This window comes from Brachycentrus maculatus, unplaced genomic scaffold, assembly GCF_059751285.1.
Source record: "Brachycentrus maculatus isolate JH-2025_06_01 unplaced genomic scaffold, ASM5975128v1 h1tg000653l, whole genome shotgun sequence".
Taxonomy (NCBI): Eukaryota; Metazoa; Arthropoda; class Insecta; order Trichoptera; family Brachycentridae; genus Brachycentrus; species Brachycentrus maculatus.
Genome location: NW_028281389.1, coordinates 10,345 through 154,523, shown reverse-complemented (window position 1 = coordinate 154,523; position 144,179 = coordinate 10,345). Strand labels below are relative to the sequence as shown.

The 144,179-nt window shown below is 32.9% G+C and overlaps 1 protein-coding gene across 1 annotated transcript; it reads right to left on the bottom strand.

Annotated features, from left to right (window-relative positions):
* Nucleotides 1-33,313: 33,313 nt before the first annotated feature.
* On the bottom strand, nucleotides 33,314-116,927 carry LOC148300791 (homeobox protein B-H1-like). Its single transcript, XM_088274266.1, has 4 exons — nucleotides 115,221-116,927; nucleotides 60,823-61,051; nucleotides 37,891-38,124; nucleotides 33,314-35,688 (listed from the first exon to the last, which is right to left on the bottom strand). Exons 1-4 carry the CDS (start codon nucleotides 115,414-115,416, stop codon nucleotides 35,472-35,474), a joined length of 876 nt encoding a protein of 291 aa, XP_088130392.1. The 5' UTR covers nucleotides 115,417-116,927; the 3' UTR covers nucleotides 33,314-35,471.
* Nucleotides 116,928-144,179: the final 27,252 nt, after the last annotated feature.

The window sequence follows — 144,179 nt, the reverse complement described above, 5'->3', positions numbered from 1 at the left end:
CATATTGAATTGTTGGGTAATATATCCAAAATTAAACAAGGTTTATTTGGTTGAATTCTACATTTATTTATGTATATTTTAATACGTGACGCGTTTCGTCTTATTAGGACATTATCAAACACTGTTATTTGGAAATAAATAAAATATAGAATTCAACCAAATAAACCTTGTTTAATTTTGGATATATTACCCAACAATTTAATGTAAGGGCGACTCGACAAAGGCTTCTGGGTTTTCTCCACTCCGATTTCGACAATTCTGCCTATTGATATAGCTATTCAAACAAAAATGTGCCTCATCGATGAACAGAATTTCGCGGTCAAAAAGAGGACCAAGCTGAATATTGTTTTGGCCTATTCACTGAACCTACGACGCGCATAATGGTCATTCAATATATTCGTGGTGATATTGCAAAACATACTGACTACAAATCAGCTGTCAACCGTCAAATCGATATTGATCAGTAATTCAGACTTTGGTTTTTTGACTGGCAACATTGTTTCTACTAGATTAAAAGAGATTTTTGAAAACTTAGTACCTACTTAGAATGATTATGAATGCGCTTTGTTGAGGTAGCTTGCATTGTTTCGGCATCAACTTTGTGGTAAGACATGTTTACATTCAAACCTGAAGATGGAAACTTAGTTTCCGAAACTATGTCGTCATAAAATAAACTTAACCACCCTACCTTAGGGTTATTTTCGGGCACATTTTTTTATAAGCCAGCAAAAAAAGTCACAACGTTTGTTGTCACAAAATATTGTCAGGGATGAAACCTGACAAAAATTTGTCAGTGTATCCGGTATATATTAAATATTTTTGGAACTGATATCTTTTCTCGTGCGCGTAGGTCATACGGCTTAACATTATTTATGAAATATTCCAAAAAGTTAAAATTTCAAATGATAATAATATAATAAATCCCTTACCGCACCCCAATGATGCATAGGGCACTGGTTCATGTAAACGCAGTGTTATCTCGATCGATTACACATGAAGGAAAGGTGATCAGCCTTCCACTTCAGGTACCAGTCCAGTGTAATATTGAATAAATGTTAGAGTGAAAAAATCACTTATATTTATTAAACCCCCCTGGGAATCGAACCCGGGACCTCCAGAACGGTAAGCGAGCATGCTGACCATTACACTACGGAGGCGGACATCATAATAAAGTCATACCAAAAAAACGGAACGAAGTGAGCTTTTAATAAAAAAATGTAAAAAGGTAAAAAAATCGCGGTATCCTCTCTTAAAGTCCTCTTAAGAGCTTTATTCTAAGCTCTTAAGGGGACTTTAAGAGAACATACCGCGATTTTTGAATATTATTTCAAGTGACCCCCGAAATGTCGCCGACTGTACGCGGATCCGAGAACGATTAAAGTCCAATTAAATATTTTAATTACAATCGAAATGTTCCCGGAACATTAGACCGGGTCGATCATTAGTCGGCAGGACGTGTCGCCGTCTCGCTCGCACCCGTCGCGGCCGTGTCCCGCCGTCCCGCTCGCGCCGCGATCAATCAATCATATACCTGGCACTGTGTTGTGTCTAAATTCCAAATGTAATTCTGGATTCGGAGGAAAAGTATAGTAAGAGAGAAAATATTTTATTTTTTGACATCTCATCAAAGATGAAGAAGAATATGGAAGTCTGGGCATTTTCATCTCACCAATAGATGTCTCTAGTGATGTTCTAGTGATTCAAGAATAATATGTCAAAATTAGTTCATATATATATATATAGAACTTTCAAGAACTTCAGGAGTGTGGTTCTCAATAATGGGTAGAATTGGTGAATGTTACACGTGTGAAAAGTGATTAATTAAACCAGCCTATGACGGTCGTCAGCCTCGTAAATGACCAGACTTCTATATTCTTCTTCATATTTGATGAGATGTCAAAAAATAATTTGAATAAAACTCCTATAATTGGAGATAATCCAGATTATGTGAACAAGTATCTGGAAACACTCAAAATGTTGTGGAGAAAATATATGCTAAAAGAATATGGATGTCTGGTCTTATGATCTGTCGTAGGCTGATCAAGAGATCACTTTACACAGGTGCAACATTCACCATGATAGACAACCACACTACTCAAATGTTTGGGAGTCATACTTACATATCGCTCGTTCCTTTCAGCAACGTCATATATAAAAAAACTTGATTTTTCAGGAAATCGTTATTTAAGTTTAAAAATATAATACAATGTATTAAAAATAAATATCAAGCCACTTATTGAACTTTTTACTGTGCAACAGATCTTTGTAGGAAAAACCTGAATGTTTTTTCTCAATTCGAAAAATATTTAGTATATTTAAAAAAATAATTAAACAATATCCTTTCTTCGAAATTCAAAAACATTTTCTGCCCTGTAGCGGGTAAATATTAAGTTGAAAATATGCCTCTTTTGCTAGGATATATTACATTTTCTGGGCATTCCGAAAACATGTACAACTGAAAATTGACGATTTTTTATATATGACGTTGTTGAAAGGAGTGAGCAACATGTATAAAGTGAGCCCCGTAATTGCCCAGACTTCAATATACTTCTTCATCTATGTTGAGATGTCCAAATGCAAAAATAAACTGACCCGTAGATGGAAGCATCTGTAGCTTCTAAATCAAGTCATAAAAATACAATATTAAAAAAAACTAACTAACTAACTAACTAACCATCACGCCGGGGTAGGCAGAGAGAATAGAACGCCACACTACTCTATCTTTGCAAACATTCTTCGCCTCTTCTACGTTCATGCATCTCCTCATACATACCCGCCGATTGTTACAACTCCTAACCTGACCACTTTCAAGTATTTGGCATACCTGATCGTGCCATGTTTTTTTAGGTCTTCCTCTGCTCTTTTCACACTTACAATGTGTGTAAGTGGTAAAAAACGAGTGTTTTATTTATAATTTAATCGTATCTTACCATAAAGTGAATGCTGAAATAATTAATAGCTTAATTGATTTTTTTAATGAAAGATACAATTAAATATTTATTTTGGAGTTATGGTGTGTGCGGTGGGGTCCTGGAAAATAATGGATTATTCCTCACAGCTAGCGGTCCATAATAATCTTTGTCGGGAGACTGCCGACCAATCGGATATCATTATGGCTTCTGTTTAAAGGGAATAATAACCCTAAAAACCTACTCCAATCACATATGGACCCCAGAGCCGCTGCCCGCCGCGCAGTGGTGTAGCCGGGTCTATTCTGTACAAACAGTGTTCAATTATATTCAAGTATAAAAAAATAAAAAATTCAAGACCACTTCTTAGTTTATTAAAGTAAACATCACTAGTTTTGAAAACTACTGACGAGAATATCTATTGACTATATTCAAAGTAATCGGTGAATAATGAATAACTTTGGAAGACTTAGTATTTTGAAAAAAACTTAAATTTATATTATTTTTTTAAATCTCATCAAAGATGAAGAAGAATATAGAAGTCTGGGCATTTACGTGGCTGACGACCGTCATAGGAACTCGAAAATAGCTTCTTTTCATCTCACCAATAGATGTCTCTTGTGAAGTTCTAGTGATTCAAGAACAAGGTTTCTAAATTGGTTCAAATATATAGAACTTCCAAGAATTTGAGTAGTGTGGTTGTCAATAATGGGTAGAATTAGTGAACGTTAAACGTGTTAAGTGGTCACTTAAACCAGCCTATGACAGTCGTCAGCCCCGTAAATAACCATTCTTCTTCATCTTTGATGAGATGTCTAAAAATAATAGGAAATTTTTTATTTAACGAAGGCACTCATAAAATAATATTCCTTTAATTAACAACCAAATAAATTTTACTTATAGTCCATTACTTGATTCAACGTCGGTTAAGCAAGATTCGTCGATATCCAATTCAATCCCAGCCCACTCCTTTCATCCTACGAGTATACAAGCTATTGCGAGTGTTTTTGCCTAGAATTTTCACTCATGAATTACATGAAATTATAGTAACTTTAAACATAAAGAGTAAATCCACTCACAAGTAGGCATAGGCTATGAAACTTAAAAAGTTGAAGCCTGAGTAGGGTCATGATAAGGGGTTTTGCATAAGCCCTAGCTAGATTGCAATCACTTGGACGATAGGTAATTCAAAAGATGGTTATATTTTAATAACATTATAATATAATTAGAATAAATTATTTCTTGTGCTATCTCAATGCACCCCTGCGCTCGTGTATAGCCAATTGTGTTGGTAATGTGTGAAAACACAATACACGAAGCTGTATAACAATCCGAGCCATATTATTCAACGGTAAAAAAGCGTATTAACTCCTCGGCTGATAGGAAATTAATTGATTGGGTGCAATGTTCAGCGTCGGGATTTGGAAATGTCGAAAAAACCCGGCGGGAGCTATTACCTATTGCCGGCTTCTGTTTTCGGCGTCTGTGTATCTAGAAAACCAATCATTTGCACTTAGTCTATGGCTATGGCTAAAAAGGCTAAAAAGCTATGGCTAAAAAGTTGAATTATTACTCCTAATATCGACAGCTCTACTTGCCGCCGAAACATCAGTCGGGTAACTAAATATGTGGGTACTTAGTAGTCATTTTCATCGGTTACTTTTTGCGTATGTCCAAATTGGTTGTTATTCATGGTACATCGCGTCATCGCGATGTACCATGTGTGTGGAACAACATCATCTACATGTGGAAGTGCACACAGCATCCATAGAAAGATCCATGCTTGGTTTTAGCCTTAGCGATAAAATAATAAATGAAGATCATTTTTTGACATCTCATCAAAGATGAAGAAGAATATGGAAGTCTGGGAGTTTACGGGGCTGATGACCGTCAAAGGCTGGTTTAAGTTATCACTTTACACACGTGTAACATTCACCAATTCTACCCATTATTGACAACCACTCTACTCAAATTCTTGGAAGCTGTATATATATATGAACCAATTTTGAAACATTATTCTTGAATCACTAGAACTTCACTCTGAGATGAAAAGAAGCTTTTTTTACTGAGTAGAAACTCTTTTATTAGTATGTGAGGTCCGAATCCTGGATTATAATCACACACATGAAAAACGCCAGAAAACATCATTTTAATTTATAATTTGATTAGATAATTTATTTACAACATTTTGAGTGTGTCCAAATACTTGTTCACAAAATCTGGATTATCTCCAATTACAGGAGTTATTTTCATACTATTTTTTGACATCTCATCTTCATCTTTGATGAGATGTCAAAAAATAATATGAAAATAACTCCTGTAATTGGAGATAATCCATATTTTGTGAACAAGTATTTGGACACACTCACAATCTTGTAAAAAATGAAGTTACCAGGAAAAGAACCAAAGTAGAGGACATCATGGATTACGTGGCAAAACTCAAATGGCAGTGGGCAGGACAGGAAAGAATAGGAAAACCTGAAGGTTTTTTTCCGTTTAAAATCCGTGAAAAATAATTAGTAAATTTAAAAAATAATTAAACAAATACCTTTTCTTCAAAATGCAAAAACAACATCTTCTGCCTTGTAGCGGGTAATTATTAAGTTAAAAATATGCCTCTTTCACTGGGAAAAAGTAGATTTTCTGGGCATTCAGAAAACATGCACAACTTAAAAATTCTTTTCTTCTTGTTCTTGAAAGGAATGAGCGATATGTCACGATGGGTCACAAACAAGTTTTGTATGCTTTGATTTAGTTTCCACCTTCTAACTTCCTTCATATAAAAACAATTGATGCCTTGTCACAATTAAGACACATATAACATACACGTAAAAAAGCGTGAGATAAATCAAATGGCTTTTTCTCTTTGATTTTAGGACGGGAAATGCTGATATATTGCTCACTCCATTCAAGAACGTCATAAATAAAAAATCGTCAATTTTCAGTTGTGCATGTTTTCGGAATGCCCAGAAAATGTAATATATCCCAGCAAAAGCTGCACATCTTTAACTTTATATTTACCTGCTCCAGGGCTGAAAGTGTTGTTTTTGCATTTTGAAGAAAAGGTGTTGTTTAATTATTTTTTGAAATATATTAAATATTTTTCAAATGGAGAAAAAACCTTCAGGTTTTACCTAAAAAGATCTGTTGCACAGTAAAAAGTTCAATAAGTGGCTCGATATTTATTTTTAGTACATTGTGTTATATTTTTAAACTTTAAAAACGTTCTCCTGAAAAAGTCATTCGATTTATGACGTTCTTGAAAGGAGTGAGCGATATATCACGATGGGTCGCACACATGTTTTGTATACTTTGATTTAGTTGCCGATCTTCATGTCTTGGTTTTTCCAACTTCTAACTTCCTTCGCATAAAAAACAATAGATGCCTTGTCACAATTAAGACACATATAATATATACATAAAAAAGCGTGAGATAAATCAAATGGCTTTTTCTCTTTGATTTTAGGATGGGAAATGCTGATATAAACGTTGAGTTTTTCTGTAAAGATAGATCTCTGATCGTCATGTCTTGCTTTGAGTACATTTTCTGTTCTGCGACGTTCTCATACGGCTATAAAACGTTATACGACCGATTGAATTGCTGACTTGAATGCAAATTCTGTACCAATGTGTAGTTAAATGCTATTCCACACTCATTATTTAATAAGCATTATATTATTTGTAGAATTGTGAACTATTTCCAGTGTATATACAGTAAATCCCCCTATAGCGTTGAAATAGGTACCGCGCTATCGGGGGTAAACGTTTTAAGATTGTATTTTATATTATTAATGATTCGTTACAAATACAATTTAGAATATTGTTAACAAATTTATAATATTTTGAGTGTGTCCATATCTTCACTCAAATTCTGTATAATATCTCCTTAGTGGACAAATCCAAATTTGAACACATTCAAAATATTGTAAAGAAAATGGCAATATGAAAAAAATGTGCCCTGAAAATGGTGTAATTTTCGATATTATGTGTTATATACATACATAAGCAGGGCTTTTTCCATATAACGACGTTCCGGTACTTTTTTCACGGATTTTTTTTTCAATTTCAAAAACAGACGAAATAATGTCTGTGCTTACGTAATTACAATCCATATTTATATTCTTCTCCGTCTTATTCCTCATTGCTGAGGGTTGTGACCCTTGCAGAAGCAATGACTCTTCTCCAGTTATCCCTTGACTGCGCTGCACGTAGCGCTCCAACCACTGAGGTGCCTGCTGCTGCCTTAATTTGATCGGTCCATCGTGTGGGGATCTTCCTCTCCCTCTCTTTCCCTCCAGGCTACCGATCACAACTAGTCGTTCCAGGCTATCCTCGTTGCCACGCGCAACGTGTCTAAAGAACTGGAGAATCCGTCGGGTACAGATATAGGCCAGAGTCAAGCCATCCAAGCGTAGTTCCTGGCGAATGGACTCATTGGTGCGTCTAGCTGTCCATGGGAATCGGAGCGTGCGCCTCCAACACCACATTTTGAAGGCATCATTTTTTCTCCTTTCTGCTGCTTTTATGGTCCATGTTTCAGCAGCATAGAGAAAAATAGAGTGGACCAAGCTCCTGACAAGCTTCATCTTGGTGTTGTTACTCACACCCCGGTCTTTCCAGATTTTGTCTAGCTTAGACATGGCACTTTTGGCGATATTTATATTATTTGTCAAATTTAATAAAATTATATCAAATCATGGTTATCAACTCCTGCCTTCTTTTATATATAACATAACAATTTGTATAGCCTCTCACCAGTCTGATGATGTCGGTAACGACGAAACCCGGTCGCTGGTCAAATAAAAAAGTGGAAAAGCTAAAAATATTGGTTTTAATCTAATAAAAAATTATTTGTCAAAATTATAAATTATGCTGTTGTAATGAATATCTAACTGATATTTGAATACATATTTTTTAAGTAAAAAGCTTGACAAGAAGCGAGTTCCGGGACCTTTTTTGTTTAAAAAAAGCCCTGTACATACCACATGTAGTTCTACATTGAGTACACATCATGTATGGTCACATATTGAGTACCTACGTTATGTCTGACGTCCCTCAAGGGTTGGCGTAGGGCGTAAAAATGAGTTTTTCCGCTTTGTACGCTTCACCCCAGAGGTGCTCTTTTGATTTTTGATTGCTTTAATCATCTCCGTATGAGGGATGATTTATCCTGATTTTCTGCTTCGTATGCCCTTTTTAGCGAAAATACTGCGAGAGTTCTGTCTATTAATTTGAATATATGTATATATATATATATATATATATATATATATATATATATATATATATATATATATATATATATATATATATATATATATATATATATATATATATATATATATATATATATATATATATATATATATATATATATATATATATAAATAAAATACCTAAGAAGATATTTGATCAAATATTGCCGACCATCACAATTGTGACAGTCGGTAAAGCAGATCGCGCAAATCTACCACCAGACGTCGCATGAGTCGCACTGGAAAAAACAGGAGACGTCAGATGAAAAAAAATTGTGTTTGGTGAAAGTGTCATATTATATGTGAATTATAAAATATTTTTATAGAATAAATATTTACTGTCGTTTCATTAATTACAAAGAAAAATATTACCACGTTGAAAAATATTACGAAAATGAGTTTTTGCTTTGTAAAAAGCTTCTTTCATCTTACCGTAGATGTCTCTAGTGAACTTCTAATCAATCCAAGATATATGTTTCGAATTTGAACAATATATATAGAAGTTCCAAGAATTTGAATAGTGAGGTTGTCAATCGTGGGTAGAATTGGTGAATAATACACGTGTGTAAAGTGATCACCTAACCAAGCCTATGACGTTCGTAAGCCCTGTAAATGCCCAGGCTTCTACATACTTTTTCATCTACGTTAAGATGCCAAATAATAATTAACAAAAATTTGGCTTTATTCTATAAAATTTTACGAAATGTGCCATACAGTATCTGCAAAAAAATTCTAGATTTTTAAAAATACATTTAAAAATTAAAAGTTTCCGCAGTTTCCATCCGGGTTGACTGTACGTCGGCCATTTTGGTCACATCCGGCAATGCATGGAAATAAAAATGGTTAGTTTACATTTTTATTCGGCAATTTTGTCGCCGCGCGGAAATCGCCTTTATCTACTTCTGTCTGGGGGGGAAACGGGGCGAGATTGGGTCGGAGGGCGCGGGAAGGGTTACTTGGCTCTCCTCTGCGCAGCCGCACAACCTCGTAACTACAAATTACAAAAAGATACAATCTAGATATCATGACTTTATCCACGAATAGAAAATATAATATGGTATTCTAACAAATTTTTTTGAGGTCAAGGGATCTTGCATCCCTTATGTCACTGCGTCCATTAGGTCTATTGTGACCTCATCCTGTACCACAGCTCACTCCCAAGACTTACGTGTGTCATGTAACTGACGACCTGTCTTGGTGGTAGGAGCTTCACCTTTTCGGAGTCCAGTAGAGGTATATATTATTTATATACTATTCTAACCCCTAGAATAGTATATAAATAATATATACCCTAATATTAAAGTAATTTTAGAGTAAATATATACTCATATATACATATATTTATATATATATATATATATATATATATATATATATATATATATATATATATATATATATATATATATATATATATATATATGTAAAATGTATTAAATTTTAGCGTCTCAACACAGATGAAGAAGAATATGGGAAACTTGGTCTTATGACCTGGCATAGACTGATTAAGTGATCACTTTACACATGTGCAACATTCACCAATCTAATCACGATTTAAAATGTAACAATTTTAGTTATAATCTTAGTCATTTCATTTCTACATTTTCGACACTACCCACACTCTTTTATATTTGAGTTCAAGGGCGCCATCTAGGTTTGGATTGAGAAGGCTTTAATTCATCGATTAAGTCCCTTTAGATGATCTTCTTCATCTATGTTGAGATGGTAAAATGTAAAATATACTTATAAGTAGAGAAACCTAGATATTTGAACAAGAGCAAACCCAAAAACGTTGTAATTTTTTTTAAAAATACGATCTAGCTTGTTTTCAGAATAATGGTATAAATGGCGATACCATGGTTGTATCGGGCAGCGTGTCGAGGAAATAGTCTGTTACCATAATATAGTCTGCAAGTTCTTCCTCAAATAATGGGTATTATTTGGTTAGGGTTCTATGGCTTATCGCTTGGAAACGAATTGAAGAAGCGAACCAAACGGAAAATGGTAATACGAATTTACATCTCATCCCACCTATCAGATTGAAAGCGCCCAACCAAAGATTCGGTCGACAAAATTTATAAACATCCAAACAACATTTTGAACGTGTCGCTTACTCCTTTCAACAACGTCATATATCAAAAATCGTAAATTTTCAGTTGTCGGAATGCCCAGAAAATGTACTATATCCCAGCAAAAGCGGCATATTTGTAACTTAATATTTACCCGCCACTGGGCAGAAAGTGTTGTTTTTGCATTTTGAAGAACAGATATTGTTTTTTGAATATATATTTTTTTTAACTTTTGGAATTTATATTTCGCGCACTCCTTTCAAGAACGTAATAAATAAAAAATCGTCAATTTCCTGATGTGCGTATTTTCGGAATACCCAGAAAATGTACTATGGTATATCCCAGCAAAATCAGAATATTTTTAACTTAATATTTACTCGCTACAGGGCAAAAAGTGTAGTTTTTGCATTTTGCAGAAAAGGTATTGTTAAATTAATTTGTACTCTGTACTCTGCCACAATTTGATATATATTTTTAATATTGAGCCTCTTGAGTCATCATAAAATCAGTCTGGAAATGTGTGATGTCACTTTGACATAACGCTCACTTCTTTCAACAACGTCATATATCAAAAATCGTCAATTTTCAGTTGGGTGTGTTTTCGGAATGCCCAGAAAATGTACTATATCCCAGCAAAAGCGGCATATTTTTAACTTAATATTTACCCGCTACAGGGCAGAATGTATTGTTTTTGCATTTTGAAGATTAGGCACTGTTTAATTAATTTTTAAATATACTAAATATGTTTCAAATGGAAAAAAAATCAGGTTTTACCTAAAAAGATCTGTTGCACAGTAAAAAGTTCAATAAGTGGCTTGATATTTATTTTTAATACGTCGTATAATTTTTTTTAAACATTAATATTTTTCTCCTGAAAAATCAAGTTTTATGTTAAAGGCATTAGCCATTCAATAAATAAATAAAAAAATATACATAAAACACCTCCTGAGCCGACAAACCCAGATTTGTATACAAATATTTGGGTGTTAATTGTATAATTATATTTACTGCCCTGAATAAACTAGACTTCGATCACATCCACCTAACAACCCTTACGAGCCGCAAACACCGACCGAGCGATTGTCGTGTTATTGACAAATATTAGTACTGAGCAGACGCGCACCCTCAGGCTATAGGGTGGTTTCTTGTAGCCGATATTTAAATAGTAGGGCTGGGGGATGAGAAGTGTCCCAATCGCCTAAATGAAGTACTGCTTCCCAAGCTACTCGCTATTCACGGTGTCACCCTATGCAAATACTAAAGGGCTGCCTGGATATCGACTCAAATGCCAAATTTGCTGCGAATAAAATTATTAATCAAAATATGAACGTCATAAAAAACTTGCAACGTTCAGTGTTACTGCTAGTGGTACTGGAACACTGATGACGGGGAAGACGGAAACGCGTAAATGTAGACAATTATTTATTCATCAAAAATTACAAAATTATCAAGGCGAGAAGAGCAAAGCGACGCCAATAAATTGAGTGAAGCACTATGTTTCGCTTCTAAACAGTACTGAGTATAAACACAAAGAAAACACGTACCAAACCGATAAAATAATACTCAGTACTGAAACTCAAAGGACAAAGAGCAAGCGCGACATATAGTATATATACGTTTGAATTTTAATCTAATCTGAGCACACAAAAAATTGTCTTCCTACCCTTATATATGATTTCAAAGGAGTTACATGCGGTGGGGACAATATTATAAACAAAATAAAAGTCGATGAACTGCGTCTCTTTGTTCTTCTCGCATACAGTTATGAATACAATTTTAATAAACAAATTCTTATAAAAAATACACAATTTTTAGAATGAACAATCGGTATGCCAAATAATTGAAAGCGGTAAAGCTAGGAGTTGTGATAATCGGCAGGTATGTATGAGGAGATGCATGAACGTGGAAGAGGCGAATAATGTTTGCAAAGACATCCAGAAAAATTGATGTTCGACTTTCTTTGGGGAGTGGGTTCTTTTTATATGAATTTTTTTTCGTTAAATCGATGTATTATGAAAATTGAAATTATGTTTAAATATTTTTAAAAAAAAACACCTATTCGAAATATTTTTCAATTATGACAAAATTACACTCAAATATCCACAGATGTCATTGCTATACAAGTTACATCATACTAACTGACAGACGGACTTCGACGTTCATTGACGTCCATACTCCTTTAAGGAAAATTCGCAGTGACGTTCATTTACGTCCATACTCCCGGACTGGTTAGTCTACCGTTTTTTACATTTTTTTAATAATAAAAATGAAAATGGATAATTATTTAACCGTTTTTTGTCGTTTGAGCTGTTTGAGGCTCTAGCCATTAATCGCCAACCCTACGCAAATATAAATACAATAATAGCGATGCAAGGGAATCTATAGAAGCGATAAATAAACTCCATATAACTTCAGTAATAGAGGGAGCGTTGTTTTCCATACAAAGGAAACATTTCGTCATCTTTCCATACAACTCCTTCCATAATATAATAACGATACAATGCCGCACAATTTTCAGGGGTGTCAATCATTCTTCATTAAAATCTTATTACATAATAAATACTGTTTATTTTGTTAATTCAGAACATTTTGAGTGTGTCCAAATACTTTTTCACAAATCTGGATTACCTTCGACTACGAGTTATTTTTTTTACATTATTTTTTGACATCTCAACTAAGACATTAAAAAAATCAAAAATCCAATTTGTAAGCTCAAAATAATAATTGGGGGTGTGCTGACGTCCGGCTCTATACATTGCCGGAAACTAACTGAATATTATTATTATTGCGAGTATGGCCTTAAACCAACCTATGATATACACCATTTAAAATTTAAAATGTGTCCAAATACTTGTTCACAAATCTGGATTATCTCCAATTTTATGTTTTTTTTACATCTCAACATAGATGAAGAAGAATATGGAAGTCTGGGTATTTACGGGGCCTACGACCGTCATAGGCTGGTTTAAATGATCACTTTACACGCGTGTGACATTCACAAATTCTACTCATAATTGACAACCACACTACTCAAAATTTTGGAACTTCTATATAAAAAGCTTATTTTATCTAACTATAGATGTCTCTCGTAAAATTCTAGTGATTAAAGTACTTTGTTTCATAAAGTCTATTTACATATCGCTCACTCCTTTCAAGAACGTCATAAATCAAAAATCGTCAATTTTCAGTTGTGCATGTTTTCGGAATGCCCAGAAAATGTACTATATCCCAGCAAAAGCGGCATATTTATAACATAATATTTACCCGCTACAGGGCAGAAAGTATTGTTTTTTGCATTTTGAAGAAGAGGTATTGTATAATTTTTTAAGTATTTTTCAAATGGGGAAAAAACCTTCAGGTTTTACCTAAAAAGTTCTGTTGCACAGTAAAAAGTTCAATAAGTGGCTTGATAATTATTTTTAACATATTGTTTATATTTTTTAACTTTAAAATCGTTCTCCTGAAAAATCAAGTATTTTGATTTATGACGTTCTTGAAAGGAGTGAGCGATATATGATCCAATTTCGAATCATTGAGCTTGAATCACTTAGAATTTCACTAGACATCTATTGGCAAGATGAAAAAAAAAACAAAAAAAAAAAACTGATACATTAATAGTCTGCAATATAGTCGGGTATGAATTAGAAGATGCATGACGTGGAAGAGGCGAAGAATGTTTTCAAAAACACAGTGGTGTTGCGTTCTATTCTCTCTGCCTACCGCTGCGGGGAAGCGGTGTGGTGGTTAGTTAGTTAGTTAGTTAGATTAAAAGATCTATAAATACCCAGACTCTCATATATTCCGTCTCTATTTATGACATTTTTCTGAGAACCAAGATTTGAACACACCCAAGATATTGTTATATTACACATGTATATACATATATCGCTTACTCCTTTCAACAACGTCATAAATCAAAAAACTTGATTTTTCGGGAGATCGTTTTCAAAGTTTAAGAATATAATGAAATGTATTTTAAAAAATATATCAAGCCACTTATTGAATTTTTTACTGTGCAACAGATCTTTTTAGGTAAAAAATGAACGTTTTTTCTCCGTTTGAAAAATATTTAGAATATTGAAAAAATAATTAAACAATACCTTTTCTTCGAAATGCCAAAACAACACTTTTTGCCCTGCAGCGGGTAAATACCAAGTTAAAAATATGTCGCTTTTGTTGGGATATAGTACATTTTCTGGGCATTCCGAAAACATGCACAACTGAAAATTGACAATTTTTGATGTATGACGTTGTTGAAAGGAGTGAGCGATATGTGTAAGACTCTGAGTGCATACGTCATACGGCACGGAGGGTCGGTTGGGTTAGGGGTTCCGGCACAGTGATGGTCACGTGTCGCTAATACCGACTCTCCATTACGTCCCACCGTCCTAATGGCGATAACTGACACGTGTCTGCACTTTAAACTCCTCAAATAGTAATGGTAGGATTATACTTTGTGTTTTGTTCGTGAAAACACTATGGGAATTTTTCCGCCTACACGGTGAAGTGGTTAAAGCGTTTGGCTACCGAAATAAAGACTGCGGGATAGATTTCAAGGGGGGTTTAATAAACGTATTTTTTTTCACTTCAATATCGTAGTCATAAAGGAGAAACTGACCAAGTGCATTATTCAAAAACCTATGACAATCATTTTACCTAGATAATAATAATAATAATAATAATAATAATAAAACCCTTATCCGCACCCCAATGGTGCATAGGGCACTGTGTCATATTAACGCAGTGTTATCTTAATCGTTTACACGTGAAGAAAAGGTGATCAGCCCTCCGCTTCAGGTACCAGTGCATGGTAATATTGAATAAATATTGCAGTGAAAAAATCACTTATATTTATTTAACCCCCCTTGGGAATCGAACCCGGGACCTCCAGAACGGTAGCCAAGCGTGCTGACCATTACACCATGGAGGCGGACTACCTTTATAAACCGATAATAAAAAAGGATGAAACCATTCGTTTGAATGCATCCACTTAACAAGGCTATCACTAATTTAGCAAAGTTTCCCTAATTAGTCATGAACCCTCTGTCGCCTCAAAGCGAACTCGTTCGATTGTTTCCTCAGCATTTCCCTTCTCATTAGCCAAGATCCCGGAGGCAGTGCAAATCCCTGTTCGTTAGACGCTATCCAGGAGGCAATGCATAACAAGATTAGCGGAGAAGAATAATAATTCTCTAATGGCATTAACGAGGAAGGAACTTTGAAGGTGGATAGAGATATGGAGATGTGCTGTATTAGACTGGTAGGAACTCAATCGGGAGGTCCATGGGCGTAGAGTGAACAGTACTGAATATATCGCCCACTCCTTTCAAGAACATCATAAATCAAAAAACTTGATTTTTCAGGAGAACGGTTAAACTTTAAAAATACAATACAATGTATTAAAAATAAATATCAAGCCACTTACTGAACTTTTAACTGTGCAACAAATCTTTTAAGGTAAAACCTGAAGGTTTTTTCTCCATTTGAAAAATATTTAGTAAATAAAAAAAAAAATTAACAATACCTTTTCTTCAAAATGCAAAAACAGCACTTTCTGCCCTGTAGCGGTTAAATATTAAGTTGAAAATATGCCTCTTTTGCTGGGATAAAGTACATTTTCTGGGCATTCCGAAAACATGCACAACTGAAAATTGACGATTTTTGATTTATGACGTTCTTGAATGGAGTGAGCGATATGAAATAACCGTATTAAAAGTATGAAATGTTTTTTACATTATCAAGTCAGTACACCTACATACCGGCTGTCCAAACTTAAAACACAGTGAGGGACATTTTTTTGTAGTACGTTTTTTTTTGCATATTTGGACTGAGTAGAATCTACTTAGTCCAAAAATGCAATAAAACGTACTGCAAAAAATGTCCCTTACTGTGTTTTAAGTTTGGACAGCCGATATGTTTCGAGTTATATTTCTGTCAATTCGTTCTATTATATGATAAGTGTATTTTACACTACACACTATGGAATCATATTTATGTTTTCAGATATATTTCTATCAATTCATTAATTTAATAATCATAATAATAAAACCCTTATCCGCACCCCAATGGTGCATAGGGCACTGTGTCATATTAACGCAGTGTTATCTTGATCGTTTACACATGAGGGAAAGGTGATCAGCCCTCCGCTTCAGGTACCAGTCCATGTTAATATTGAATAAATATCACAGTGAAAAAATCACTTATATTTATTTTACCCCCCTTGGGAATCGAACCCGGGACCTCCAGAACGGTAGCCAAGCGTGCTGACCATTACACTACGGAGGTGGACAAGATGGATCAATTCATTAATTTACATTATTAATATATTTTACACTACACCATAAAGATTTAATATAACTAGGTTTTAAACATTTTCCTTATCATTTATCGTTCACATAGTGTAATACTTACCATTCAAAGTTGTATTCCACATATTGAACGATGAATGAGAAGGAGAGTGTTATATTATCATACCACAAAGTTAATAATGTTTTAAATATTAAAAAAAAACAATTCGTTACATTCATACAGAATTATTTGAAAACGATGCAAAATGCATCGAAACATAAGTCACAGAAGATTTTAAGAATATTGGTATTTACCAAGTAACTTTTTTAACTATAAATAATTAGTTTAACTTTATCGATTAATTTTTAAACAGTCTCTACGTCACTGGCAACCGAAATCGTCCCCGGGTCGGGTAGGTAGGTACCTCCCGATACCAGTAGTAACCTCGTTAATTAATTTATCGGAAACCCCATTAACGACGGTGATTAGGGAGCCTTCCCGGCGACAGGATCTGCCATTCTATTATTTATGGGTTTATGGTGAGGGCTAATAGGTTTATGGTTTACCATCATCGGGCGAAACTCGCCTTGAAGGCGATGAGGATAGCATTCCAATACGATTGTCATTTGATAACTGTGGTCTTAGGTCTAAGCCATTGTTCAGCAAAGTGTGCCGCGGCACACTGGTGTTCCGTGGTATTAGTTGGTGTGCCGAGGAAAAAACGTCTAGTTTTATGAAAATAACACAATTGCTACAAATTTTGATTGCCTGTGATCAGTTAAGTAGGCTCACGTTTCGCGTTGAACATATCACTCACTCCTTTCAAGAACGTCATAAATCAAAAATAGTCAATTTTCAGTTTTGCATGTTTTCGGAATGCCCAGAAAATGTACTATATCCCAGAAAAAGAGGCATATTTTTAAAATTAATAGTATCCCGCTGCAGGGCAGAAAATGTTATTTTTGCATTTTGAAGAAAACGTAATGTTTAATAATTTTTTTAATATACTAAATATTTTTCAAATAGAGAAATAACCTTCAGGTTTTACCTAAAAACATCTGTTGTACAGTAAAACGTTCAATAAGTGGCTTAATATTTATTTTTAATACATTGTGTTATATTTTTAAACTTTAAAAACATTCTCCTAAAAATTCTTTTTATTTTATTTATGACCTTCTTGAAAGGAGTGAGCGATATGTTAAATAACAATATGTTAAATATCGTAGTCGTACAGGAGAAAGTGACCAACTAACAAAACGTAAAATTTTCAAGAAGGCCATTTAAGTCACTTTTGCTTAGCAAGAAAATAAATATCAATGCAGTTAGTCATTTTTAACAATTGGGGTTTAGGATTTTTTCAGGGCAATATTGAGCTAGTAAGATATCAAATAGTCAATAATCACGTTTTTGTACAAAGTACACTTGGTCACTTTCTCCTGTATGACTACGATATGTCACTATAATATGGTAAATATGCACTTCTGAAATTTATAAACTCGTACATATATAATCAAATAACATAACTGAGGAGGAGATTTTAACTCCTGCCTTATTGTGTACAAAGCATAAAATTTTGTCTAGCCTCACACCAATCTGATAATGTTGGTTACGACAAAACCTGGTTGCTGGCCAAATAGAATTCATGTGGTAAAAATGACATACTAAGTTATTATTTTATTCTTTAAAATGCAGTTCTACCAAGAAATGTCAGTTCAACACTTACATATTTTATATATATATATATATATATATATATATATATATATATATATATATATATATATATATACATATTCAATTCAAAACCCCAATGGTGCATAGGGCACTGCATGATACAAACACAGTCTCATCTTGGTAAGAGGTAACAGTCCAGGATAATATTGAATAAATATTAGAGTGAAAAAATCACTTATACATATATTTGGCCCCCCCCTGGGAATCAAACCCGGGACCTTCAGAATGGTAGCCGAGCGTGCTGACCATTACACTACGGAAGGGGATAATATATATACATATGTATATATATATATATATATATATATATATATATATATATATATATATATATATATATATATATATATATATATATATATATATATACACTCGCGCACCTAGCTCTCAAATAGATACAGCATGTATTTATTATTCAACAATGTGCAAAGAAGTAAATGTTACATAAATGCCATAACCGATCACCTAAGACAGCCAAATGCCAGGTCGTAAGCTCTGAGATACCCACCCTTCCTTCTCCTTTCATAAGAAAATTTTCAAAAACATAGAAGCCTCATCTTACATGAGACACCTACAAAATACAACTTCTACATTCCACCCTAGACGCTCAAACACAACAGCTTTAGATATACCTACCAATCAGTGAAAGGAAATTTCCCATTATTAAAGTATAATAATATTAATTTCCAAAGTAAGGAATTGCTAATAAACTGCCTCGCTGATGTAATAAATCGTCTCCGGGCGTGAGTTGATATAATTATTAGGCGACGTGACCGGTTTCTCCACTCTGCCGCCATCGTCGGACCGCCCCATCAATCAACACGCCTGTCAACCCTTTTCGCGAAACATCTCGAGGGTGCGATCCAAAAGGTTGTGAACGGAACTCGCTGATTAAAATTGAAAACTAAATACATGATAATTTTTTTTTTTAATTAGCACATATTTTTTTGGGTATGTCCAAATCCTTGAACACAAATCTGGGTTTCTCCATTTTTTTACTATTATTTATTTATTCAATATGTCGTAGTCATACAGGAGAAAGTAACCAAGTGCATCGTTTTTCGCAAACGTGATCATTGACTATTTGATATCTTACTAGCTTAATACTGCCCTGAAAAATTCTCAAAGGATTTTAAACTTGGAAGTATAATATATTGACTACTTAATAATGACTAACTGCATTGATGTTTATTTTCTTGCCAAGCAAAAGTGACTTTAATGGCCCTCCTAAGCATTTTACGTTTTGGTAGTTGGTCACTTTCTCCTGTACAACAACGATATATTCATCGTTCACATTGTGTAATACCACTTAAAGTGGTAAAACGCAAAGTGTAGGATGAATGATAAGATTTCTGCTCAATAAAAAGCTTCTTTACATCTCATCAATAGATGCCTCTCAATAGTGAAGTTCTAGTGATTCAAGAACAATTTTTCAAAATTGGTTCATATATATAGAACTTTCAAGAATTTGAGTACTGTGGTTGTCAATAATGGGTGGAATCGGTGAATGTTACACGTGTGTAAAGTGATCACTTAAACCAGCCTATGACGGTCGTCAGCCCCGTTAATGTCCACAATTGCGTATTCTTCTTCTTTGATAAGATGTCAAAAAATAATAAATCTAAAATAACAAATATAATTGGAGATAATCCAGATTTATGAACAAGTATTTGGACACATTCAACATGTTGTAAATATATTCATATTTAAAAAAAAACAAGTTTTCTGTGGTCTGTACTTTTGAATCACACCTTGCAAAAATATGTCCCGTGTAGCAAGAGTACGATTAGTTTACTCACCCCATAGTGAAAAGGTGAAATCATTCATATAGCTCTAAAATAACCACCGTCAATATTAAAATAGATTTTTGTCAGAGTGGATAAAATTCACTGCTGAGTTCGAATGATCGCTCTGTAGCCATGAAAGTAATTTATTAATTCGTGAGATTATTAACCCTTCATATTATATAATTAATATGAAAGTTGGTCATTAGCGTCACTCAAGCTCACCGCAAGGGTAAGCAGTAATTGCTCGATCAATATTTTGAACCTGTCCAAATCTTTATTCACAAATCAATTTTTCTTCGGTTAACATACATTAGTGATTTAACACTGTAATATTTATTTAATATTACCCTGGACTAGTTCCTGAAGCGCAAGAGTGATCACCTTGCCTTCATGTAAGTAATGATCAAGATAACACTGCGTCAATTTGATGCAGTGCCCTATGCACCATTAGGTGTGGATAAGGGTTATAATAATAAGATACATGGATATTTTATATCCATGTAACATTTCATTTATTTTATGTCAGTGTAATGGTCAGCACGCTCGGCTACCGTACTGGAGGTCCCGGGTTCGATTCCCAGGGGGGGTCAAATATAAATAAGTGATTTTTTCACTCTTATATCTATTCAATATTACCCTGGACTGGTACCGGAAGCGGAGGGCTGGTCACCTTTCCTTCATGTGTTAACGATCAAGATAACACTGCGTTTATATGATGCAGTGCCCTTAGCACCATTGGGGTGCGGATAAGGGTTTGAATGAATGAATGATATGTTATATTCATAAAGTCGTTGATAATCAAAAAAACTTACTCAACTTGACCACAGATGGTGCTGAAAAGTAGCATGTGAAAGAAGGTGTCAATTACATAAATCAAACTTCCGAAATTTGAAATGTGTGGTTGTCAATCATAGGTGGAATGGTAAATGTTACACGTGTATAAAGTGGTAACTTAAACTAGCCTATGACAAGTCGTAACATTTGTAAATACCAAGACTTCCTCATTCTTTCATTAATTGATTCAGCAGTCACTTTGTGGTATTATCTATCCATTTTAAATTCAAGTTTTACTCGGTAAATAGGTACCAATAATGCGGAATGCATCGAAACACGTGTCATAATGAATTTTAAGAAATAGTGGTTTTCACCAAAAAAAACCTTAAAATGTCCATATTCTTCTTCATCTTTGTTGAGACTTTTATTATTTATAAATATATTTCTTCGGCACCATCCATAGCTGAAAGTACACACAAACCAGTCAATGACAGGTCGTAAGCCTTGTTACTACCCAGATATCCATATTCTTCTTCATCTATGTTGAGAAATTAAGAAAAGTTAAATTTATGCTTCAAATAAAAAATCTTGCTAATTCTACTTCTTTGGCACCATTTCTAGCTGAAATTATTCAAAGCAGCTTATGACAGGTTAAAAGTCCTGTAAATACTCAGACTTACACACTCTTTTTAATTGATCTGTTCCATGTCTTTAAGGGGGCGTTCCCAAGATGGATTCTTCTACAACCTTAACAGAATTTTTACTTACTGTTTGTGTTATTTATATATAAAAGCAATACATTTATATAAACTATATAATAGTTATTAAAAATTCAATTGAAAAAAAACTTCTTTGTCTTTGTTAAGATATCACAATATTCATTGATTTTCTCGTTAAAAGTTTTGATCGACCTAAGATAGGGTGATACAACTAATTATTGACATTGTACCAATTATTGGCTGTCCAAAATTAAAAGAATGATCTGTCCAATTTCGTGTGGTTTACCCTTTGTTGAGTTTGAAAAAGGACTATCGTCGTAAATGGAGGTCGAATCTCCCTTGTGGTCAAAAAGTAAGGCCGCATCGCTATTACGTTTGCAATATCTTGTGTTCTTATTTATTACTATTTTTCTTAACCCTTTATCCTGTGAAGACAATCCTAAGGATCCGGTTTGATCTAAAAATGGTGCACAAGGCACCTACACGGTAATATCTTTATCCTTAAGACCCAGCATTTGTTAAGGTTGCGACTTATTTGTTTCTAAATCAGGGTACCATTTTACGAAGCGTAGAACGGGGCTACTTGAACTTTGATGTTGTTACTTCCAAAATCTGTGTAGTTTTTAGAATAATTTATGTATTAAAATAGTATTCATAAATGTACGCGAGAAGAACAAAGAGACGCAGTACATATACTTTCATTTTATCCTGTCCCCACCACATGTTACTCCTTTAAAATCGTATATAAGGGGTGGCGGACGAATTTTTGTGTGCCGCGAGTGTTTTTTCCTAGAATTTTCACTCATGAATTACATAAAATTATAGTAACTTTAAACATAAAGAGTAAATCCACTCACAAGAAGGCATATGCTATGAAACTTACGAAGGCACTCAAAAATAATATTCCTTTAATTAACAACCAAATAAATTTTATGTACTTATAGTCCATTATTTGATTCAACATCGGTTAAGCAAGATTTGTCGATATCCAATTCAATCCCAGCCCACTTCTTTCATCCTACGAGTATACAAGCTATTGCGAGTGTTTTTGCCTAGAATTTTCACTCATGAATTACATGAAATTATAGTAACTTTAAACATAAAGAGTAAATCCACTCACAAGTAGGCATATGCTATGAAACTTATAAAGTTGAAGCCTGAGTAGGGACATGATAAACGGTGTTGCATAAGCCGTAGCCAGATTTCAGAGTCACTTGGACGTTAGGTAATTCAAAACTTGAAAATTTTGAATCCCATCACTGGATAAAAACTCGGTACTTCCAGAATGATAGCCGAGCGTCCTGACCATTACACTGCGGAGGCGGAGTCGGAAATAAGTACTCGTATATCAGTAAAAAATTTAATCTGAGAAAAATGTGTATTAAATCAATTTTTGAACGTCTCAGAGGGTTAAGGGCAATACCACTTATGGACTTTATTGAAAAACGATAGTCCAATTTTCAGGTAGCCGTCCAATGCAATTTCGTTAATACGAAAAATGATCGAGCGAAGAAATGATATGTTTTTTAGTTTATAAATTATGTTTTTTTTACTATACGAGTATGCACTCTGTGTGTTGTTGCAGATTCCAATAATCCATATGAATAAAATTTACACGTTCGTATGTTATAAATCTTAAATCTCCTTAAGTTATTTACTCATTGTTTTGACACTTTTACCCTAAGCTTACAATTGTTTTGTTGCAACAGTTAAAAGCATATTTTTTAACATACTTTTTGACCGCAATAACAGTGCCATCTGTTAAGCGAAATGTTTTTTGATAACAGCTTAAACACATAATTTATTTTACTAAATTATTAAGATTTAATTGAAATATCAGCTCAGATAAAAATTTTAATTTAGATGAGAATATGGAAATCTGGGTATTTAATAGGGCTTTTGACCGGCCATTTTCTGGTTAAAGTGATGACTTTATGCAGTGCATAACACTCACCAATGTACACATGATTAACAACCGCATCTTTAAAAAAATATATATAATATAATAATAAAACCCTTATCCGCACCCCAATGGTGCATAGGGCACTGTGTCTTATAAACGCAGTGTTATCATAATCGTTTTACTTATGAAGGATAGGTGATCAGCCTTCCGCTTCAGGTACCAGTCCATGGTAATATTGAATAAATATTACAGTGAAAAAATCACTTATATTTATTTTTACCCCCCTTGGGAATCGAACCCGGGACCTCCAGAACGGTAGCCGAGCGTGCTGACCATTACACTATGGAGGCATTACACTACAAAAAAAATAAAAAATAATTATTAAATTATAATTAATATAGGTGAATTTATTATTAGATTAAAACCAATATTTTTAGCTTTTCCACTTTTTTATTTGACCAGCGACCGGGTTTCGTCGTTACCGACATCATCAGACTGGTACGTTACCGACATCATCAGATGTCGGTAACGACGAAACCCGGTCGCTGGTCAAATAAAAAAGTGGAAAAGCTAAAAATATTGGTTTTAATCTAATAATAAATTAAAAATGCAATTCCATCACGAAGTGTCAGTGGATAATATAAATCTATTAAAAAATAATATAGGTGATTCAAATTTAGACAAAGCATGTATTATTTTTATATGTAAGAAGATATAAGTCTGATCATTCCAGGGCTTATAACCTAGCAATTGGCTGGCTTAAGTGATCACTTTATACATTTGTGTAACGTTCATCACTGTCCTTATTATAAAACATTTACGTAGAACTTATTTTTGAAAGCTGTATTACTCATTTATCCACTGTTGTTGGATTCCTTTCGTAAGTTAGGAGTAATTTTAATACATTTAGAATTTGGACCAACTGACGTAGCTTACAGTAATTTAATAATAAAAACATATTTTATTTTTTTTACAATTTCTTTTAAAATAATAATGCAAAAAAATGAACTCAGTTTAAACGAAAAACTACATACTACACTTGATGTTTTCCAAGTCTTCTATCTTAAGGGTGTACTCTCAAATGTACAATTCCATAAGCCACACGTGTGTCCGCGAACAATTTTATTTTGGAATATATATTGGAAAATGTTTTTTTTAGAAAATGTTTTGCTTTTTTAACTCTCCAAAACCATGTATGTATTTATTTAGAATAAAAACTATTTTTTTATCAATTTGAAAACGGTGTTTTATGCAAAAAAAATAAAAAACGTCAAATCAGTTACCTGGGTTTAAAGAAAATTAAGCTGCGGGCAATCGATTATCCCGCCTTAAGTAAATATACCACAAAATAAAAAGAGATCGATCATAATCCTTGTGAATTTATAAAGACCATTCTTAAAGCAATCCTTTCGACTCATGATCAGAAATTGCATGTTTCAAGATTTGCTATTAAATTCGCTAAGACGAATGATGCCAGATCGCATTATCGAGGTAGACTTGACGCCATATCGTTATATTGAATATCAGTGTTTCATCAAAACGAGATATGCTGCATTTTTTATTTTTAAAAAAAGGTTTACTCAGAGAAACATGACGTATTTTTTTTTAACATTTTGAGTGTGTCCAAACACTTGTTAACAAATCTGGATTATCTCCAATTTTCATCTCACCAATAGATGTCGCTGGTGAAGTTCTAGTGATTCAAGAACAATGTTTCAAAATTGGTTCATATATATAGAACTTCCAAGAATTTGAGTAGTGTGGCTGTCAATAATGGGTAGAATTACACGTGTGTAAACTCTCTCATACTATATCTCTTATTCTTCATTTTTAAAGAAGTTTCACTTCTATCCTTTTATTTTCTTTTTTTTAATATATTAATGTGATGGTTGATATCTGAGGAACAACTTTTATGAATACGTATTGAAATACAATACAATGAATTGTAGTGAAAATTTTCTTTATTTCAAGATGATGGCCTTACAAAAGTTACAATTATCCATATTTTTACACTGATTACAATGCATTGTTTTTCTTTATAATGCCTTCTGGGTGTTTACTGTACTAGGAATGATAAGAAGTGAAGAAATTAAAGGTACAGTATCGAACAGATTAATTGAAATAAAACTTTTTGTTGTTGTATTTTCGTAAAAAAAAAGTAGAATCTTTGTTTATTAGTTGTATCACAAATTAATATTTAAAATGATCTTATTTGGGCTCAATCAAAGATTATACTCTTATATCATTATTAGCATCTATTTTATAAGGTTTTGGGACGCGGATGCCATTTTTTCATCTCGAAACCATACCTGAATTATGGACAAAACGAGCTTTTCCACCGTACTGCAATCAATTTTAGAGAGCCGATTCTTGACCAGTCCAACACAGTTCGTTGTTTTTGTGTGAAAAATTTCATATTTTTTTTGGATTTGTGGTAGGGGGTTAAATCCTGCTGAAAGAATCCATTACCATTTGACCGTCGTTTTTGTATCTCTGGTAGAACCTTTTCCAGTAGAATTGAGTGATACTTCTCGCTATTCACCATCTCGGTCACTGAAAGAAGCAGCCCTGGTCCATAATACGAGGAACACCCCCAAAACATTTTTTCGAGGGTGTTTTGTTTCAATTAATCTGTTCGATACAGTACATCATATATTCAAGAAAGTTAAAAATAATGGACTTGCCTAACTGGTAAACCCTAGGCAAGCCACTCATGTGACTTTTGTATCTAATATGTTTTAAAAAATAAATAGATGAATAAATATTGTAACATGGATAAAAGGAATATAAGTGCCTACCCCTGCGGGAAGCAGCGTGATGGTAAGTCAGTTTGTTAGTTACGTGGTTTGTCGAGGAAGGCGTCCCCATGGCGGCTACCGAAGGATCATAATGTCCCGAGATAAACGGCATGGGAATATTTGATTATTCGCAATCGGGATATGGAATTCCTGCTCAAACGGGAGGCAGCCACTAACACTTATATGAAAATCGAACAAGAATATCAAAGGGGAGAGATAGATTTAACACTTTCATACAATAAAAAAAATAATAATAAAAGTGAATGGTGCACTGAAATCAGTGCGGATTTGCAGAAAGCGTATGACCGAGTTGATAGAACGAAGCTATGGAAGGTGTTATCTGAGTATGGGATAAGCAGTAAACTTATCCAAGGCATTGCGTCCTTGTACGAGGATAGCACTGCATGCATAAGGGTAAGTGGTTCATTTTCATCCTGGTTTAGCATCTCTAAAGGTGTTAAACAGGGATGTGTAATGTCGCCCTGGCTGTTTAACGAAATCAGTGTGGATTGGCAGAAAGCGTATGACCGAGTTGATAGAACGAAGCCATGGAAGGTGTTATCTGAGTATGGGGTAAGCAGTAAACTTATCCAAGGCATTGCATCCTTGTACGAGGATAGCACTGCATGCATTGGGGTAAGTGGTTCATTTTCATCCTGGTTTAGCATCTCTAAAGGTGTTAAACAGGGATGTGTAATGTCGCCCTGGCTGTTTAACGTATACATGGATTATTGTATGAAAGAACTGAAAGATTTAAATGTTGGAGCTAGAATGAATAATTTGACTGTCTGTTGCCTTTTGTATGCTGACGATGCTGTTCTTCTTGCCGATAGTAGAGAAGACCTGCAGGCGTTGATGACACAAGTGTATAATGTGTGCAAGGAAAGTGATTTATTGATGAATGTTAGCAAATCCAAAATCATGGTTTTTGAAAGAGAAGAATGTAGATCTGAGTGTGAAAAATATTAGACCAATTGGTAAACGGGGCGATTTTGGAACAGGTAGATGATTTCGTGTATTTGGGTAGTATGTTTTCTAGGGATGGAAAGATTGATAAAGACATAGAAAGGAGAGTGAATGCTGGGAACAAAGTGAATGAGGCACTGAAATCAGTTATAGCAAATAAAAACCTATCAGCGGAAGCTAAACTGGCAGTGCACAACGGAGTCCTGGTTCCAACTCTAATGTATGGAAGTAAAACATGGAGTTGGCAAAAGAAGGATGAAAGTAGACTGAATGCAGTTGAAAAGCGATCTCTCAGAAGAATGTGCGACAAAACGTTGTTTGAAAGATGTTCGAATAGTAAAATAAGGAATGTAAAGCTGAGATAAGCATTATCGATAAAATTAAGAAAGTTGTGTTGAGATGGTTTGGACATGTAGAACGAATGAGTGAAGAAAGAACCATAAAACAAAAAGAAGCAGAGGAAGACCGAGAAAAACATGGCACTATCAGGTATGCCAAATACTTGAAAGTGGTCAGGTTAGGAGTCGTAGCAATCGGCGGGTATGTATGAGGAGATGCATGAACGTGGAAGAGGCGAAGAATGTTTGCAAAGACAGAGTGGTGTGGCGTTCTATCCTCTCTGCCTACCCCTGCGGGGAAGCGGCGTGATGGTAGTAGTAGTAGTAAAATCGCGGTATCTGATATAATAAATAATATTAATACTGAATAATCAATAATTGAATTGAATACTGAATAATAAATAAATAATTGAAATAATTGAATCACTAGAACTTCACTAGAGACATCTGTTAGTGAGATGTAAAGAAGCTTTTTATTAAGCAGAAACTCTTATAGTAGTATGTGAGAAACGCCAGAAAATACCATTTTCATTTTTATTATTTAAGCTTGTAATTTGACCAAATAATTTATCAACAACATTTTAAGTGTGTCCAAATACTTATTTACAAAATCTGGATTATCTCCCACTACAGGAGTTATTATTTTATTTAATAATGTGAAAATAACTCCTGTAATTGGAGATAATCCAGAATTTGTGAACAAGTATTTGGACACACTCAAAATGTTGTAAAAAAAATCGTTTGAATTCTCCCCGCGCCAAATAGTACGCGTTCTCATGGGGTCAACAGAAAGAAGTATGATCGAGCGACTGCATTATGTAGTCAGCGGATAATAGGATATATGGAATCCATTTGCGGGAGATTGTTGAAAGGGTTAACGCCATCTTGGATTGTTAAATGGATATGGAATCGGAATACAAATCTATGGGGAAATAGCTACATCCAACATACAACACATCGACTGTGTTCACGAATGGCCTGAGTCCTGGTATCAACTATAATGTATGTAAGTACTGTATGGAGTTAGGATAGAAGGATGAATGCATGTTAGATCGAATGCAGTCGAAATGCGATCTCTCAGTGCAGCAAAACTATGTATGGTAGATTTTTATTATTAATTTTTTTTAAAGGAATAACCCGCGGCCCGCGGAGCAAATCACACATTTTTCCTTTAGTGTGCACAAAACCGTCAAAAGAACTTTCCATCGTGCGTAGTTCGTATCATAGCCCGTAGAAAACGTATTTTTCAAAATACAAAATCGGTGCTATAATTAAAAAATTCAATTACATAAATGTTACCTGGTTTTAATGTAAATTTACTTAAGGCCAAGTGTTCGTTAAGTCACAACTTTATTTTCTGTAAATCCAGGTAACATTTTACGAAAACGATTTTTTTCTTAAAACGTTGTTTTCGTATTTAAAAAATAAGTTTTTCTTCGTAGTAAAATACATAATTATATAATTAAAATGCAACTTTGTTTTAAAATCACTGTAACTGAAATATAATAAAATTTTATAATGATTTTAGAATAAAGTTACATTTTAATTGTAAAATGGAAATACACAAAGTTAGTGCTTCAAATATAAATTATACATAATGACATACTTTTGAAAAAAGAAAAGAGTTTTTGAAAGTCAAGGAGTAAATATAAAATACACCAAAATATCTTTCCATACATAATTATTCTAAAAAAACATAAAACGTAAAACATCCAATATTCATTCTTTAAAAAATCGGGCGTGTAAAGACGTGTTGTCGGCCGTTGATAAAATATTGTATTTGCGAGTAATGCCTTAACACTCTCATCGATAATATTATGGGTATGAGTGTCTCCCAATTAACCCCTAACCGCAAACACAATAATCTCCAGGGTTGGTTTAATAGAGGGTTAACCAATTAAGGGTGGTGGGGGTAGTCCCATTTGATATATCTAGCGACTAGCAACCCTTGCCTGGAGTAGCCAATCAAACCCGCTTGCGACTAATTAGAGAACCAATATTGATTTCCAAGTAGGAAATTGAATATTTGGTCGGGTGAGGTGTTTTAAATGGAGTATGCAGTCGTGGGGTGGAAATCTGGACTCTAACGAAGGTCTCTTAAAAGAGATTGAAGTATTCCATATGTTGAAACATAATGTAAAATATAACTGCTAATTAATTGATCCAAATAAACCAAATTTAGCTTACTCCTTTCAACAACGTCATAAATTGATTTATCGATTGTTGCGCGGTATGATCGATAATCCTGAAATTATCCGGAACATTGGTCTGTATTTTCCCGATAGTTACCTAAGACAGCGTCGGCATAGATTGTTTCACATTCCTATACACAGGACCAACCTGCCGATGGTTATGCCTGTAGGAAGAGCTACCGCTATGCTGAACAATATCTCATTGGATATTGATCTGTTCCATGTGTCTTAAGGAGTTTTCCGAATCGGGATTCTTCTACACCTTTAGCAATAGTTCTTGCAGATATTTTATTTTCATGTATACGATTTAATTTTTTTATAGTTTGTAATGTGTATATTAATTGAAAGAAATAAATTAAAATTGAAATTGAAAGATTGAAATAAACCAAAAAACTTGATTTTTCAGGAGATCGTTTTTAATGTTTAAAAATTTAATAAAATGTATTCAAAATATCAAGCCATTTATGGAACTTTTTACTGTGCAACAGATCTTTTAAGGTAAAACCTGAATGTTTTTTCTCCATTTGAAAAATATTCAGTACATTCAAATATATACACAATAAAACAATACATTTTCTTCAAAATGCAAAAACAACACTTTCTGCCCAGTAACGGGTAAATATTACGCTAAAAATATGCCACTTTTGCTGGGGTATATTACATTTTCAGGGCATTCCGAAAACAAGCGCAACTGAAAATTGACGATATTTGATATATGACATTGTTGAAAGGAGTGAGCGATTTGTGAACCAGTATTTGGACATACTAAAAATGTTGTTAATAAATTAACTGGTATATTATATATTATAAGCTTAAATAAAAATGAAAATTATATTTTCTAGCGTTTCTCAAGTGTCCCGTGGTTAGTGTCGTAGACTCTTGAGTCAGAGTTTCTCGGTTCGAACCCACTCTACCACAATTTGATACCTATTTCTAATAATGAGCCGCTTAGGCTCACAGAAATAGTATGAAATTGAAGTATTTTTGTAAATAATAAAAAAAAACACAAATACTTCTCTTTGTCTTTAAAAAAAAAGTATGTGAATATTATCCAGGATTCAGACCTCACATACAACTAAAAGAGTTTCTACTCAATAAAACGCTTCTCTTACCCCACCATAGATGTCTCTAGTGAAGTCAAATACTGTGTTTCGAGTTTAATAAATATATCTAGAAGTTTCAATAATTTGAAAAGTGTGGTTATCAATCATGGGTAGAATTGTTGGATGTTACACGTGTGTAAAGTGATCACATAAACCAGCCTATGACTGTCGTCAGCCCCGTAAATGCCCAGAATTCCATATTCTTCTTAATCTTTAATGAGATGTCAAAAAATAATGTAAATCATCATGCTATTCCATATGTTAAATATGATTTTGTATCTATTAAAATCGTGATATGATTCCAACCCGAGATTTCATTCCTCCCTTTCATTCACGAATCTACACCCTGAACTCTGCCCACTTGCGAACCAAGTCTCGTCTCTTCTTCCTCCCTTATTTCACACCCTTGTCTCCGCACCCCCTCCACGACTCGATAACCCCCCCCTAGGCCGCTGGAGGGCGGGGTTTGGCCAGACACGCCTGCGCAGAGGATCGCCCTGAAACGGGTTACATCAGTGCGATGGAGCCAGTGTTTTTGCCTAGAATTTTCACTCATGAATTATATGAAATTATAGTAACTTTAAACATAAAATCTAACCAAATCCAACCAAATCTAATCAAATCCAACCAACTCCAACACGATTAGTTTCCGAGTTAATTAAATAAAATAAAAGTTGTACCGGAATAATGGATCCAAATCAATTAAATAAAAGCGAGTAACAGGTTTAAAGCAGAATCCATTATTGAATAATGTGTGAATTTTCTTTGTTTTTATAATTAACATATTAAAAGTTAACATTCTCCGGATTTAGTGGGGTAATTAATTCTTTCAACTGTTTCCATGCGAATGTCCCGAAATTAATATTTTATTAAAATAATTAAAATATAACTTTGCACGCAGAATATAAGCAGAGAAATGTCTCAAGAGAGACGAGTAAGCGAGTGTTTTTGGCTAGAATTTTCATTCATGAATTACATGAAATTATAGTTACTTCAAACATAAAGAGTAAATCCACTCACGAGTAGGCAGAGGCTATGAAACTTATTAAGCTGAAGCCTGAGTAGGGACATGATAAACGGTGTTGCATAAGCCGTAGCTAGATTCTAGAGTCACTTGGACGTTAGGTAATTAAAAAAAAAATATGTATATAATCTGATGGAGAGATTCGTCGTATGATTTTTATGTTTTTTTTAAAAATATTTATTTAATATATTTACATTTTTAAGCATAACATAATACATTTGAAACATTTATACACATGGAAAACTTTTATATTTCGATTCGCTGTGCCTCTCCAGAAAAGCGACTGAGCTCTTGTGCTTGGAGAGGGACTTACACTCGTGGTTTAATGTTATATGATAAATGGTATAATAGTCTTTTTTTTGTATATTTTTTCAAGATTTATTATAATGGGCTTTAACTTTTTTTCTTAAGAATTTTTATATCATCTATTTTTTTAATTTCTTTAGAGAGTTTATTGAAATATTTAATTGCCAAATATTTTAAGTTTTGTTGAATTGCTTAGTTTTGCATTTTGGAGTAGAAAAATCGTTTGAGAATCTCGAAGATAAACTTTCGTAGTATGATAGACATTCAAATGGTGATATAAGGAAACAATGAAAGGCTAAGATAAGCATTATCCATCAATTTCTTGAATGTTTTTCGCAGATACTTTGTGGCACATTTTATAAACTTTATAAAATAAAACAACTTTGTTTTAACCACTTTATTATTATTAGTACACTTTATCCGGTTTCAACAAAAACCTTGTCATCATCAGGGTTTATTAAATTCTAAAACATTAAAAACATTGAAATACTCATAGTTGATTACATTCCCTTACCGAAAACTTCCACACACTCCGTACACCATATGAAAATATGATTTAAAAAATATGATTTAAAAATATGATTTGAAAAATTCCTAAATATTATTTTAATTGCTACGCAATGCACAATAAAAATAACATTTAGCAGTTTTTTAAATCTTATTTTTTACATCTCACCAATAGATGTTTCTAGTGAAGTTCTAGTGATTCAAGAACAAGGTTTCTAAATTGGTTCATATATATATATAGATGTTCCAAGAATTTGAGTAGTGTGGTTGTCAATAATGGGTAGAATTGGTGAATGTTACACGTGTGAAAAGTGATCACTTAAACCAGCCTATGACGGTCGTCAGCCCCGTAAATGCCAGACTTCCATATTCTTCTTCATCTTTGATGAGATGTTAAAAAATAATGTGTTCGGAGTACATAATTCGTTTCTAGAATCGTTCTCGTAAAGTGAATTTTGTTTGTTTGTTTTGAAGTTAATGTGATAAAGGGACTTGACTTTTCTTTGTTACTCGTTGTGCGAAAGGTCGCTCGTTAAGGGGGCAACCTTTCACATTTTTTGCCGGTTGTACGATCACTCGTTATCAGAGGTTCCACTGTATTTTTTCCAGGTCGAATGGGTTGATTGAAACACATATGTAAATTGCATGTTTTTTTAATTTTTATTACTCCCCAAAACACATAGGTACATTTTCATAATATCAACTCTATATATTATAATACTTTCTACAAATATATTATGTACAAGCATTGCTTACTGGTAGTATATGTAATTTTATATAAGTACATATTTATATTTTACCATTACACGTATTTTCTATAAAATTAAGTACACAGGTTGAACAATTTATTATATTTAAAAAAATCAATGGAAAAAATATATATTTTGTTTATTAAAAGCATTGTTAACTTTGTGGTATGGTAATATAACACGCTCCTTATCATTCATCGTTAACTTTGTGTAAAACCACTTTAAATGTGTAAAATTTTATGTGGTATTACACAAAGTGAACGATGAATGATAGGGAGTGTTATGTATGAACATATCGTAGTCGTACACGAGAAAGTGACCAACTAACAAAACGTAAAATGTTCAGGAGGGCCATTTAAGTCACTTTTGCTTGGCAAGAAAATAAACATCAATGCAGTTTTTCATTTTTAACAAGTCAATATATTATACTTTCAAGTTTAAAATCCTTTGGGATTTTTTCGGGGCAATATTAAGCTAGTAAGATATCAAATAGTCAATGATCACGTTTTAGTAAACAAATGCACTTGGTCACTTTCTCCTGTATGACAATAATATTAACGATTTAGATATTAAAATGTTTTTTTCTATATTCTCGCATTCATTCTTTTTCCGTATTCATTGTTTATTTCATACACAAGTACCTTTTTACAACATTTTGAGTGTGTCCAAATACTTGTTCACAAAATCTGGATTATCTCCAATTACAGGAGTTACTTTCATATTATTTTTTGACATCTCATCAAAGATGAAGAAGAATATGGAAGTCTGGGCATTTACATTTTAGCTTCTTTACATCTCACCAATAGATGTCTCTAGTGAAGTTCTAGTGATTCATGAACAAGGTTTCTAAATTGGTTCATATATATAGAACTTGAGTAGTGTGGTTGTCAATAATGGGTAGAATTGGTGAATGTTACACGTGTGTAAAGTGATCACTTAAACCAGCCTGATGACGGTCGTAAGCCCCGTAAATGCCCAGACTTCCATATTCTTCTTCATCTTTGATGTGATGTCAAAAAATAATATGAAAGTACCTTTTTTATTAAAAAAAGAGAAATATTTGTGTTGTTATTATTTACACAAATCTTTCAATTTCATACTATTTCTGTGAGCCTAAGCGGTTCATTATTAGAAATAGGTATCAAATTGTGGTAGAGTGGGTTCGAACCGAGAAACTGTGACTTGAGAGTCCGCAACACTAACCACAGGACCACAACCCGACACTTTAAAATCAATGGATAGAAGTTTTACTGTATTTGTGTGGTTTTACAGCAAGAGTGGTATAAGTTAAAAATAGTTATTAAAAAAAGTACGGATTAAATTGCGAATGAAAACAATTGTGAATGTTACACGTGTGTATCACAGGTCTTAAGCCCTGTAAATACCCAGACTTCCATGTTCTTCTTCATCTATGTTGAGATGTAAGTATGTCATTAAATTATTCACATAAATGAATGTTTATTAATTGTTTATATTTCAAAAAAGAATGTATAGTCGATAGTATTACAATAATGCCCCAAGTATATTAAATTTCTTTGACAAAAAAAAAAAAAAAATGAAAACATCTTTTATGTTCTTTATTTTGACTATAATAAAATAAAAACTACATAGTTTTTTCAACAAATATTGAACTAAAAAAACTAAATAGTTGTTATTTTATCATGTAAAATGCAGTTACAACAAGAAATGTCAGTACAAAACTTGTACCTTGTTTTTCTTACCCTTTTGTAAGGAGTACTTTGAGCTGATATCTTATTTTTACTTAGCACATTTTGCAATACCACCGACGACACATCGTAAATTCGCTTCATCGCTCAATCGTAAAACACAAAATAAAAATTAAAAAATAAAAATATACATAATACTGGTATCTTTCTATACGTGTTCCAATTTAAATTTAATTTAATTAATTTATTCTATACACATATAAATGTTTAAAAATCATTGTATCAATAATTTCCATTGTCAATTGGTTAAAACAAAAAACACTTTTTAACGTTTTAAAATCACTATTTTTTTACAAAAATATACAGGATGTTCAGATCCGAATTCAGACATGGATGGGTTCCTCTTCCGTGTCTGAGGCTGTCTGAGGCCGAGGGGGCGCCGGCGGGCTTCCGGGGTCCAGGTCGGGGCTGGGGCTTCTGGCCTGTCTGTGCGGGGACCCGTAGAGGCCGAGGGGGCCCAGGGAGCCCATGGGCGCGGAGGGGCCCGCCAGACCCAGGCCTAGCGGGGGCATGATGGACCCGATCGAGGGGGGATACAATCTGGAAGAAAAGAGAGATTTTATAATAATATTTAACGTCGTAATTTTGCTGCAATCGTGGGTTTATTGTGTATATCAAAAGCATTTATTTACTTTGTGGTATGGTTATATTTGTCGCCTACTTTCAACATCCGCCAGATCCAGCTTTATAATATTTTAAAATAAATACTCTATCGCAGTGCTCCGCAACCAGTGTGCCGTGGCACAATGGTGTGCCGTGAGCAGGATTCAGGTGTGCCGCGGCCAAATTCAATGTAATTGACATTTTTTATTTTACATTATGTAATTAAATACAAAAATAATTGATCATTGTGTGGTTAACACAATGACAATTTTTTTTTTATAACATTGTCTTTTGTTTCAAAATTATAAAATAATTATAAATACATAATTTTTCAACGTATTTTATGTATTAATTGTTAAATCAAACACAGATTTTTTAAGTCTACTAAGTTATACTTTATTGTGAAAAAACATGCTTCGTTTCGCTTAGTTATGGCATTTTCAATAAAATGCAAGGCGAAACAATTGTCACAATATAATTTTTTTTTTAAATATTGCTTTTTAACAATAAACAACAACTTCGTTGACTCAACAAATCTATGTTTGATTTAACAATTTATGCATAAATTAAAATGGAGTTCTACAAATTAAACGCCAAATCGATAAATATTTTTTCAATGGTCTATATATTTTAGCTTTAGGTGTGCCGCGGAATTCTAGGAAGAATTTTGGTGTGTCGCAGGTGAGAAAAGGTTGCGGAGCACTGCTCTATCGGAATGTCAATTGTGGGTTTTATTGTTTTTTAAATATTGAAATACTTGAAAACAATGCTAAAAAATATTTAAAAAACTGCGTTGTATTTCAAACTTCGCCATATTCATGAAACTTGCCTTCTGTCCCATATCGGCCAATCAGAGAGATGGGATAAGTAAAAAATTAAAGTGATGTTATTATCGGTTTGTGTCTCGTGTGTGTTTTTTAAATACTGAAAAGAATTCCAAAAAATGGAAAAATTCTCTGTTTCATAATATTTTATCTAATGATAGACAAATCTTTGAAACATAAATGTTACCCGGAGAATTTTGAATTTTTGTAAAATCGACTTACATGGATCTGGCGGATTTTGAAAGTAGGCGACACATAACATTCTCCTTATCATTCATCGTTCTCTTTGTGTAATACCACTTAAAAACTCAACTTCACGACTTCTGGTTGTAGAATAATCATTCCATATCAAGTCACTCTGTAGCAACCGTGTATGGAAATATACGTCATAGATATTTGTATGTTTTTGTATATTTAAAGCAAATTTTTACTTTGTGGTATGGTTATCAGGTGTCCACCTCCGTAGTGTAGTTGTCACTACGCTCATCCCGGGTTCGATTCCCAGGGGGGTTAAAATAAATATGGGAGATTTTCACTATCATATTTATTTAATATCACCATGGACTAGTACCTGAAGCGGAGGGCTGATCACCTTTCCTTCGTGCAATTAACGATCAAGATAACACTGTGTAGCTATGATGCAGTACCCTATACACCATTGGGTGCGGATAAAGGTTTAATTAAGATAAAAAAATCAAGGATACAGGTCGTAAGCCCTGTAAATACCCAGACATCCTTATTATACTGAATTTATTATTGACATATCACAGATTATATAGATTTTCTCGTTAGAAGTTGTAATCGATCTCAGATAGGGTGACACGTCTAATTATTGACAGTGAACCAATTATTGCCAGTCCAAAATTGAGTCGAAATAAAGAATTGAGATGGTCTTGAAAATCGTGGTATTGAAAATATCCTATATGTTGTATAAAGAATCGTCTCTATATATGTTCACTGGGTGACTGGCAAATAAATTAAAAAACATATATTATATACATATCGTAGTCATACAGGAGAAAGTGACTAAGGGCATTGTTTTACAAAAATGTGATATTGACTATTTGATATCGTACTGGCTTAATATTGCCTTGAAAAAATCCCAAAGGATTTCAAACTTGGAAGTATAATATATTGACTTGTTAAAAATGACTAACTGCATTAATGTTTATTTTGTTGCCAAGCAAAAGTGACTTAAATGGCCCTCCTGAACATTTTACGTTTTGGTAGTTGGTAATTTTCTCCTGTACGACTACGATATAAGGAGTATATAGAATAAAGAAAGTTTATTATTATATCTGTATGGGTATTATACCTGTATGGCAGGGGCTTCTGCAGGGTGACCGCCGCGGCCGCCGCGGCCGCCTGGCGGTAGTAGAGGTCCGCGGCGGACGCGGGCGGCGCGGCGGCGGGCCCGCCCTGCGCGCCTGGCGCGTACCCCCAGCAGGCCGCGTACCCGCCGCCACCGTACAGCCGCTGGAAGGCCGCGTAGTTGCCCGCCTCGGCCAGCAGCTCCAGCCCCACGGCCGTCTGCCGCTTCCACTTCGTTCTGGAACAATCGGGAAAACGAGGACATTAGTGACAATTCTCTAGCAGGCCATATGCGGCAAAACCATGTGTTGGAATAGGGATATAAGGAAAGAATGCAAGACTGAGATAAGCATTGTCCATCAACCCAAGGAAGGTGTGTTGAAAGATCCGATCTCTCAGTGAGGCAAAACCATGTGTGATAGATGTTGTAATGGGATGTAAATAAAGAACGCAAGGCTAAGATAAGCATTATTCATCAACCCAAGGAAGGTGTGTTGGAAGATGCGATCTCTCAGTGAGGCAAAACCATGTGTGATAGATCTTATAGCGGTGATATAAGGAAACAGTTGGAGGTGCATGATCCGAATTCTATAGACAGCTAGACGCACCAACGAGTCCATTCGTCAGGAGTTGTTTGTACAAAAGTGAAGAGTAAAAAACGGAAGAACTATGATTGATAAGGAGAGTGTTATAGCCAAAAGCTAACAATGCTTCTAATATCCAAAATATGATCCCATGAATTCGATCTTAGGTCCTTGTGATTCTATTCACCCCCTCGGTCTGCACGGCTCGATAAATTATCAATTAGCGACTCCGCAGAGCGTGCACGAGGCGATGAGAGTAGGATAATGGAGTCGGAGTCCTGCCGACCCCGCTACAGCGGCACCGTGGATAATCCGCCCGAGAAGTGGCAATAATTGGTGGACAACCCTAACTCGATTACAATCTACATAGTAATGGTGCATTCACACTTGGGCTATTGATTCTATTAGGTCGGAAAGCGAGGATGTTATGGATATTTGGTAGTAACTCTGTGGAATACAGTAGAATCGAATGTATTATTTATTGACTTGGCATTGACTTTGTAGAATAACACGATTATTTAAATATAATCAGGTTACAATACAATAAGTCATGTAAAATGTATAACTTTTAATGATATTTGTACTTATATGAATTTTATATGAAGAAATATAACTAAAGACTATGTATTTTATTAGGTCAAAAAGCAAGGATATTTGCCATTTATTTTGTGGAATATAGTAGAATCGCATAAATCATTTAATTATTTGGCATTTTCTTTTTGAAATACAGTAGAAATACATATATTCTTTATTGATAAGGTATTAACTTTTAGGAATACAGCACATTAATTAAACTTGTATTTTGTACACAGAATCAGGTATAAATATTATTTATTGATTTAAAATTAACATTGTGAAATGCAGTAGAAAAATATGCATATTTTTTTTAATTTGGCTTTAACTTTATAGAATACAGAAAAAAAGAAAAGCCTTCAGAAATTTCAAGATACAAATTTTATATGAAGAAAAAAAAATCACCACTTAAACTGTTAAATTAGTTGTTTTTTTTTGTATTTTTCATGTTGTTAATAATACCAAATATATAGAATTTTATTAATTGTTCGGCAGTCACTTTGGGTTAATACCATCCATACATATTCTATTTAAATTTTACTAAATGAATACCAAAATTGAAATAATGGTTTTTACAAGTAAATTTTAAAATTAAAATAACTAATACAATACTCTCTTTATCGTTCATCGTTCTCTTTGTGTAATACCACTTAAAATGATGAATGATAAGGAGAGTGTTATATTACCATACCACAAAGTTAACAATGCTCTTAGTATACGAAATATAACTATAGGTACCCCAGGATAATTTTAAATTAAAATCATGGCGCATTTTTTTTACATTTTTTCAAATTAAATAAATTTAAAAAAACATATTAGCATATCAATTAAACGAATTCGTACTGATTTTTATAGATCACTTTACGATTGGGTTAACATGCGTTTCAAGTGCTCCATTGTTCCCCATTGTCCCCTATTCCAATACAAGCACATTTTCGGGACTACTGCCGTCCGGTGCTCACTGTATGGAGAAAGGGGAATGCCGATTCGTTTTATTTGGACCATTATCATTTCAATTACCGAAATAAATCATGTTCAATAAAAGAAAGACAGATACAAGGGGGGATCGATTTGACACGGTAACTCGCTAATTCCCTTCTAAATGCATTTCACAAATATACGTACAGTAAAACCTCGATATGACGGACCTACATCCAACGAACTTCGGAAATAACCAGGGTTGCCAGGTCTTTTCCAAATAAATACCGAACAGCGACAAAAAAAATTATCGTTTATTCATATTATTGACATATAATTGAAATGTAACTTTGTTTTAAAATCGCTATAAATATTTAATGGGTGACCGGTTTCGAAGCTAGCCGCTTCTTCATCAAGACTGATTATTAATCAGTGTCACATTAGATTTAAAGAAATAGTGATATTTACTAAGTAAAACTAAAATTAAAAATGGATAGATTTTACCACAAAGTAACTGCCGAATCAATTAATTAATGAGAACATTTATTGAAATTTCATCAGATAACGAAGTTTAACTATATTATATACATTTTCCTTATTTTAGATAGTTGATTAAAAAAAAAAACAAAAAATTCAAGTGCAAAAAAAAACTTGATCCCTTTCTCAAAGCGCGTTGATATCAAACAGCAACGTCTTTTCACAGACTTACTTAGAATTTTGTTTGTATTTTGTATTGTTTTTTTATATCTAAATATAGTGTTCATATTTTACAAAAAATAGTAAAGTGTTTTGATTAATTTGAAATCTATTTTAAACAACGCACTTTCGGCTTTAACGGACACACTTTCCCACTGATCGGTACGTTATATCGAGGTTTTACTGTATTTAAAAAATAAAATAAAATAAACCAAGTTCGTGCGAATCTAATGACTAATGGAGCGCAGGGCACCTCTTAGTTTGGTGTCAACTGAAACGCATGACACATTTGCTGCAAAGTATCGATATTTTACCATTGTGAAGAGGCAGGCGACAAGTATATATTGATTTATAATGTCGGAATATCGATATTGTAATCAGATGTTATGGATTACAGTCGTGAGAGAATGTAACGAAGTGTATAGAGCTTTGAGTGTGCATCTGCGCCAAAGATTGTCATATTAACTTCTCAACATAGATGAAGAAGAATGTGAAATATTTTGTTTTTAAAAAGCATTGTTGATATAAAGCTCTCTTTATCGTTCATCGTTCGTTTTGTGTAATACCACTTATTATTACTATTTTTTAAAGTGGTATTTTACAAAGTGACCTATGAATGATAAGGAAAGCGTTCAGAATATTTGTCTGAACACTTACAAGGTTTACGCCCCGTCAAGGCTGGTTTTAGTGATCATTTTATACATATAATATTAGCCATTCCACCCGTGATTGACAACCACACAGCATTATTTTAATTTTTTATAAGTGTTATTTTGATGTTTTTTTTATTAATGATAATAATAATAAATAAATATGGTTAATGTATTATATATGGCGCCCTTTAAAATTTGCATTAATATAAAATTTTGCAGTTTTCCATTTTTAATTTGATATATTTTTTTTTTACATAAACTGTATGCAATTATTTAAACACCCAGAAAAACTGAAAATAAACCTTTCTTGAATTGATTTTCTAACTGGAGGGAATCGAACCTACGACGCCGATTCCTCAGTCAAGTTTCTACCCAAATACGAAGCCTCTCTTATCATAGTCGTACAGGAGAAAGTGACCAACTACCAAAACGTAAAATGCTCAGGAGGGCCATTTAAGTCACTTTCGCTTGGCAAGAAAATAAACATCTATGCAGTTAGTCATTTTTAACAAGTCAATATATTACGCTAACAAGTTTAAAATCCTTCGGGATTTTTTCAGGGCAATATTAAGCTAGTAAGATATCAAATAGTCTTTGTTAGACAATGCACTTGGTCACTTTCTCCTGTATGACTACGATATGTTTCATGCTCAGGAGGGCCATTTAAGTCACTTTTGCTTGGCAAGAAAATAAACATCAATGCAGTTAGTCATTTTTAACAAGTCAATATATTATACTTACAAGTTTAAAATCCTTCGGGATTTTTTCAGGGCAATATTAAGCTAGTAAGATATCAAATAGTCTTTTAGTTAGAAAACGTTTTTGTTTAACAATGCACTTGGTCACTTTCGCCTGTACGACTACGATAAACATAAATAAATGTAGAATTCAATCCAACAAACTTTGTTTTATTTTGGATATATTACCCAATTCAACTTTTTCTTCCAACCAATTATTTCAGAAAGCTGAACTTTTGGAGCTACGAAAAATCTATTGCCAACAGTGTCTAAAATATATTTTCGTGCACCAACAATTATTTCCTGAAAATATTAATAGATCCAGCCAAAGAATGATTTATTTACTAGAAGTCCATTTTTGCAAATCCAGACTCCCGCAAAGACACTAATATTTCATAGGTCACTTTCTCCTGTATGACTACGATATGTTTCATACATCTTAATGTCAACATACAACTGTGATTTGCACACAGATGCGCGACAAAAAATTTGTACAAACAAGTTTATAAGCAATTTGAAGTCGTGGTTGCTTGGAACCCTTCGAGTTTTTGCTTGACATCTATCATTGCCTTTATTGTGTGGGATTTTTTTGTTGGCTAATAAAATTATCGTCAATAAAACACGCGTGGAGAGTGTTCTCTTTTCTATCACCCTTATTTTGTTAACTACACCGGTCTTTATCCTCCACGAATGGGGTAGTTCAAGTTACTTGTAGATTTAGCGTTCAATTTGTAGAACTCCATTTTAATTTGTGTATTAATTGTAAATCAAACACAGATTTTTGAGCCTACTGAGTTGTATTTTATTGTTAACAAAATTTAATCCTTTTCAATATACTTGTTATGCCTATTTATTTTACCTGTTTATTGTTATAAAAGTGAATAAAAGTGAAACGCCTTGAGGTATTTTACGAAAATGGCGATATATGAATTATCCAAAATAATTTTAACAAAAAAAAAACAATCATAATACACGAAGACATAACAAAATAGATGTGGAGCCGATAAACACTACTAAATTTGGAGTAAGGTCCTTAAAATATATTGTCTGTAACCAAATTAACCAGCTGCCTGGCATTTATAAAATATAACCCATTCGGGGATCAAAAATAAATGATCTGAAAAAATACTTTATGGAAAGATTTATATTTTGTGTTTAGTAATATTTTCTTATTTTGTTTTTAACTTATGTTTTTTATATTTTCTCATTTGTTTATTTTAAGTATGCTTCTTACCTTATGTTTTGTATCATTTATTTCTTTTAAATATGTTAACTATGCCTATTTATTATACCTGTTTATTGTTTTTATATTTTGCCATGTACCTATTAGTTTTGGTTATTAAAAAAAATAAATTGTTACTTTATTATTTGTGTTCCAGTCTTGTTAACCTTAATGGCATGTCCCAAAATGAGAAACAGAAATTACTCATGAGGAATATTTTTATTTTTTATTTTATTTATTTAATGTATTTTTATTTTTATTTATAACATAATACATTTGAATCATTTATACATATGGAGAACTTTTATATTTCGATTCGCTGTGCCTCTCCATAAAAGAGACTGTGCTCTTGTGCTTGGAGAGGGACTTACACTCGTGATTTAATGTTATATAATAAAAGATATGATTGCCTTTTTTTTTGTTTTTTTTTCAAGATTTAAATGTAAAGAGCTATTATTATATATATGACTTATGTATGTAATATGTTTTGGAAAAAATAAATAATTTAAAATAAATAATGACTCTTTAAAATATAAAAATATAATTAAATGTTGTAAGCAAATTTATAATATTTTGAGTGTGTCCATATCTTTACTCACAAATCTAGGTTTGTCCACTTAGGAGTTATTTATATTAGACATCATAGATGAAAAAGAATATGGATCATTTGAACCAGCCTATTGCGTTTGTAAGCCCCTTAAAATACCCAGACTTTCGTATTCTTCTTCATCTATGTTGAGATGTAAAATAATATGAAGAATAACTCCTATAATTGGAGATCATCCAGATTTTTGAAAAAGTATTTGGAACAAAAAAAATTAGAACTCCATTTTAAATTATGTATTGATTAACAAATCTAAAACAGATGTTTTGAGTCTACTTAGTTGTATTGTAAAGTTAAAAAAACCATAAACTATTATCCATTATTACCACCTCAATTACTTGTGAAACAAATTGATTAAGTGAATCCGAACCACCCCAAAGGGTATTTTAATAAAATAATAAAGAGACATGCTGACTGAAATCATCCCCTAACCGCTGGGGAAGGCAGCCGCAAGGGAAGCCAAGTGGAGACGATCAACATTTATCAAATTACTATGTGAAATTTGTCTTACCCCGCTTTTCCAGTGCACCCGAGCATGCTCGCATTAACAAATTACCAGACTGTCGCGGAGAAGCGACCCTCTCTGAAGATGCACTTAGAAAGCGATCTCGAATCGTTATTATTATAATTTATTTATGGTAGATCTATGTAGAATGAGCTTTATTGTGGCTGAAAAATGTTATAAGGTATCTAGTCGAACTATATATGGTTATATGTGTGTGTGTGTGTATATTTATTGACAATTTATGTTTTACTTGTTTTAAAGAAATTTACTCACGGAAACACGTTTAACATAGGAAGTTACAATGTGTCTTCTTAAACCTCGTGTTCAGAGACTTAGTCTCAACACATTTATTCTCAACTTTCTGTTACACGTTTTAAAATAATAAAAATGCTTCAATAATATATATTATACACAATTATATTCAATAATATATATATATATATATATATATATATATATATATATATATATATATATATATATATATATATATATATATATATATATATATATATAACGTGGTAATATTTTCCTTCGTAAATTGGGTGTAAATAATATGTAAAGTGGGTGTATAATAATAAAATAAACAATGTGTTGCTTTATAATTAAAATTTATAATTAAAGTTTATTCTTAATTTATCTTTATAATATTTTTCTATCTATCTGATTCTGACAGTTCAGAATATTATATTTTTTCTATCTGACGTCTTTTGTTTTATTCAGCGCGACGCATGCGACATCTGGTGGTAGATCTGTTTTATGTAGGTACTATATGTAAGTACTTAATAAAATGTATAGGTAGGTACCTAGGTATTTTATTGCATATATATATATATATATATATATATATATATATATATATATATATATATATATATATATCTCATAAAGCTGTTTCTTATTTTCATCATGGATAATAGGGGAGGGTCCTTAGTCAATGTCATATTGTTAATATTATAGATTTATTATGAGAAACATATTACTTGAATCACTAGAATTTTACTAGAGACATCTATAGTGAGATGAAACAAGTTTTTTTTTATGTAGAAGTTCCAACATTAACCGTGTAAAGTATCACTTAAACCAGCCTATGGCGGTCGTAAGCCCCGTAAACGGCCAGACTTTCATATTCTTCTTTATCTATATTGAGATGACAAAAAATTATATATAAAAATTAACTCCTATAATTGGAGATAATCCAGATTTTCATTCAGATTTGAAAAAGTATTTGGACACACTCAAAAACATAATCAAAGTTATTTTGGACAAAAGAGATTTGTGTTAGATATTGTTCGATGTGTTTTGTATATTGTAGTTGTACGTTACCATAAATTGTGATTTGCGTGCTTTGTTGGGAGGAGTTTTCTTGTGATATGTGGGAGTAATTATTAAATGCACATGTAAGGATTGTTTCAGCATATAGTTGTTTGACTGTCATAAGCTGTTTAATAATTACATATATTTATTTTATTTATTGTTTCGGCATTAACTTTGTGGTAGGACATGTTGCAATGATTAAAGAAAACACTTGTTATATTATTTCGAGAAATAAAAATACTTTGTGTTCTGATCCACTCACATTTTTATTCAACCAACCAACTAGTTTCGGCAACAACCTGTTGCCCTCTTCAGGGTTACATTTATTAAATGTAACCCTGAAGAGGGTAACAGGTTGTTGCCGAAACTAGTTGGTTAAATAAAAATGTGAGTGGATCAGAACACAAAGTATTTTTATTTCTCGAAATAATATATCAAAATAATCCACAAAGTTAATGCTTTCAATATTCAAAACAAAACACTTGTTTTTTACCACTTGAGTTTTATTATAGACTACATGTTTCAGAAGTTAAACTTCCATCATTCAGGTCTGTATAATAGCATTATTATACAGACCTGAATGATGGAAGTTTAACTTCTGAAACATGTAGTCTATAATAAAACTCAATTGGTAAAAAACTAGTGTTTTTTTTAAATCTTTGTACATATATTTATTTGAATTAAGCTAAATAACAATTCAAATCTAGATTGTCAATAGTAGATAAGGTTCCCTTACCGATTTCATTCTCTTACGTTTTATTATTTTTACTAAACACAAAACGGTATTTATTATTTGAAAAATGAATGCGGTTTTCAGTACTACATTACGGCTCATCACATCGTGTATTTAGGGGGTGTGCACAAGTAAGGGTGGATATACAATACTCTGCATTAGTACGAGGGGTTGGTAGGGAGATATTATTATGCTAATCTACTTTAAAAATTTCTGATAATGATTCAACAAAGACATAAGTGGTTTGATGCGTTTTGTAGTCCTGTAAAATGCACGCTTATAGATCTGAAAAATACACGGTGTTTCAAAAACGTCAGATTTAAGTATTATGATTTATTTCTTAATTATGATATTTAGCATTTGTCCGCGTCTGTAGTGTTCAAGTTCTACCGTTCTGGAGGTCCCAGGGTTCGATTCCCAGTGGGGGATGGTCAAATAAATATATTCTCTCTTATATTTATTCAATATTACCCTGGACTGGTGTGCGAAGCAGAAGGCTGATCACCTTTCCTTCATGTTTTAACGATCAAGATAACACTGCGTTTATATGATGCAGTGCCCTATACACCATCAGGTGCGGTTAAGGGTTTAAAAAATGTGTATAATGATTTATATTATCCACTGACACTTCGTGATGGAATTGCATTTTTAATTTATTATTAGATTAAAACCAATATTTTTAGCTTTTCCACTTTTTTATTTGACCAGCGACCGGGTTTCGTCGTTACCGACATCATCAGACTGGTCTGATGATGTCGGTAACGACGAAACCCGGTCGCTGGTCAAATAAAAAAGTGGAAAAGCTAAAAATATTGGTTTTAATCTAATAATAAATTTAAAAAAAAAAAAAAATATATGTGTATAATGAAATAATTATTTTATTTCTTAAACTTTCGGAATACCGTGTTGGAAAAAATTATGATGTCATGCTTGCTATCCATTGTGCCTATTCTTCCAATACTATAAATAAAGTACTCGAGTGCGCTTGCGCAATTTCGACGATTGGATTCGTTGTTAAATACGAGTATATTAACTGTGTGATTATATATTTAAATTTTATTCAAACTACCCTATTCCTGATTTGTAATATATAATATAAAACATTTTATCTTACTGGCAGTACAAAACTTCTCTATCTTTTAAGACTTTTTTTCACACACACATATATATGTATATATATATATATATATATATATATATATATATATATATATATATATATATATATATATATATATATATATATATATATATATATATATATATATATATATATATATATATATATATATATATATATATATATATATATATATATATATATATATATATATATATATACATCCTTTAACCAATCTCATTAATTCCTCTCCTTTCCTTCTCCTTTTTTTTTGAATTACCTAACGTCCAAGTGACTCTGAAATCTGGCTACGGCTTATGCAACACCGTTTATCATGTCCCTACTCAGGCTTCAACTTTATAAGTTTCATAGCCTATGCCTACTTGTGAGTGGATTTACTCTTTATGTTTAAAGTTACTATAATTTCATGTAATTCATGAGTGAAAATTCTAGGCAAAAACACTCCCTTTCCTTCTCCTTCCTGCAAAATCTATTTTTTATACCACACCCTTTTTTATCTCTTAATATTTTTAATAGTTATTATAACATAAATGTGGAATTGTTTAATTGGCTTTATTTTTATTAATGTAACTATTTTTGTTAATGTAACTTTTGTTTATTACAGTATATACTTTTTTAAATGTAAAGCTGTACAATTCCCGAACAAATAAAATAAAATAAAATAACTGCGCTTTAGCGACTGGACAGCAGATTCTTGGATCTAAATATGCCTCAAATAGTTCCTGATTCGTTCCCAAGATGGCGTGTGAGTGAGAAATATATTTAGTGTGTGGAAAACGACTTAGTTTAAACGTTTTCTAAACGCCTTCGTGCTGCACCGCCGTAAGGAAATGCAGTTTGCACTTACAAATGCCAGCTCCTTCCTTCCAGCACACCGCCATGATAGCGTTCATGTTCTGACGATTGCGGCGAACCAGGCGCCGCGCACGCAAACTTAAAACGATATATTTATTGATTTAGCGTTTAATTTGTAGAACTCCATTTTAATTTATGTATTAATTTTAAATCAAACACAGATTTTTTGAGTTTACTAAGTTGTATTTTATTGATGAATTCTATGTTTGAGAATATCCCCTTAATTTAAATTTTTTAAACATAAACATGATGTCTCTCTTCTCCGTCTTATTCCTCATCACTGAGGGTTGTGACCCTTGTGGAAGCAATGACTCTTCTCCAGTTATCCCTTGACTGCGCTGCACGTAGCGCTCCAACCACCGAGGTGCCTGCTGCTGCCTTAACTCCATCGGTCCATCGTGTGGGGATCTTTCTCTCCCTCTCTTCCCCTCAAGGCTACCAATCACAAACAGTCATTTCAGGCTATCCTCATTGCCCAACGTGTCCAAAGAACTGAATAATCCGTTGTGTACAGACATATGACCATAGTCAAGTTATCCAAGTGTGTAATTATTTAAATTTTATTTTCTCGGAAATGCGAATCTCTTTGCATAGTAATTTCCTCCATAGAAATATTTACATCGTTTTTGAAGATAAATTACATCGATAACGATGTTTACATGATTCTGTCATTACACTTTATATTAAATACACAAAAAAACACCATGATGTCAAAAAAACAACATGTAAGCCTAAACACGGATATAATTATTTGTCAATTATCTTGTATATACAAAAAAATATGGAATTAACACGTAAAAGGATTTAAAAAATCAGAGAATGTGGGATTTGGTTAGTCATCGTGAGGAAAAACCTCGTATGCTAAATTCGCTCAATATGGCCATATGCCTGTCATAAAAAGGGTTTTTTAAACCTTTTTTTTTTTTTTTTAAATTGACATTAAAGTGACCCCATCAGGCCTAGCTTACATTACTTGCGACCCTAACCTAGTTACAATATTATAATTTAGAGAAGAATTTTTATCGTAGCAAAAAGATAATGAGTAAATATTTTTAAAAATATATTAAGTAAAACTATAACTTTGTTTTTATACACTTTTATTTTGGTACTTTTTTCCAACCGGTTTCGTCAAGCATCCTGTCTTCTTCAGGGATGGATATGTTCATGCAAAATAAAAGTGATTAAAACAAAGTTGGAGTTTTATTTCGTATCAGGTTTTCCCAATCTAACCATAGATGGCTCTAGTGGACTAACATTTGCAGTGTCATGGGATTAATGATATATGAAGGAGTTCCAAAAATTGAGTGGTGTGGTTGGCAATCATGGTTAGATTGGTGAATGTTGCACGTGTGTAAAGTTATCACTTAACCAAGCCTATGGACGATCGTAAACCCTGTAAATACACAGACTTCCATATTCTTCTTAATCTATATTGAGATGTCGAAAAATAATATGAAAATAACTCCTGTAATTGGAGATAATCCAGATTTTGAGAGCAAGTATTTGGACACACTCAAAATGTTGTAAACAATATAGAACGCGTATATTATTTGTAAAATGGAGTATTTTCACCTTGTTTTTTCCGGTAAAAAAACAAGGTGAAAATACTCCATTTTATAAATAGTATACGCGTTTTTTCTTATTTTGGTTCAAAACGCCTGGCCGATATGTATATATGTATATATATGTATATATATAAACATATATATATATATATATATAACATATATATATATATATATATATATATATATATATATATATATATATATATATATATATATATATATATATATATATATATATATATATATATATATATATATATATATATATATATATATATATATATATATATATATATATATAATATATATATATATGTCAAATAGTCCTTAAATGGTCAATGTTGCACGTGTTTTAACTAAAAATAACTGCTAAGTGGAGAAACCTAGATTTGTGAACAAGTATTTGTACAAATTCAAAATGTCGTGACAATTTATTTATTTTTAAAAATGCTGTTTACTTCGTTTTGGGTGGCGCCCGACGCTCTGTAGGTTTTTCGACGCTATCGCTGATCTCACAATAAAAAAGATAAACACGATTTATTCATTATTCCGAAGTAAGGAGGCGTTGATCAAGCACAATGATAAATCGAATATGTCACTAATGACACATCTATTGCCGTGTTTTTTACTTTATTTATTGCCTACCAGGCTAGAGTTGATTTCTCTGGAGTGCAGTGGGGTTACTTTGGCCATATCCCCTTTAAAACGGGCGTCTTTGACTAAAAAAACCATTTCTTAAATGTTATTTGCAGATACTCTAATAGATTCCAAAATGCAGATAAATTAGAAAGAAAAAAATAGTAAAACTAGTCGTATTTATAAATAAAACTCATTTAAGTGGTTTATTCAAGTGTTTAATTTAAATAAATGATAAAATAAAAAAAATATTGTAAATTGTAAAACAAGTGTGAGTTCCTCTCCAACCACAAAAGCTCAGTCTCTTTGTTTTGGAGAGAATTGCGTTTTTAATTTTTAATTTGCAAGTAAAAACGTTTAGAAAATGAATTCAAAAAGTTAAAAAAAGCTTTGTAACCATATTAAATAAATAGAAAATAAAAAAAATTATATATATATACATTTATATATGAGAAATAAAAAAAGAATAAATGAATAAAAAGAAATACTTTATGGCACATTTTATGAACTTTCTAAAAATAAAAATAAATTTGTCTTTGACCGCTTTTATTGGTCCTTTTCTGCAACCAGTTTCGATGAGAGCGTTATTAAGAACCTATCAGGGTTAAAAATGTAGGTACTAAATGTTTTTTATTATTTTTTATTTTACATATTTTTTCAATGTCTTGAGATTTCAATAAAAAAATCTTGATGTAAATTACACATATTACCTATCATTGCTTTGTTTGAGTGATTGATTACATATGTATATATCATGTTATTTATAACTAGGTACTTTTATATTTCAATAAGCACCTATAAAAAAACGATATCAAAAGTCTTCAAAATAAATAAATTACATTTTAAATATGTTAATTTAAAAAACGCAAAAAATAATACTTAAAACAAAAAACTGTTTTATCCTTATCCTTAATTAAGTACAAACAACAAATTGAGTGAAAGTCCCTCTCCAAGCACAAGAGCTTAGTCTCTTAATTGGAGGGAACAGCGTAACTAGTATTAAGCTCCAAACATTTTTAATTTGTTGCCGACGGAGGTTAGAGGTCAAAATAAAATATGAAACAAAGGCAAAATAAAGAAATGAGTAAATGATCAAGAGTTAATTCTATGAAAATTGAAAAATAGTTTATATTTTTAATTTTCTCTCTTTTTTGTGTGAATATTAGGTTAAAATGGATAGAAACAATAAAAAATTTATGTAAAAAGAACTCCACCGACAAGACACACAAGGTGGCTTGGTGCTCGGCAAAAATATTTTTAATTTAAAATTCTTTTTTAGATAAATGTACACTATATATGTAAATAAAAAAAGAAATAATAAAAGAAATATTAATAGTAGGAATGTCTAGTAAATTAACTAAATTGTTTTTTTTGCTGTATTAAATTTGTGTAGCGTGGTTATCAATCATTGTTAGATCGTTGAATGTTACACGTGTATAAAGTGATCCACACATGTTTACAAAGTTGTCCCCCTTTCGCGGTGTTCAAAGTGACCCCAGACAGCGTTGCTAACTAAATCATTAGTTGAGGACATAAAATGACAGATGTCATGAACGTTGACACCAAATTTAAATGTCAACTGACAAGTCCTATCCCCTCAACTATATGATTTGTATTTAATGATACAACGACCTAAATACGAATGATAACCCGAACCGCGTCACTAACGTAAAAATCATTTTCATAAAAATACTCACTTTACGACATATGGGAATGCAATTTGGCAGAAATTAATTTTCGACATCTCAACATAGATGAAGAAGAATATGGAAGTCTGGTTATTTACAGGGCTTATGACCTTTCATAGGCTGATTAAGTGATCGCTTTACACACGTGCAACATTCACCAGCGACCCTTATATTTGGATGTATGTGAAATCCGAACCTCAGATTATTTTATGTACTGGGAAAAGTCTGAAAACATGATAAAAAAAAATTGTTGCTCATATTTTGACCAGTTTTTTTTATTCTAAATAAAAGAAACTTTTCTCTATCTAACATAGATGGCTGTTGTGGACTTATATATGCTGTGTCATGAGATTGATTAATATATTAAGGAGAACCGAAAATTTGAGTAGTATGAAGTTAGTAACGAAATCGTCCATTTTTAAAGTTAAAAAAAATTAAAATTGTGCTAGCAAAATCATGCGTTTTTAAGGTTAAAAAACATAAATTTAGCTAGCAAATTCATACGTTCTTTAGGTTACTGAACTGAAATTTAGCTTGCGAAATCATGTGTTTGTTAGGTTAAAAAACTAAAACTTTGCTAGCAAAATAATGTGTTTTTTAGGTTAAAAAACTAAAACTTTGCGACATCATACGTTTCTAAAATCAAAAAAATTGAAATTTTAATAGCAAAATCATACGTTTTTAATTTTAAAAAACTAAAAATTTGCTAGAAAAATCGTGCGTTTTTTAGGTTATAAAAAACAAAAATGTAGCTAGAAAATTCATACGTTTTTCAGGTTAAAAAAAAAAAACAAAAATTGGTTAGCGAAATCATTCGTTTTCAGGTTAAAAAACATAAATTAGTAATTAGCTAGTAAAATCTTGAATATATATTAGTAATTACTCATAAAAAATTTTGGTTGTGCCCAAATTGCACGGGAAAACTCAAGAAAGGGGACATTTGTAATTATATATGTGATAAAAAAATAAGTAAATAAATTTAAATAAAAGTTAAAGTTACGACAACGATTTCCATGAGTTTTTTTGGCTGGAAATTTTCCAATATAAATATTTAGACAAAATACATCCCTGTCTTACTCAGTAGCGTGTGTGTTGGTCCGTTATTACAAAACGAACTCATTACTAGGTTGAGTGTTACAATATATGCGTTACGTTTCGTTTTAGGTATGTAATGGAGGCTAGGAGAAAAGCTCTTATTAAAATCACATTATTTTTGCATTACCGTTGTAACATACAGAGGCGGTTCTGTAATTGGGGCGATTTTAATTGATTAACAATTTAAAATGTAATGCAAAAATCATGAAGGCGGGATATTCTATAACCAGCTCATAAATATTATTTAAACCCATGTAACATTTCAAGAAAATTGAATATGTTGCTTAACCGTTTTTGTATAGAAAAAATAACCTTTTTTCGAAATAAATACATGATTTTTAATAAAAATAGTAATTAAAATATAAGGAGTTCTATTAAAAAAATATATCATTTTATTTTATGAGTATATTCTTAAAAAAATCTAAATATAAAATATATTCAAAAAAAATTGTACGCAGACAATACGTCTGACTTCTCGCGCAACAGGTTGTATAATGAATTTGTACGTTTGAGAGTACACCCTTAAGTCTAATAGTTATTAGTGTGTCAAATATTAACTAACAATTAATGAAACTATAATTTTTATTTTTATTTATAATATTTACTGACAGTAAATAATGGAGTCCGGGTACCAACCCTAATGCATGGAATGAAGCAAGGAGTTGGCAAAAGAAGGATGAAAGTAGACTGAATGCAGTCGAAATGCAATCTTTCAGTGTGGCAAAACCATGTATGTTAGTTGTTCAAATTGTTATATAAGGAAAGAATGCAAGGCTTAGATAAGCATTATAGATAAAATTAAAAAAGGTGTGTTAAGATGTTTTGGACATGTGAATCAAATGTGTGAAGAAAGAGCGGTAAAACAAACTTATTAGGTGAATAAAGTTGGAATTAGAACCAGAGGAAGAGCGGAGAAAACTTCGCATGATCAAGTATTTCAAATAATTAAAAATGGTCAGGTCAGGAGTCGGAATAATCGGCGGGTATATCGCTCACTCCTTTCAACAACGTCAAATATCAAAAAACTTAATTTTCAGGAGATCGTTTTTAAAGTTTAAAAATATAATACAATGTATTAAAAATAAATATCAAACCACCATTGAACTTTTTACCGTGCAACAGATCTTTTTTAGGTAAAACCTGAATATTTTTTCTCCATTTGAAAAATATTTAGTATATTTAAAAAAATAATTAAACAATACCTTTTCTTCAAAATGTAAAAATCAAAACTTTCTGCCCTGTAGCGGGTAAATACTGAGTTAAAAATATACCGCTTTTGCTGGGATATAGTACATTTTCTGGGCATTCCGAAAACATGCACAACTGAAAATTGGCGATTTTTGATATATGACGTTGTTGAAAGGAGTGAGCTATATATAAACAGTTGATGCATAAACGAGCAAAATGCTAAGATTGTTTGCAAAGACAGACCGGTGTGTCGTCCCATTCTATCTGCCTACCCCTGCGGTGAAGCGGCGTGTTGGTTAGTCACTTAGTTAGTCGGAACAAGTCAAACGCGCCGCTATCGGACCCATTTCATTTCGACCAAGTTAATACCGGACGGTGTTAGGCAAAGTGATAATTTCCCGATCTTTCGACCATTTAGTGAAATAATCACACTCCGCTTACACCTTTACTCATTGTGCTGCGTCATTCCATCTCTCATCTCGCCAGGATGTCCCCCAACACCACCCCTAGACGTCCCTGAATAACGCATTAGTTATTTTTATTTTTAATTAGTGTTTTACTAAGTAAATACCACTATTTCTTAAAATCTACTGTGACACGTGTTTCGATGCATTCCTCATCATTTTCAAACACCGTATGTTTACATATCGCTCACTCCTTTCAAGAACGTCATAAATCAAAAAACTTGATTTTTCAGGAGAAGGTTTTTAAAGTTTAAAAATATAACACAATGTATTACAAATTAATATCAAGCCACTTATTGAACTTTTTACTGTGCAACAGATCTTTTAAGGTAAACTCTGAAGATTTTTTCTCCATTTGAAAAATATTTAATATGTTTAAAAAACTGATTAAAGAATACCTTTTCTTAAAAATGCAAAAACAACATTTTCTGCCCTGTAGCGGGTAAATATTGGTTAAAAATATGCCTCTCTTGCTGGGATATAGTACATTTTCTGGGCATTCCAAAGACATGCACAACTGAAAATTGACGATTTTTGATTTATGACGTTCTTGAAAGGAGTGAGCGATATGGTCTTTGAAAATGATGCGGAATGCATCGAAACACGTGTCACAGTAGATTGTAAGAAATAGTGGTATTGACCATGTAAAACATGAATTAAAAATGGATAGATTTTACCACTAAGCGACTGCCGAATCAATTAATGATATTTTTATTTTATTTATTATTATTTAAACTTCATGTACAGAAAGTAAATAAGTACCAACCTAATGGATCTTTGTCAGACGGGAGGAATATCTAATTTAACATACTCAACCTATTGGTGAGAGAGAAGAAGCTTTTTATTTAGCAGAAACATTTTCATTAGTATGTGAGGTCCGAATCCTGGATTATAATCACACACATCGCTCACTCCTTTCAAGAACGTCATAAATCAAAAAACTTGATTTTTCAGGAGAACGTTTTTAAAGTTTAAAAATATAATACAATGTATTAAAAATAAATATCAAGCCACTTATTCAACTTTTTACTGTGAAACAGATCTTTTTAAGTAAAACCTGAAGGTTTTTTCTGCATTTGAAAAATATTTAGTATATTTTAAAAAATAATTAAACAATACCTTCTCTTCAAAATGCAAAAATGACACTTTTTGCCCTGTAGCGGGTAAATATTAAGTTAAAAATATGCCGCTTTTGCTGGGATATAGTACATTTTCTGGGCATTCTGAAAACATGCACAACTCAAAATTGGCGATTTTTGATTTATGACGTTCTTGAAAGGAGTGAGCGACATGAGAAACGCCAGAAAAAACATTTTATTTAATCTTACAATTTGACCAGATAATTTAGTCCAAATACTTGTTCACAAAATCTGGATTATCTATTATTTATTTATTTTTAAATACATTGTATGGTAAATAACTCCTATAATTGGAGATTATCCAGTTTTGTAAACAAGTATTTGGACACACTCAAAATGTTGTTAATAAATTATCTGCTTAAATTATAAGTTCGTTAATACATTCTGCTCAGTAAAAAAGCTTCTTTGTCTCACCAATAGATGTCGCTAGTGAAAATTCTAGTGATTCTTGTTCAATGATTCAAAATTGGATCATATTTTTGAATTACCTAACGTCCAAGTGACTCTGAAATCTAGCTACGGCTTATGCAACACCGTTTATCATGTCCCTACTCAGGCTTCAACTTTAAAAGTATCATAGCCTATGCCTACTTGTGAGTGGATTTACTCTTTATGTTTAAAGTTATTATAATTTCATATAATTCATGAGTGAAAATTCTAGGCAAAAACACTCAAATTGGATCATATATAATATAAAGAACTTAAGTAGTGTGGTTGTCAATCATGTTACAAACGTGTATTTAATTTTTTTTTTAAATTAATGTCCTTATGTGTTATGTTTTTTTAATTAATCACAATATTAAAATATCCACATAAGTACCTGTCTAAACATATTTTTAATTAAAATATCCGTATGTGCGCATGTTTTCTGACAATATTTTTCAATGGAAAATTGAAATCAGGCCCCTACATAATTTAGTGACGTAACAACTGTGAATGACGTATAATTCTCGGGTTATGGACAGTCAGAGGTCCTTCTCAGGACCTGTATAACAGAGCTGCCATTACGTGTGTATGTTAACGAGCTTGATTATACAGATGAGGATGCGGGCAGAGGATTTGCCGAATCGGACAGGTTTTTTGCCCGCATTAGAATAACAAAATGCTAGTTGTTTAAGTTCTGAGAAAAAAAATCAGAAAAAAACATACAGGAAATATTGACCAAGAAAACAGTTGAAATCCCCTAAGAGAGTGTCTCACTCGATTACTTGATAACTTCTGCTCATTTCAATGCAGTGCCCTATGCACCATTGGGTAAGAAAAAATAAAATCTTTATTTTTTTTTCAATCTCCCATCTTTTCAATCTAATTGAAATTATAGTTAAATAAAATTTTCAAAGCTTATTTCTTTCAACCAATATTCCTGCCTAATTTTTAAGTCTAATTTATTAACATAAGTGTAAAATAATATTCTAAAGCCTCTTTGACTTTTCTTTATATCATAAATTGAACTTAAAAAAGTTAAATATAATAATAATAAACCATATCCGCTCCCTAGGTGGAGCATATGGAGTCCACAAACTGTGTCCAGACTTTTCTGAAGATGAAGAAGAATATGGCATTTACGGGGCTTACAACCGTCATAGGCTGGTTTAAGTTGTCACTTTACACACGTGTAACATTCATCAATTCTACCCATGATTGACAACCGCAGTACTGAAATTCTTGGAACTTCTATATATATATATATATATATATATATATATATATATATATATATATATATATATATATATATATATATATATATATATATATATATATATATATATATATATATATATATATATATATATATATATATATATATATATATATATATATATATATATATATATATATATATATATATATATATATATATATATATATATATATATATATATATATATATATATATATATATATATATATATATATATATATATATATATATATATATATATACATATATATATATATATATATATATATATATATATATATAAATGTAAAATCCAGTAGCGGTTAGATCAGATATCTCGAATCCAGTACAAACTCGCTCAACACGAGTAGCCGGGCAAAGGCCACCTAACATCTGAAGGGGCCTAATAAGGCAGAGCCTCCAGCATGGCGCTATTAGAGGCCGAGGGGCGGGCCCCGGAGGCCCACCGGTCCGGCAGACCGGCGGAGAGAATCGGCAAAAACGCAGCGTCACCGCGCCGTGGCGCCTGCCGGATCGCAACGACAAACAGAGTAACTCCATTTTTTGTTAATTTTAAGGAGACTAATCAAAATAAGGCTACGAGAATGGTGCTTGAGAAAAATAGATTGAAGAATGCAGAAAAAAATGAGAGAAGAACTCAACGTGTTACCTATAAAAAAGAGACTAATATATAATATGTTTAACTTTATATATATATTTTTTTTACCGATGAATTAACAAAATATTTTACTAATAAAGTAGTTTTTTTTTAAAATCATGAAAATAAAGGTAAAATAAGGCATTTAAAAAAAACGATTGTATAATGTACAAGGGTTTGAAAATGCTGATTGCACAATGCACACAGCTCTATATAGTATCAAACGTTTTGACCAATATCACTAATCTGTTTTTAGTTGGTCGAAATATATAGCAAGTACCCCCTACCCCCCAATGTACTTATTTCTTTTCTGTTTTATGACATCATATGAGTTATTTTCTATGGCTTATTGTCTTTGGTTTATAGAGCTGTAATAGTAGAAGTGTGGATTGTTTGTTTACCACTACACTACCATTTGTGTACAAATACGAGGGGTGGGGGGGAGTGGGAGGGTGGACCATAGACATCAACAAATAGAGCTGCCAATAATTTAGCAATGTTACCAATATTAAAATTAGTCCATCGTTTCAGTGACGTTATTCACTACCAACGTACGAAAATAACGTATATACGAAAGCGAATTTTCCAATTTTCCAAAGAAATGATGATTGAAAATATTGATTATATCGGCTGTTATCAACACAAAAGGAGTCTAATAAAATCCTTTATAGGTTGAGTATGTTAAATTAGATATTCCTCCCGTCTGATAGCGATCCATTCAATATACGAATATTCGGGTTTGAATAAATTGAATAAATGTTTTGTTTACTGTATATATATAAGAATATATAAATCTATAAATCTATAAATATATACATATATATATATATATATATATATATATATATATATATATATATATATATATATATATATATATATATATATATAGATATATATTATGTAATTTAAATGTAAGTAATAGTTTATATTAGTGTAATTAGTGTTAAAAAAAAAAAACAAATACACTTATTTAGAGTTACGACGCTTCTCTCCCGAGCGCGGTACGGGAGAGAAGCGTCAGACAGCGAGCCTGCCGTATTTACTTAAGCCTTAATGTTTGGGCCGCCGATCGGTTCCGTAGTGTGCTTTGTCTTCAATACGCCGCCTAACACTTCAGTCTCTAGTCATTCAACTCATTATAAATTTAAGTGGAATCGCTCCCATGTCTACTGATCTGGGCACAATAGGCCCGAACATTACCCTAACCGGACATTACCCTAACTTGCTAACTTGCTATCTTTATGTATATGAAATATATCATCTGAGGGTGAAATTTTTGACTACTTATTTTTTATTTATCTATCTTTTATTTTATTTCTTCAGTCAGCTTATATAATATTTAAAACAAACTATTATTTATACGAAATTGCCATAATATATCTTCTTACAGTACACAAAATATTTCCTTTTAAATTCTTTCAGACACTTTTCATTCTTCATACATTCAGGCATCTCATCATACATTTTCAAACCCTTATACCTAACATCTTACAATTTTACGACTCTTTATTAAATTAGAAATTAATTTAATATTTCTCAATAAAATTATATCAAATCATGGTTATCAACTCCTGCCTTCTTTTATATATAACATAACAATTTGTATAGCCTCTCACCAGTCTGATGATGTCGGTAACGACGAAACCCGGTCGCTGGTCAAATAAAAAAAGTGGAAAAGCTAAAAATATTGGTTTTAATCTAATAATAAATTAAAAATGCAATTCCATCACGAAGTGTCAGTGGATAATATAAATCCATTATCGATAAAATTAAGAAAGGTGTGTTGAGATGGTTTGGACATGTGGAGCATATGAGTGAAGAAAGAACGGTTAAACAAATTTATGAGGCGAATGTAGTTGGGAAAAGAAGCAGAGGACGACCAAGGAAAACTTGGCACAATCAGGTATGTCAAATACTTGAAAGCGGCCGGGTCAGGAGTCGTAATAATCGTCGGGTATGTATGAGGAGATGCATGAATGTAGAAGAGGCAAAGAATGTTTGCAAAGACAGAGTGGTGTGGCGTTCGATTTTCTCTGCCTACCCCTGCGGGGAAGCGGCGTGATGGTTAGTTAGTTAGTTAGTTAGTCATATTTATTCAATATTACCATGGACTTGTACCTGAAGTGGAGGGCTGACCACCTTTTCTTCGTGTGTTAACGATCGAGATAACACTGCGTTTATATGATGCAGTGCCCTATGCACCATTGGGGTGCGGATAAGGGTTCGAAACTCCCGAGGAATAGACTTTCGACGATTAAATGAGCATTTCACCTACCTTCTATTCTGGTACCAGGTCTTGACCTGTGTGTCCGTGAGTCCAAGTTTGGCCGCCAGCTCCATGCGGTCCTGCACGCTCAGGTACTTCTGCCTCTCGAAGGACTTCTCCAGGGTCTGCAGCTGGTGGTCCGTGAAGGCCGTCCTCGCCTTCCGCTGCTTCTTGGACAGAGGTCCTCCCTGGCAGCCCTTGCCGGCGGACCCGACGTCATCGGAATCCTCCTTGCCGCCTGGGGAGAAGAAAAATACAGCATGGTCAAAAAGAGAATTTGAAAAATTTGTCAATAATATTAATTGATTTATATTATCCACTGACACTTCGTGATGGAATTGCATTTTTAATACATTATTAGATTAAAACCAATATTTTTAGCTGTATATCTTTTTATACCAGTCTGATGATGTCTGTAACGACGAAACCCGGTCGCTGGTCAAATAAAAATAAAGTGGAAAAGCTAAAAATATTGGTTTTAATCTAATAATATATTAATAATATTAGTATATTAACTTTTTTTTTTGGGAATTTGGGGATTCAATTGAACTGTGATTTCATCTTTTCTTTTGAAATCAGATCGCTTTTACATGATTTCATTGCATTATTTATATTATCTTGGAATTTGTAAGGTTTTTTGGAAGGATTTTAAAGATATCATTATTTAAGCTGAGATAAGCACTATCGATAAAATTAAGAAAGGTGTGTTGAGATGGTTTGGACATGTAGAACGAATGAGTGAGGAAAGAACGGTAAAACAAATTTATGAGGCTAATGTAAGTGGAAAAAAGACCGGGAAAAACATGGCACGATCAGGTATGCCAAATACTTGAAAGTGGTCAGGTTAGGAGTCGTAACAATCAGCGGGTGTGTATGAGGAGATGCATGAACGTGGAATAGGACGAAGAACGAAGAATGTTTGCAAAGACAGAGTGGTGTGGCGTTCTATTCTCTCTGCCTACCCCTGCGGAGAAGCGGCGTGATGGTGAGTTAGTTAGTTAGTTATTATTTAAGAAGTTTTCTTTCTACCTTTGAAATATAGTCTTTTTTTTAAGAATAACCATCGAATTGCCTTTATCGGCTTTTGTTAAAGTTAATTCTTTATGTTTTTTTTTAATGTTTGATATTTGGGTGTGATTAGTATGCTTTATAATCAAATTATTTAAAATGCCTATTACATTATTTAAAATTTCCTCGCATTTATAGTGATAGGACTTTTGTTCTTTAAATAACGCTGTTTCAACATTTACAACCACAGTTACATTATCTAACGCGGGTTTGACATTTTTAACATTGTAAGGATAGGTAAGGTGAATGTCAAAAATACATCACAAACACCCAGACCAATTGAAAATAATAATAATAATAATAAAACCCTTATCCGCACCCCAATGGTGCATAGGGCACTACGTCATATAAACGCAGTATTATCTTGATCGTTTACATATGAAGGAAAGGTGATCAGCCCTCCGCTTCAGGTACCAGTCCAGGGTAGTATTGAATAAATATTACAGTGAAAAAATCACTTATATTTATTTTACCCCCCTTGGGAATCGAACCCGGGACCTCTAGAACGGTAGCCGAGCGTTCTGACCATTACACTACGGAGGCGGACAAATGAAAATACATATTTATTAAATATGAGTTGCAATTGGCGGAAATCGAACTCGCGACGCCAGTTTCGCAGTCCAGCGTCTACCCAACTACGCCACGGCGCCTGCCATGCCTGTTATAAAGGTAATTTATTTTTTGAAGAAATCGGCGATTCAACCCTTGATAAGTGCACCCTGATTGCAGCCACTTGTGATTTACCCCTCCACACATTGGTGATATATTGACACGGTAAACCATATGTCAAATATTGACAAGGAACTGTCAACTTGACGATGTCGTGTCGATACCGCCTGTCAATCACCGGGTGAATATATCAACACTGTCTGGTAAAGTCTATCGATTTTTAAAATTTATGTTTTACTAAGTAATATCACTTTTCAATGAGTGAAATGGCGCCGTTTATGTGCGCCAAGTATTCGGACAAACCAAATTGTTGTAAAGAAATACTGGTCAAATTATAAGCTTAAATATTAAAAATGAAAATGATATTTTCTGGTGCTTCTCATGTATGTGATTATAATCCAGCATTCCGAACTCACATACTAATAAAATAGTTTCTGTTCAATAAAAAGCTTCTTTTCATCTCACCAATAGATGTCCATAGTGAAGTTCTAGTGATTCAAGAACAATTTTTCGAAATTGGTTCATATATATAGAACTTCCAAGAATTTGAGTAGTTTGGCTATCAATAATAGGTAGAATTGGTTAATATTACACGTGTGTAAAGTGATTACTTTAAACAGCCTGTGACGGTCGTCAGCCCCGTAAATGTCCAGAACGCCATATTCTTCTTCATCTTTGATGAGATATCAAAAAATAATATGAATAAAGAAGGACTTCCCGCGTGAACAGAGTCAGATAATCCAATCACCGCCCCCGTAAGGGGAGGAAAAAACTAGAATGAAAAGATTGGTGTGGCGTTCACACTGTGACAATTTTTCGATATTGGTTCATGTATACAGAACTTTTTAAGAATTTGAGTAGTGTGGTTGTCGATGATGGGTAGAATTGGTGAATGTTACACGTGTGTAAGGTAATCACTTAAACCAGTCTGTGACGGTCGTCAGTCCCGTAAATGCCCAGACTTCCATATTCTTCTTTATCTTTGATGAGATGTCAAAAAATTAATATGAATAAGAATTTGAATCGTATTTGTTACAAACAGTTTCGTTTAAATTTAAGATATTATTCAAACATTGAGTATTTTTTTATATTTGAAGGGTTGTTTAGTTGTAAAGAATTCTTTATGACATCATCCCTTCCATTTAAAAATTATCATATATCATATGTCGTTATGTCTAGTTTTACAACGAATAAAATTAAAATAAAGTCATACAATTCAATAGCGACTCCACCCTTAATTTCAATGGGGTTCTTTAAACAAGAAGGGACGATGACTTCAAAAAGAATAAATAAATATAAAGAAAGGATTTAAATCATGTTTGCCACGCCTAGTAAATTATTTATTATTATTACTATACGATCCTGTATAGGTACATATATATAATATTTAAATCAAACCAGTTATAAAGGATAATACCCTTTGTACAGGGAGATACAATTTGGAAATTCATACATTGATATGACTTCCAGAAAATTCAAGACAAGAATCAGAGAACATGAATTATGTTTGAGAAATAAAAAATTTTCTGAATTCGCTAACCATTTAATAGATAATGATCACAAATTTAACACAATTAACGTAGAAATCCTAAAAATAATGTCCCAAAATGAGAAATAGAAATTACTCATCGGGAATATTATATATATATATATATATATATATATATATATATATATATATATATATATATATATATATATATATATATATATATATATATATATATATATATATATATATATTATATATATATATATATACATATATATATATTATATATATATATATATATATATATATATATATATATATATATATATATATATATATATATATATATATATATATATTTATATATATATATATATATATATATATATATATATATATATATATATATATATATATATATATATATATATATATATATTATATATATATATATTTATAGATATATAATATATGATGATTAATAATCAGTATTAACGAGTCTTGATAAAGAAGCGGTTAGCTTCGAAACCGGTAGACATTATAACTAAGTTATAATAAAATATTTATAGTGATTTTAATACAAAGTTACATTTTAATTACAAAATGAAAAATCACAAAGTAAGTGCTTCAAATATAAATTATGAATTATAAGTACTTTGAAAGAGAGGTCTGTCAGGAAGCCTAGAAGCTTCTGTATCAGATCCGGGAATGCGATTGTCAGAGCTTTCAATATAACCAACGAGTGTGTAGTCAGTCAGCTTTATCAAACAATTTGAGCACAATAGTTTAGAGCTTAAATCGCACCGTGAAATTGCCTCTGTGTTCAAGATCAAATAATATAAAAAGGTAGTCATAAAAAAGCTGTTCATCAAAGCTTCCATTTAAAAGTTTTTTTTCTAATCAATTTATCTTCGATAGATTCTGATCTCGGACCACCTGACACAGCGACTTAATGATTTTTTTAAACCTTAAAATGTTGTCGATTAAATGGGTGCTTTGTATTTGTGAGGTCCCAGGTTCGTTTTTTGTTTGACTTATAGTTCGACACGTCTAAAGAATAAAGTCTTATCTACATATTTATTTAAAGATTTGGCTTTGAATTCGAAGAACTCCAATTTGATTAATATACATATATTAAATATTAAAATCAAAAACTGATTTTTAGACTAACTAACAGACAGAACGGCTGTCCAAACTTAAAACACAGTAAGGGACATTTTTTTGTGGTATGTTTTTTTTTGCATTTTTGGACTATGTAGATTCTACTTAGTCCAAAAATGCAATAAAAACGTACTACAAAATATATGTCCCTTACTGCGTTTTAAGATTGGACAGCCGAGAAGGCAGAGAGAAAAAAGAACGCCACACGCCACACTACTCTGTCTTTGCAAATATTCTTCGCCTTTTTCACATTCATGCATCTCTCATACCCGCCGATTATTTCGACTCCTAATCTGAACACTTACCTGATCTTCAGAGTTTTCTAAAATTGTAGTTTATTATTCTCAATATTATTAATATTTAAAGCATTTACTTTGTGGTTAGTCATTTTTACTTATTTATTTTTTTACAAAAATGTTAATAAAATTAGTATATAATCACTCACCGAGATTTTTACGTCTACCGGTTTCGAGACGTACCCGTCTCTTCGTCAGGACAATCACTAACACATTTTAGTGCACAGGACAATCACTAACACAAAGATTAAGTGTTAGTGATTGTCCTGACGAAGAGACGGGTACGTCTCGAAACCGGTAGACGTAAAAATCTCGGTGAGTGGTTATATACTAATTTTATTAACATTTTTGTAGTTTATTGTTTAAAACCCATAAAAATTAAATTTGTGACAATTATTTTGCCTTGTTGTGGCATTTTCAAACTTATGTCAATGACTTAAGTTTGAAAATGCCAAGGCGAAATAATTGCCACAAATTTTATTTTTATGTGTTTTTAACAATAAAATACAATTTAAGCATGTATTAGTAAATTTATTTAAATTTCGCTTAGGAAATACGACTATTTCATAAAATATATTGTGACACGTGTGTCCATGCATTCCGCATCATTTTCATGTACGGTGTATCATTTTCACCATAAGGTGAAAACTGTAAATTGCAATTTTATTTATGAAAAAAATAATATGGAAACCAACGTCATATCGCTGTGCTAAATTGAAGTGAAGTTAAGTAAATAAAGTGAAGTTTTTGTAGATCAGACATTATTCTTTAAACGAGTCGATTCATCCTTGACAGAGTGCTGATAGAGCTTATGCAATCACGTGACCTTATCAAACCAAATTCAAAATGTACCTTGATTTTTTTAATCATACATTTTTCTGGTTTCAGAATACATAGGAAAATATAATGTAACTGAAAATCAAGTACTTGATCATGCATATATTATATATATCTATATATATATATATATATATATATATATATATATATATATATATATATATATATATATATATATATATATATATACATATATATATATATATATATATATATATATATATATATATATATATATATATATATATATATATATATATATATATATATATATATATATATATATATACATATATATACACACACACATACATGGTAAAGGTAGAAATAGTTATTTAATTAATTCTATCCATTTTTAGTTTACATTTCACTTGGTAAATACCACTTTTTCTTAATATCTATTATGACACCTGTTTCGATGCATTCAGCATCATTTTCAAACACTGTTTTTGAAAATAATGCGGATTGCATCGAAACACGTGTCTCTTACCTTTTGAAGAAATAGTGGTATTTACCAACTAAAACTTAATTTAAAAGTATAATAATTAAGAATTAATACCGTTGTTTTTGAGTTCATATTAATAATTTGTAATTTCTACCTTAAGTGCTAGTAACTTCTAAAGCGAAACCCTTCAAAATACGGTTATTTTTTAAAAAATAAATCGTATATTAATTACGCGTTCAGACGTAAGAAGAAAATGTACAAGACATACAAGTATGTCGTGTCGTTCGAACTAAAGCCATCCCAAGCGTGAAGTGACGTCTACCACACGACCACCACATCCGCCCAAACGGGGGTAGAACACGTGTCCTTTGTGATATCGGATGATACTCTAACCACTAAGCCACGGTGCAAACAGGATCACTCATGAATTAGTGACTATTATTTAACATTACACTCCAAGGATTTTTTTAAAAATACCATCAATTTTTTTTAGCATATTTATACTTTAATGGTTCTCGAATCAGTTTAATTTAATTGAAATATAGTTGAAAATAGAGCAGAGAAGACCGAAGAAAACATGGCAAAATCAAGTATTTCAAATACTTGAAATCGGTCAGTAGTGGGAAGTCGGAATAACGAAAAATGGTTTAACAGGTTTTTTCTAAAGACATCTATGGGTGGGATGAAAAGAACCTTTTTATTGAGCAGAAACTCTTTTATTAGTATGTGAGGTTTGAATCCTGGATTATAATAATCACACACATCGCTCACTCCTTTCAAGAACGTCATAAATCAAAAATCGTCAATTTTCAGTTGTGCATTTTTTCGGAATGCCCAGAAAATGTACTATATCTAAGCAAAACAGGCATTTTTTAAAGTTAATATTTACCCGCTTCAGGGCAAAAAATGTTGTTTTTGCATTTTGAAGAAAAGTTATAGTTTAATTATTTTTTAAATATACTTAATATTATTCAAATGGAGAAAAAATACTCAGGTTTTACCTAAAAATATATGTTGCACAGTAAAAAGTTCAATAAATGGCTTGATATTGCTATAATATACATTGTGCTATATTTTTAAACTTTAAAAACGTTCTCCTGAAAAATCAAGTTTTTTGATTTAGGACGTTCTTGAAAGGAGTGAGCGATATGAGAAACGCCAGAAAATATCATTTTCATTTAATCATTTTAAGCGTATAATTTGACCAGATAATTTATTTACAACATTTTGAGTCTAAATACTTGTTCGCAAATCTGGATTATCCATATTCTTCTTCATCTTTGATGAGATGTCAAAAAATAATATGAAAAAAAGTCCTATCATTGGAGATAATCAAGTTTTGTGAACAAGTATTTCGACGCACATCACACATTCTTTCTTTTACCATCACCTTTAAGTCACCATTGAAATATCTATCATAATTATTTACATGGTTTTGCCGCACTGAGAGATCGCATTCCGACTGCATTCAGTCTAATTTCATCCTTCGATCGATTCAACTCCATACATTTTAATACTTTAAATAAATTATTAAAATTGAAAGTACATTGTAATAAAAATGGTCTTGTCTGGAATGTCAATACCCTTTAACTTCTGTCTTATTATGTTAATACACCCGATTTGCGCTCAGTTACTTACTGGACGCAATCTTCATAACAAGATGGCGTTGAGCAGAGATACTCAACATTTTTTCAGTCACCCCCTTAAGAAAATATTTGAGAACCGCTGGTGACATAAACATGTTTAAACACACGTTAAAACAGTCAAATATTAAGGTCGCCCAATTACTGAAAACATGGATATGAATGCGCCTTCCTGAGAAAAATACTTATTTGTTTTATAACTATCTAAATAACTTTATATAAACACAACATTGTTTTTAGCCACTCATCACCGGGGTTGAACATTTACTGCATTAACCCTGATGATGACAAGGTTCTTGTCGAAACCGGTTGGAGAAAAAATGTACCAATAAAAAAGTGATTAAAAACAAAGTTGTTTTGTTTTATAAAGTTTATAAAATGTGACACGAAGTATCAGCGAAAAAAATTTCTAGAAAAATAATTAACTAACCATCACGCAGCTTTCCCGCAGGGGTAGGCAGAGAGATTACAATGCCACACTACTCAGTACATTTTTTAGGCATTCCGAAAACATGCATAACTGAGAATTGTCGATTTTTGATTAACGAAATTCTTGAAAGGAGTGAGCAATATGTCTTCTCATATATACATTTGTATTACCGTTTTTATTTAATCTTTTAAGACTCCCCGTTTAAGAATCGCTGGAGCAAAATTGCTACGAGTACTTGACTTAAAATGTATACACATAGTAATATTACGTCTTGAATTTCTCGGCTCAGTGCTTCGAGGGGATTTGTAGGGTTTCACACGAGAGACTGTGGTTCGATGGACGATGTGTCTCTACGTACACACGTTGGGGCAACACGCTCAGGAAAACTTAACTTGTAATAACGCAAACTTAAGGAAGGGAACTCTTTGTCCAGGGGTGCAATCCAAGCAAATTAAGAGCACCCACATTTTTTTTTCATTTGCTAATTAATCTGTACATAATATTTACTTTTTGAGTGTGTACAAACACTTGTTCATAAAACAGGATTATCTCCTATTAGGAGTACACATTTTACATTATTTTTGACATAGATGAAGAAGAATATGGAAGTCTGGGTATTTACAAGGCTAACGACCGTCATAGGCTGGTTTATGTAAACACTTTACACGCGTGTAACAATTCACCGATTCTACCCAGGATTGACAACCACACTACTCAAATTTCTCTCCTAGACGTGTGATCAATCTCATGACACAGTATATATATATATATGGCGTTTCTCATGTGTGTGATTATAATCCAGGATTCGGATCTCACATACTAATATAAGAGTTTCTGCTTAATAAAAAGCTTCTTTACATCTCACCAATAGATGTCTCTAGTGAAGTTCTAGTGATTCATGAACAAGGTTTCTTAATTGGTTCATATATATGGAACTTCCAAGAATTTGAGTAGTGTGTAAAGTGATCACTTAAACCAGCCTATGACGGTCGTAAGCCCCGTAAATGCCCATACTTCCATATTCTGCTTCATCTTTGATGAGATGTCAAAAAATAATATATAAATATGAGTTCACAACAGTCATCTATGTTGGAATAAAAAAAGCTTTTTTAGCAGACATCCTTTAGGCATATATTCTTTCTACGTACCCCTACGGTGAAGTTGTGTGATGGTTAGCTAGTTTATATTTAATTTATTGTGTATATACATATATATATATATATATATATATATATATATATATATATATATATATATATATATATATATATATATATATATATATATATATATATATATATATATATATATATTTATATATATATGTATATATATATATATATATATATATATATATATATATATATATATATATATATATAAATATATCTATATATATATATATATATATATATATATATATATATATATATATATATATATATATATATATATATATATATATATATATATATATATAAATATACATATATATAATACGTTGTACTAGTCCGACACTGGTAGATATGTTACTTAAATACACGTGCATAATTAATAAGCCGTTTATGTTGCATTAATAAAGAAGTGTGGGTACTTATCACGCACATTTATAAATTATCAGCAATTAATTATCTATTTAAATAAAAACGTTAATGCTTATATTTGTTGAAAATTTTAAATCTCTTAAAGTTATTTACCAATTGCACAGAGATGTTGACACAACGTTGAAAAATAAAATATAAAATACTCTTTTTTAACATGTCTTACGACCTGTCATAAGCTAGTTCAATATTTACCATTCCACTCATGAATGAAAAGCACACTACAATTTTTTTTGGAAATCATTCATATATCAGATATCTCATGTCACTTCATATATAGCCCACTCTTTTCAAGAACGTCATAAATCAAAAATCGTCAATATTCATTTGTGCATGTTTTCCGAATGCCCAGAAAATGTACTATATTCCAGCAAAAGAGGCAAATTATTAACTTAATATTTACCCGCTACAGGGCAGAATGTGTTGTTTCTGCATTTTGTAGAAAAGGTATTGTTTAATAATTTTTTTTAAATATACTAAATATTTTTCAAATGGAGGAAAAAAAATCAGGTTTTACCTAAAAAGATCTGTTGCAAAGTAAAAAGTTCAGTAAGTGGCTTGATCTTTATTTTTAATACATTGTATTATATTTTTAAACTTAAAAAACGTTCTCCTGAGAAATCAAGTTTTTTGATTTATGACGTTCTTGAAAGGAGTGAGCGATATACGGTAGAAGGTTTGAGACACGTCAGGCCCCTAGCGCGGCCGGTCGCGTTCTGAATTTAAACGTTTGAGATCTAAAACTTGTTTTTTAAAATTTTATTTATATATTATAGATGTGCATTATTTTTTTTTATTATGTTGAAAAACATGGCACGATCAGGTATGCCAAATACTTGAAAGTGGTCAGGTTAGGAGTCGTAACAATCGGCGGGTATGTATGAGGAGATGCATGAACGTGGAAGAGGTGAAGAATTTTTGCAAAGACAGAGTGGTGTGGTGTTCTATTCTCTCTGCCTACCCCTGCGGGGAAGCGGCGTGGTGGTTAGTTAGTTTTTTTTTATATAAATATTTTTTCAATACATATTGAAAGAATTTTTTTTTTTGATTGTGCGTTGAGACACGTCTGACTCTTAACGCGGTCGGTCACGTTCTGAATTAAAATTTTTAGATCTCAACCTTAATTATGTTTTAAAAGGGTTTTTTATTATTTATTTATGTATTATAGTTATAGGTGTGCATTATTAATGATTTTTTAATTATATAATATACCTCTGTATATAACCGGAAACCGAATTCATATCTCCGCGCGCAAGCGCATACAGCTTACAAAATCAGTCCGAATCCGCGATATCGTAATGGCATATTTGCCGCGAGATTGTCACGCCGAATTGATCCGTATTTATGATGGGCATAGCGTGCGGATTCGGCGAGCCGATGACGTGTCGGAAAAGCTGGAAAAGCTCAGCTCGCTAATACCCGAATGGCGTGTCGGGAGTTGGAAGCCCATTTCCCTCTCGTTCTCGCTAAAAAATGGCCTAATGTTACGGTTTTGTTAACAAATAACGTTTCCGCGGATCCTCAAACTGTTGCGCCTAGATAATTAATATTTTATTTTGTATATTAAAATCATTGATAACTTTGTGGGACATACACTCCTCGCCTCCTTCACATCCATACATCTAGTCATACATGCCCTCCGATTACGCAGACTTTTGACACCGCCAGATTTTAGGTTCTGATTGATCTGATCGTGCCAAGTCTTTTTCGGTCGTCCACGTTCTGTTTTCCCTCTCACATTCGCCACATATATTTTCTTAGTTATTCTCTCGTTATCCATTCGCTCCACATGTCCATACCACCGTAAAAAACTCTTCCTAATCTTTTAAATTATTTCTCGTTCAGGCTTACATTCCTTTCTTATATCTTAGTTATTTTACACATAGAAAAAAAAGTTAAAACATTTATAAAACACTCTCCTTATCATCCATTGTTTATTTTGTGTAATACCACTTTTTTAAACACTTATGTAACTACCGGTTTCAGAAAATTATTCCATCATCAGGTCATTAAATTATTGTGATTCATTTGTCGTCTTCCTCTATTTCAAAAATTTTATTTTTATGCAAATGTCAAATCGTAATAATTTCATTTTAATTTTAATGACCTGATAATGATTTTCCGAAACCGGCAGTCACAAATAAGTGTTTATAAAAGTGGTATTACACAAAGTAAACAATAAATGGTAAGGAGAGTGTTTTATTAATATTTTATTACAGATTTACATACAAAAATATGAAATATTAAACAATAGTTAGACTAACAATAATTAACATTACATTACATTAACAAAAATAGTTACGTAAAAAAAAAAACAATTACACAAATCCACATTTATGTTATAAAACTATTGAAAAACATTCACAGATTTAAAAAAAAGGGTATGGTTTAAAATAATTGATGTAGCAGGAAGGAGAAGGATAATATATGTATAAACTTTTTTTCTAAATGTAAAATAACTCTAACTTCATATTATTTTTTGACATGTCATCAAAGATGAAGAAGAATATGGAAGTCTGGGCATTTACGGGGCTGACGACCGTCATAGGCTGATTTAAGTGATCACTTTACACACGTGTAACATTCACCAATTCTACCCATTATTGACAACCACACCACTCAAATTCTTGGAAGTTCTATATATATGAACCAATTTAGAAACCTTGTTCTTCAATCACTAGAACTTCACTAGAGACATCTTTTGGTGAGATGTAAAGAAGCTTTTTACTAAGCAGAAACTCTTGTATTAAATAAATGCCCAGACTTCCATATTCTTCTTCATCTTTGATGAGATGTAAAAAATAATATGAAAATAACTCCTGTAATTGGAGATAATCCAGATTTTGTGAACAAGTATTTGTACACACTCAAAATGTTGTAAACTCTAACTTCGGCCTTTTTCTTGTATTCAGTATTGAACGAAGGCCTCCATCTTGGACTTCCACATTTATTTTTTCCAGTGCAGGCCCGCCACATTCCTAATGTAATCATTGCATTAAGAGAGAGCTAAATTAAACTGAATTCAGTCGAAATATGATATCGTAGGTGGATGTGCGGCAAAACAATGTATGATAGATGTTTAAATTGTAATGCAAGGAAGGAAATCGATACAAATCGATATCGAAAGAAAAATATTCAATTCTTATTTTGTCTTTCATGGGTAGGTAAATAATATATTTGTTTTAAAAACTAAATCTATTTTTTTTGTTTTCAGGTAAGTTTCTTCCAATACAACAATGTCTTCTTCCAAATATCAGATTTGACATCTCGTTCAAGAAATATCATAAAATATAGGTATGTGATTTTGGTATTATATGTTTTATTTTGAAAATTATTATTAATTATACAGGTTCAATATATTTTTTATAAACTAAATTACAGTTCAAAAAGTTAAACATTATCAACCGCTTAATCCTAGAGTTTTTTTGTTACAAAAATTGTACAAAAAATTCAGGATCGTTTATTTTTATTTAATGAGTTTACATAATTTAAAAGCTATCCAGTTTAAAATAAACGATAAAAATTTTTGGAAAAACTTAACTTACATTAAAAATATAAAACAATAATAATAATAAATAAATAAACAGTAAAAAAATCTAATAAAAAAATTAAATTTGATTATTTATCAAAGAATGTCCAATTAATTCTAATAATAACGTCAAGTGGCAACTGACGAGCTCAGTTCGAATGTTTATCTAATGTATAACAAATATGTCAGACACGCGAGCAGTGCTCGGGTTGGCGCGATACGACACATCAGGGAGCACTGCTAATTCAAAAACATTAAGTGATATGTAGGCGTGTAGCTACACTGCCAAGTTGGCAATACTGAAAATACGAATTCGCCACGGAGATTCCCGGACGAATTCAACAAAAGCGACCAACCGAAGAGAGGAGGCCGAGATTCGCCTGCATCGTTTGGTTCTAAAGGACGTGTAACTAGCTTCACATTTTAATTCAAAGTTTCATTAAATAATTAGATTAAATTATAATAGTTAATATCCATAGTAATTGAAGTGTAAGAACTTATATAAATAAACGATCTGTAAGTAAGAATTCTTTAAATATCCTTTTCTGGCTTCCCGTTTTAATAACACACATACACACGGAGTGACCAAAGATATACAAAATCCACCTTCACGATCTTGGAATCTTGCATTTTAGCCTCGAATTTTGCCAAAAGTAGGGTTGAGTTCCATTTCCTTCCTCGCAACGGAAAGCCGGCAGGTCCGGCTGTAAGTGGAACCCTTTTGGAAGCTCGAGTTCCACAAAATTGGCCACATTTGCCCTAATTGCCCCAAAGTGGAAGCACGCACTTCCACACGTTATTGAAATGCGAAATGGACTTACCGTTCCACCGTGACAATCTCAGAACCGCCCAGAAACAATTATGGCACAAACTACCCCCAGAACTAGGAACAAGGGAGGTAGAATTAGCATTGGAATCAGTGTATAGTATAGTTCCACTATACTGTTTACTGGTATCCCTTTTTACAATAATTTTTCGAAATAAAAGACTATTAACAATAGGTTCTTACGAAGAATTATTGTAAGATTTACAATAATTTTTCGAAAAAATGGTTATTTCGAAAATTTATTGTAAATTTTTTTAAAGAACAGGTAATTAACAATATATTATTTGTAAAACTTACCGTAAAATTTCAATAAAAATCTTTCGAAATAATAGATTATCAATAATATATTACTTCGAATAACTGTTGAACAAAAATACAATTATGTTTCGAAATAAAAGACTATTAACAATAGGTTCTTACGAAGAATCGATGTAATTTTTTTCAATAATTTTCGAATTAATGGTTCTTACGAAAATTTATTGTAATTTTTTCACTAATTTTTCTAAAGAACAGGTAATTAACTATATATTATTTGTAAAACTTACTGTAAATTTTCAATAAAAATCTTTGTAAACAATAGATTTTAAATACAATAACATATTACCTCGAATGACTGTAAAAAATTACAATATTTTTTCGAAATACGTGACTAGATTATTTTGAATAATTATTTTTAACTTACAGAAATTTTTCGAAATAACAGATTATTTCGAATAATTATTGTAAATTTGCAATAATTTCTGGAAATAATAGATTGTTTCGAATAATTATTGTAATGTTTTCCCAAATAACAGGTTATTTTAAATAATTATTGTAAATTTTACAAAAAAAATTGAAATGAAAAATTTCCAACTTACATACCATATATGAAGAAGAATATGTATTGAAAAAGCCCAAGCGAGATTCGATTACGAAAAAAAAATAATAAAGAAGCGGCTGACAATAAAGAAGCGGCTGACAAAGTAAGAAGAATAGATATATATATGTGTGTCTCATATCGCTCACTCCTTTCAAGAACGTCATAAATCAAAAAACTTGATTTTTCAGGAGAACGTTTTTAAAGCTTAAATACATAACACAATGTATCAAAAATATATATTAAGCCACTTATTGAACTTTTTACTGTGTAATAGATCTTTTAAGGTAAAACCAGAAGGTTTTTTTTCCATTTGAACAATATTTAGTTTATTTAAAAAAATAATTAAACAATACCATTTCTTCAAAATGCAAAAACAACACTTTCTGCCCTGTAGCTGGTAAATATTAAGTTAAAAATATGCCTCTTTTGCTGGTATATAGTACATTTTCTGGGCATTCCGAATACACGCACAAGTGAAAATTGATGATTTTTGATTTATGACGTTCATGAAAGGAGTGAGCGATATGATAAATAAGTTTTAAATACAAAACAAATAAAAAAAGCATTAAACCTGTATTTGATACGCGATATACATTTTCTTTGAACCGTATATCGCATCGCCCACGCGTTTTCCTCGAGACGTTCTTCGTTTGGGGTGAGCATGATCGCGTAGGTACATAACGGTAATAATGGCGTTGTTACGATTCAAAAGTCTCACTTGGAGGGGTGGCTGCCACCCCCCGCGGTCATTCCGGTAATCGATGTTAGAATTCCGCTCAAAAACTCTCTTTTACAACTCCGAATGAGAAAGTTTTCAACCGATTTTTTTGTATTATTTTTTGACATCTCATCAAAGACGAAGAAGAATATGGAAGTCTGGGCATTTACGGGGCTGACGACCATCATAGGCTGGTTTGAGTGATCACTTTACACACGTGTATCATTCACCGATTCTACCCATTATTGACAGCCACACTACTTAATTTCTTGGAAGTTCTATATTTATGAACCAATTTTGAAACATTATTCTTGAATTACTAGAACGATAGATGAAAAGTGACTGATTTTCTGGCCACATCTTATGCAACACTTTTAATCGTGACCCTACTTAAGCTTCAAAATCTTAAGTTTTATAGCCTATGCCTACTCGTGAGTGGATTTACTCTTTATGTTAAAAATTACTATAATTTCAAGTAATTCATGAGTGAAAATTCTAGGCAAAAACACTCGCATTTTCATCCGAATATGACATTGGACGCAATTCTCTATTTGTGAATGTGATGAGGCGTCATCAGCCATCATCACATCTTCTGACCCCTATCCGCACGCGGCGGTGCATAGGGCACTGCATCGTATAGAAACAGTGTTATCTTGATCGTTAAAATCGTTTCAATCGATAATAATGTGTGAAGGAGACGTGTATTTACCAGTGCTAACTATTTGTTATTTTATTATTATTTTATGTTTAAGACTTTTTATTTCTCTATTAGTGTGTTCATTAGTGTATTTTTATATAAGATACTGTGAATATGTATTGTGTTAAAGGCATTGGCCGTTCAATAAATAAATAAATAAATAATAACGTGTCAAGATATATGATAAATATTTGTGTATATGACTTCCGAAATTAGAGTAGTGTGTTTAAATTATGTTTATTAATTGATTGACATTTTTTTTCACGTGTGACTTATTGGCAACATATATATATATATATATATATATATATATATATATATATATATATATATATATATATATATATATATATATATATATATATATATATATATATATATATATATATATATATATATATATATATATATATATATATATATATATATTATATATATATATTAACATCAGCGAGGCAGTTTATTAGCAATTCTTTACTTTGGAAAATTAATATTATTATACTTTATTAATGGGAAATTTCCTTTCACTGATTGGTAGGTATATAAAAAGCTGTTGTGTTTGAGCGTCTAGGGTGGAATGTAGAAGCTGTATTTTGTAGGCGTCTCATGTAAGATGAGGCTTCTAAGTTTTTGTATGAAAGGAGATGGAAGGGTGGGTATCTCACAGCTTACGACCTGGCATTTAGCTGGCTTAGGTCATCGGTTATGGCATTTATGTAACATTTACTTCTTTGCACATTGTTGAATAATAAATAAATACTGAATTTATTTGATAGCTAAGTGCGCGAGTGTGTATATATATATTTATATATATATATATATATATATATATATATATATATATATATATATATATATATATATATATATATATATATATATATATATATATATATATATATATATATATATATATATATATATATATATATATATATACAGAAATTTCGTAGTGTGATTGTCAATCATCTGTAGAACGGTGAATGCTACACATGTATATCACTCGAACCAGCCTACAACACGTCCTAAAACCTTTTAACACCCAGAGTTTCACATTCTTCTTACTTAAGATACTGTTATATATTATGTATTATGTTTAAGGCTGTAGTCGTTCAATAAATAAATAAATTATGAGACGTACGCTTTTAAATCATAAAAATAAACATAAATAACTAGTAATTTAATAGATTTTTCGAGGAATTCAATAAAAATCCTTGTAGCCGTCACCCAGGCTACAGTAATTTATTCTCCACGCGAGCCGAGTTGGAACAATTAACCATAATTAGGGAAGGAATAGTTCTGTTTCACCCTAACACGAACGCCGAACACTTACCCCTAAGTACCTTACCGGTCATTCCAGATACGCCCCCCCCGTTCTAAGGTAAAACTACGCGATGCTAGATTTCAAATCTAATTATTTTACTCATTACAGATAAGATTTGAACGTGCGATATGAAACTACCGTTAAAAAAACAATCGTTATTATTTTGTCCGCCTCCGTAGTGTAATGGTCAGCACTGGAGGTCCCGGGTTCGATTCCCAGGGGGGTCAAATAAATATAAGTGATTTTTCACTCTAATATTTATTCAATATTACCCTAGACTGGTACCTGAAGCGGAGGGCTGATCACCTTTCCTTCGTGTGTTAACAACGATCAAGATAACACTGCACTATATGTGTAAATATGTGTGTAAAATGATCACTTAAACCAGCCTAGGATTCTAGGATGGTCGTCAGCCCCCCAAATGCCCAGACTTCCATATTCTTCTTCATCTTTGATGAGATGTCGAAAAATAATATGAAAATACATCCTATAATTGGAGATAATCCAGATTTTGTGAACAAGTATTTGGACACACTCAAAATGTTGTCAAGAATAAGTATTTGAGTATTGTGTTGTATTGTGTCTATCATAGGTAAAGTGGTATTACACAAAGTGAACGATGAATGATAAGGAAAGAGTAATAATAATTATAAGCTTAATAATAAAAATGAAAATGGTATTTTCTGGCGTTTCTCATGTGTGTGATTATAATCCGGGATTCGGATCTCACATACTAATATAAGAGTTTCTGCTTAGTAAAAAGCTTCTTTACATCTCACCAATAGATGTCTCTAGTGAAGTTCTAGTGATTCAAGAACAAGGTTTCTAAATTGGTTCATATATATAGAACTTCCAAGAATTTGAGTAGTGTGGTTGTCAATAATGGGTAGAATTGGTGAATGTTACACGTGTGTAAAGTACTCACTTAAACCAGCCTATGACGGTCGTCAGCCCCGTAAATGCCCAGACTTACATATTCTCCTTCATCTTTGATGAGATGTTAAAAAAAGGGAGTGTTACAATTGTGAATGTTGCACGTATGTAAAGTGATCACCTAGTCAGCTAATGAGAGATGATAATCCCTGTAAACACCCAGACTTCCGTATTCTTCTTCATCTATGTTGAGATGTCTTTAAAGTAATATTATTACTCCGTTAAATCTCCTATGGAAGCCAATCATCTCACTGTCACTAAAGACGTATTGCTAAACTTAACGTTTATTTTCGCACAACCTTTAAACTTTTAAACATAACCGCTGTCATTATATTCGCTTTGGCTCCTTAATTCAAATCGTATAAAAAAAACAACCCTTACAATATCGAGACACGAATATCACCCCTAGGCGTGTCAAGCACACATGGAACTCGAAATTCAAAGCCAGCTACCGTAACATAATCTCGTAGCATTTACGAATTATCGGGGAAAAAGAAATTTTTAGCGATCGTGAGATTAGATTTACAAATTAGGCGTTCTAAGGGTGGGTGGGGTGAATGTGTAGAGGGTAGTGAAAAGAGGAAGAGCGTGATTTGAAAGGGAACATGTAAATTTCAAGCTGTTTCGGGGTGGTTTTTTTTCCATTATGTATTCCGTGTAGTTCAGTCGAGGTGAAAATTACCCTCGCAAACAACTTTCTTTGGTTTTAATATAATCACGGAGAAATGTTTCTAAGGGATGGATTGTGATTACTTTACCGCGAACAAATTAAGTAAATCGGTTTGTTTTTAATTTATACTCTAATTGATATATTCTTACCCCTATTTCTTCTAATCTAATGTTAGATGTGTCTGGATGGATGGTGAAGTTTTTACATTGGTATGACATCGAGAAAATTCAGAAAACATGAATTATTATAGGTGTTTTTTCTAAACAAAAATGCTAGTTACAATGATTAAAGAAAACACTTGTTTTTTACCACTTGAGTTTTATTATGTACTACATGTTTCAGAAGTTAAACTTCCATCATTCAGGTCTGTATAGTAACTAAAATATAAAATATAAAATTGTTATATATAAATAAGGAGAGGGGAAAGTAAGTGGAAGAGGTTAGTCAAGGGGCGGAGTTTGAAAACAAAGGAAAAATGAAAAGCAAAGGTGAAGAATTTTGAAACAATATATTATTTTATATATTATTATTAGAATTTAGGTTTTTTTGGATTTCTAAATTTTCAAGATAATTCATAATTTGGCCTTTATATGGAACAAGGTGTAATAATTTTAATTTACGAGAGTGAAATGAGTGATTAGTATCTATTATGTATTATATCTATTATTGACTAACCCCTTCCCCTAACATTCCCCTTTCCTTATTTATAGAACAATTTTATATTTTATATTTTAGTTACTTTACAGACCTGAATGATGGAAGTTTAACTTCTGAAACATGTAGTCTGTAATAAAACTCAAGTGGTAAACAAGTGTTTTCTTTAATCATTGTAACATGTCTTACCACAAAGTTAATGCCGAAACAATAAATAAAATAAAAATGCTAGTAATGTAAGTTTTTTTTTAAATCTCTGAATGTTTTTCAATAGTTATTATAACATAAATGTGGAATTGTTTAATTGGTTTTATTTTTATTGATGTAATGTAATGTTTATTATTGTTAATATAACTATTGTTTAATATATACATTTTTTATTTGTTAAGCTGTACAATTCCCGAACAAATAAAATAAAATATATAAAGCAATGGTCAGCACGCTGAGCTACCGTACTGGAGGTCCCCGATCCGATTCCCAGGGGAGGTCAAATAAATATTAGTGATGTTTTCACTCTAATATTTATTTAATATTACCCTGGTACCTGAAGCGGAGGGCTGATATTTCTATAATATCTATCTAATATCTATTTCCTTCATGTACTAACGATCAAGATAACACTGCGTTCATATGATGCAGTGTTCTATGCACCGTCGAGTGCAGATAAGGGTTTTAATATAATAATAAACTTCAAATACATAAAAAAATACGTTGGCGGGCTTATTGATAAGAAACGATGAGGCTAGGAGTGTGTGTTTTAAGACAGAAAGGTGTGGCGTTACATCCACTCTTCCTAAAATAAGTATTTAATAGACAATAGTTACATTAACAATAATAAATAATGTTTTAATTTGTACCAGAAGATGAAAACATCTGTCGTTTTCGAAACTAGTCGTAAATAAAAATAAAAACTCATTAAAGTGTTTAATTTTAATAAAACAATTCAAGCGTTTAATTTTAATAAAACAATAATAATCATTACATTACATCAAAAAAATAGTTACATTAATAAAAATAAAGCCAATTAAACAATTCCACATTTATGTTATAATAACTATTAAAAAAACATTCGGAGATTTAAAAAAATTACACTACGAGGAAGATGAATTAAAAATATATAAATGAATATAAACTCGGAATCGAACCCTCGATCCTCCATCATGCCTCCCACTGCGCCACATAGCCAACAAATACACAGGTGTAGATTTTCCACGGCAGGTGAGGATTAGTAGGGTAAGCGGCCCAGTGATTGACACGGTGCCATTTATCGGGCGATGCCTATCGACAGATAGCGGCGGGATAACGGTCACCTAACAAAACGCTCCCAAGTGGATGGCGTGCCTGCCCACCATTCGGCCGCCCGCTAGCGTACATACATAATGCACTGTAACCGGAAAAATTATACATTTCCAACCGAAACGAAATGCGGGAAAACTCGCCGAACGATTGTTAGTATTAGTTAAACCACTAAAACGCTAATCGTTACTCCGTGGCGCAGTGGGGAGAGGATATGTTTTAGTAATAACGTATCAAGATATATGTTAAATATATCGTAGTCGTACAGGAGAAAGAGACTTTGGTCGCCTCGTGTGTGTGTGTTATTAAAACGGGAAGCCAGAATAGGATATTTAAAGAATTCTTACTTACAGATCGTTTATTGATATAAATTCTTACACTTTAATTACTATTGATACTAACTTTTATAATTTTATCTAATTAATTATGAAACTTTGAATTAAAATATGAAGCTAAATACACGTCCGTCAGAACCAAGCGATGCAGGCGAATCTTGGTCTCCGCGCTTCGGTTGGCCGCTTTTGTTGAATCCGTTCGGGAATCTCCGTGGCGAATTCATATATTTCAGTGTTGCCAACTTGGCAGTAGCAGTAGCTAGTAGCTACACGCCTACAAGACCAACTAACAAAACGTAAAATGTTCAGGAGGACCATTTAAATCACTTTTGCTTGGCAAGAAAATAAACATCAATGCAGTTAGTCATTTTTAACAAGTGAATATATTATACTTCTAAGTTTAAAATCGCTTAGGAATTTTTCAGGACAATATTAGCCAGTAAGATATCAAATAGTCAATGATCACATTTTTGTAAAAAATGCACTTGGTCACATTCTCCTGTATGACGACGATACATATGTATACATGGTATATGACTTCCGAAATAAGAGTAGTATGTTTAATTTATGTATATCATTTGAGTGACATTTTCTTTCACACTCGCTCAATCCTTTCAACAACGTCATCATATATCAAAAAACTTGATTTTTCAGGAGATCGTTTTCAAAGTTTAAAAATATAATACAATGTATTAAAAATAAGTATCAAGCCACTTATTGAACGTTTTACTGTGCAACAGATCTTTTTAGGTAAAACCTGAATGTTTTCTCTGCTTTTGAAAAATACTTAGCATATTTAAAAAAATAATTAATCAATACTTTTTCTTCAAAATGCAAAAACAACACATTCTGCCCTGTAGCGGGAAAATATTAAGTTTATAATATGCCGCTTTTGCCGATATATAGTACATTTTCTGGGCATTCCAAAAATATGCACAACTGAAAATTGACGTTTTTTGATTTGTGATGTAGTTGAAAGGACTGAGCGATATGTATACCAACCATTATATGTAATTACCAATATAATCACCTTGGAGCGACATTATTACGACTTTATGACTTTTTTTAACGTTGGTCGTATTATGTAACGTGTAATTGGATGAAAATCTAATTAAATAATACTACGGATGTATTTTTAATTATCTAATTTATTAATTGACGGTGTGTCAGGCAGTGGTTTCCGAAGTGGGGTGCGCGGAAAATTCTAGCCGCATTTCTCCTTCTTTTACTTTTACTTTACTTGTCTTTGCATCTTGATTTTATGTCAATTGCGATGGAAAATATTTAGTTCTGTAATTTCAACTATCAAAACCAAATACGGTCTTCTTCTCCTTCTTCTTCTTTGTTTTCTAGATCCTAAGGATCTGTTTGTGCCTCCGCTTGTAGCTCTTGAGATGTTGACTCCCAGCTGTCTCTCCACCTTTTTGGAGGTCTGCCTGGGGGTTTACGTCCTTCAGGGATTCCTTGAAGGGCGATACGTGGAAGTCTGTCATCTGACATTCTGTTTACATGATCATTCCAGTATCGCCTTCGTTGTCGTCCCCACCTCACGATATCCTCCGTCTTACACATGTTCCTGATCGGTATTTCTTACTCAACAGAAATAAATTGAGTGTAATATTTTAAAAACAAATTTGTTATTTTTAACTTGTCACAGTAAGTTGAGAATAAAAGTATTATAATTTGTGTGACAAGTTTCTGAACACAAGGTTTACAAAGAGATGTTTTTACTTTCAATTCGCAACTATTTCCGTGAGTTATTATTTTTTAAAGTGATAAATAAAATTATTAAAAAAAATATAAATAAATATTTAAACTAACTAACTAACTAACCATCACGCCGCTTCCCCGCAGGGGTAGGCAGAGAGAATCGAACGCCACACCACTCTGTCTTTGCAAACATTCTTTGCCTCTTCTACATTCATGCATCTCCTCATACATACCCGACGATTATTACGACTCCTAACCCGGCCGCTTTCAAGTATTTGACATACCTGATTGTGCCAAGTTTTCCTCGGTCGTCCTCTGCTTCTTTTTCCAACTACATTCGCTCCATAAATTTATTTAACCGTTCTTTCTTCACTCATACCCTCCACATGTCCAAACCATCTCAACACACCTTTCTTAATTTTATCGATAATGCTTATCTCAGCCTTACATTCTTTCCTTATTTCATCATTCGAACATCTATCAAACATCGTTTTGCCACACATTCGTCTGAGGGATCGCATTTCGACTGCATTCAGTCTGCTTTCATCCTTCTTTTGCCAACTCCATGCTTCGCTTCCATACATAAGGGTTGGAACCAGAACTCCATTGTGTACTGCCAACCATAAATATTTACAAAAATTTAATTTAAATAGGTGGTGCAATTCGTGAATATATTTTTATTGTTTTAAATTATAAGGGTACCTCATTAAAAAAAGTTTGAGAACCACCGCTTTCGGACATCCGACGTTCGATTTTCCAAGGGTTTCACCCAATATATTGTATTTTCTCAGGAAATAAAAAAAGTACCATAAAACACATCCACTGTAATAAATCCATGTAATTTAATTACACCAATTTTAACGACACGCACATATTAAAAATTACAAGAAAAAAATAATCTTTTAAAAAAAGGCATTATCCATATTTCAAGTATTAATTAGAAAATTTCATGAAAACTTATCAAATGAAGACGACATTAATTCAAACAATTTCATTGATTGATTCCGCAGTCACTTTATGGTAATATCTATTTATTTTACATTTTAATTATGCTTGGTAAATACCAGTTTTACTTTAAATTGGTTATGACACGTGTTTCGATGCATTCTTTATCATTTTCAAACACCGTATATGAAGCGTATCTAAGTCTAAATTTGAGAGTTGTGTCCTTGGGACATCCCCTATCATCTATGTTCCCACTGATATAAAATAATAAATAAATAAATAAATAAAAACAGGTAACAGGTCCTGTCCCCTCTTCATCCTTCAACATTCTAAAAACGCAACTCTAAAATTTAGACTTAGATTCACACAAGGTTTATATTATCCACTGACACTTCGTGATGGAATTTCATTTTAATATATTATTAGATTTTTTTTTTATTATTTTTTTTATTTTATTTTATTTTTATAATACATAGATACATTTAAAATATATATATATATATATATATATATATATATATATATATATATATATATATATATATATATATATATATATATATATATATATATATATATATATATATATATATATATATATATATATATATATATATTCTTTATATATATATATATATATATATATATATATATATATATATATATATTTATATATATATATATATATATATATATATTTATATATATATATATATATATATATATATATATATATATATATATATATATATATATATATATATATATATATATATTATTTATATATATATATATATATATATATATATATATATATATATATATATATTCATTTCATATATACATTTACTATACGTATTACGGCTCTTTAGGCATGACCTGTGTTGAGCCGAATACTAACATGGTAATACAAAATTTATATTTTTATTTTTTTAAATTTTTTAATATTTTTTTTTTAAAGATTAGATTTTAAACATAACATACAGGAGATACAAAAATAATTTATATTTTAAGGTTTTTCAATGTGATAATTACACCTGGACTTTAATTAAATTTGATTAAAACCAATATTTTTAGCTTTTCCACTTTATTTTCATTTGACCAGCGACCGGGTTTCGTCGTTACCGACATCATCAGACTGGTGGAAGGCTATACAAATTGTTATGTTATATATAAACGTTTGATATAATTTTGTTGAGAAAAATCATGGTTATCGACTCCTGCCTTGTTTTATATATAACATAACAATTTGTATAGCCTCCCACCAGTCTGATGATGTCGGTAACGACGAAACCCGGTCGCTGGTCAAATAAAAATAAAGTGGGAAAGCTAAAAGTATTGGTTTTAATCTAATAAATAATATATTCACATAAGGCGTTTAAAAATGACAAAGAATGCTTCGAAACGCGTGTTGAAACAAATTTAATGTAAAAGTTGTATTTGCAAAGCAAAATTTAAATGAAAAAATTGATTTCTTGAATGTTTTCCGCAGATACTTTGTGGTACATTTTATAATATCTTTATAAACTAATAGACTTTGTTTTCTCCAATTTTTTATTCATATAATTCAACCTACATTTAGGATTTTTATGGAGTGCGTGGAAGTTTTTTTTTTGTGAAAGTATTCTAATATTTTTAATGTTTTTTTTTTTTAAATTTAAAATAAACCCTGATGATGACCATGTATTATTGAAGCCGGTAGGTTGAATTATATGAATAAAAAAGTTGCGAAAACCAAGTCTATTAATTTTTATTTATTGATTTGGTAATGCCCTCACAAGGCGGAACAATTGTCACAGTATAATTTTTTATGCGTTTTTGTTAATAAAATACAACTTAGTAGACTCAAATAATCTGTGTTTGATTTCAAATTAATACATCTTTTGATTTTATAAAGATTTGGAAAAATAGATATTACCACAAAGTGACTACCGAATCAATTAATGAAAAAAATACCACTCAATTCCAGTCCTTCATTGAAGGAGTTATAAATACAAATAGATCGGTTAGTGTCCTTATAAATAATAGACAGTTAACCTTTTCCGTGCGGTGATTTATGTACCGGCGCTCAAAGCATCGCATGGCTGTCGTATTTAGTCCACCGCGATCGCTCTATATGAAATAAACGAAGACCCATTACAGAGCTGAAAGTCCACGTGAAAAACTAATGAGAATTTCTATTTTCTGGTGGAAGACTACATTTTTTTAGATGTGAGTTACATTTATTATTTGCCTTGCTTATTATGTAGGTACAAGGGTCATAGATCATTTATATTCATTAGATCATTATAAGTGTTTTCGAAAATACCCGCGTGCTGAGAACTCTTTATAACTCCTTGGTGCGAAGTAGACTCGAGAGTGGCTCGATGATCTGGGGGCCACACGAGCTTAAGTACTCTCTTATGGTAGAGAAAGTCCAAAAGAAGTTTTTGAGGTATCTCTACATGAGAGAGTACGGCTATTATCCTTGGCTCTACCCGACCCAGTTTCTCCAGGGTATGCTTGGCTACAATAGTTTAGAGACTAGAAGGAATGTGTATTTAATTACGCATTTTTATCGATTGTTGCGCGGTATGATCGATAATCCTGAAATTATCCGGAGCATTGGTCTGTATGTTCCCGATAGTTACCTAAGACAGCGTCGGCATAGATTGTTTCACATTTATTGGTTATGCCTGTAGGAAGAGCTACCGCTATGTTGAACAATATCACATTGGATATTGATCTGTTCCATGTGTCCGAAAGAGTTTTCCGAAGCGGGATTCTTCTACACCTTTAAATCTTCTTGCTTTTACTTTTAATATATACGCCTTGAATGTTTGTTATGAATATATTATTTTTTTATTGAATAAATTGAAATTGAAAAATTAAAAATTGAAATGATATAGATCACATTCATCAGATCATTAGATTCGATCATTTAGATTAGTACACGACGGATTCTTTAGTTCTTAATTAAGTATAAAATATATTATTTTCATAACATCTCAACATAGATGAGGAATAATATGGAAGTCTGGGCATTTACGGAGCTTACGACCGTCATAGGCTGGTTTAAGTGATCACTTTACACACGTGTAACATTCATCAAGTCTACCCATTATTGACAACCACACTAAAAAAAATAGGATTCAGGATTGTATTTTGTAATTTGTAATTGTTATTGTATCCATTTTATGTAATGTATAAAATGTAACAATAAAAAAAATATGTATATCGTATTAACATGTCGCTCACTCCTTTCAAGAACGTACCAATAAAACATCGTCAATATTCAGTTCTGCATGTTTTCGGAATGTCCAGAAAATGTACTATACCCCAGCAAAAGCGGCATATTTAAAACTTAATATTTATCCGCTACATGGCAGAAATTTTTGCATTTTGAAGAAAAGGTATTGTTTAATTATTTTCTTAAATATACTAAATATTTTCAAATGTAGAAATAACATTCAAATTTTACCTAAAAAGATATGTTGCACAGTAAAAAAATAAAAAAAGTGGCTTGATATTTATTTTTAATACATTATATTATATATTTAAACTTTAAAAACGATCTTCTGAAAAATCTAGTTTTTTGAGGATTGAGCGATGTGTGTAATACATTTAGTCGAAACCGGTAGACATTATAATCAAGTTATAATAAAGTATTTATAGTGATTTTAAAACAAAGTTACATTTTAATTATGTAACGGAATATAGTATAAATTAAATGAATAAATAATAAGTAAACGATGCTTCGAAATACTGGAAAATACGGGGTTGAAAACAGGCCCGGATGTGAGTCGGGCGTTTATTCAAATTGGGCGAGATTACAGCCGCTAAAATGTGCTAAATGGCACGACGTAAAAAGGGGCTAATTACTGAAATTACACCACGTTCATGCGCCATTACTCTTTATTCCACTATTTACATTTTCTGAGACTTACAGCCCGTTATTTTGTTACCTTCTCACTAACGATTATTTCGTATTATTTTTTAACACCTCATCAAAGATGAAGAAGAATATCTGGGTATTTATTTATATTATATTTTATAAATATTTATGAAAATTACGAATTGACGACAGTGAGCAGTGCAAAGGAAAAAGGGATTTATATATTGATTTGGCGTTTAATTTGTAGAACTCCATTTTAATTTATGTATTAATTTTAATATTATTTTTTGACATCTCATCAAACATGAAGAAGAATATGGAAGTCTGGGCATTTACGGTCATAGGTTGGTTTAGGTGATCACTTTACACACGTGTAACATTCACTCAAATTCTTTGAAGTTCTATATATATGAACCAATTTAGAAACCTTGTTCATGAATCACTAGAACTTCACTAGAGACATCTATTGGTGAGATGTAAAGAAGCTTTTTATTAAGCAGAAACTCTTATATTAGTATGTGAGATCCGAATCCTGGATTATAATCACACACATGAGAAACGCCAGAAAATACCATTTTCATTTTTATTAATAAAATATTTTAAAAATAAAAATAATATTAATTTTAAATCAAACACAGATTTTTTGAGTCTACTAAGTTGTATTTTATTAACAAAAACACATAAAAAATTATATTGTGACAATTGTTTCGCCTCGTTTGATAATGCATTCGTTTTATAATGCCCTAACAAGACGAAACAATTGTCGCCATATAATTTTTATGTGTTTTTGTTTATAAAATACAACTTAGTAGACTCAAAAAATCTGTGTTTGATTTAAAATTAATACATAAAAGGAAAAAGGGAGTTAGGGAAGGAGGTAGATAGAAAAGCTAAGAGATAAAGCTATTACAAGGCAATATGGAAGGTATACGCAGCATAGGAAGAACTTTTACAACATTTTGAGGGTCTCAAATACTTGTTCACAAAATCTCATTTTCATCTCACCAATAGATGTCTCTAGTGATTCAAGAATAATGTTTCAAAAATTGGTTCACATATATAGAACTTCCAAGAATTTGAGTGAATGTTACACGTGTGTAAAGTGATCACCTAAACCAACCTATGACGGTCGTCAGCCCCGTAAATGCCCAGACTTCCATATTCTTCTTCATCTTTGATGAGATGTCAAAAATAATATAATAATAATGATAATATCATAGGAAGAAGGCCTATACGGCTGTCCAAACTTAAAACACAGTAAGGCACATTTTTTTGTAGTACGTTTTTTTGCATTTTTGTACTAAGTAGAATCTACTTCTAATCTAGTCCAAAAATGCAAAAAAGTACTACAAAAAAATGTCCCTTACTGTGTGTTGAGTTTGGACATCCGGATATCCTGGCATGACAACTTGAGATGTCTCCGCTATAGCACTGAGTCCCTGTTTAGAGCGATTGAAGACAAAGCGACAATCACGATGACCACCAACAGCGTTCAGCTTGGAACGACGCAGCAAGAAAGAGAAGTTCAACTTTCCATTGCAACGAATTAATGCTGCACTCGACATGCAATGAATGCACTCTTACACATTCATCCGGCCGGGAAGTGTTTGCACGCCTTGTGGATATCAAAAGCGAACGCGGAAGACGCGTGCTGCAGGCCGTCGCGAAACGCGAATCTGCGTGGTGAGCAACCATTAGGACCTGCAGTATCTGATACGTGAGACAAGGTCTGCTGGGTATTACCCAACACTACGCTTTGAATGTTGTATTTAAATTTTAACAAAATATGTATTAAACTTTATAAAATAAAACAACTTTTTTTAACTTCTTTTTATTGGTACACTTTTTCCAACAGGTTTCGACCAGAACGTTGTCATCATCAGGGTTTATGTACTAATTCTAAAACATTAAAATACTCATAGTTAGGTTATAGTTAATTACATTTCCCTTACGATACCAAAAACTTCCACGCACTCCGTACACGTGTACGGAGAAAAATTATACAAATAAAAAGTGGTTAAAACAAAGATGTTTTATTTTATAAAGTTTATAAAATGTGCCACAAATTATCTGCAAAAACGATTCAAGAAATAATAAAATAATCTATTTCCCATAGATATATCTTTTGTCAGATCTCATATGATTGCCTGTCTATAATCTATTGTTAATTATGAATATGCATTTCACTGCAAACCTTATCGTATCAATCACTTGCATAGAATCGAGTGCATTTCCTACTTGTGAGTAAGTGGTTGGCTCGCCTCATAGCTGCGTTCCTACACAGCATTACACACAAGAATGCACTTTTCTCAATTGCATATTACAACGTTTGATTGTTTTATTGTTGCGATCGTTACATAAACAAATAATCGAATACAAAACCGCAGATAACATTCTTACAAGATCTCTTCTCCTTCTTCATGGCTCCATGGATACTTAAAGTTGTCTGTGTAGACTGTTGGAATCAGCTCTCCTCGTCCTTCTATCCTGGACAACGTCACCTAGGCCATGCCTTAAAAAACTAATCTCTTTCACTGCATGCACCGGGGCGCTTCTAGAAAATTTGGTGACGGATTTACAAACTTGTATTTATTTAGATTGGCAGTGACAGGTATATTGAAAGCTTTTAAATGTAAATTCACAGTAAAATCGGGATACAATTTTATATTGTTTCACATTTTCAATAAATTACGCAACTTGGTTTAAAAAAATTGCTTAGCAAGAGCAGATCTGTCAGGAAGCCTAGATGCTTCTGTATCAGATCTGGGCATGCGGTGGGACAGCTTTCAATATATAGGCAATGCCTTTGAAACATGTTATCTTTCTGCAGCATCCATGAATGAATTGGTCTGTGTATGCCGTTTAGGTTAGCTCTTGTCGTCATCAGGTTGTAGGTCCTTCTGATATGGACAACGTCACCTAGGCCATGCCATCGTATCATGTTATCTTTCTGCAGCATCCATGAATTAATTGGTCTGTGTATACTGTTTGTAGGGCCTTCTGTCGTGGACAACGTCACCTAGGCCATGCCTTTGTACCATGTTATCTTTCTGCAGCATCCATGTTTTCTTTGATCTTCCTCTATATGTTTTTTGAGGGTGATCCATGGCGATTGCCAGTTTTTAGGTCCTTCTGTCTTGGATAACATCACCTAGGCCATGCCATCGTATCATGTTATCTTTCTGCAGCATCCATGAATTAATTGGTCTATGTATATTGTTTAGGTTAGCTCTTGTCATCCTCAGGTTGTAGGTCCTTCTGTCATGGACAACGTCACCTAGACATCTATTGGTGAGATGAAAAGAAGCTTTTTATTGAGCAGAAACTCTTATGAGCAGTATGTGAGGTCCGAATCCTGTATTATAATCACACACATGAGAAACGCCAGAAAATACCATTTTCATTTTTATTATTTAAGCTTATAACTTGACCAGATAATTTATTTACAACATTTTGAGTGTGTCCAAATACTTGTTCACAAAATCTGGATTATCTCCAATTACATGAGTTATTTTCATATTATTTTTTGACATCTTATCAAAGATGAAGAAGAATATGGAAGTCTGGGCATTTACGGGGCCTTAAACCATTATCACTTAAACCCGTAAATGCCCAGACTTCCATATTCTTTTTAATTATTGTTTTCTGTACTATTTTCACAGAGTTCAGTATGTTGTTGTAGGTACCTCCCCATCCAACAATGCCATACTTTAGTAATGAGTGTACAATAGCATAGTAAACTATTTTTAGGTTGTCGATGTTCAGTACGTTTTCGAATTCTCGTTTCGAATTCTAATAAACATTATTATTATATTAAAACCCTTATCCGCACCCCAATGGTGCATAGGGCACTGTGTCTTATAAACGCAGTGTTATCATGATCGTTTTACACATGAAGGAAAGGTGATCAGCCCTCCGCTTCAGGTACCAGTCCATGGTAATATTGAATAAATATTACAGTGAAAAAATTACTTATATTTATTTTAACCCCCTTGGGGATCGAACCCGGGACCTCCAGAACGGTAGCCGAGCGTGCTGACCATTACACTACGGAGTCGGACAATAAACATAATATAATAAACATACATATGATATAAATTACAAAATAAATAATAAATAAATTGATTTATAGATTCCACTAAATTTCATTATTAAATGACAATCATGACGTCACACTCGCCTCGGGGGTCGTTCAACAAACGTGACATCCGAATTGTCAACGATTTCTGATATAATCCCTTTTGACTGTTGGGGATCAACGTCAACAAACACTTATGTCGTAATTCGAAACCGTTTTCACAGCTAGGATCAAATTCCCGCATACAGAAACTAGAGGCACAATAAAAAATGTACACGCATTTTCGTTTAAAAACTGTTTATAAATTCGATCGCGGCTAATCTTGTTGAAAATATTTTAATACAATTTCGGGTTGTCGTCTCGCTCTGGCTTGTATTTTAACCATAGCGAGTGAAAGCGATGGCGATATGTAAAATTGTAACTGTATTGATATAAAAACGATTGAAATATTTATTGTTAAGTGTTGATGTTTTAGTTATTTTTAAGTACAGGGTGCCGATAATGTCTCTTCATATTTTTTCTTCAAAAATAGTATTTTTTTTTATTTCTTAACATGGATGAAGAAGTCATCGAGATGGTTTTTAATATATTTTGTATGTAGATGATATGTCTTTAAAAAATTCTTATTTTTTTAAATTTTTCTGTAAAAGATTTTTTTACAGAATAATGTCAAAATACTATAATATACAATACTATAATATACAAGTAAATGCTGTGAAAAGTGACACCAGATAGCAAGAAGAACGCTGTGTGCCATAAGAATTTTTCAATATTGCGTTTATTGCTGTTGGCGCCGCCATTGTAAGAAATACATAAAGTTGTTTTTCAAAGCCATGTTGTCACAGGTGTATATTAAAATACTACGTTTTTAAATGTGGTATTAAAATTTCAAATAAATCAGCGAATTAAAAATATATTGCATACACATATCGCTCAACCATTTTCAACAACGTTATATATAAAAAAAACTTGATTTTTCAGAATATCGTTTTTAATGTTTTAAAATATAATAAAATGTATTAAAAATAAATATCAAGCCACTTATTGAACTTTTTATTGTGCAACAGATCTTTTTAGGTAAAACCTGAATGTTTTATCTCCATTTGAAAAATATTCAGTGTATTTAAAAAAATTATTAAACAATACCTTTTCTTCAACATGCAAAAACAACACATTCTGCCCTGTAGCGGGTAAATATTAAGTTTAAAACATGTCGCTTTTGCTGGGATATAGTACATTTTCTGGGCATTCAGAAAACATGCACAACTGAAAATTTACGATTGTTATTAAAAGAAGTGAGCGATATATGTAGTTGTTTGACTGTCATAAGTTATAATTTCGGAATTTCTGTGTTAATTACATCATTGAATTATAAATATAAATAAACAGTATTTACCCGCTACAGGGTAGAAAGAGTTGTTTTTGCATTTTGAAGAAAAGGTATTGTTTAACTAAATATTTTTCAAATGGAGAAGAAACAGTCAGGTTTTACCTAAAAATATCTGTTACACAGTAAAAAGTTTAATGAGTCGCTTGATATTTATTTTTAATGCATTGTATTATATTTTTAAACATTAAAAACGATCTCCTGAAACAAGTTTTTTTATATTTGACGTTGTTGAAAGGAGTGAGCGATACATACATGTTCTAAATACCCTGTGATCAATTTAAATCCTATAGCACGCATCCTTGGCTGTTAGAAATTTACGAAATTCGTTTATATACATTCGTCAAGAGAGATATATGTCGCCAGCTCCCTTTGGTCGAGGTCCTGGGGAGGATTACGTCGTCAAAGAGTCCTTGCGCTGTTATACATTTGATTTTTTAATCCCGATAATACTATTATATAAAAGGACCCCTTAAATACAGGCGTTGGTATCTATTTTTTTTTAATGGCGACATTTTGTTACGGATTCGTTGACAGATATAAACATGTAATATTTTAAAACTAACTAACTAACCATCTAGCCGCTTCTCGCGGGGGTCGGAAAAGAGAATAGAACGCCACACCATCTGTCTTTGCAAAAATTCATTGCATCTTTACTCTCACAACGTATAAAATGTTGCAAGTTCGTATTACATAATGATTTCATTAGTTGGTTTCATCATTGCAGGAAACTGTTCAATGAATATATCTTTCATATCATAATGGTGCATAGGGCACTGTGTCAGCTGGCACACACGAAGGAACAGTGATCAGCCCTGAGATTCCGGTACCAGTCCAGAAGAAGAATATGGAAGTATGGGCATTTACGGGGCTGACGACCGTCATAGGCTGGTTTAAGTGATCACTAAATAGCTTATTTTCATCTCACCAATAGATGTCTCTGGTGAAGTTCTAGCGATTCAAGAAAAATGTTTCAAAATTGTTTCAAATATATGGAACTTTCAAGAGTTTGGGTAGTGTGGTTGTCAATAATGGGTGGAATTGGCGAATGTTACACGTGTGTAATAAAGTGATCACTTAAATCAGCCTATAACGGTCGTCAGCCCCGTAAATGCCCAAACTTCCATATTCTTCTTCATCTGTGATGAGATGTCATAAATAATATGAAAATAACTCCTGTAATTGAAGAATATATATATATATATATATATATATATATATATATATATATATATATATATATATATATATATATATATATATATATATATATATATATATATATATATATATATATATATATATATATATATATATATATATATATATATATATATATATATATATATATATATATATATATATATATATATATATATATATATATATATATATATAGTACGCCCTAAAAATAGTTGCTTAAAATTATTTTATTATAATGTTTAAAATACATATTTAAACATTTTAAATCATTCTGTCCATTCTCACAATTCTCTCTGCTTACCCAGCGGAAAAGCGGCGTGATGGTCAATATGTCGCTAACTCGTTAACGTTACATTCTAAATGCAGGCCTTGTAATTTTAAATGTTGAACGATCTTCGCTGTAAGAACGATTTTTCATATCAACCGTCTTTTGCTAAAAATCGCGTTTAATTCAGAAAACCGTGTTACTTTACGACGAAATTTGCATTTAATACGTGAGTAGGTTGTTTAAAAAACCCATTTCGGAATTTGATCGAAATAAATATATACACATTTGAATAAATACAATTAAAAAGTGATTTCGCAAAGTAAATACCGCCTCGTATCGCCGTATGAATATCTTTCGCGAATCTGACTCGTGAATACAGTAAGACCTCGATATGGCGGACCTCTGTTTAACGAACTTTGGATATAACCTACAAAAATCCGGGCAAATGTAAAAAAACCGTCAGTTTTGTGCGGGAATTTATGTGTGAACTTGATTTTTCAGGAGAACGTTTTTATAGTTTAAAAATATAATACAATGTACCAAAAATAAATATCAAGCCACTTACTGAACTTTTTACTGTGCAACAGATCTTTTTAGGTTCCTTTAGGTAAAACCTAAAGGTTGTTATTTCCATTTGTTAAATATTTAGTTTATTTAAAAAAATAATTTAACAATAACTTTTCTTAAAATGCAAAAACAACACTTTCTGCTCTGTAGCGGGTAAATATTAAGTTTAAAATATGACGCTTTTGCTGGGATATAGTACATTTTGTAGGGATTCCGACTACATGCAGAACTGAAAATAGACGATTTTTTATTTATGACGTTTTTGAAAGGAGTGAGCGATATATATATATATGTATATATATATATCTATATATATATATATGTATATATATATATCTATATATATATATATATATATATATATATATATATATATATATATATATATATATATATATATATATAATATATATATATAATAAATCCCTTACCGCACCCCAATGGTGCATAGGGCACTGCGTCATATAAACGCAGAGTTATATTGATCGTTTACACATGAAGGAAAGGTGATCAGCCCTCCGCTTCAGGTACCAGTCCATGGTAATATTGAATAAATATTACAGTGAAAAAATCACTTATATTTATTTTTACCCCCCTTGGGAATCGAACCCGGGACGTCCAGAACGGTAGCCGAGCGTGCTGACAAAAGGACGGACAAAAAAATGCATAAGAAAAGTCTATATATAAGAATATTTATAATGGCAATGTAACATTTTGGCGAGGACCTCCACATATATACATAAGTAGATATAAATACATATACTGAATACATTCATTTAATAATTTATAAACAAAATAAACATTTTTTCCAAGCCTGTCGGTGGAGCTCTCATAGTCTCATATTAGTCCGTTATATCGAGGAATTTCTGTAGCATAAAAAGGCGATTAATTCGAGTTACATATTACTCGGATTCGTTTTCTTACTAAGCGGGGAAAGCGGTAGAAGGAAATGAGCAATTACTCATCAAGACTTAATTGCCTTTCGAGACAATCGCCTACAAACTCATCATTCTGTACGTTTTACATACAAATTATTGTTTATTCTGCGGCTAAGGAATGCTAATATCGTTTTTAATATCGCTTTTACAATAACTAGGAAATAGCGAACAAACGCACTAATGCACACAATTATTAAATTATTTATAGAGCAGTAAAAACGTAGTAAAAATAATATTTTTTATTCCGGTTTATTGTCCGCCTCCGTAGTGTAATGGTCAGCACGCTCGGCTACCGTTCTGGAGGTCCCGGGCTCGATTTCCAAAGGGGGTAAAATAAATATAAGTGATTTTTTCACTGTAATATTTATTCAATACTACCATGGACTGGTACCTGAAGTGGAGGGCTGATCACCTTTCCTTCATGTGTAAACGATCAAGATAACACTGCGTTTATATGACGCAGTGCCCTATGCACCATTGGGTGCGGATAAGGTTTTTTTTTATTAAGCCGAAGGTACAATATTTAGAAACATATTTTATATTATAATTAAAATGTCACTTTGTTTTAAAATCACTATAAATATTTTATTATAACTTAATTATAATGTCTACCGGTTTCGAAGCTAAGCTGAAGACATTGTAAATAAGTTATTATAAAATATTTATGGTGATTTTAAAACAAAGTTGCATTTTAATTATAAAATGGAAAATCACAACATTTTAAGTGTGTCCAAATACTTGTTCACAAAATCTGGATTATCTCCAATTACAGGAGTTATTTTCATATTATATTTGACATCTCATCAAAGATGAAGAAGAATATGGAAGTCTGGGCATTTACGGGGCTGACGACCGTCATAGGCTGGTTTAAGTGATCACTTTACACACGTGTAACATTCACCAATTCTACCCATTATTGACAACCACACTACTCAAATTCTTGGAAGTTCTATATATATGAACCAATTTAGAAACTTTGTTCTTGGATCACTAGAATTTCACTAGAGACATCTATTGGTGAGATGTAAAGAAGCTTTTTTTTATTGAGCAGAAACTCTTATATTAGTATGTGAGGTCCGAATCCTGGATTATAATCACACACATGAGAAACGCCAGAAAATACCATTTTCATTTTCATTATTTAAGCTTATAATTTGACCAGATAATTTATTTACAACATTTTGAGTGTGTCCAAATACTTGTTCACAAAATCTGGATTATCTCCAATTACAGGAGTGCCCAGACTTCCATATTCTTCTCCATCTTTGATGAGATGTTAAAAAATAATATGAAAATAACTCCTGTAATTGGAGATAATCCAGATTTTGTGAACAAGTATTTGGACACACTCAAAATGATGTAAATAAATTATATATTTTATATTATTTTTTGAGATCTCAACATGATGAAAAAGAATATGGAAGTCATTTAAGGGTTTCTGCTCAAAAAAAGCTTCTCTCAGCCCACTATTGATGTCTCTAGTGAAATTCTAGTGAATTTAAACATTTTTTTTTTATTTATTTCTTAAGTTAGCTTATATTAAAACTAATATAAACTATTATATACATTTACATCATCTTTATATATTTACATTTCCTTACAGTAACTTAGACATTTATTTTTAAATTCTTTCAGACACTTTTCATTCTTCATACATTCAGGCATCTCATCATACATTTTTAAACCCGCATACATCAAGCAATTTTGCGACTCAGCTCTTTTCAATAATGGTAGTCTTATTTTATCCTTTTGTCTAGTAGCATATTCGTGACAATTTTTGTTTAAGACAACTTTATCCTTAAAATATTTTGGCAACTTATCGTGAAAAAATTTATGTACAAATATCAACATATTAAATTTAAGTCTTCTTCTTACAGATAACCATTTTAGTTCATCTCTCATTCCTTTTACATTGCTATATTTATTCTTCCCAAGAACTATTCTCATCGCCCTATTTTGTGCAATTTCTAGTTTATTTAGATTTCTAAACTAAATTAACTTTAATTTAATTTAATTTCTAACTTTCTAATTTTTGAAATTTCTAAACTAGGTAAATGTACCTTCAATAGAAAAAGTTTGCGGAACACTGCAGTAGAAGATACATCGGGATATAATAAGTGACTTTTGAATTCAAACCACCAAATTCTCTCTTGGGAAGAATTAAATATTGATATGTCAGGATATTTCGAAAACGAAGGATAAACTATGTATTTTATTTCGTATTGAGATGCGTTTAGGACAATTTTACGCTTGGCTTGCTACAAAAGGACTTAAATCGGGCAAAAGCTGAACAGACATCCTTTGGGGTACAGAAAATTTGGAGTATTTTAATACGATTTGAACCAACTCCAGGATTATATCGCTGAGAAGGAACATAACTACTAGGGTTGTTCAATTAATACGTTGACTGGCGTCATAAAACAAAATGTCCTCGACAACATACTGAGTGTGTCTAAATACTTGATCACAAATCTGGATTATCTCCAATTAGGGGTTATTTTTTATTTACAACATTTTGAGTGTGTGATTATCTCCAATTACAGGAGTTATTTTCATATTTATTTTCATATCCCACCAATAGATGTCTCTAGTGAAGTTCTAGTGATTCAAGAACAAGGTTTCTAAATTGGTTCATATATATATATAGAACTTCCAAGAATTTGAGTAGTGTGGTTGTCAATAATGGGTAGAATTGGTGAATGTTGCACGTGTGTAAAGTGATCACTTAAACCAGCCGATGACGGTTGTCAGCCCCGTAAATGCCCAGACTTCCATATTCTTCTTCATCTTTGATGAGATGTTAAAAATAATATGTTATTTTTTATGATTATATGTTCTATATATATTATTCAAATTGAAAACATATTGAGATGTCAAAAAAATTATATGAAAAACAATTCCTAATTGGATACAATCCAGATTTGTGAACAGTATTTTTTAACATCTCAACGAAGAAGAATATGGAAGTCTGGTCATTTACGGGGCTTACGGCCGTCAGAGGCTGTGTGGCCACTTTACACACGTGTAACATTCACCAATTCTACCCATGATAACCACACTACTCAAATTTTTGGAAGTTTTATATATATGAACCAATTTAGAAACATTGTTCTGGAATCACAAGAACTTCACTAGAGACATCTATTGGTGAGTTGAAATGAATCGATAAAATTAAGAAAGGTTAGTTGGGAGGATTTGGGCATATGCAGCGAATGAGTGAAGAACTGAATGTAAAGTAAAATGAAATACAAGTGGGAAAACTAAAAACTTGTTGTATTATTATATTATATGGTGATTCATCTAATATGATTCTTTAAAATGGGTGCTATCTGTTCCTTTCTTTTCCATACAATCAGGTAGTCGCAGCTATCGGTGGCCGAGTAAAGCTAGTAATATATGCACATCAAGTCCTTCCTCATAGCCGATGGTAAATTATTACATATAACCATAGGACAGTTAATGACATATCATATAAAAAGGTCCCACTTAATATGTATTTTGGACCGTTTTTCTCCATACCAGCTTTTCCTGAGGGCTGTAGCGTAATACCTAATAGTAGTTATATAATTTAAACCATTTGTTGTAGAGTTATGCCTCGCGTAACGTATTCAATTCGTTCCAGGAGCAAGTTCACTATGCGAAACCCGTCTTCCCATAGCAATACATGTTAAAAACCAAAATTCTGTGGCAAAAAATATTTATTCATTTATTTCATCGTGTACTTGGAGTTCTAGTTCTAATCATAATGAATAGAATTGGCAATTAATGAATGAAAGTAGAATGAATAGAATGCAGTCAAAATGGGGTAATGTACGATTGATGTTCGGATGCTGAATGAGGAAAGAATGCAAACTTAGATGAGCATTATCGATATTTCACGAAAAAATTATATTTATTCTAAAAAACTATTGTAACAAAAAATATGATCATGTCAATAAATTCTTTCTTTCCCAGAAAATAAATATGAGGGTACATACCTACATCCCCCATAAGCTACTGTTGTCTCCCATAAATTATTGCTGCACGTGTTAAAACTGTCACTTAGAATTGTATAGCTACATAAGGACCGTGGTCCATTTGATCTTCACATTCGTTTGATAATGCCCTAATAAGGCGAAACAATTGTCACAATATAATTTTTTATGTATTTTTGTTAATAAAATACAACTAAATAGACTCGAAAAATCTGTGTTTGATTTAAAATTGATACATAAATTAAAATGGAGTTCTACAAATTAAACGCCAAATCAATAAACAAAAAACCAATATACATTCTTTAAAAAAATCTGGCGTGGAAAGACATGTTACCTCTTCGGTGGTTTGCCCGCGAATGAGTTCTATCTTTGCGAATATCCCCTTGATGGATGAACAGAAAGTAGAATCTTCGCAGCGTTCGTTATGCGAGACGTTCGCTCTGCGAGGCATCACCGTACTTAATAAAATATGATAAATACTCCTTACTCTAAACTATGCAGCGTTTACCATCCGAGTTGAACAACCGATCAGTTGCGCCGTTCAACCTAATAACTGGGCTAATACTCCATCTAGATGCTGATACTATTTTTTACATATAATTCAACAAGTTTAATATATGTTTATACTTCAGTTTCCTTGTGCAAGCTATCATTTCCTAGATACGAACTCGTTTTGAAGCACATCTGAAAAACGCTCTTCGCCAGATTCTATATAATTAGTGCATTGGATATAAACTGTTGAAATCTCAGGCGACTTCCGAAACTGCCTGAAGCGTAAGGGTGGATTTTTTTCCTTCGATGGGGTAATAGTGAGTTATATCATAGCCTAGAGACAAAAAAAACATTGGTTCATAACCATCGAATTTTAAATATGAATTAAAAAATAAAAGATTTATGGAAAACATAGATTTGAAACCATATAAGTGTTATTAAAAATTAACATTAAAAGAGATATGGGTTTATAACCATTTAATTGCGAATATAAATTAATATTTAAATAGATATAGGTTTAAAACCCTTTAATTGTGTTTATAAATTAATATTAAAAGAGATATAGGTTTAAAACCATTTAATTGTGTTAATAAATTAATATTAAAAGAGATATAGGTTTAAAACCATTTAATTGTGTTTATAAATTAATATTAAAAGAGATATAGGTTTAAAACCATTTAATTGTGTTTATAAATTAATATTAAAAGAGATATAGGTTTAAAACCATTTAATTGTGTTTATAAATTAATATTAAAAGAGGTAAAGGTTTTAAACCATTTAATTGCGAATATAAATTAATATTAAAATAGATATAGGTTTAAAACCACTTAATTGCGAATGTAAATTAATATTAAAGGAGATATAAGTTCAAAACCATTTAATTGCGAATATAAATTAATATTAAAATAGATATAGGTTTAAAACCATTTAATTGCGAATGTAAATTAATATTAAAAGAGATATAAGTTTAAAACCATTTAATTATGAATTGAAATAAATATTGAAAGAGACGTTTTTTTGAACATGGGCTTAAAATTAAATTGTGAATATGAATTAATATTAAAAGAGATTTTAAAAAAAACATGGTTTAGAACCATTGATTCGTAAATATGAATTAAAATTAAAGTTCACAACATTTTAAGTCCGACCACTTAAGAGTTATTATTTACACTTATTTGTTTACATTTTTACATCTAAACATAGATGAAGAAGAATATGGAAGTGTGGGTACTTACAAGGCTTGATAGGGCTGATAAAAATAACATATATCGGTAGTGTAAAGGCCAAGGGGTATATCTGGCTCAGACCAAATTTTACAGGAGAGCAAAAACAAACTTGTGAAATAAAATATTTTGTTCGGATGGCATATGTACATATCTTAAAAAAACTAAATGAGTATTGCAGCTACAGCTATATCATTTTCCTAGATTATGGAAAACACTATTTTAGACGTTTTGTGGAACAAACTTAGAAAATGAACAATTTGACAGATATACCCCTTTGCCTTTACACTTCCGATATAAACCTCCATATTCTTCTTCACCTTTATTAACATGTCAAAAATGTATTGATAAATAAAGTGGAGAAACCCAGATTTGTGAACAAGTATATGGACATACTCAAAATGTTGTGAATATAAAAGAGCCATACATAAATGTAAAATTTTGTCCGCCTCCGTAGTGTAATGGTCAGCACGCTCGGCTACCATTCTGGAGGTCCCGGGTTCGATTCCCAAGGGGGGCCAAATAAATATAAGTGATTTTTTCACTATAATATTTATTCAATATTACCCTGGACTGGTACTTGAAGCGGAGGGCTGATCACCTTTCCTTCATGTGTTAACGATCAAGATAACACTGTGTTTATATAATGCAGTGCCCTATGCACCATTGTATTGTATTGTATAAATGTAAAATGGAGGTCGGTTGATTCGAAGCATGCTATCTTTCTGCAGCATCCAATATTTTTTGGTCTTCCTCTAGAAGTCTTTAGATCATGGCGACTGCCTGGTTTACAATATGTTCAGATGATAACATGCCATAAACAATTTTCTTTAATTCTTCTTCTCTCTCTCTTATTGTATAATGAAAGAAATTAAGAAGACTGAATGCAGTCGAAATGCGATCTCTCAGAAGAATGTGCGACAAGACGATGTATGATAGATGTACGAATAGTGAAATAAGGAAGGAATGCAAAGCTGAGATAAGCATCAATAAAATTAAGAAAGGTGTGTTGAGATGGTTTGGACATGTAGAACGAATGAGTTAGGAAAGAACGGTAAAACAAATTTATGAGGCGAATGTTAGCGGGAAAAGAAGCAGAGGAAGACCGAGAAAAACATGGCACGATCAGGTATGCCAAATACTTGTAAGTGGTCAGGTTAGGAGTCGTAACAATCGGCGGGTATGTATGAGGAGATGCATGAACGTGGAACAGGCGAAGAATGTTTGCAAGGACAGAGTGGTGTGGCGCTCTATTCTCTCTACCTACCCCTGCGGGGAAGCGGCGTGATGGTTAGTTAGTTAGTAAGTTCTCTCTCTTTTTCCTCATTACTAGTTGTGACCCTTGTGGAAGCAATGACTCTTCTCCAGTTATCCCTTGCCTGCGCTTCACGTAGCGCTCCAACCACCGAGGTGCCTGCTGCTGCCTTAACTTGATCGCTCCATCGTGCGGGATCTTCCTCTCCCTTTCCTCCCTCCAGGCTACCGATCACAACCAGTCGTTCCAGGCTATCCTCATTGCCACGCGCAACGTCCAAAGAACTGGAGAATCCGTCATGTACAGACATTGATCAGAGTCAAACCATCCAAGTATAGTTCCTGGCGAATGGACTCGTTGGTGATTCTAGCTGTCCATGGAATTCGTTTTTTTTTCATATGGTTATTATTTTTATAAACAAGTATCCTAAAATGTGCCCTCGGCACAGGAAAACTCAGTAAGGGCATAAAATTGTAATCTGTAATTATGTCTACGATGAAATATAAATAAATAAACTGCTCCTGCGTTATAAAAACCGTTTCAAATCCCTAATTACGTTTTCATTATGCGTTAATGACCCAAGGCACGAAGTTGGTCAAAAATATGACAGTCAATTTGTAGTTCATTCATCGCATCCCTTCACTCCCAATCAAGTTTGACTGATGCGTCGGCCGACAGATGGCATTGTGCGCGATCAAAAAGATCACTTTTTATTGTTTAATTTCGAATTTAGATCGCCCCTTTGTAGCCAAAGCCGTATCGAATAACTGAAATGATAGAATCGAGCATGTTGGGCCTTTTAAATGATTCGGTAGCCAACAGACTGGGCCACTACAATGATGAATATTTTAAATTGTGTGCATGCCGAACGATTTTCGTATTATATGCGTGGAAATTTTACATTATCTGTAGAGGAATTTTAATTCTGTAATTTGATGCGTAGGGACCCACTCTCTTCATCTTTTTATCCCTCTTATAAACATCAGTACATGGGGCACTGAAATAGTTGATATCGTTAGGCAAAATTCTGGTATTTTCGAGTTGTTTTCAAACTGTAGAACGTTGAGACCCAGTGTTCGTTAAGTCGCAACATAATTTTCTCTAAATCCAGGTAATATTTTACGTAATGGATTTTTTTTCTCAAAAATTGCAAAAATAAGTTTTTCTGCGAAATAATTATGTCGTTTTAAAAAGAAAATGTTTATTAAATTAAGGAGTTACAAATATATATTTAAAAGTATTTGTTCCATATCTTACTAATATTCTGAAAAATAAACAAATAATATAAGTATTCGAAATGAATGAAGATTTCTCTTTATTCAGAATGGCTGAATCCAATTTATTTAATCTTTATTATCGCCAATTCATTTATTTAAATGATCGTCAATAAAAAATCCAATAAAAACGCACTGTCCAATATTTTATTTGTCTGTATTAAAACTCTTGACCATCTCCATAGATATGTATCTTCTTCTTCTTCTCTTAGTGTAGGCCTTGTTGAATATTTTTACGAAAGATTAGCCTTTAGCCTCCTGGATGTCGATGCCCTGCTGTCAACCCATCTCTTTGGTGGTCTGCCTTAGGCTTGGCCGTGCAGTGCAATGTGGGGGAGTCTGGATGGTTCCATTTCCCTCACATGGGCATACCATTGTCTCCTTCGTTGCCTTTCCCACATAACGACATCTTCCATCTCGCATATTTCTCTTATCCTGGTGTTCCTTATTCTATCTCGTAGACTCTTGCCAGATATCCTCCTTAGAGTCTTCATTTCTGACAATCTTAGCGCGTGTTTTGTTACTGCGGTGTCCACTCTGCATTTGCTCCCCTATTGCTCACTCCTTTCAACAACGTCATATTTTTTCACTATCGTCAATTTTCAGTTGTGTATGTTTTCGGAATGCCCATAAAATGTACTATATCTCAGCAAAAGCGGCATATTTTTAACTTAATATTTACCCACTACAGGGCAGGGAAGAAAAGGTATTGTTTAATTTTTTTTTAAATATGCTAAATATTTTTCAAATGGACAAATAACCTTCAGTTTTACCTAAAAAGATCTGTTGCAGAGTAAAAAGTTCAATAAGTGGCTTGATATTTATTTTTAATACATTGTATTATATTTTTAAACTTTAAAAACGTTCTCCTGAAAAATAAGGTTTTTGATTTAAGACGTTCTTGAAAGGAGTGAGCGATATGTCATATGGGTCGCAAACAAGTTGATGATTTAAGATTTTATATTTTTCATGATTTTTTAATGTTCCAATATATATTTTTTAATTAACGATAAGTCGTGATAATTTTGCAAAGTTTTTACGAAATAAATGGCGAATAATAAGTTTAACAATTTTTTCTTGTCATATCAAGAATATACATGAATTATTTATAGATTTGGCATTTAATTTGTAGAACTCCATTATAATTTATATATTACATACAATATTAAAACAGAACTGTGATTTTTCAGTCCACTTTATCTGTACAGTAGTTTAAAAATGCCATAACAAGGCGTATCAACAGTCACAAATTTAAATTTCATGTGTTTTTTTTAATAAAAAAACTAACTTATCATCACGCCACTTCTCTGCAGGAGTAGGCAGAGAGAATCGAACGCCACACCACTCTGTCTTTGTAAACATTCTTTGCCCCTTCTACATTCATGCATCTCCTCATACATACCCGACGATTATGAAGCATAATAATAATAAAATAATAAAACCCTTATCCGCACCCCAATGGTGCATAGGGCACTGCGTCATATAAACGCAGTGTTATCTTGATCGTTTACACATGAAGGAAAGGTGATCAGCCCTCCGCTTCAGGTACCAGTCCAGGGTAATATTGAATAAATATGACAGTGAAAAAATCACTTATATTTATTTTACCCTCCTTGGGAATCGAACCCGGGACCTCCAGAACGGTAGCCGAGAGCTGACCATTACACTACGGAGGCGGACAAAATATTAATTAAGCATTATCGATAAAATTAAGAAAGGTGTGTTGAGATGGTTTGGACATGTGGAACGTATGAGTGAAGAAAGAACGGTTAAAGAATTTTTTTATAATCACATAAATATTATTAGACTGTAATATTTAACATTTAAATAAACATGATCTTTGTGCGGGATATTAAGTAATTTCTTTAACTGCCGTCTAAAAACTGTTTTCTCAAAAGTCGAAATTTCGAAAGGACAAACATGATTGGTCGAAAAATAAAGATGGCTGGAGAGAGCGATCTAGAGTCGCCGAAAATTACAGCCGCGTCTCGCTCGCTCGCGTACAAACTTGCGCGGGCGCGAGGGGGACAGACTGAATATCGCTGTCGGAGAATTGCCACGAATTTGACTGTCACAAATCGATTATGTTAGCCGCTGTGGAAAAAAAACATTCCATTCGTTACAATGTCATTCACAATAATATGATTTTAATAAAGTGCCTTGAAATTAGACTATAATTGGCTTAATTTGATCATAGTGGAGTGTAGGTATGAACGAATTATAGCAGGGCTGGCAAACGGTGGCAATATAACGCGCAGAAAATTTTCAGCGCAATACAAGTCGCGGTTATAACCTTTCCCTTCCGTTGCTAAAATAATAACGCGCGTCCCGGTGTTGGGTAGTCACTACACAATCAAAAATTCTTCTTCTTCTTCTTCAAACCCTTATCCGCATCCCAATGGTGCATAGGGCACTGTATCATGTAAACGCAGTGGTGTCTTGATCGTGCACAAGAAGGAAAGGTGATCGGCTCTCCGCTTCAGGCACCAGTCCAGGATACTATTAAATAAATATTTTTGTGAAAAAATCTGGCAATCGAACCCGGGACTTCCAGAACGGTAGCTGAGCATACTGACCATTACACTACTATATTGCAATAAAAAATTGCCGTTTTAAATCTGAAAAATACGGACATTCATAGCTAATCCCCTTAATTAACTATAAATGAAGTAAAAATTATAATGATTTAGATTTATTTGCTGAAAACATTAAAAAAAACATCTGGCAACGCTCACGGAACAAGCATAGGTCCACTCTTGTCGGAAGCCCAAGAGCTACTGCCGCTAGCAAGAGAAGATTGAGCTTTGAGCTCCTCACGCTTGCACAGTGCAAGTATATTATTTTTTAAATCAATGCGTAAATATGTTATAAAGGAATACCTCAAATCTTATTTTATATTAGCCTTATATTTATTATGTTTATAGAGATATTGATGGTTATTAGAAGCATTGAGTACAGAAAAACAAAACTCATTGGTTCATTTTCAAGTTAAAAGAATGAAAATGTTTATTTTTACTGCATAAAAGTACCGACACTAACGTACGGAAGCGAAACATGGAACTGCCAAAGGAAGGACGAAATCAGAGTGAAGGCTGTTGAAATGCGCTCCCTCAGACGAATGTGTGGAAAATCATTGTATGACAGAATTAAAAACGACGATATAAGAAAGGAATGTAAGGCTGAACGAGGAATAATTGAAAAGATTAGGAAGAGTTCCTTGCGGTGGTATGGACATGTGGAGCGAATGGATAGCGAGAGAATGACTAAGAAAATATATGTGGCGAATGTGAGAGGGAAAACAGAACGTGGACGACCGAAAAAGACTTGGCACGATCAGATCAATCAGAACCTAAAATCTGGCGGTGTCAAAAGTCTGCGTAATCTGAGGGCATGCATGACTAGATGTATGGATGTGAAGGAGGCGAGGAGTGTATGTCAGGACAGAAGAGTGTGGCGTTCCATCCTCTCTGCCTACCCCTGCGGGGAAACGGCGTGATGGTAGTAGTAGTAAAAGTATTTCGACTGAATACAAGCTACGCCTAAAGAGCGAAAATGCATAAAAATTAAATTAATTCCGTTTTTTTTGCATAAAATATTTGCGGCAGCCCTGTTTCACAAACATATTTGTACATAATGGGTTCCTTATTTATGTTGGACATTTTAAAGCATTTTTAAGTGTCTTTTTTCATACACTTTGTCTAAATAATGTGGATGGAAAACGCCGATTTTGTTAGCATCGCTCAACAATGTAACGATAATTATTTTGAAAGGTTTTTTGTCGGGAATTATGTATCACTGACGTCATCACCGCTAATTCACCATTATAATATAGCTACCGATTCGTGAATAGCGCCATTTCCGCTATGAATGCGAAATATTGTTTCTTTTTTAATACCCAATTTATTTTCTGCCAAGTATCAATCACTTTTCAAGCTAATAACTAAATAATCGGCGTAGAGAGCAATTTTTGTAATTACGCCAGAGAAACAAACAAAGAGTCGCAGCAGGGTGGATATAGTCCCCTACAGTGGCGTGCACAGAGAATTAATAAGGGCAGTAGAGGTACGTAGTAAGGTAAGGTAGGTACTACTGAGTAAGGTAAGATAAGTGCTGGTTGCGATTTTATATCGCTTACTCCTTTGAAACTACGTCATTAATCAAAAACCGTCAATTTTCAGTTGTGCATGTTTTCGGAATGCCCAGAAAATGTACTATATCCCAGCAAAAGCGGCACATTTTTATCTTAATATTTACCCGCTACAGGCCAGAAAGTGTTGTTTTTGCATTTTGAAGAAAAGATATTGTTCAATTATATTTTTAAATATCCTAAATATTTTTCAAATGGAGAAAAAACCTTCAGGTTTTACCTAAAAAGATCTGTTGCACAGTAAAAAGTTCAATAAGTGGCTTGATATTTATTTTTAATACATATTATTATATTTTTAAACTTTAAAAACGATTTCCTGAAAAATCAAGTTGTTTGATATATCGCTCACTCCTTTAAAAAATCCTTAAAAAATCGTCAATTTTCAGTTGTGTATGTTTTCGGAATGCCCAGAAAATGTTCTATATGCCAGCAAAAGAGGCATAATTTTAACTTAATATTTACCCGCTACAGGGCAGAAAGTGTTGTTCTTGCATTTTGAAGAAGAAGTATTGTTTAATAATTTTTTTAAATATCCTAAATATTTTTCAAATGGAGAAAAAACATTCAGGTTTTACCTAAAAAGATCTGTTGCACAGTAAAAAGTTCAATAAGTGGCTTGATGTTTATTTTTAATACATTTTTTTATATTTTAAACTTCAAAAACGATCTCCTGAAAAATCAAGTTTTTGTGACGTTGTTGAAAGGAGTGAGCGTATGTCACGCGGGTAAGTTAGAATAGGCGTTACTTTTCTGCCTTATATAATGCACGGCTTCAGGACCAGTCTCAAATATATAGTATAATATATAATACATGGATTGTCAAATCTCGATAAAATAATTAATGTTTTCATTAATTGATTCGGCATTCGGTGGTAATATCTGTCCATTTTTAATTAAAATTTTTATTTCTATTTAATTCCTGAATATAAATTATAACAGGATTCGATGCATTCCGAGTCATTTTTAAACACGAGAAAATGATGCGGAATCCATCGAAACACGTGTCACGATAGAAACAGTGGTATTTACCAAGCAAAACTTAAAATTAAAAACATAAAATAATTACCATTAATTTTTCATATTTGTATTAATTTTTGTTTGCTACCGAACATTTTACTTTATGCAGAGGGTATGTATGTATAAGGACATGCATGAATGCGGAAGAGGAGAATAATATTTGGAAAGATAGGGATATGGGGATCTATTATCTCTGCCTTTCCTTGCATTATTTCTGAAAATGATTAAAGAAAACACTTGTTTGATACGTTTTTAATCATTGTAACATGTCTTACCACAAAGTTAATGCCGAAACAAAAGATAAAATATTATTTCTTAACGTTTCAAAAGAAGATTTTGAGAAAATGTCTCTTTTAACTACGCAAACGCTGAAATTTTATTCAATTGTCAGTGTAAATAATTTCATATCAATTTCAAATTTGAATTTGAATTCGAATCAGTGTTGCCTGAGAACAAAGGCACAAATATAATCGGAATAAAGTACCTACCCGCCTGTATTAGTTGCCAGACTTTAAAACATCGTAATTTGATATTGTATCATTTGAATTGAATAACCGGGGTAGGTTGTAGATGGCTTTTCTTGTGCAATTATGCAGAGTCCTTGGGGAGCGAACGGGAGAGCGGTCTAAGTGAGTTATTCCCGAATTTAAACCGTAATATTATCCCAGCTAAGTGATGCAATGGATGCCCAAATTGCAAGATAGTAATATTATATATATATATATATATATATATATATATATATATATATATATATATATATATATATATATATATATATATATATATATATATATATATATATATATATATATATATATATATATATATATATATATATATATATATATATATATATATATACCTAAATATAACCAGTGGCGAGCACAGAGAATTAATTAGGAGAGTCAGTAAGGGAAAGTAGGTATATTAAGAGAAGCTAGGTACTACTTACTAGGCTAGCCAGTAGAGGTATGTAGGTAGAGGTACTCTAGAGGTACTTCTTTGGTGATGGACTTACAATCTTGTATTTATTTAGATTGGCAGTGACAGGTACATTGAAAGCTTTTAAATGGAAATTCACAGTAAAATCAGAGGATAGAACAATTTATATTTGTTTAAAGTTTTACTCGGTAAATAGCACTATTTCATAAAATAGTGGTATTTACTGAGTAAGATTTTAATCAAAAAATAAATATAACTCTTCAGTTGACAAAACCAGATTTATGATCACTATTTTGAGATTTCAATATAAAAATAACTCTTAAGTGAACACATCCAGATCAAAGATTTGGACATATCGCTCACTCCTTTCAAGAACGTCATAAATAAAAAAAAACTTGATTTTTCAGGAGAACGTTTTTGAAGTTTAAAAATATAACACAATGTATTAAAAAGAAATATCAAGCCACTTATTAAACTTTTTTCTGAGCAACAGATATTTTTAGGTAAAACCTGAAGGTTTTTTCTCCAATTGAAAAATATTTAATTTATGTAAAAAAATAATTAAACAAAACCTTTTCTTCAAAATGAAAAAACAAGATTTTCTACCCTGTAGCGGGTAAATATTAAGTTAAAAATATTATTCTTTTTCTGGGGTATAGTACATTTTCTAGGCATTCTGAAAACATGCATAACTCAAAATTGACGATTTTTGATTTATGACGTTCTTGAAAGGAGTAAGCGATATGTGTTGAGACATCAATATTAAAATAACGTATGAATTAATTTTTAAATTTAAACACAGTTTTTTGTGTCTGCTGAGTTGTATTTTATTAAAAACACATAAAAATTTATACTGTGACATTCGTTTGTAAATGCCATAACTAGGCGAAACAATTGGCACAGTATTAATTTTTATATGTTTTTAATAAAATACAACTTAGTAGACTAAAAAATGTGTTTGATTTAACAATACATACATAGTTTAAGCTTTTCAACCTTAAATAAATATAAATTAATATTAGTTTTATGAAAACTTACATATATTTATTTACACGACAGTTTTTTTTAAATATTATTTTAAGTGGAAACCTGTAACTGGACTTCCATTTTTAATTCTTTATCATATTTTGTTATTTTCCAATAGTTAATAATACTACCCATAATAAATTACCAAAAAAAATTAACTACAATTCTATTTTTTAAATATTTCCATTGTGATTCATTTGTTTTCTCTCTCTCTTTGATTTAAAAATTTATCCTAAATTAAAATAGAGTTTTTTTTTAAATTTATTATTAGATTAAAAAAACAATTCCATCACGAAGTGTCAGTGGATAATATAAATCTATTAAAATAGAGTTCTATAAATTAATCGCCAAATCAATAAATACATTAAAATAACTCTTTTAAGTGGACACATCCAGATTGATGAACAGACAATTGGACATCTGTAATATAAAAGACGTCCTGGAATATAATCTGTTCTTCTACTTCGACCATTTCGGTAGCATGCTTGCTCGCTATTAGTTCTCGTCTCTAAGCAGAGAATGCATAATACTCCGTTGCATGTCCGCGTACTCGATAATTACTGTACTCGTAATTATTGAGTAAGTACCCATTTCTGTGATTGCTGATTCTATTAACCGTGTACTGTTTATCTTAGATTTCCGAGAATCAATCGTTATGCAAAATGAAATCGCCAATTTGAGCCGACGATATGCAAACTAAGTACCTACCTACTTGGATAAGAAAAACTAAAGTTACAAATCAAATGCTTGAATTATTTATTGAAAAATAAAGACGTATCACTCATGTAGTAGGTAGCTACATGTTTGCAAAAAATTTTCTTTTTCATCTTTTTAACTTTTTTATTTTTTGTTTTTTGTAAACGTCAAGTTTTTGTAATTTATATTTTAAATACTTGTAGTGTAATTTTACTTCTTATAATATCTATTGTATTCTTGCCAGTGCCCTTTACTATGACCCAAATATTATGTATACCCCTACACGGGCCATGCCTTTGTGGGATCTTTTTTTGTGTTTATATATATATATATATATATATATATATATATATATATATATATATATATATATATATATATATATATATATATATATATATATATAAACAAAAGCAGACTGAATGCAGTCGAAATGCGATCCCTCAGACGAATGTGTGGCAAAACGATGTTTAATAGATGTTCGAATGATGAAATAAGGAAAGAATGTAAGGCTGAGATAAGCATTATCGATAAAATTAAGAAAGGTGTGTTGAGATGGTTTGGACATGTGGAGCGTATGAGTGAAGAAAGAACGGTTAAACAAATTTATGGAGCGAATGTAGTTGGAAAAAGAAGCAGAGGACGACCGAGGAAAACTTGGCACAATCAGGTATGTCAAATACTTGAAAGCGGCCGGGTCAGGAGTCGTAATAATCGTCGGGTATGTATGAGGAGATGCATGAATGTAGAAGAGGCAAAGAATGTTTGCAAAGACAGAGTGGTGTGGCGTTCGATTCTCTCTGCCTACCCCTGCGGGGAAGCGGTGTGATGGTTAGTTAGTTAGTTAGTTAAATCATTATTTTATTGGATATAAGACGGTTTAAGCCTAGAATAGACTTGTTTTATTTGATTAATAGTTTATTTGTCTTTTTCATTTCTTTTTTATATATTTTTTAAGATTTACATGTAATGGGCAATAATTTCAGTATGTTTTCTCATTTTAAGCATATTTTTGTTACGAAAAGTACTTATCTAAACAAGGATGAACATATAAAAAAAGGAATTATGCATTAGCTTGAAATATTGTAATTATTATAGCTTTATAGTAAGGAAGTGCCATATTCCAGATATCGACATGGTACGCGAGATCATTGCCGAGGTTTTGCTTTTAGGGTTCATGGTTCAAAAAGATCGTTCGCATGAATACGTTGAATCGAAGAGCCTTCCCGCGGATATTTGTACCGGAACCGCACTTAAAAGGTCAAAGAGATACATTCGACTACGGAGTCGCACTTTGTCGACCAATGGCGTTGATTGTAGATGATACAGCAGCATCTATCACTCGTACTATGCCCAACGGAGGCCACAAACTGGAGAAGCTTGTCATAACCGGAGGACTAGAGATCAGATACCTAGAGGTAGATCTCCAACCCGATGGACCGACCAAGTGAAAGAGAGCTCTAAAGACTGCACATTGCAGGGACCATTGGCGGACTGTTGTCCGAGATTCCAGAGGAAGCCAGCAGAGGGGTCACCATCCTCAGCAATGAGGGAAACGGGCGGAGAACAAGATGCCAAACGGATCGGGTTTGGTCGATTCTCTTCTCCGTCTTAGTCCTCATTACTGAGGGTTGTGACCCTCGTGGATGCAATGACTCTTCTCTAGCTATCCCTTGACTGCGCTGCGCGTAGCGCTCCAACCACCGAGATGCCTGCTGCTGCCTTAACTTAATCAGTCCATCGTGCAAGGGATATTCCTCTCCCTCTTTTCCTCTCCAGGCTACTGATCACAACCAGTCGTTCCAGACTATCCAACGTGTCCAAGGAACGAAAGAATCCGTCGTGTATCTACAGACATTGGCCTGATTGGTTGATTAGTGGTTGGTTGTTGCGTAGACTTACCGTTGGAGCATATGCTGGAGTTGTCGTGGTGGCTGGAGTCCGAGTCGCTGTCCTCGTGCAGCGGCGCGCGGCGGTGCGCCGGCGGCGGCGGCTCCGTCTCGCGGCGCCCCTCGCTCAGAATGTCCGTGATCATGAAGCGCGAGCGCGCCCCCGGCGCGTGGTGGCGCTGGTGGTGCGGCATCGCCTGCACGGTCATGGGCGACGGGGCCGCGGCCCGCGCGCCGCCCGCCCCGGCCACGAGCGTCAGCGCCACCGCGAGCTCCGCGCCCGGCGCCGTGATCGGTCCGCTGCGAATGCTGGCCGGCTCCAGTACCCCGCTGGCTAGAACGACTCCCGGCTATAAATAGCGAGCGCCCGTCCGAACGCCTAGTGCACCGGCGACCGTCGGGGAGCTAGGAGCGTTCCTGCGTGGACGCCCGTCAACATCCAATTACTCTGATTTATATGATGATTATAAAGAATGCTAAGGACAAGTATTGTCTTCACTTTTCTAGCGATAACTGAGCCTTCGTATTAATTAATTTTAACCAATTAAAATAGACGCATTGCTTCCTCTTTTCGTTATTCCAATTATCGAAAGTTTCTACACTTGATCTATGGTTTCACAGTCCTGTCACACTCTCATGACTTGGCATTTTTCCGTTTATAATTCTTCATATAAATTCAAAAATCTTAATGAGTTTATGTTTCGCATTTTAAGCAAATCCAATAAGCGATGTCGAAACGCAACGTGTTGTTACACAGAATGGCGAATCGAATTAGCCACTAATTAAATCCCCGCTCCGAGGAGTGTTCACTAATTGGCCGAAATTTGTTCCGATAATATCTGCGGCTGCGTTCCGAAAACATATTCTAACATATTTCAATTATTGTAGCTATTTTGCAAACGCGCCCGGCGTGTGATTATACAAAGTTATGGCATATAAATATTGGACTATTTGCGGACGCGAAATTTTAACGAAGTTTCGCAAGAGCGGAGGTCCGCTTATACAGTAAAACGCAAATTAATTCAATTAAAATGCGAACAAATGTTAATTTATTATGAATATCTGTTCTGCGCCTTTCAACGATGTTAACACAAGTATTTTTGGGTCACAACACGATCGCTATCAGAAAATGAGATTGTTTTATTTCAAATTTCACGCACATTGAATTAATTTTTTTATAACTGTGATTCTCCTCTTTTTTGGTCTTATTTATGTACGTTTTTTTTTCTTCAACCTTTTCCGCGACGGTTCTTCTTTCTTTTGCAAGTTTTCTCGGACTGAGAAGATCGAAATGAATTTCGCATTAGCTTTGCGCTGGCGTGTTTACAACTGGTCGTGTTTAATTGCTCGTACACACATGCAGATGCATATACGGATGAGTTCTGCTCACTGGTCACGAAGAATGACTGGAGAATCCACTCACTTTTCATATAAAACACCCAGTTTCCGACTGCTTATTACGAAACCACAACAAAACTAGGAAAGAAGAATAATATTTCATTTTTTTCGATACTTTTGTCAGCGCCTCAAACGATACGTATTTGATTATTAGCGACCAAAACACGCATTTTTACAGTGTAAAAAAAAAGTATTTTTAGCACGGGAATATGTTTAAAAAATGGCACTAAAATCTTTTAAAAAATGACTGTCATTACGGGAGAATATCACTTTTTTTTCACTGATCGTATGGTCCGTAAAATCGTGAGCAAAATCCGCGCCGTAACCGAACGCGCTCTCCCGACGGCTGTCAAAAGGCGACTGGAACCGTTTACCCGCGGCCGGGCCTCCCCACCTGCCCTCGGCGGCGGGCCAATCGCGTTCCGGGTGCGGCGGGCACCAGCCAATCAGAGGGCTCCAATCTCCCGGCGGGGAGGGGCGTCGGGTAATTCGAAAGGCGGGGCGGACGGATCTGACGTTTGGGCGCAAATTGCGGGAATGCTCTCCGCTGAATGGGCGCCTCTGTGTTTTTTTTCTTCTTTAATCTCCGAGATTAGGATGCTGTGTGCTGAGCTCGGATATTTCTCGGTGGTGGGGGACTCTACATCTTTACGTTCATTAAAACGTTTTTATTTTCATCTCCGTGTTCAGTTGCACGCACACTACAACACATAATACATAGATAAACGTACCGCGCGTGTGTTAGTATCTTACTACATACCATAGAATACAAGTACAGGATTACCTTATTTTATATCAAAAACAGATTTTCAAGTTTTCATTGATAGTTTTCTAACTATCTAACTAACCATCACGCCGCTTCCCCGCAGGAGTAGGCAGAGAGAATAGAACGCCATACCACCCTGTCTTTGCAAACATACTTAGCCTCTTCCGCATTTAGGCATCTCCTCATACATACCCGTCGATTATTTCGAATGCTGACCTGATAAAAAATAATAGTTCTCTACATTTTCAATTTAAATTTTATTCGGTAAATACAACTTTATGTGGTGAATAATTTATATTGTGTAGATAGCGAATGATTTTCATAATAATTTTTTTCTCTTTTTTGTGTGTATATTAGGTTAAAATGGTTAAATACAACGAAAAATGTAGGTATTCAAAAAGAACTCCACCGACAAGACACACAAGGTGGCTTGGTGGGTCTCTGCATTTTTTTAAAATTTAAATATGTTTAAAGTTGTTATTAAAATAAATGTATTTTATGTAATTTATGTTAATAAAAAAATAATAATAATAATAATAAATAAAAAAAATCTGCAAAGGAATTTGAATTCATTTTCAATTAAAGTTTTATTTGGTAAATACCACTATTAATTAAAATTTATTGTGACACATGTTTCAATATACCTATTTATTCCGTATCATTTTCAAGAACCGATGAAAAGTGGTATTTTCCAAGTAAAATTGTAATTTCCCCCTCCGTGCTGTAATGGTTAGCGCGATAAGCTGCCGTTCTGGAGGTCTCGGGTTCGATTCCCAGAGGGGGCGAATATAAATATGAGCGATATTTATTTAGTATTACCTTAGGCTGGTACCTGCGGCAGAGTAGTGATCATCTTGCTCAAGTAACGATCTAGATAACACTGCGTCAAAGTGGTGTAGTGCCCTATGCACCATTGGGTGCGGATAATGGTTAGAAGAAGAAAAGAATGAAAAACATGGATAAATATTATACTGCAAAGTGACTGCCGAATCAATCAACGATGAAAAATTATATTTCCCTAGTTGAAAGTCTGAGCATCCTTTGGCTGGCTTAAGTGATCATTTTTATAATCTTGTAACGTTCACCATTCGGCCCATTATTGAACTTTTATAATTATTGATTTTTTTACATAAATGTTAATAATATTAGTATATAACCACTCACCGAGATTTTTAAGTCTACCGGTTTCGAGACGTACCCGTCTCTTCGTCAGGACAATCACTACCACAGCATGCAAACAATACCACCCTTCACCACCATAGTACTATTTACACACTTAAAACTACACAAAATGCTTAATACATGTGATTTTTGTCGATCCGAAGACCAACATGCACTAAAGGTATCAGCACAAACATGCGTTACGAGCCGAGGTTGAACATGCACTAGAATTAAACATTTTTTTTTTTTTTTTGAATTACCCAACGTCCAAGTGACTCTGAAATCTAGCTACGGCTTATGCAACACCGTTTATCATGTCCCTACTCAGGCTTCAACTTTATAAGTTTCATAGCCTATGCCTACTTGTGAGTGGATTTACTCTTTATGTTTAAAGTTACTATAATTTCATGTAATTCATGAGTGAAAATTCTAGGCAAAAACACTCGCTTTAGAATTAAACATATTAATGAAGCAGCTTATATACTCGTAGGATGAAAGGAGTGGGCGGGGTTTGAATTGGATATTAACGAATCTTGCTTAACCGATGTTGAATCAAATAATGGACTATAAGTAAAATTTATTTGATTGTTAGTTAAAGGTAAGTATATTATTTTTAAGTGCTTTGCGAACAAAAAAATCTACATTTTATTTAGTTTTAACCCTTTATTATTAGTGTTTAATATTTTTACTCCCTTTTTAATTGGATTTTTTTTTTTATTTGTACATTTGCACTGTTGCAGGTACTGAATCGATATCTCGCAATATAAGTTTTTTTTTTAACCCAGGTAACATTTAACGTATGTGATTATTTTGCCTAAAGCACCGTTTTTGAACTAAAAAAAATAAATTTTGCTTAGAAATAAATATATAGCTTTGATCAGAGAAAAAGTTATTGAAAGGTATAGAGTCTAAAAAAATATTTTTTATAAATATATTCTTCTGAAATAATTAAAGCAAATCAATAAAGACTTACCCATAATAAAACACCAACTGAATTTAACATCGAGTCCAATTTCGAAAATATTCCCATTGTGATTCATCTGTCGTCTTTTTCTCTTTCAAACCCAATGGTGCATAGGGCACTGCATCGTATAGAAGCAGTGTCATCTTGATTGTTACTTATATGAAGGCAAGGTGATCACTCCTACGCTTCAGGGACCAATATTAAATAAATATTAGATATAAAATCACCAATATTTATCTTCACCCTCCTCCCTTGGGAATCGAATCCGACACCTCCAGCATGGCAACTAAACACGCTAACCATTACACCATCAAAATATTACAACTTAGATTACTAATTATTAATTACAAAGCAGCAGCCATCTCAGGATGCCTGAAAAATGCTATATGGAAAAACCCTGAGATGAAGATCGGCAGCAAGATCAAGATATACAAAACTTGTGTCCGACCCATCATGACGTATGGAATCGAAAGTAGAGCAGACACCGCTGCCACAAAAAACGCGCTTAGAGTGTCAGAAATGAAGACTCTGAGAAGCATAACAGGCAAGAGTCTTCGAGATTGAGAAATGCCAAGATCAGGGAAATATGCGAGATCGAGGATGTCGTTAGGTAAGGAAGGCAACGAAGAAGACAATGGTATGCGCATGTGAGGAGAATGGAACCATCCAGACTCCCCCACATCGCACTGTACGGCCAACCCCATGGTGGACGACTCCCGGGCAGACCACCAAAGAGATGGGCCGATAGCTGGGAATCGACGTCGCAGGAGGATAATCCCTCTTAAAAACAGGCCGCAAGGCCTATAATAAGAAGAAGAAGAAGATTACTAATCAAACTCAGACACTTATCCTCCACACCTGTTGGTTCTCGGATCCACCAACAATCGCATGTGATATCATTCAAAGAATGTTAACATCTGAGAAAGGCAACTTGAAGGAAATTGTGTGCAGATTGATAAATAATCTAGTATAATTAAAACATATTTAATTGTCCATTTGCTGGCAATTACTAGAACAATGGCTACACACTAATGTACGCGGATAATCTAACTACACTTTGACTAGTTACTTACTCGGCTCATAATCAGAATGATCTAACTCTTAAATGACTTAAAAAAAACTTCAATAAAATCAAACAAATTGTAGTCGTACAGGAGAAAATGACCAACTAACAAAACGGAAAATGTTTAGTAGGGCCATTTAATTCACTTTTGCTTGACAAGAAAATAAATATTAATGCAGTTAGACATTTTTAACAAGTTAATATATCGCTCACTCCTTTCAAGAACGTCATAAGTCAAAAAACTTGATTTTTCAAGAGAACGTTTTTAAAGTTTATAAATATAATACAATGCATTAAAAATAAATATCAAGCCACTTATTGAACTTTTTACTGTGCAACAGATCTTTTTAGGTAAAACTTGAAGGCTTTTTCTCCATTTGAAAAATATTTAGTATATTTAAAAAAATTAGTAAACAAAACATTTTCTTCAAAATGCAAAAACCACACTTTCTGCCCTGTAGCGGGTAAATATTGAGTTAAACATATGCCGCTTTTGCTGGGATATAGTACATTTTCTGGGCATTCTGAAAACGTGCACAACTGAAAATTGACGATTTTTGATTTATGACGTTCTTGAAAGGAGTGAGCGATATTATACTTCGAAGTTTTTTTATCGCTTTGGGATATATTTCAGGGCAATATTAAGCTAGTAAGTACGCGATAAAAGAGACTAATCCGTTTTTTTTCATTTGTTGAATTAAAGAACTTTCTACAAATAAAAAAAGTCATCTATATTTATGTCGTTTTATATGCAAATTAAGTATTTTTTTAATTATCTTTAATTTTACTGTATATTGGATGATTAAAACAAATTTAAACACCTCCCCCCACACCGTTACCCCTCCACCCGGGAGCCCCTTGTTAAAAAATGGGCACTCCACCCCTGCCTACATCTTTCTTATTCTTTATTTCTCACGACTGTCGCCTTCCATCACCTTTTTTTAAAAGTGTAGATATAACATCGCAAAAGTCGAGCGAGTCCAATTTTCTCCACACAGACAGATACAATCGTATTACATACAGTCTCCGGTAATATGATTGTTATTAAATAATAATGCGATTCGAAGAAATACGGGGAAAATCTTATTCAGTCACTAGGTAGGTAGGTACTTGCCTGTAACGGTAATACAGATGACTCTCGATTGACCGTTCTCGCCAGTACAGTCTGTTCACAGTTATTAAGCCTCTAGTTTTTTTTTTAATTATTTATTTGGCAGTATCAATAATTAAAATTAAATAAAGGTTAAATAACTGTGCACATTTTTTAAAATTACTGTCGAACTCGGTTATAACGAGGGTGAAGGGACCGACTGAATTTGCTCGTTATAACCGTTCCTCGTTATATTCGAGATCTCGCTATAACCGTGCTCGTAATAACCGAGTTCGACTGTAGTTATTTGGCAGTATATAAAAAAAAACTAAAGGTAAAATATCTGTGAACAGACCCATGACGTGTTTAAAAAAAATTACTTCTCAACATAGATGAAGAAGGATATTGAAGTGTGGGTAAGTGATCACTTTACACACGTGCAACATTCACCATTCTACCCATGATTGACAACTAAACTACTAAAAAAATTAAACTCCTTCATATTTCATATATACTTCATGACGCTATATGTCTGAGTTCATTGGAGCCATCTATGGTTGGATTGAGAAAACTTTTATTTAACAGGGACCCTTTTACTGCACGTCGTTTCATGTGTGAGTTCGTGGCAGTAACTATGGTCGATTTGAATGACATTTTTACTAAACAGAGACCCTTTATTAGTAATGTATGCAAGATTCTTACCGACTTATTTTACATACTAGGAGATACCTGAAAATATAATATTTTTTTTTAATCATAAATATACTTACACATATGAGTTCAAATTTTTTAATAGTGTAGTAGTTAATCATGGGTAGAATGGTGAATGTTACACGTGTATAAAGTGATCACATAAACCAGTCGATAACAGGTCAAACATATATTCGTGAACAAGTATTTGGACACACTCAAAATGTTTTAAAAATCTTTATTTATCTAAAATGTTTATCAGCCTTGCAATCTTTCCTTATTTCACCATACAAACATCTATCATACATGCTTTGGCCACACATTAGTCTGGGTGATCGATGTTTAAATACACATCGGCTGTCCAAACTTAAAACACAGTTAGGGACATTTTTTGTAGTACGTTTTTTTTGCATTTTTGGACTAAGTAGATTCTACTTAGTCAAAAATTTAAAAAAAACGTACTACAAAAAATGACTCTTACTGTGTTTTGAGTTTGGACAGCCGATATTTGCCTTTTATTTCGATATCACCCCACGTCACTGGAAGGCATCATTCTCAAAAGCTGTCTAGGTGAAGTTTTGCAACTCGTGGAACAATTTCTCGCTGGAAAACCAATGTAAACTTGCTCCTGGATATTATCTATGTACTCATTAAGTCAAGCCTGTATGCCTCTTCTGCTCTCCTGGTAATCCTTATACCAGTGGTAACCAACATTGGATCAAAATTTAACCGTCATATCGCTCACTCCTTTCAACAACGTCAAAAATATATCAAAAATCGTCAATTTTCAGTTATGCATGTTTTCAGAATGTCCAGAAAATGTACTATATCCCAGCAAAAAAGGCATATTTTAATCTTAATATTTACCCGCCATAGGGCAGAAAGTGCTGTTTGTGCATTTTGAAGAAAATGTATTGTTTAATTGTTTTTTTTAAATATATTAAATATTTTTCAAATGAATAAAAAACTTTCAGGTTTTACCTAAAAAGATCTGTTGCACAGTAAAGAGTTCAATAAGTGGCTTGATATTTATTTTTAATGCATTTCATTATATTCTTAAACTATTCTCAAACGATCTGCTGAAAAATTTTTTGTTGATAAATGACGTTGTTGAAAGGAGTGAGCGATATGTTTTATTGTAATAACAGCCGGACATTGTCTGGATTCAATAAACAAACATAAACTAACTAACTAACCATCACGCCGCTTCCCCGCAGGGGTAGGCAGAGAGAATCGAACGCCACACCACTCTGTCTTTGCAAACATTCTTTGCCTCTTCTACATTCATGCATCTCCTCATACATACCCGACGATTATTACGACTCCTGACCCGGCCGCTTTCAAGTATTTGACATACCTGATTGTGCCAAGTTTTCCTCGGTCGTCCTCTGCTTCTTTTTCCAACTACATTCGCTCCATAAATTTGTTTAACCGTTCTTTCTTCACTCATACGCTCCACATGTCCAAACCATCTCCCATAAACAAACATTCTTTTGAAAATGCCATAACTAGGCGAAATAATTATCACAATATTCCTTTTTATGTGTTTTTTTAATGATAAAATACAAGGTAGTAGACTCGAAAAATCTGTATTTTATTTAAAAATTAATACATAAATTAAAACTGAGTTCTACAAATTTGAGGCCAAATCAATAAATAATATAATGTTTACCCACACACAGGCCATGCCTTTGTGGGATCTTTTTTTTGTATTCATATTTTTGTTATGAAATGCTAAATGATTTAAAATGAAAAAAAATCTTTATGTGTAGTTAGTTATATTCCCCGCCACTGGTTATATCCTGTTTAAAACGCACTGTACAAAAGTACTGGGGAAATGAGAAAATTTGCTATCCACAGCATCTTACACTCAACCGAAATTATCAAAGGCTGCACCATCAGCCAAAAATGTATCCGAATTTTACATTCTATATAAGACACACTTTTTTCTTTGAAAATTAGTCAAGTAATCAAGTCAGGAGTCGGAATAATCGACGCTATGTATGAGGAGATGCGTGAATGTGGAAGAAATTAACATCTCAACATGATGAAGAAGAATATGGAAGTCTGGGTATTTACAGGGCTTATGGTTAAGTGATCACTTTACACACGTGTAACATTCACCATTCTACCCATGATTGACACCCACACTACTTAAACAGTCTTCGACAGCCTTCCATATTCTTCTTCATCTACAGTATCGAACAGATTGATTTAAACAAAACCTTTTTTTCGTATTTGCAACACCCTCTAAAAATGTTTTAGGGGTGTTCCTCGTATTATGGACCAGGGCTGCTTTTTTCGATGACTGAGATTATGAATAGCGAGATGTCTCTACAGAAGTTCTAGTGATTCAAAAACAATGTTTCTGAATTGGTTCATACATATAGAACTTTCAAGAATTTGAGTAGTGTGGTTGTCAATAAGTGGTAGAATTGCTGAATGTTACACGTGTGTAAAGTGATCACTTAGCCTTTACTGGTCCAATGTCGAATCTCATTCGACAACGATTTTTTACTCTTTGGTCCCATGTCAGATGTTATTTGACTTTTTTTTCATCATTAGTATTATTTATTTAAATTCCAAGCTTACATTTTTGTCACTCGTGTCTATTACAACAGTATGTGGAGCAGAGAACAAAATATTGTTTTCCAATTGGAATGCAACTGTCTACCTAGATTTTTTTTTAAATTGTGAGGGACTGGAAACGATTAAACCAGCCTTATGACGGTCGTCAGCCCCGTAAATGCACAGACTTCCGTAATCTTCTTCATCTTTGATGAGACGTCAAAAAATAATATTAACCTGACTGACTAACTAACGAAATGGATAATGCATCGGCTAGTTGCACAACATAGCTTCATGCATAATCCACACTTTATGAGGTTGGACTTGTAGAACACCATGAAGCGTCTACTAGCAGGATAACATCAAGCGACTAGATAGAAGTTCATTCGTTCCTACACAAGTTAACTTTTCGTGAGTTAACCGTCCATGAAATGTAATGGCAAGTTATCGTTCACATTTTACATATTCTTAATATGAAGTTTAATTCTCCATTACTATAATTAGTTAATTCTCCATTACTATAATTAGTTAATTCTCCATTACTATAATTAGTTAATTCTCCATTACTATAATTAGTTAATTCTCCATTACTATAATTAGTTAATTCTCCATTACTATAATTAGTTAATTCTCCATTACTATAATTAGTTAATTCTCCATTACTATAATTGGTCTCGTAATATTTATTTTTTGACAACATTTTGAGTGTGTCCAAATACTTGTCATAAAATCTGAATTATCTCCTATCAATTGGAGATAATTCAGATTTTGTCAACAAGTATTTGAACACACTCAAAATGTTGTAAATAAATTATTTGGTCATATTATAAACTTAAATAATAAAAATGAAAATGATATTTTCTGGCGTTTCTCATGTGTGTGATTATAATCCAGGATTCGGACCTCATATACTAATATAAGAGTTTCTGGTTAGTAAAAAGCTTCTTTACATCTCACCAATAGATGTCTCTAGTGAAGTTCTAGTGATTCAAGAACAAGGTTTCTAAATTGGTTAAAATATACAGAACTTCTAAGAATTTGAGTAGTGTGGTTGTCAATAATGGGTAGAATTGGTGATTGTTACACGTGTGTAAAGTGATCACTTAAACCAGCCTATGACGGTCGTCAGCCCCGTAAATGCCCAGACTTCTATATTCTTCTTCATCTTTGATGAGATGTCAAAAAATAATATGAAAAAGCGATTCATTGTTTTGCCTCCATATTTGTTAAGTTAAATGGAAATTTTCCCTATTTTTTTTAATGGAGAGGGGTGTTTAGTTTTTTCGTATGTTCGTAAATAAACACTGCAGTGAAAGGTAGTCATTATGTCCAGTATGTCCTTCGTTTCAGGCAGGAAGTTGCTAATTAATTTCGACGCCAGGCTTCCGAACTACAGAAATCAACTTTGGTCCTCACTAAATGGTAACATATCGCCCATTCCTTTCAAGAACGTCATACATCAAAATACTTGATTTTTCAGTAGAACGTTTTTAAAATTTAAAAATATACTACATACAATGTATTAAAAATAAATATCAAGCCACTTTTTGAACTTTTTACTGTGCAACAGACCTTTTTAGGTAAAACCTGAGGGTTTTTTCTCCATTTGAAAAATATTTATGATATTATTTATATTCAAAGCATTTACTTTGTGGTCAAACATTTTAATTGATATTAGTAATGTTAGTAAATAACCACTCACCGACTACTTCTGTCTACCGGTTATAGTGATAGTGTATGTGAATAGTACTAAGTGGGTGTGGTGTAGTGTTGTTCGCATGATTGTTAAATTGTAGTGTATGTCCTGACGAAGAGACGGGTACGTCTCGAAACCGGTAGACAGAAGTAGTCGGTGAGTGGTTATTTACTAACATTACTAATATCAATTAAAATATTTATGATTTTTAAAAATAAAATTAAACAATACCTTTTCTTCAAAATGCAAACACAACACTTTCTGCCCTGCAGCGGGTAAATATTAAATTAAAAATATGCCTCTTTTGCTGGGATATAGTGCATTTTCTAGGCATTCCGAAAACATGCACAACTGAAAATTGACGATTTTTTATTTATGACGTTCTTGAAAGGAGTGAGCGATATGCAATATTGCACTAAAAAATCATTTAAATGCAAGTCTGTTCTGTTCACTGTATTCTATCGAAATCTTAATTAAAGTTGCTACAAAACGTGACCAATCCTGTGTTAAACCAATATGAAATCATTCAATCGAAGTTATAATTTTTAATTTTAGTGTTTTTCTTCTTCTTCTCTTTTTCTTTCTTAGATTAACATCCTTTTAATTTATTTTTTAGCATTTTAATGTCTTCAATTTTTTTTATGTCTGTAGGAAGGTTATTGAAGTACTTAGTTCCCAAATATGAAAATTTATTTTTTTAAGAAGTTTCACTTCTATCTGTGCCCACAATTTAAGTACACCAAAATAAACAAACAAAAAACCGCAAAAGTACACCAAAATAAACTATCAGCGGAAGCTAAACTGGCAGTGCACAACGGAGTCCTGGTTCCAACTCTAATGTATGGAAGTGAAACATGGAGTTGGCAAAAGAAGGATGAAAGCAGACTGAATGCAGTCGAAATGCGATCTCTCAGAAGAATGTGCGACAAATCGATGTATGATAGATGTACGAATAGTGAAATAAGGAAGGAATGCAAAGCTGAGATAAGCATTATGGATAAAATTTAGAAAGGTGTGTTGAGATGGTTTGGACATGTAGAACGAATGAGTGAGGAAAGAACGGTAAAACAAATTTATGAGGCGAATGTTAGCGGGAAAAGAAGCAGAGGAAGACCGAGAAAAACATGGCACGATCAGGTATGCCAAATACTTGAAAGTCATAACAATCGGCGGGTATGTATGAGGAGATGCATGAACGTGGAAGAGGCGAAGAATGTTTGCAAGGACAGAGTCGTGTGGCGCTCTATTCTCTCTGCCTACCCCTGCGGGGAAACGGCGTGATGGTTAGTTAGTTTAAAAACCCCAAAAAGTTTATTTCGACTCACTTATTTTGCTCATTAGAGGTTGCTGTTTCCACACAGTTTAATATTCAAACAAATCGATTTCAAACTTGAAATGATGTCAGAATATGCGTAGGTAAGTACCTTAAAAGGTAAAACATTAAAACAAGATTTTTTCCCTAGAAGTGTTTAAAATATTTTCCTAAAGGAGCGGTCAGGTATCTGAATAAAAACAAATGATTATTTTTACACCCAAATGTGGCAACACCTAAACCGTAACGCCGGGGTTCTTTATTTGAAATGTAAAACGAGACAACACCTAATTTGGGTGACCACACACGTGCGTATTCGACAAACGTCGACGCGTGATTTCGGTTACATACTATTTGAAGGATTTTTCCTTACTTTAAATTTAATGCTTTTATTAAATTAATGTCGCATTTAATGTTTTTACTTAACTTATTTAAATTATTTATAATTAAAAATGCTAAACAATAATTGCTTTTTTTTAAATAATTTGTGAGACATATTTTCAAATCTATTAAAAATACATAACACAAAAGAACATTAATTTTACATTTTTTTTAATACATTTTTGTAACATGATTGACAACCACACTTCTTAAGTTCTATATATATTAAAAATGATCCAATTTTGAATCATTGAACAAGAATCACTAGAATTTTCACTAGCGACATCTATTGGTGAGACAACGAAGCTTTTTACCGAGCAGAATGTATTAACGAACTTATAATTTGAGCAGATAATTTATTAACAACATTTTTACTGTGTCCAAATACTTGTTCACAAAAGTGGATTATATCCAATTATAGGAGTTATTTACCATATAATGTATTTAAAAATAAATAAATAATATTATAAATAACTCCTATAATTGCAGGTAATCCAGATTTGTGAACAAGTATTTGGACACACTCAAAATGTTTTTAATAAAAAATTGCTAAACATTTTACTAGAAATAATGATAAAATAAGACTGGTGTTTTTTTTTAAATAGTGTTGCTAAATTGTACTATGTATAAGGGTTAGAAAATGTGTGATGAGATGCCGAAATGTATGAAGAATGAAGAGTCATGAATTAAAAAAAATATAATAAAAGGTAACTGAAAGAAATAAATTAAAAAATAAAAATAGTAATAAATTTTTACCAAATTATTTTATATAAATTTGATAAAATACCATTTTTTGCTGTACAATTCAGTGGATCTACGTAAGCAATGAAGTTACTTAGGTGCATGATTTTAACTACCACGTGGTATTGAAAAATGAAGCTCAAATTCCTAGCGTGCGTGGCGCCCTCGCTGGCCGCTCGCCGACTGCTCGTTATGACGTACAAATATATTACGCGGGCAGGTAGGTGCCCGCCAACAAATTCCCGCGTTTTATCGTGAAACAAGCATAACAATTAAAAGTTGCGTCGGTATTGTTTACAGTCACGCAACGAGTCAACCCTCGTTTAGGCCGCGTTTAAATTAGAATATTAATGAGTATATTAATGGCGAACAGCGTAACAGACATTCATTAGTCCGGTAGGTACCTACTTTTTCCGTACTCCCATTTTTAACTCAGGCGCTTAGGCCAGATTTAAAGCGCGGGGTTTTCGGCGTACTGTTGGTATTACTGCGCTTGTCAGTATACCAACAGTAGATACCTACGCAGTAATCTCCAATTATAGGAGTTATTTTTCATATAATTTTTGTGACATCTCATCGATGATGAACCAGTCTAATTAAACCAACCTATGACTGTCGTCAGCCCCGTAAATGCCCAGACTTCCATATTATTCTTCATCTTTGATGAGATGGCAAAAAATAATATGAAAAATAACTCCTATAATTGGAGATAATCCAGATTTGTAAACAAGTATTTGGACACACTCAAAATGTTGTAAATAAATAAACTAAAATAATAAGAATGAAAATGATATTTTCTGACGTTTCTCATGTACTAATGTGATTATAATCCAGGATTCTGGTTGCATTTAGACCGAATGCAGTCGAAATGCGATCGCTCAGACTAATGTGCGGCAAAACGTTGTATTATAAATGTTCGAATGGTGAATATAAGGAAATAACAAGGTATTATCGATAAAATTTACAATATGAAATTGATAGATTTATATTATCCACTGACACTTCGTGATGAAATTGCATTTTTAATATATTATTAGATTAAAACCAATATTTTTAGCTTTTCCACTTTATTTTTATTTGACCAGCGACCGGGTTTCGTCGTTACCGACATCACCAGTCTGATGATGTCGGTAACGACGAAACCCGGTCGCTGGTCAAATAAAAATAAAGAGGAAAAGCTAAAAATATTGGTTTTAATCTAATAATATATATGATATTGAGAAAGCCACCCATAATATTGAAAATACGGTATCTGATAAAATAAATACAAATCTGTTATATTTGTAATCTTTGGGGAAATAAAATGGCGGACCGTGAAAACGAACATCGTCAGCGAGAATCGAGTCGAGGCAAGAACGGGCGATTATTAAAAGAAACAAGTTTATTATTATTTATAAGACAATTAAATCTAAACTATGAGAATTACGATTGTTCGGGCGCGGCGTCTTCTCACAGCGCCGGCTGCAGCAGCGCCTCTGTCGGCGGTAATTACCAACTAAATATACAATTTTCTAGAACAAACCGCTGCAATTAGCGTGTGAGACCGCTTTTTGCCGAGGCCCTGCGCCCTGGCGGCGAGTTCACACGTTGTAATCGCGCGTTCCTAAACCGCGCCGCGCTAAACCTGCGGTCAAACGACGACGTTATTTATAATTTTAAAATAAAACTGGGTCTAACCCTAAAAATCTATTTACACATGCTCATTATTAGCGCAAAAGCGTGATATTATTGAGCAATCTAGTAACATATGTGTACCTACTTTGAGAGAAATAAGCATGTTTATGCTTACTCTATTCTGGGGTCCTATGACCTGGTGGTGAGTTCACACGTTGTAATCGCGCGTTCCTAAAACGTGCCGCGCTAAGCCTGCAGTCAAACAACTCTTCATTCGTGATCTTTAACAGAACCTAACCTAAGCTAACACTGCGTTCCTGAACCGCGCCGCGCCAAGCCTGCAGTCAAACGACACTTTATTTATAATCTTTAAATATAACTGGGTCAAATAACATGTCATTCGTAATCTTTGAACGGAGAATTGAACTGAACTGGCGTCAACTCTAAAGGTCTAGATGCACAAAAGCATGCCACTACGTATATTGAGCATTTCAGTAGCCTGTGTAAACGTACTCTGCTAGAAATAAGCATGCTTACGCCCCTTTTTGCGACGGCCTTATGCTCTGCTACAAGTTCACGCGTTCCTGAACCGTGCTGTGCCAAGCTCGCAGTCAAACGACACGTTTATTCGCAATCTTTAAACAGACAAATGGACAACTGGTTCGGATCTTGTATACATCCAAATAAAGGGTCTCTGCTAAAAAACAGCTTTCTCAATCCAACATGGATGGCTGTTGTGAACTCATATGTACTGCGTCATGAGATTCATCATACATACTCGTATATGTAAGAGTTACAAAAATTTGAGTAGTATGGTTTTCAATCATGGGTAGAATGGTGAATGTTGCACGTGTGTAAAGCGATCACTTAACCAGCCCTGAATTCCATATTTTCTTCATCTATGTTGAGATGTCACAAAAAGTTATTCCAATCAGACTTTACCTTGTTTTGAATATTGAAAGCATTAACTTTGTGGATCATATTGATATATTATTTTGAGAAATAATATGGAATTTACCTTGTTGAGACATCAATATAAAATTTCACCTCAACACTTGACTTCATCCACTTCATCAGCAACTAATGTCCTATGGTGACGTGGATGATGCTCTGGTGTTGTCTGGCTCGCCGCTGCTGGTGGAAGCTCGCTCGGTGCTCGCCCCTGCCACCATAATGGCGAGTTAGTATTTTTAATTGCCGCTAACCGGCGGGAACTCTTCAATGGCGGATCCTAAACATCGGACACGGTTCCGCGACCAGGCCGGAAGTGGCCTGAACGCCCGGGGAAGACTGCGCGAAACGGACACAGAGATGAGACGAGACAAGACAAAAAATCGCTTGACACACGTCGGCTGTCCAAACTTTCTGGGTTCGAACCCACTCTACCTTAATTTGATAGCTATTTTAAATAATCATTTTATGATAAAACACAAAGTAAGGGACATTTTTTTGTAGTACGTTTAATTTGCATTTTTTGGACTAAGTAGAATCTACTTAGTCCAAAAATGCAAAAAAAACGTACTACAAAAAAAAGTCCTTTACTGTGTTTTAAGTTTGGACAGCCGATGTGTATTTAAACATCGATCACCCAGACTAATGTGTAGCCAAAGGATGTATGATAGATGTTTGTATGGTGAAATAAGGAAAGATTGTCCAAAAATGCAAAAAAACGTACTACAAAAAAAAATGCACCTTACTGTGTTTCGAGTTTGGACAGCCGACATGTAGCATTCATGAATACCAATGATTCACAACCACAGTGCCCAAATTTCGAAACTTCAATTTGTCCGCCTCCGAGGCGTGATGGTCAGCACGCTCAGCTACCGTTCTAGAGGTCCCGGGGAGAGGTACCAGCCGCCAAGGTATGGCGGCTGGTATGCCGATGGATTGATGAAAAACGCAGATACCCATGTCCCATGTCCATTTGGCCTTACATCCCCTCGATACACCATACAGCATGCTCCAACTACCTCGCATCAGGTTTGGGCTCTCTGACAATCTTGTTCGCTTTGGTAAACAACATCAGATCTTATCTGCCCAAAGCGCGCTCCCGCGTATTTGAATAAAAGGTTTTTAACGGTACCGTTAATTATAACTCATTTTAACAGATTGGCGTTAAAAATATTATTAATGAGGCAGTTCTTCTGGAAATTGAGAGCGTGTAAAATCGTTTCTTCTAATTTGTTTCCCCGATGGGTGTAACTACTTTACAATGGCTGTAGAGAATCATGAAACTGAATTTCGTGAAATTAATTGGATTTTTCGCACCGCCGCACGCAGAATATACGCGGGGAAATGTCTCAAGAGAGACGAGGAGACTTTATGACAAGCTGATATTGAAACCTGGCACCTTGCAAGGGCCCAGAACAGCTGTGTTCATTGGATTTGAGTCTGGATTTGAATAGGAGTCTGCGAAGAATTTTAGGCGTTCGGTGGTTTGACTAACTAACCATCAGGTAGGCAAAGAGAAAAGAACGCCACACCACTTTGTCTTTGCAAACATTCTTCGCCTCTTCCACGTTCATGGATCTCTTCATACATACCCATCGATTATTTCGACTCCTAAGCTAATCTCCCACCCTCAAAATATTGTAATTTATTTTGGTTGGTTAGTTGAAAGATATTGCTTCAATAAACCCGCCAATAAACATGTATCCTGTACAGTTAGTTCAACAAATAAATGTGGATTATGGTCCTGTGGCTAGTATCGCGGACTCTCGAGTCAGAGTTTCTGGGTTCGAATCCACTCTACCTTAATTATATATATATATATATATATATATATATATATATATATATATATATATATATATATATATATATATATATATATATATATATATCTATATATATATATATATATATATATATATATCTCTTTACATTTGTGATTAAATTTTTTTTAAAAGATATAGGAACGTTCTAACTGGAAAGCACTCCCTCTAGTGCGCGCTGAAGAGAAATTGTCTTCTAGGGTATAGTAAAATTCCTAAGAGGTTCCTTGGCCATTTCATTCGTGTCACATTTGACATGGAGGCGCCCGACTGAAAAAAACTTTGAGAAACTGCGGTTTAAATAATGGTCCACGTAACCAAAACAATAAATCAGTCGGGCCGGCTAAATATTTACCGGATTATAAGTACGCTAATGGTTTAAACAATACACCTCCCAGTAAAGTAGCGAGAAATAGTGAAACAAAGCGAAGTAGGTAATAAATTAGGCATTAGCTGCTATAAAGAAAACAGTAAATTAATTGTTTTATTTTCCCCGCGCGCTCATTAAAAGACAAGCATCGTTTGGGAACCGTTGACCTGTGTAAACTCGATCTCACGAGAAAAAACCGGGGAGGTTTGTTTATCAATCCCATATTATCCCATATTGTTTATAATCCCTACACATTTTTCACTTTAATTTCAATTTTTTCAATTTCAATTTCAATTTATTCAATAAAAAAATAATATATACATAACAAACAATATTCAAGGCGTATATATTAAGAGTAAAAGTAAGCAGGAAGACTTAAAGGTGTAGAAGAATCCCGCTTCGGAAAACTACTTCGGACACATGGAACAGATCAATATCCAATGTGATATTGTTCAACATGGCGGTAGCTCTTCCTACAGGCATAACCATCGGCAGGTTGGTCCTGTGTATAGGAATGTGAAACAATCTATGCCGACGCTGTCTTAGGTAACTATCGGGAACATACAGACCAATGCTCCGGATAATTTCAGGATTATCGATCATACCGCGCAACAATCGATAAAAATGCGTAATTAAATACACATTCCTTCTAGTCTCTAAGCTATTGTGGCCAAGCATACCCTGGAGAAACTGGGTTCAAACTGCTACTACTACTACCATCACGCCGATTCCCCTCGGGGAAGGCAGAGAGGCACTCTTAGCATCCTTCACATCCATACATTAAGTCATACATGCCCTCCGATTACGCAGACTTTTGACGACACCAGATTTTAGGTTTTAGTTGATCTGGTCGGCTTTTTCGGCAGTACACGTTTTGCTCACATTCTCCTCATATGTTTTCTTAGTCTTTCTCTCGTTATTCATTCGCTCCACATGTCCATACCACCTTAAAGAACTTCTCAATCTCTTCAACAATCATTTGTGTGTGGAAGTTTTTGGTAAGGGAATGTAATTAACTGTGAGTGTTTTAATGTTTTTAATGTTTTAGAATTTAATAAACCCTGATGATGACAAGGTTCTTGTCGAAACCGGTAGGTTAAAGTGTACTTATAATAAAAAAATTGTTAAAACAAAGTTTAAAGTAAATATATGCCCAGACTTCCATATTCTTCTTTATCTTTGATGAGATGTCAAAAATAATATGAAAATAACTCCTGTAATTGGAGATAATCCAGATTTTGTGAACAAGTATTTGGACACACTCAAAATGTTGTACATTTTTATGTGTTTTTTTTAAAATTAAATACAACTTCTCAGACTAAAAAAAAACTGTGTTTGATTTAAAAATTAATTAAAATGGAGTTTTACATATGGTATTAAACGCCCGCCTCCGTAGTGTAATGGTCAGCATGCTCGGCTACCGTTCTGGAGGTCCTAGTAAACTAGTATTTGGACACACTCAAAATGTTGTATATAAATTATCTGGTCAAATTACAAGCTTAAACAATAAAAATGAAAATGGTATTTTCTGGCGTTTCTCATGTGTGTGATTATAATCCAGGATTCGGACCTCACACACTAATATAAGAGTTTCTGCTTAGTAAAAAGCTTCTTTACATCCCACCAATAGATGTCTCTAGTGAAGTTCTAGTGATTCAAGAATAAAATTTCAAAATTGGTTCATATATATATATATATAGAGCTTACAAGAATTTGAGTAGTGTGGTTGTCAATAATGGGTAGAATTGGTGAATGTTACACGTGTGTAAAGTGATCCATTAAACCAGCCTACGACGGTCGTCAGCCCCGCAAATGCCGAGACTTCCATATTCTTCTTCATCTTTGATGAGATGTCAAAAAATAAAAAAAGAATAATAGTTTAGTTTATAGCTAATTTAAAAATAAAAATGAAACAGACTCGAATTGAAAACCCGGTCTCCGCTGCAGTTGATTGTCGGCTAATGTTTGCATGGAGTGATTCTGTGGGATTCGCTATTCGCCATTCCGTTCACATGTTTAATTAGCATCAGTAATTATAATATCCTCATCAGATGTAGAAACTGCTGCATTCGAGTGATATGGAGAACTTTCTTTCAACTCTTTCATTTCCGTTCAAAAACTCATTACTTATTTTTTGATTTGGCGTTTAATATATATAAAACCCTTACCGCAACCCAATGGTGCATAGGGCACTGCTTCATATAAACGCAGTGTTATCTCGATCGATTACACATGAAGGAAAGGTGATCAGCCCTCCATTTCAGGTACCAGTCCAGTTGTAATATTGAATAAATATTAGAGTGAAATAATCACTTATATTTATTAAATCCCCCTGGGAATCGAACCCGGGACCTCCACAACGGTAGCCGAGCATGCTGACCATTACACTACGGAGGCGGACGTTTAATACCATATGTAAAACTCCATTTTAATTAATTTTTAAATCAAACACAGTTTTTTTTAGTCTGAGAAGTTGTATTTAATTTTTAAAAAAACACGTAAAAAATTTCAACATTTTGAGTGTGTCCAAATACTTGATCACAAAATCTGGATTATCTCCAATTACAGGAGTTATTTTCATATTATATTTTGTCATCTCATCAAAGATGAAGAAGAATATCGTAGTCATACAGGAGAAAGTGACCAAGTGCATTTTTTTACAAAATCGTGATTATTGACTATTTGATATCTGACTAGCTTAATATTGCCCTGAAAAACCCCCAAAGGATTTTTAACTTGGAAGTATAATATATTGACTTGTTAAAAATGACTAATTGCATTGATGTTTATTTTGTTGCCAAGCAAAAGTGACTTAAATGGCCCTCCTGAACATTTTACGTTCTGGTAGTTGGTCACTTTCTCCTGTACGACTACGATATGCTTCTAATAATAATATTAATAATAATTAATATTCTTCTATTTTATATAATATAATACAATAATATTTTTCCGCTTCTATAATACCAATAGATGTCTCTAGTGAAGTTCTCGTGATTCAAGAACAATGTTTCAAAATTGGTTCATATATATAGAGCTTCCAATAATTTGAGTAGTGTGGTTGTCGATAATGGGTAGAATTGGTGAATGCTACACGTGTGTAAAAATGATCACTTAAAGCAGCCTATGACGGTCGTCAGTGCCCCGTAAATGTCCAGACTTCCATATTCTTCTTCATCTTTGATGAGATGTCAAAAAATAATACATAAAAATTAATATTGTGACAATCGTTTCGCCTAGTTATGGGATTAATCTTCACATTCGTTCATCCATTCAGGTACGGTTTCAAGACGAGTTTTTTTTTTAATTTCTCTTTAAAATAAACATCGCATGCCCTTGTTTCTTACTTAATTTAATTTCGGGAAATTAAAAATAAAAACCAAAGCAATGTGTAAAGAAGTAATAATTAAGTGATAATTATGACACACGAAATTAACAAAAATAACAGCCCTAATAACTTTAAGTTGCGTTGAAAACAATAAAGCATTAATTTTAATATGCATTTTTATTTCAACAATATTTTTTTAATACAAAACAACATTATCTCACTAAGATGTTAATCTCTCTCTCTCTCTCTAACCCGTAATATAAAGAAATATTGTGTTTGACGATTTATGAAATATTTTTTATTTTATTTTCTTTATTTGGGTTAAGAACAGCAACATATCGCTCACTCCTTTTCAACAACGTCATATATCATAAATCGTCAATTTTCAGTTGTGCATGTTTTTGGAATGCCCAGAAAATGTACGTTATCCCAGCAAAAGCGGCATATTTTTAACTTAATATTTACCCGCTAAAGGGCAGAAAGTATTGAAAAGGTACTGTTTTTTCTTTTTTAATATCCTAAATATTTTTCAAATGGAGAAAAAACTTTCAGGTTTTACCTAATAAGATCTGTTGCACAGTAAAAAGTTCAATGTGTGGCTTGATATTTATTTTAAATACATTTTATTATATTTTTAAACTTTAAAAACGATCTCCTGAAAAATCTAGTTTTTTTTATACATGACATTGTTGAAAGGAGTGAGCGATATGTAAAACAAAGCATTAAACAAGCCAATTATAATTATAGCCAACCACAGAAACATAAAGATTAGTACTTAATATAGTATAGATCTAGCAAATGAACACGTATTTATGAGAGAAAATGTGCATGTGTGAATTGTGTAAGAGGATGTATGTGTGTGTGATGTTGATTCTGGTAGGGACATACATACAATGCAGAGAAGCATAGTTTTTAAAGATCCTGAGAGGACAATAAGGTCACCATTCGACTTTTCAGCACAGATTTTCCGCAATTGAAAATGTCAACTTGACTAAAATATGAGTTGTAGGGGAGAGTGCCCATAAGTGGGACAGAGGATGAATGGGACAATCGTCCTCCAGCCCAAACTATTGTAACAAAAAAAAAAAAAAAAATACCCAACATTAACGTTATGATATTAGACAGATTAATCTTCAAACCACAGTTCTCGACTGACAGTGAAGCGAGTAAGACGTGTTACAATTTTTTTGGGTCAAAAAGTAAATTATATACTGTAATTTGATTATATTTGCACATATAAGTTATGATAAGTGCTCCAATTGATATATACAATTATTTGAGTCGGTTCTCTCCGTATATTATAAAGTAAGTTTCATCAAATTTACTTTAGTATAAATGTATCGATTTATCTATTTTTCTAAAAATCACGCATTTCCTTGAATGGGACGCGTCCAGTGATCATGAATGGGACGGTCCCACTCAAAGGGAAAATTGTCCCATTCGTGACGAATACTTTTTATTTACATTAAAAATCGTTTGTACTCGTTTGTATTACACGTATTGTAAACATTATATTGTTTTTAGGTTACAATGCCAAGAACACGCATAGCCAACGATCAAATTGAAGCTGCTATAGAACAGGTTTTAAATAAAAAGCAAAATATTAGGTCGGTTGCAAAGACATATGCAATAGGAAAATCTTCTCTTTATAGACATGTTAAACAAGTAAAGGCTGATATTTCTAGTAGTTAGATATTTTTACATACACCTAGCATAGGAATAACAGAGCCTATCAGCGGAAGCTAAACTGGCAGGGCACAACGGAGTCCTGGTTCTAACTCTAATGTATGGAAGTGAAACATGGAGTTGGCAAAAGAAGGAAAAAAGTAGACTGAATGCAGTCAAAATGCGATCTCTCAGAAGAATGTGCGACAAAACGATCTATGATAGATGTTCGAATAGTGAAATAAGGAAGGAATGCAAAGCTAAGACAAGCATTATCGATGAAATTAAGAAAGGTGTGCTGAGATGGTTTAGACATGTAGAACGAATGAGTGAGGAAAGGACGGTAAAATAAATTTATGAGGCGAATGAAAAACATGACACGATCAGGAATGCCAAATACTTAAAAGTAGTCAGGTTAGGAGTCGTAATAATCAGCGGGTATGTATGAGGAGATGCATGAACGTGGAAGAGGCGAAGAATGTTTGCAAAGACAGAGTGGTGTGGCGTTCTATTCTTTCTGCTTACCACTGCGGGGAAGCGGCGTGATGGTTCGTTAGTTTTTTTAGTTAGTTTACTCTGAAGCAAGAAGAAATGCTTTCCACGTATTTAAATTCAGCTCGAAGAATATGTTCTACAGTACAGAGAAAAATTAGAAAAGGGAATCAAGTATAATCTCTGACACTCCAGAAAAGGACAAGTTTTTGAAAATACAATTATTGAAGAATGGAAAAGGAAAACCTATAGATAGTCCAAAAAATAAGCCCAACGCTAAAAGAGTTTAAAAAAACTCATAGAAGAGATTTCTATGAGTGATAACAGAGATATCAGTTCAGATAAATCAGTTGAAATAGAAGGTGTATCACTGACAAAAACAAAATGAAAGGAGGATAATAAGTGTCACATATGTGAAGGAGAATACCAATAAAGTGTTATGCAATGGCTCAAACGTAAATTATGTGGCCCATGAAAATTGTGGAATATTAAGATATCTGAACTTTTTTTGCCAAAATTGTTGAATAAAATTTCTTTTGCATGCGTCTACGTATTATATGAAAGTGCCTACCAATTATTTTTGTTTTAAAATATAATTTTTCCATCGATCTTGCATTTTAATTGATGTCCCATTCATAGTATACTGGTGTCCCACTCATGGGAGGGTGTTTATGAATGGGACATTTTAGGACATTATTTGAAATCGATTTTTCAGTCAGTTAAGTTATTTTTTTTAGAAAACAAAGTATTGCATATTTGTAGCTAAAAGATTGAATAAAGAGAAACCACGTTTACTTTTTATGATTTATTTTACGGAGAAAAACTAGAGAGGCAAAATCAAAAACGTCCCATCCATGGGCACTCTCCCCTACTCACTAGCCATACGAAACATATGTGAACTTCGCGCATAATTAGTTCGAAGGACAGGCACTCTGAATAAAGATTGTGACGTGTGTCGGGTACGGTAGCCAGGTACATTATACGTTATTTCGGATTTTTTGACATCTCAACATAGATGAAGAAGAATATGGAAGTCCGGGTATTCATAGTAGGTACAAGGATTAAGACCGGTATACACATATTAAAGTGTGTTTTTTTGAGGATTGGTTTTTAAACTGGCAAAAATATATCTACGGACTGTCAATTTGACAGTTGATTTGTAGTCAGTACGTTTTGCCATTTTACCATTACTTACTGAATGACCATTATGCGCGTCGTAGGTTCGGTGAATGGGTCGAAAACAATATTCAGATTGATCCTCTTTTTCAACATACGTTTGTTTACCGATAAGGCACATTTTTGTTAAATGCCTAATGCCTATGTCAAACCGCAGAATTGCCAAATTTGGAGTAGAGAAAACTCAGAAGCCTTTGTCGAGACACTCTCACTGTTTGGTGTGTTTTATGGGCAGGTGGATTCATTGACCGATATTATTTTTATAAACGATGCCGGCCAGCATGTTATAGTCAATAGAGAGCGCTACAGAACCATGATTACTGACTTCTTCGTACCTCTGTTGAATGACATTGATGTGACAGAGCTGTGGTTTCAACAAGACGGCGCAACATGCCACACGGCGGGTGCCACCATCAATATTCTGTTCATCAATTTATATAAATATATATACATTTATATTTGTAGGTATAAATAAAACTACTAAAGGAAACACATTTTTATACCACTTGGGATTATTTACGACTAGCTTCCATCTTCAGGTCTGAATTATAACTATTATTCAAACCTGAAGATGGAAACTAAGCTTCTGAATCTAGTAGTCATAAATAATTTCAAGTGGTATAAAAACAAGTGTTTCCTTAAATAATATGTATATATATGTATATATTTATATATATACAAATATATATATATATATATATATATATATATATATATATATATATATATATATATATATATATATATATATATATATATATATATATATATATATATATATATATATATATATATATATATATATATATATATATATATATTTATACAATATAGATACAAATATATGTACATACTCGCACATAAATCTGATAACAATATCAAATAATAAAATTGCCTATTTATTTCAATCATTTTAAATACCTCGCTTTTGTGAATAAAACCATTAAAAAGATACAATAAAATCCATTCGGTAACTCTGTCTATTAAATATAATGTGGGCACAGTTCCCGAGATGGCGTCTCTCCGCAGCTGCATGGCACGGTTCGGATAGATCCCCGATCGACAGTATTTTTATTACATTGTCATTGTATCGGCTGTGGAAATTACTCCGGCTAACCATATACCCATACACTTACCTCCAAACCTAATGAAAATAATCATACCCCGGGTTTAAAGCTTATATACAGGGGGGGAACGAAAAACAAACTGTATTTTTTTTCATACTATTTTTTCACTTATTGAGCAGAAACTTTTTTATTAATATGTGAGGTCCGAATCCTGGATTATAATCACACACATCGCTCACTCCTTTCAGGAACGTCATAAATATAAAAAAACTTGATTTTTAAGGAGAACGTTTTTAAAGTTTAAAAATATAATTTATTAAAAATAAATATCAAGCCACTTATTGACTTTTAACTGTGCAACATATCTTTTTAGGTAAAACCTGAAGGTTTTTTCTCCATTTGAAAAATATTTAGATTATTTCAAAAAATAATTTAACAATACTTTTCTTCAAAATTCAAAAACAACACTTTCTGCCCTGTAGAGGGTAAATATTAAGATAAAAATATGCCTCTTTTGCTGGGATAAAGTACATTTTCTGGGCATTCCGAAAACATGCACAGCTGAAAATTGACGATTTTTTATTTATGACGTTCTTGAAAGGAGTAAGCGACATGAGAAACGCAAGAAAATATCATTTTCATTTTTATCATTTAAGCTTATAATTTGACCAGATAATTTATTTGCAACATCTTGAGTGTGTCCAAATACTTGTTCTCAAATCTGGATTATCTCCAATTATTCAATTCAAACCCTTATCCGCACCCCAATGGTGCATAGGGCACTGCATTTTATAAACACAAGGTTATGTCGATCGTTAAAACACGAAGGAAAGGTGATCAGCCCTCCGCTTCAGGTACCAGTCCAGGGTAATATTGAATAAATATTAGAGTGAAAAAATCACTTATATTTATTTGACCCTCCCTCCCTTGGAATCGAACCCGGGGCCTCCAGAACGGTAGCCGAGCGTGCTGACCATCACACTACGGAGGCGGCTCCAATTATAGGAGTATTTAAATATGTAAATACGCGTATAGTTGGAGATAATCCAGATTTGTTATCAAGTATTTGGACACACTCAAAATGTTGTCTTTTTGTATACATTTTTGTTTTTATTAATATTTTAGGTGATATTTTTAAGTGGATCAACTCAACTTAATACAGCTGACTCAACTATAAATATGGTGTTTTTTAAGAGGGTTGTTTTTCAAACTGACAATTTTGTTTTTTTTTTTATATTATCCACTGACACTTCGTGATGGAATTGCATTTTTAATATATTATTAGATTAAAACCAACATTTTTAGCTTTTCTACTTTATTTTTATTTGACCAGCGACCGAGTTTCGTCGTTACCGACATCATCAGACTGGTCTGATGATGTCGGTGACCAGTCTGATGATGTCGGTAACGACGAAACCCGGTCGCTGGTCAAATAAAAATAAAGTGGAAAAGCTAAAAATATTGGTTTTAATCTAATGATATATTGACAATATTGTTAATAATTCGACACTGGCGATAACACCCAAGATGGGTGAAAAGCCATCAAAAAGAAGAAGAAGAAGAAGAAGAAGACAATATTGTTTCTACAGAGTGTCAATTTGACAGTTGACAGTTAATTTGTAGCCAATTCGTTTTGCCATTTCACCATGAATAGACTGAATGACCATTATACGCGTCGTAGGTTCGGTGAATGTGCCGAAAACAATATTCAAATTGATATTTTTTTCAACGCTAAATTTTGTTCACCGATGAGGCGTATTTTTGGTTGAAGTGGAGAAAACCCAGAAGTCTTTGTATAGACTCTCCTTACCATTCATTAAAAGTCACTGTTTGGTGTGGTTTATATATTTTTACCTGCCATCTCTTGAACTATACCCAAATTATATTTAATACAGCGCGTTACCGAATGGATTCATTGTATATTTGAAATGGTTTTACTCACAAAAGTGAGGGATTTAAAATGATTGAAATAAATCGTCAATTTAATTATTCTATATGGTTATATATAATAAAATAATAATAAAACCCTTATCCGCAACCAAATGGTGCATAGGGCACTGCATCATATAAACGCAGTGTTATCTTGATCGTTTACACATGAAGGAAAGGTGATCAACCCTTCGCTTCTGTTACCAGTCCAGGGAATATTGAATAAATATTGCAGTGAAAAAATCACTTATATTTATTTTACCCTCCTTGGGAATCGAACCCGTGACCTCAAGAAGGGTAGCTGAGCGTGGCGACCATTATACTACGGAGGCGGACGAATATATATATTTATACATAAATAATAAAATAAACTTTAGTCAATATCAGAATTCTAAATATCCATAATTAAAAAATCTGACGTGCTACATTTTTTTTGCTTTCGTTTTTGAATTCAGCTATGCAAAGTGCATAAAGATCAGGTATTTTCATGCCAGTTACAAAATAAAAGTTGTAAATTATTGGCTAGTGTTATTTTGGTCGTGCGTTGACTTTTGGTTCCCCTGTACGCGTCCGTCCGCAAGATGGCTGTGAATGATTCGGATCGGACTATTCTCCAATTACGTGGAATTATATGAGAGAATGATATTTCTGCTGGAAACGATCCAACACAAAAGTAATAATAAAATTACTATAGACTGGAGATATATTAAGTGGGATTTTATTTCAGAGT

Excerpts from the sequence above, each read along its gene's own strand:
- LOC148300791 (XM_088274266.1), bottom strand. The coding sequence starts at position 115,416 with ATGACCGTGCAGGCGATGCCGCACCACCAGCGCCACCACGCGCCGGGG. Across the intron at positions 61,052-115,220 it reads CTCCAGCATATGCTCCAACG|GCGGCAAGGAGGATTCCGAT; the intron begins GTAAGTCTACGC and ends TCTTCTCCCCAG. Across the intron at positions 35,689-37,890 it reads CAGAAGCCCCTGCCATACAG|ATTGTATCCCCCCTCGATCG; the intron begins GTATAATACCCA and ends CTTTTCTTCCAG.